Source organism: Centropristis striata, chromosome 17, assembly GCF_030273125.1.
Source record: "Centropristis striata isolate RG_2023a ecotype Rhode Island chromosome 17, C.striata_1.0, whole genome shotgun sequence".
NCBI lineage: Eukaryota > Metazoa > Chordata > Actinopteri > Perciformes > Serranidae > Centropristis > Centropristis striata.
The window spans coordinates 21,808,175-21,952,353 of record NC_081533.1 but is presented as its reverse complement, the minus strand read 5'-3'; the positions used below and the strand labels follow the sequence as shown (position 1 = coordinate 21,952,353).

Below are 144,179 nucleotides of genomic sequence, written 5' to 3'. Positions count from 1 at the left end.
TGTGTCATTTCCTTCCCCCCAAAGGCCGCGAATATTAGTCCAGGTGAGGTTTTACTTTCTCTTTATATTATCATTCGAAATATACTTTAACACGTGAATTACTGTTTTTATAGTCCACTATATGAACATTATAATATGTTTCCTTTCAGCTCTCTGCACACGACACCTTGATCCTCTCCCAGCCTGTGTGCACACCCTTACCCCTCAGGTACAGCTGGCTTTGCAATGCTTAATGGAATGTTTCATAATGAATAATGTGTTCAGCTACTTTGTTAAAACCCTATTTTAATCATCGTGGCAGTTTCTCTTTATACTTTGACTATTTGATCCTGTGTAAAGCTCAATCTAGCTGTCCTTGAGTTTATATTCTGTCCTGTGTTTTGTTCCAGGAAAGAAAAAATTAAATTAATTGACACTTGACACCACTTCTACCTTGCATAATTTTGCCTTATTATTAATTACTATAAAGCAATTCAAGCAGTGAGTCTGTGGCTTATTTGTGCCTCTGCATGCTGCCTCCTGTTTCCTTGAAAACTCACTTAATGTGACTCACTGCTGTTTCTGCCTTGATTTACGAGGCTTGGACAAAATCTCACAAACACTACATGAAAACAAATGTATTTGCGTTTCAGTTCCAAAGCTTTCTTAAAGGACATATATTAGGCTCTGAAAGAGTCTGAAACACCATGACAGCATATGTAAACACAGGAAAATTGCATTAGCAATTTGAAATATTGGATGAAGTATGTCCTTGGCGACACTGACCAAATGAAGTTGAATGGCCATATTGTCTTAACAACATTAGAATCTACTGGACATCTTGAGAAATGACTGTCAAATTGAATCAGTGCCACAGAGTGTCAACTGAGGTTTTCTATTATAAGCCTGACGAAGCGAGTATGACTTGCAGCATTTCAGAGATCTCTATGTTGATATTCAAAAATACTCTTTATTACTCTCCTTTTGGGATCTCCATTATCTACCATTGTTTAGAGAAGTTTTAAATTACCTTTTTCTCTTACATAGCTCACCTCTGTCTCTAGTTATAAACCCTTTTTTTCTACACTCCCTCCATCCCTGAAGTCTCCTCTCTTTTGCTTTCCGTTTTGTTTTCTGCCCGAACTCATTAACCCACTCATCTCGTGTGTGCTCTCCCTCCCTGTCAGCGGGGCGGACTACGGCACTCTGCTGATGAATCTGGGCGCCGAGAACTGCGCCACACTGCTGCACTTTATCCTGCTGGAGAGCAAGATCCTCCTGCACTCACTCCGGCCCGCTGTTCTCACCGGAGTGGCCGAGGCTGTTGTGGCTGTGAGTATACCACCATGGAAGCCATGCGTATTCAAATAAAATATTCAGTATTGCAACATCATCTTTTTAATGTTAAATTTCCCCTCCAGAGAAATGAGATTGAAATAAAAGGACATTGAAATAAAAGGTTGCTCATAAAGTTGGAATAAAATATATTTTTTTACCTCTTTCCATTACGACAATATGATTTATTCTTGAGAGATAAAGTGTATATCTTCTCAGAACTTTATTAATCAATCTCTTCCAAACATATCACAATGAAATTGAAACCACAATTAACAGAGGATTGTGTCTGAAAACAAAATTATTCCAGCTGCAACCGTGTTTTATAAAAGCCATTCGATTAAATACTATACATTAAAGCAATTATTATTGCCCATTCTTTGCCTTTTAACAGCTAGATCTTTTCTGCACTGGCCGCTTTAGAAATGTATGTGCAGATGTGTTGCCCTGAGAATTAAATAATTACATTTTCTATATGTCTTGAAAATAGTGGCCAACTGCTAGCTTTAAGAGCTTCTCTACTTATGGAGTACTCAAGAAAACACAACTTTAATGTCCCTGAATAATCATCATTTCATCTTTGTTGTTGGGATTAAGGAGCCCTGTAGGGAGGAAAATCTACAAACATGAAGGCATTAAGCATGACCAGAAACGCAACCAGTTTCATAATAAGACTGGAGGTCATATACGGCTATACCTAACTTCATTACTCACATTAAAATAATAAAATACAGCACACCACATAGTCTGATAGGCATATTTAATGAGAAAAAGATATATATGTACACTTTTCATGCAGAGCTGTGCAAGACTTTCATTACAAACTAGGGAAACAAAGATTCTGGTAGAATGCCGTGAAGGACAAACACAGTAGAGCAACTGGCAAGAAGAGGAACAGGTTTTTAACAAGCGTGCTTTAGATTTTCAACAATCTTGATTAGTTCTACATGCATAATGTAATCTGCATTTCTTACATTTCTTCATACATTTCGTCAGAAAGACATTTCATCATGATTCCCTCTCAGTTAACAACATGGATGCATAATAGATGATACGGGGGTTAATGGTTATTTATTGCCCTCAAATCTTTTACCCAAATGAAATTCTTTGAGCATTTCAGGAACACATTGAAAGGTTTTAATAAACTGACAAATGTGTCTACCTGTAGAGGGTGTGATTAGAAAATGATTGTCAGTGTGTTTGCACTTTGCATTTCTTGTTCCCCGCTGGTGGAACACACTACCAGTTCCAACCCGAGCAGGGGCGTCCCTCTCTACCTTTAAAAAACCTCCTGAAGACCCAGCTCTTCAGAGAGCATCTTCTCTCCTAGCACCACACGATAATTCTTCTCCTCAAAGAATTGTCACTAGCACTTATTGATGCACTAATAGCTCTTATTGCACTATACCTTCATTGTTTGCTTTTATTCTTCCTGTAAGTCACTTTGGATAAAAGCGTCTGCTAAATGACTAAATGTAAATGTAATCACGCCTCTGTCTCTCCTCAGATGATCTTCCCCTTCCAGTGGCAGTGTCCCTACATCCCGCTGTGTCCTCTCTCTCTAGCAGGCGTCCTCAACGCTCCTTGTCCATTCATCGTGGGCGTGGACTCCCGCTACTTCGACCTTTACGACCCCCCACCAGATGTTGTCTGTGTAGATCTGGACACCAACACTATCTACCTGTATGCTGTGCTTTGATAAACCTATGCCTGCTTTGTACTTTATAATCATGGCTTTTATAATATTGATTTGCTCAACATGATGTTAAACCAGCAGCAGATTATTTGGTGCAGCTCTCCTGTTCCTGCTAACGGCCTTTGTGGTGTTGTGTGCTGCAGGTCTGATGAGAAGAGACACAGCAACTGGAAGAACCTCCCAAAGAAGCCTTGCAAGAGTCTCATGAACTCACTGAGCAACTTGCACCACCAGCTGGCCACAGGTATAAACTGCATCTCACCTCCTCATGGAGCAGAAATCACTTCACAAACTATCACTAACATAACCAAAGAATATTTTTGCTATTGCATTAGATTTCACCATCTTTGACACGTCTTTGATGTATCCACCCCTTGTAGTTTTATATGGAGCCTCAAAACTAACAAAATGTACTTAAAGTCAAAAATATAACAAAATATTATATTTATAGTCAGATAATTAATATTATCTGACTATAGTGTTAGATAGTCATCTGTAGTTTACAAAGTGCTTTACAAAGGCAATTTAACATACATATTAACATACATACAACATATTAAGCATAAAACATATTAAAATGCAAAAAATTGCAGCATTAAAAGAAAAAAAATAAGAGCATCAGGTAAACGAACGATCATTTCTGCTAGTTTGAAAGAGAAAAGCACATTTGTAGGAGCCTATTTTTATTATTTAAGAGGTTATATATAGATTTGCATTTGTCCTGTTACTGTCAGTTGCTAAAATTATTAATTTTATTAATGTAAAATGAGTGTAACATCAGTGAAAGATTCAAGAGGACTGTGCACCTAGCTATCTGAACTGAAAACACTGTTAGCTTAACATACTGAGCAGCAGCCTTTTCAGCTAGCTATCCAGCTAAGCTAACGTTCTGCATAAAACTACATTACCCAGTGAATGTAATGTTATATTAATGTTATGGATAACTTCTTTTGTACTGCAATTCTAAGTGCCTCCCCAAAACCCCCTTTTTTTATTTTTTTTTTGTTTTTGTTTAAACTGTTCACCTTGTTGCTAATTGGTTGTGTGTTTTAGTTTCAGTACGTCAAACAGCACAGGAGAACTCAGCAGTGGACATGACCCCCATCGAGGCAGACTTCACCTGGCACAAAAAGAAGACAGCCCTGGAGATGGAAATCCAGGAGGCCTTCCTTCGCTTCATGGCCTCCATCCTGAAGGGCTACCGCTCCTACCTCAAACCCATCACCCAGGCACCTTCCGAAAAGGCCACGGCTGCAGACTCCCTCTACGACCTGCAAGGTAAACAAATGACTGACAGCTCACTCTTGAAATGTGTGAACAGGGGAAGATTAAGTTGCGTCATGGCAATAAAAGCCATGTGGATGATGCGTAAAACCACAGATATGGACATGAAAGTTATGGTTTGATTTATGTGTGGCCATATACTGTGATACCTGGCCATGCTAATAGCTTCCTGACTTTGTACCTATGCATAATTTACACCCTTAAATTAGAAAGCTTCACTTAATGTTGAATGTTATTGGCATTTCTATTTCAAGGAGCATCTCAACTATCACTCAACCTAAGAGTTTTTACAAATCAATCAGTCTTCTCATTGGCTATAATAAGACTTCACTAATGCCTGTTGCTCGGAAATCAGGTTTCACTTGCATTTAGCTTTACTGATAGAGATCAATTATAGATACAGATAGAGTGAATGGAATGGCTTGAAACACGGCATATCTTCACACTTTTGTCTTAACAGCTAGAAATTAATTGAAATCTGATATTTTCTGATCTATTTCTCCCTAAAGTGAATATAAAAAGGACAGAAAATGTGAATTTTATAATGTGGATTTCAGTTAAACTAACCACTCACTGCCTTCCTGCAGGGTTTCTCAAAAGCAGAGATCGAGCCCACCAGAAGTTCTACTCCCAGCTCACCAAGACCCAGATATTCATCCGCTTCATTGAGGAGTGCACCTTTGTCAGTGACAAGGACACTGGCCTGGCCTTTTTTGACGACTGTGTCGAGAAGGTGATTACCAATCCAGCCTCAGGCCGGTCTCAGATATGTACACGTCACACACTGGTTTTATGGTGTTTTGTTGTTTCCTCTTCCACTGGAGGTTTCCTTCCATGAGCGGGCCTTTGTTTTATGTGTTATTGGCAAAATAACATTCGTCCACTCGGAGAGAAAGGAAGCCAAAATTTCCTCTGATTCATCCTGGTCCCTTTGCTTTCTTTCCTCTACTTGCAGCTTTTTCCCTCTGATAAAATCACCGACAAGGGCACTAAGGTAATACTGGGCTTCCACTTTAATCAGATTTCTTTGCGTCTTGTTTTTTTAATGTTTGTGACTAACATTAACAGGTAAATATATTCATGTTTTTCTCCTTTTGATTAACATTGTCACCACTGGGCGTGAACATTTCCTGCTTTTCTTCTCTCCTTGATTCCTAAGCACAATCAAATCACCTTATTTTACTGCCTAATTAGGAAAACATAATAGCATCTAGTGTGCTTGTAGTTGCACCAGACAGGAAATGACCTGCAGAGTGTGCTTATTTTAGAACTGAACTCATAGTTTCAGTATTGCTAAGCCTTGGGATGCAATTCTCACTGTAGGTTGAAGGAGAATCATCTGAGGACACCAGATTGTTGGAGCTGGACGAGTCACAGAAGAGCGAACACACTGTTTTTGTCATGCCCCCTGAACCTCCGGTTGATGCTGGAACTGAACCTGTGCACAGATACACGTAAGTCTTCTAACTATATTAAAACTTTTATTAGTAAAACATTGATAACAAAACAGGGTTAGTGTGAGAAAATTAACATTTCAATTATCCTCTTTGTCATCCTCCAGCTATAAAAGTTTCCCCAGGCTGCATATGGAGCTGTTTGACCGTCCTCTGGAGTTACGTCCAGCACTCAGCAGCAGAGCATTAGGGGCCAGTCTGTCTAGCAGCCCTGCACTACTGGCTAAGAGGACAAAACAGGTATGTACAGACTTACACAGACACACTTTGCAGATCGGTCCGGAACTAATATTCTTAATGTGCTTAATATTCTGTGTTCATCTACACATCCAAAAGACGCACACATACAGTCCACTTTCACACAGTGAGCATATGTGAGGGCATCAGCTGTGGTCATCGTGAGAGAGCCAGAAATCTATGTTTATTAAGCTTATTCATTTCTCATGTATTTTCAAAAAAATACATGTAGGGGAGCTGAGAAGAGTTTAAGTCGACCTTATTTGTCCTTATAAATATACTTTATTTACCAACAACTCTCTAAAGATGCTTATAATTTCACTCTAACTGGGTGTGGCTATTAGCAGTGGTGTTTGTAAATTGGAATTTCTTTTGCACTAAGGCTCATTTGCGTAAAAAGGGCCCGGTTTTGCACCAGATGTATGCATTTTACCTTATTTGAATATGTGCAAATATAACCGGAGAACAGAGACCGGGGTGCAATTTTTAGTGCAAATTTATTAGTGCCTAACCTGTGTCAAAAATCAATTTACTCTTATTATATCCTCTGTACTCAACAACTCACAAAGTCTCCTCACCCAACAGGAGATTAAGCTAGCATACAAGATGGCAAAGCGTTTCTACTCCAACCCTCCGCTGTGGGCTCGTTGTCTGTTCAGTCACTGCTATAGCCTGTGGTTCATCTGCCTGCCAGCAGCCGTGAGACTTTCCAAATCTAAAAGCCGTGCCATGCAACAGGCGTACAACGTCCTCCTGAAGATGAGGACCAATGAGGTGGAGGTGCTGGATGAGGTACACTGACATTTTACCGATGTATTTAAATGCTTTTACGACAGTTTTTCATGTTTCTACAGCTCAAGACTTATTTTTCTTATGCTGTGATAATTTTCTTGTTATTTGAACCTTTTTAATGATTTTATCTCTTTGGCCTTCAGGTGTGTTACAGAGTGGTGATGCAGCTCTGTGGTGTGTGGGGTCTTCCTGTCATGGCTGTGCGAGTCCTGGTTGAGATGAAGAAAGCTGGAGTGCATCCCAACGCCATCACATATGGATACTACAACAAGGTCACACTTTGCCTTTCACATTGTCTTTGCATTTCACATGTCTCTATTGTAGCTCAAAGGACTGAAGGCACTAAGAGATTCAGCAAAGTCCTCATCCTTCTGTCTGTCCCCTCTGCAGGCCGTCTTAGAGAGCCCGTGGCCGAGCAGGAACCGTAGTGGCCTCTTCATGTGGACCAAGCTTCGAAATGTGCTTCGTGGAGTTTCTCAGTTCAAGCAAGCCTTAGACCGAACATCTTCCAAGAAGGCACCCACGCTTAATACCACAGGTGGGAATGGAATATACAGTACAATTTGACTGTAGACACTTTCAGTTTCAGTGTTTCTTTTTTTTTTACCCACTTTTTTCTGTCTTTAGCTGCATCAGTAAGTGGGTCAACGGTCACTGACACTGACCGCTTGAGTCATGGAAGCGCTGACAGCTCAAGTGAGGTTAACGGTGAGGAGCACAACCTATTTGTCCACAGCCACGGCATGGAAGACACAGCAGACAACCACTGTAACACAGGTAAATTTGAGAGCTTTGCATGTGTGAAGCTTTTAAACTCTGAGTTTAGAAATGACATTTTCTGGTATGTTTTTAAGACTCTTTGCATTGCTCAGATTTGGAGATGCTTTGACACACGTGGCCACAACTTTACAGCAGTTACAACAAAGTGTGTGTGATTTTGTGATCCACAGGTAGGCAGTCTGATCAAGGCTACGGCTCCAAGGATGAGTTACATCAGGAGCTGGCAGAGTCTTCGCATGCAGCTGTCCTCGCCACTGAAGAGCGAAACAATTCCAAAGCACAGCATAATGGTAAGAAAAGCTACTTCCACTCCACATCCACCGTTAGTTGTGCATTTAAAGGTTATGTGTGCAGCTGAAACCCCATTTCCTCCTTGTACATTAACGTTGAGCTGTGGACTCTGTACTCTTATCATCAGGAGGTGACATTGCCGGCTCAGTGGATAGTGCTGTAGCAGTAGTGGAGCCCTCCAGTCCTGGTGAGATGCACTCTGTTCCCAGTATTGTGAGGCTGTCCACGGGGAGCTTTGATGGTGGCAGGGAAACAGGTGAGGAGCAAGATAAGGCCTTTTAAGGCTTAGTTTGGATGTTTTGAAGTGAGGTTGTATGAGGTACTTACCCACAGTCACTGTATTCTGTATAGTAGATGATGGTCTGCAGGTTCCCAGTTTGTTTACTGTCTGGAGCGTGTCTCTGGTTTTCCAGACTGCAGATGGGGACTGTCACAAAACATATTTTAAACACCTAGATAAAGGCCCACCCTATACACATTTATGTGTATGCTATATTAAAGATATGTCCACAGCTTTTTGTTGCTATCCACAGCCGTTTCAATCGGCACTCTCCATGTTTCTCCATGTTCCTCCGCATAAGCACAGCAGATCAGCTGCTTTGGTCCAAATCAAACGGAACCAAGTCCCACTCATGGCAGCATAGCTCTCTGGGTCTGTGGTCATGGGTTTACAGTTTACATAGAGACACCACCAGGACTCTTTCTTGGGCTTCATCTTGGGGTCTAGTTTCCTCAGAAGTATCCCCTCTCTCTCTTTCAGTCCGTTCAGTTTACATCTGCAAAGTTCTTCTTCAGTATATTCCGGTTCATAAAGATATCCTCCTGTATCCATATTGATCAACGCTGTCATAATCACAATTTTTTTTCTTTTCTTGTATTTGTTGTCTCTTACAATTAGTGCGCTTATGCGTAAAAACATGGAAGTTCTACGGTTGAGTAAAAATAGTGCCAAATGAAACAGCTGTGGATAGCAATAAAAATTGATGGACAAACTGTTTATATAGCGTACACTATATGGGTACAATGTTCTAGGATGGGCCTTTGTTCAGGCGGTTAAAATACATTTTATGACAGGCCCCGTCTGCAGTCTGTTTCCTGCCTGAAGAGTGCATCTGGTTCTCCAAACTGGGAACATGCAGACCATCGATTGTGGTTAAGTTAACCCCAATTCAAACGATCACTTTAGGTTTGCTAAAGAAATTATATTGGAGTTCAGTCATAAATGGATGGCTCATCTGTACACATTCTCCAGGTACAGGGAAGCTGTTCAGGAGACACAGCAAGAACGATAACGTCTCCCTCCCTGATGATGACGCCTCGCTGCCATCAGGGGATGTAGCCAGCCAGTCTCAACAGCAGCGGCAGAAATCCTTTGCGGAACGCAGCTGTAGCTTCAGCGCTGAAACCCGTGCTGGGATGCTCCTAGAGAAAGGAGTGGACCACATGGCCAGTCAGATGGGTGCTGATGCCCGTATCCTGGCCGCAGCGCTCTGTGCAGGCCAAAGTCCACCCCCTTATAGTGTGTCCAAAGCACTATTTAAAGACCTGGAGGAGGAGCCTGAGGATGATCAGGGCTTGACGCTGGTGAAGCTGCCAGAGGAAGAGGGGCCAGAAGACCCAGAAGAAGGGAAGGAAGATGAAGAAGAGGAAGAGCCCACTGAGTTAAAAATGGAGAAACGTGAGAGGAAGCACACTGAAACCAACGAGATGGACTCTGGGTTGCGAGTGCCGACCCTGGAGAGGGCGGACGTGGAGGCGGGTGCAGACCCACTCTCCCTCCTTGTGACCGAGAGCGAAGAGTCAGCGTCTGTCACCAGCCAGGAGCCGCCACGCTCCTTGCCAGTTGTGGTGTCCCGCAACCTGGCGGAGGAGATCGAAATGTACATGAGTCTGAGAAGCCCCCTGGGTGTGAAGTCCTCCAGCATGGAGCTACAGCAGGCCCAGGCAGACTCCACTGACTCTCCACAGCCCAAACAGTCTATGGAGCGCAGGTCCAGCCTCCCAGTGCCTCCTGTCAAAACTCCAACTGGCTCCCCAGGAGATACACCCAAACGCAGCCCCAACACCGTTACTCGCTCCAAGACTTTCGCTGCAAAGACAAAGACCCCAGGCAGCACAACGGGCAGCCCAGGTCCTAGATCATCTTCACTGACAGCGCTGGTCAAGTCCTCCCAGGGAGGGTCGTTGGGCTCCGTCATCAACTCCATTTCAGGCATTAAGATGGACACCCTCTTGTCTGGACCTAAAATTGATGTGCTGAAGTCGAGCATGAAACAGGCGGCAAATGTGGCTAGCAAAGTGTGGGGGGCAGTAGCTTCAGCGTATTCCTACTCAGATGATGAGGTGAGTGTCATTAAAGGATAATTCCTGATATTTTAAACATGTTTTCCGTAGAGTTATTGAGCAATCTTCTAAATCTAATGTAACTTCACTCTGTAGGATGAACTCGCTCAGGGTGGTGGCGGCTTCCCATCCCATCTGGATGAAAACATGCTGGCTGCACATGAAGGAGATGAGAGTCCAGAGAGAGGAGCCATCCCTGGGTTGGTGGCCAACGGTCTCAACCAGAGCTGCACCAGCCTGGGCAGTAGCAGTGGCAGCAGTGACACGGGCCGAGGGACCCAGCAGACACGTAGGCACTCGTTCTGTCGTGCAAGTATACTAAGTGGAATCAGAAGGGTAGTGGGAGTTAGGTGTGACTCTATTTCTGTCTCTGTCTGTAGATCCAACTCCAGGACGAGCAGGCAGGGGTCCTGACTCCGAGCAAGGTTCCTCACATCACGCTTCCTCCTCGAGCATTTACCAGAACTGTGCACTGGAGGTCAGATATACTGAACGTACACCTGTGCTGCTGCTGTGCTTTCACTGCCAACATGTACACAGGCATAACTCCTGGTGATTTTTCCCCTGCTGACAGGTGCTGATGTCAAGCTGCTCACAGTGCCGTTCGTGTGAAGCCCTGGTATATGATGAGGAGATAATGGCGGGCTGGACAGCTGATGACTCCAACCTGAATACCAACTGTCCTTTCTGTCGCACAGCCTTTCTTCCCTTACTGCACGTCGAGTTTCATGATTTGCGCACAGTGACCGGGTAAGAATCTGCTTGGCTGTAATGTCAAATCAGGCATTCCAATCTAATAAACACTAGATACAAAAATGAAGGCTTTCATAGAACACAAAGCCCATGGCTGCTTATTCTGCAGGTAAATTAAATGCACTGACACAATATGTCGAATCAGACATGTCAGCGTATATAACATAAAGGAAACTGAATATTCAGTGATTTTCCCTCTCAGCTTCTACATGAATCCCAGTGCCTCGGGAGACAGTATCCACAGCAGCAGTACGCAGCCCACAGCCAGCAGCTCTGCTGACATTAAGGCACCAGACCTGATCTCTTTCCCTGAAGAGGAATCTAGAGAGACTCCAGATAATCTGCCTGGAACACATAAAAGGTATACACCAAACAGCTTCCTGTCAAACACTAAAAGCGTGTTGAATTAGAGGTGTAAAATCAGTTTTACAGTGTCTTGTTGACCAACTTTTCCTGAGTCCTCGTTGCCTGTTGTGTTTCTAGTCTGATTCCAGAGCCGGTGCAGTCAGACCCCTTAGGTCTCCTGGAGCACCAGGCAGCAGGGAAGCAGCAAAGATGCAGTGGGACGTCACTGACCCGCAGCAACAGTGTTGGAGGCCCTCTGCAGAGCCTGGACTACTCCCAGAGACCCGGACACGGTGTCTCCACTACCAGCCTGCCCTGCAGCCTGCAAGAGATGTCGGTCAGTGCTCCAGACTAACCTGACTGTGTCTAAATACTGAAGTAACCACTATAGCTGCAGTGCAGTGAAAAGGATTGTTGTGTTTGTGTTTGTCAGGATGGCATGGGGGCTAAACGGCCGAACCCCAAGCCTGTGTCCGTACCGTACCTTAGTCCATTGGTGCTGCGCAAGGAGCTGGAGACCCTGTTGGAGAATGAGGGAGATCAGGTACTCACACATGATGTCATTGTCTGAAACTAAAACAAATCTCTACCACATAGGTACTCAGATTTTCTGTCATGTCCAACCAGGTGATCTACACCCACAAGTTCCTCAGCCAGCACCCAATCATCTTCTGGAACCTGGTCTGGTATTTCCGTCGCCTGGACCTGCCCACTCACCTACCTGGTCTCATCCTTACATCTGAACACTGCAACAAAGGAGTGCAGGTTATTCATTTTATCCTATTTGTCATTCATTCTTAGTCAGGAAGCTGCTTCTATCCCAAGATCTTCTGAATGTCCCATGTTTCCTTTGTGGTCATATAACTAGAATTTTTATCTTTGCAGCTGCCACTGACGTCACTGTCCCAGGACAGTAAGCAGGTCTATGTCCAGCTACTGTGGGACAACATCAACCTGCACCAGGATCATGGAGAGCCCCTCTACCTGCTCTGGAGGACCTTGTGTGAGTATGCACACAGACACAGACCCAGCCAAAGTGTCCACTATCCTATATTAGCCATTACTGTAGTAAATAACCACAAAAAATAAATGAAACACTTAAAATGCCACTATGAAGGCTTAATGTTTTTTTTGTAGAAACTGTTTCTACCACTAGGGGGAGACAAAACAACTATTTGCAATAGAGAAAGTGCAGAAAGTGTGTTGATGTATTAGGTTCCAGTTGAGCTAAATATGAATGTTTCACATATGACATGCTGCTGTTATGGATTTAGTCTTTGCTGAAATCATGGCAAAGAATTTACATAATGTAGTAACCTGTATGGATACAGTGGCACTGTTGGCCTGAAGAGCTGACTTAAAAGGATAAAATAACAGGTTTTCTGATGGCGCATGTGTTATTTTCCAGTGGAGAAGAAGGGGACGCTGGCTCCGACAGACCACCAGGAGATTCGTACTCTCCTCAACACAATTGTTCGCAACATCCAGACCAACGACGTCTACGGGCCAATCAACCTGCTGATCCGAGAGATCAAACGGCGCCCAGAGGGGGTCAAACGGCAGAGGTCAGCCTTTGTCCTCCCTCACAGATGTGTCCAATCTAGCGCTGTTTATTTCTTTTTATTAGTTTGAGATTTTTCTGTAAAACATCTAAACATTTCTATTCTTGTAATGTTATTGAAAACACCTCTCATGTCTCATTTCTGTGTTCTGTTTTTCTCTCAGGAGTATCTACAGAGAAATATTGTTCCTCTCACTTGTGGCCCTGGGGAAGGAGAACATCGACGTAGGTGAGTGAATTAACCAGGATCACACGACCAACAGAAGAAGTAAAAGGACTTGAATGTTTCTGTTCAGTTGTATCATGTCATTTTGAAGCCTTTTAAGCATTGTCAGTAAAGTTGCAATAGCATTTTTATTTGTATACCTGAAGAAATGGCTTGCACACTTTGATTTATTAAATGTGAAGCTGGTTAAAATGTTCTAGCTGTCCTTCAAAATTCAGACACAGCCTTACTTCGCTCTCTTTTCTGACTTTGTGAACCTGTCTTTACTGAATACCTGCAGAGGCCTTTGACAGGGAGTACCGCCAGGCTTACGACCAACTGAGCACCGAGCAACTCAAGTCTTTGCACCGCATTGATCGACCGCCCATCCCCAGCGTCCAGTGGTGCCTAAAATGCTTTGGGGCCCCCATCATCTGACCACAAAGAGATAAAATCTGACTGAAGTGAAACAGCAGGAGGGAAGGATAGGTGGCGGTGCGCAGTGTGAGCACAAATATTTTTTATTCAAACACCTCCAAATTGCCCAAACATGGTACTACTTCTTCTTCTTCTTCTTCTTCTTCTCCTTCTCCTTCTCCTTCTCCTTCTTCTTCTCCTTCTTCTTCTTCTTCTTCTTCTTCTTCTTCTTCTCCTTCTTCTTCTTCTTGTCTTGGAAGATGTCCTTCGTCTTCTTTTTTTTTTACAACCGTATAATGCTTTTCATCAGCTTTCCAAGCAGTTACTTACAGATGGGACTGTTTGTGTAAATGGCTTGGAAAGCTGCAGTGAATGTTATGGGAGTAGTTGAGGTGTATTTCTTTTCAGATGGTGTATAGAATGATTAATCACTGTACAGAATGTATTGACTGCCCTTATGGTGTAGACATCTGTTTGTGTCACTTCCCTGTTCCATAGCCTTTTGCCCATTTTGCTTAAATCTTTCCTAATTGTCCCCACATTACATCAGTCTGAGTTGTTTGAGACTGTGTACATACCCTGACTTTTCCTCTGTGCACTTTCTAAAAAAACAAAAAGAAAAAAGCAGTAACTCAAGCCCACCTGTCTTTTTGTAAATATTGTTTACCTGGTGTAAATCTGAAACCAGGGTTGCCTTTTTTTGGAGGCAACGAGTCTCGATACCTTGACTGTTTGTGTGATCCAAGTCTTAATGAATGTTAAAGTTTGTTTCATTGTAAATGTACAGGTTCAGAGCGCTGCTCTCTGTCTGTGTAAATATGCATTGGAAGCACACGTTTAAATGGGAGAGGACAATCACTAACTATCAATCACTAAATCTGCAACATTCCAGATGCCCTGCAATTAAAACCAGGTCTTAAAGGAGTATTATTTATCTCTGCAACAGCCACAGCCAATTGGAGGAAGAGATTATAAAAGAAATATATCAATGGGAAGTGAAAAGGCATGCCGCACTACTGATTCCCACACTTTGAAGCAAAGACGTGTTCTGTTGCAGGGAGACAGGTGAGTGCCTCGGTGACAGAGCAGTCAGTTCAACTTGTGTTTTTAATATCTGCATTTTTTAACAGTAACAAACCATACTTGTTCAGCTAATATGCCTTATATCCTAATGTTAAATTAGAACTGTAACTCACATGTACTGGGGCTATTTCTTACTTTAGCCACCAGTCGTTTTTAAAAATTGGGTAAACTGTTTGCAGACAAGATTGCTTTTATAGTTTACACACAGTAGCTTCAGAAGATATTGGTAGCAATTAGAGCTTTATACTGCAAAGGGCTTCTTCAGTACTGCTGACAACATGACATTCCACTAAAAGCTAAAACAGACAGAAGAAAGCAAAGTGCTGTGATGACTGTTGGGGGAAATGGGTGTAGACTTGGGAGAGTGACTTGTACAGAAGCGATAATATATTTGCACTGCACAGATGAAAAGCTGATGTTAACCCAGGGTGAGGATGAGACCACCTAGAAAATATCGATTACATAGTTTATCCTCTAAAACATAAAGAAATTCTCAATTATTTATTTTTCTATCATTGACATTTGGATTGCAGACAGTGTAACTCAGCTTTTTTATGACTAACAATCCCCCTTCTCCTTGAAATCTGTCTTAAGGGATCCCATAATGTACTGACTTTGTAAATTTGACCTCCTTATGACAGAGGATGTACAGAAGAGACTGTTGTTTAACAATAGATTCATTGATCTCTTACCGTCCTGTGGAAAGGAATTGAATGTCAACACTTAAGTGCGCTGCAATAAATGAGTTTGTGAACTGATTGAAAACAAAATGTGTCACTTTTTTGTCTTTGTGCTGATGAGAATTTGTATAGGTCAGTACCTCATGTGAGAAGCTGCAGGTATTCATGTTCTTTGCCTTTGACATCTTCCTTACTCCATTTGAGAATTAAAAAAGGCTGTAACTGCCAGAATTGGCAAAAGTTAGGGTGGATGTACTATGACATTTATTATGGCTTAGTAATCTAATTTAAAAAAATTAATGTTCTGTTTTATAAAAGAGAAATTGTGTAGCCTGTTACATAATGTAATTTAACGGCTTCAGGTCTGGAACATGCAACACAGCATTTTACTGGAGGAAAAATTTATTCCATGAATTGTGGAAAAAACATTTTTTTCCCAAAACAATGAACAGCCCATCTACAGCTACATAAGTCAATATTCTAATTGTACAATGAGTTTGAAGCAGACATTTACCGACATTACATTATGGTTCTTGTATAATTAATTGTATACAAATATTTTTTTAATTGTTTTTTAAGTTATCTGTTACACACACAGCATGGTTGACATGTAAAACATCACACTACAAACAAACAAACCGAGAAAACAAAAAAACCTCTGAGAATACATAACATTGAAAAATATAAATAAATTAAATTAATATAGAATAATAATTGTGTATCTATTTTTGTATTATTTTTTAATGGACCTTAGACTTGTAAACTTGCACGTATGTACATGGAATTCGGCTAGAACAATCAATGAATTAATTAAAGAAAATGTTTATAAAATAATGCAAAGTACTCTGTGATCGATGTGGACAGGCACCCGCCTCATTAGCACATATGTTTTGGACTTGTCCAAGCATCGCCACCTATTGGATTAAGATATTTCAAAGTTTATCTGAGATTTTCCAGAAACATATTAAACCAGACCCAGTTCTTGCGATGTTTGGGGTTGGCTCAGCTGCCATGGAGCTCTCTTTGTCAAACAACCAGAAGAATGTGATTTGTTTTGTGACACTGTTAGCGAGAAGAATAATTCTGCTGAACTGGAAACAAAAAAATCCTCCAGTCTATCAAACTTTAATTAATGATATAATGAAACATTTGCAGTTAGAAAAAATACAATTCACCCTGAGAGGTAAGATAGATATCTTTTACACAATATGGCAGCCATTTATGGGTTATTATTATACTAAATATAACCCCATGAAAAATTAACAAATGTAAATTTTGGAAAATTTGACATCCTCCGAGTTGTATTATTAATATTTAAATCTATTTTATTTGTAACCCTTATTTTTGTTTTGATATTTGATTTGACTCCACCTAGGTTTTTTTGTGTTGTTTCGTTTTGTTTTTTGTTTTTTTTTGTTTTTTGTGGGGGTTTTTTATTGCTTTTATTTTTCTACGATCATTCTATTCTTTCGTGTTGATTTTAAGCATAAATGAACATGTACATTCTTTATTTTTGTATGTGAACGAAAGAAAAAAAAACAATAAAGAGAAGTTTGAAAAAAAATAAAATAATGCAAAGTATTTGTATACGATGTCAGTCTTCATTTGAAGACTTGAAGTTTATTATATCTGGCTGATATGTTGAAATATAAAAACCTGACTGTATCCTTCCGCCAAGCAACGTCGCTGAGAGAACCGCATGACCGAGTTTCAAGTGTGAGCGCATGGATATCTTAATTAAACGTAGCACGGCCACAGGTGTGTTTTAGCGGAGAGGAGCCGGAGGTGTTTTACACACGGGCTGAACTTTGAGAAGACAGGACAACAAGATGGTGTTAAGGCGGAGGAGAAACGCAGGAAATGCCCAAATTAAAGAACAGCAGAGCTCAGAGATGCAATACAACAGACGGACTCTCTTCATTCAACAGTTTGAGAAAGAAGGTTTGAGAAATAAGGGTTTACATCCTTCTGTCGTCTCCACCTTGGTCCTAAAAATGGCGAACATCTTTTCCTTGCAGCACAGGAGCGCATGAACGAGTTAGAAGCCAGAATGGAAAACACGTTGGCAACAGTGGACAAAGTCTTCAAAGTGGAGCTGATGAAGACGCTTCCTTCTCTTCAAAACACGCTCATAGGAGATTTAATAAGCCGTGAGAACTTCAATTAATTAACATAACTCATCCAAAGGATGTCTGACTTTAATATCGAGGGCTTGGAACCAGAGGGGCGTAAGTGCCATTTGACAAACTTTACAGGAGAGCCAAAACAAAATTTTGCGTACACTTCAATCAACTGTATTTATTAACCATCAACCACAACATTGCAACCACATACATACGTATGAGTAAGTACTTAAGTGAACATATTATGGCATATTAACACAATGAACATATTCTAAAATCTTGAAAATATGGCAAAAACATCAAATACTCCTTTTTGGCACCAAATATTTCCAATTCTTCTAAAGAAATATAGGGCGTATCTGCTGATCAATGCAGAAATTATTGGTCAAGACACTGGTTAAAAACACTCTTAACTTCATGAGTAATTCATTTTTTCCATTTCATTTAAAATACTGTATACATAGTCATTTCATTTCATAATTTTAAACTGTTTAACATTTCATTTCAGTTTAGCGGCGTAAGTGGACTTGCGCCCCTCTGGCTCCAAACAAACCTCAAAGTTTTGCGTTAGGTCTTTGTTGTTTTGTTGCTTTATTCAATACAGGCAGATTTCTGATGTGTCTTTTTGGCACAACTAGATAGAGCTCATCAAGACCTTTTAATTTCTTATATAGAACTCATTTTCGCCCAAATTGCCACTTACGCCCCTCTGGTTCCAAGCCCTCGATATGTTAATTTGTATCACTGTCTGCTCTTTTAGAGGAGGAAATCTCAGCAAGTGAGGTGTCAATTGCAATGAAGGTGAGTTGAGTCTGTTGTTTAAGTCGCACCTGCTGTCATCTAGTGGTGATCTTTTAACATAACAGGCATAATTCTCACTTCTTGCAGAATGAGTCCCTTGAGATGCAGCCGCCCCTTAGGAGGGTACACAGTAAAAGAGGTGAAATTACTTTAAGTGCAAGATAGTAGTAATTTAGCTTGACCATAAAATGCGCAATTTAAAATCGCACTTTTATTTTGTAAAGCAGTAATTTTCTCTGCTTTTATTGTTAAAGGAAAATCAACTGATTCTTCACCAGCTCAGTCCACCCCAGTGCAGCGGTCCTCATCCAAGACCTCTAAGGCAAGTAAATGGAGCAGATTATTTTTGCACACATGAGAGACAAGTCTATGTATGAAAAAATGCTTCTTTTTCTGTATTTTAGGGTGGAAAGGGGCCCAAAAAGAGCAGAAAATTAGTTGGGAGTAACAGCACTGGAAATCTCCGGTAAGATTGGAAGTTAAGGTGTTTGCAAATTGACATAAATGGGTATGGTGGCTTTAACATTGCTCATATTTTTCTTCAGAGGCACCTCAGTCATTGTCAAAAGAACTCAAAGCCGCTTGACTAAGACGAATGACCAGACCCCACCAGCCAAACCTAAACTCAGGTCTGTGACTGCCTCAAGTTGAGCAAAACATGCTTTAATATTGTTGTGTAGCCTTTAAATTTATATGGGGATGATTTATGCATGGAGATGTTTATTTTAGAGAATTGTACCAGAGAATTGATTCATCGACTAAGATTTCTTCAGTCAAACTTTTTTTTTTTCTAATGCTTTATCAGATTTATGCTCATAATTCTTTGGAAATCAGTCATGCATGCATGATTTAAAGTGGTGCTTTTGCATGATTTTTTGTGGAAAAGCTCAGGTTTTACAGATGTATTGATTAAATCAATGTATCCCTGAGTTAGTAAATGGTCAGCTAAGACTTTCTGCCCCTTAATCTTGTGCTGCCCCAGGTCTGTTGTCTCTGCTGGTGACCTGAGCTGTTCAAAGGCCGGCTGTGCTGCACACATCACTGTTACCACAGCTCAAGGACAGGTACCTGATGTTGTTTTTTTTTTTGTTTTTTTTATACTCATTATTTTGTATCATCTCTTAAAAGTACTAAACCTTTCAAGACCAAAGGAGTTTCCCTTATGACTTATTCAAGTTTTGTAGAATACATGTCATCCTTTTATACTGCTATTATTATTTAAGTGTTAAAATAGACCTGGATTATTATCTGATTCCACAAACGTATGTGTGTTCTGCTTGTTGTTTTCTTTCTTCCCAGACTGTCTGTTTCTCTGAAGAGACAAAGGATGAAATTAGCCTGGACCTGCTTGATGATGTGGCATGGTGCCAGATTCAGAAGCTTACGGTAATGATTAATTTTTAAATGTGACTTATGTGTTCATGTAATGTTCAGAACAAGGGTTTTGACAAAAGCCTTTTCCCCCTTTTTTTAATATACCACTTATTTTGGGTTTTAGAGTCTGATGGACTATTTGTCGAGGCAAAGTCGCATCCAGCGATGAGTAAAGACCAGGATTTTTCTCCATTTGGATTGAATTACATTTTAAAGTTTTTATATTAGTACAATTTTAATAAATATCAGATGTTAGACAGATGTGTCTAATAAGAGGAGCAGTGGTGTGTTGTCTTGGAGTTTTAATAATATAATAAAGCTTATTTGTATTTTGCATGATTGTCAGTATGATTTGTTCTGTCTGTAAAATTTTAAAATGCCCATCACAAGTTTGAAAATGTATTGAATTAGCTTAATTTGACCTGATTATTAAAAACAAATCAATATCAGTTTAACACTTGAGCATTGCTAAAGTGTAACTGGAGCCCTATTTATGTGGTAAATGGAACACTGGATCTCACAATACTACTGAAGTTTAAGGGTTTTACCCTGCCAGACATGATGATATAATTGTTTTAAAATTGTATTTATTGTATTCTCTGTAATAATAAAAACCTAATTTGAGTTGAGATCTTGCCACACTTGTTTTATGTCCCATAACATTTCTTTCGAAATTTTCGTCATTACTTTGAACATTTAAAACCAAAAGGAAATTCAGTTTTTATGTGGAGGGGGAAAAAGAAAGTAAATGCAAACACTGATTCCACTAAAGTTTATGTAGAAAGCACAGGATTAAGTTTTGCCTGATTGGCTAGTACATACAAATGTGATTTCAACAAGAATTACAAATTTTAAAAAAAGTATAAAATAGCGTTGTGTTTTACATAGAACTACAGTTAAGTTAACTCAATAGAAGAGTCTAATCTTGGCCTCCAAAGCAGAATATATTCCTTAACACTCGTAAAGGATCACTACTGCTGCTGGGAATGTAGTGACTCCATCTCAACCTCCATGGGCTGCTCTCTGTGTAACTGGCTGGAGGCGGAGCTTGAGGAAGGAGCTTGTGTGCTGCTGGCAGCAGAAGCCGGTGCGCGGGTCTGCTGCGGGTCCAAGCGGGGGTAGAAAGGACCGACCAGCCAGTTGAGCGGTGTGTTGTTGACCAGGTAATCCATGACGTTGTCTAGCGAATCTTTCATTTTGCTCAGCTGGGCTTTGCTGCTGGTCAGCAAAGTGTCGGGCAGCTCTCCGAGTGCGTTAGCCTTGCTGAAACTGGTGTACATCTGTGTGGCAGAGCGGCTGACTGAGAGCGCCTCCTGCTGGATGTGGTTGGGGAGGCCCTGCAGGCCTGAGACCAGGACCAGACAGGTGGTCTGGAGCTGCTGGGTGAGGGAGCGTGCCAGGGTCAAGGTGCGGGACTCAATTACCTGGAAGAGGGAATAAACAGATATAAATAACTTGAGACACTTTCATATTTTTTTTACACATTGAGTGTGTTCTCTTACTGAATATTTGTGTTGTGCACCTTCTTACCTCTGCCTCGTGACCATTCTCCTGGATTGGACTATTGGACTTCCACACCACCAGGGAGTTGAGCTTGTCATTTATCATCTGGTTAGCACCGTCAATATTCTTTCTGCCATATTCAATCTAGAAAAACAAAACTTTTTAAATATATTTTCTGTCCATAAGCGGAAAAATAAATTATTTTTATAAGCCATTTTAGGGGCCGAATGTTAATGAAAATGTAGCTTGTGTTTTTACTGCAGTTTAAGTTTGTCCTAATGACGTGTTAAGGACAAGTGTCTATGGAGATTGTAATGCTTGTCTAAAGTCATGGATATGGAGACCCACCAGGTCAACAGTGGAATTCAGCTCAGAAATAAATTCCACGCTTCGCTGCTTGCCATCTCTGATCTTGGCCACAGCCCTGGTGTACGCCCGCTGACGGAGCTTGGTGGAGAGGGACCCCAGGCGGACATAGTAGCTCGGCTTGTTCTTGTCAAATCCTTTCACAGCGTTTGCCTCTGGCTCTGTCACAAGAGGAAAACAAGAGGACATGCAACATCTGATTACTTTGAGGTTTGTTATAATGATGCTTCTATATTGAGGTCTGAGCTGTATTGTTGTTAAAATAGCTGGATGGTTTAAATCTGTGACAAATGTTATTCACTTGTCAGTAACTTAAAACAGATCCATTTCAAATAACACCATGGTTATTTACTATAAACTGCACATACTAAACAACTCCTTTTAATGATGCAGAAAAACAGACCACTAATTCTCAGAAGACCATAATCAGATCAGTCCTGTTTCCCTGTAAAACTGGACAAAATCCATCATTAACATTCTCCAGCTGCATGTTAATAACTGACCTTTGATACAACTTGTTACAGAAAAACAAGCCTAATCTCGCTGGCCTTTCCCGTTTCTATTTTAGTTGTTTAGACATAATTTAAAGCCAAAACAACAATCTCATTTAATCCTTTCAAAATTAGCTCATCAAACAACCAAAACAAGATAAATGATTGTTTTGAACTTTTCACAACAACTTTATTTAGTGTTAAAGTGGGATTTCTGTGTTACACCAGATGGTCTAACTGGTAGATTTTGGCCCCACTCACCCAGTTCGTCCTCTGTCAGAGGCAGGTACTGCTCCACCAGACTCTCAGAGGTACTGAGTGCCGTGTCCACTCCACTGCTGACCAGCCGGGCCACTCTGCTTTCCAGCACAGTGCTCACACTCCCACTGACAACTGCCTTGGTCTTGTCCATCCCATCCTGCACCGCGCCCCGAGTCTTTTCCACGACATTGGTCAGAGTGTCTGAAACTCTGTCCTTGGCATCGGACACTGTGCCTGTCACAACATCTTTAGCGGTGGTTACTACATCCTTGGCACTGGAGACAATCTGGGGGACAAAATCAGGGTTTTTTTTCTTTTATTACTAAATATGGGAGGAAACAGGAGTTGAGAAAGATGGGGCGTAGGTTATGACTGAACCCTCAGGAGATTAAGTCACGTCAACTGTCAGCTCAGACATTGTGAAATCTGGCTGGGTCATAAGTACTCTGACCTTTGGCTGAATAGTTGTGCCAGCTATTGGTTAATCCAGTGCATACCTGCTCAGATGGCTGGTGAAGTATTGGCAAGGTTTTCTCAATCTTGTCCAAACCTTTACAGGCCAGGTCATTGGCAATGGCAACTGTCGGCAACAAAAAAAAGTAAATTAGCTGTTTAAACGCAAGCTTAAATAAAGCTTAATCTGAAAATACTAGAAAGAGAAATGATTTAATGTTCCTTTTAGGGAAGAATTGTTAATCAAGCTTTTATGGGTGAGTAAACAGAAAAACTGGGTGAAAGATCACAATGAGTCAACAGCCTGATCTGAACTTCCTGTTTCAAGCTCTGTGTGACTCAGCTGGTCAGCACATAATTACCCTCACAGTTTCAGTTCATTAGGTATTGTTTTGACAAGTCATGTCTATTGTACAGACGGATTTAGCCATTTAAAATCTAAAATTCACACTAAAGGGTTCGTACTTTGAGGCTCCAGCTTGCCGATGATGGGTGAAGCGGTGGTGAGGGCCACAGAGGTGATGGTCCGGACTCCTTGCTCCGCAGCCTCACACACAGTCTTGATGTAAGGGTGGTTGTCTTTGGTGTTGGTGTACACGCTGGACACCAGGTCATAGGTGGAGCTCACCAGAGGAAGGCTGGTCACCCTCTCCACCACGTTCTGTAAGGAAATATGAAGAGAATAGTAGGATTATAATACACAAAATCAACTGTGCTGTTCCTGTTAACCACTTCCTGTTTCTATTCTAATGATTTTTTTAAAAACTAATAACAGAAAAACCTGAACAATTATCCATATTTTAAAACAATACGAGTATTGCATGTAAAAAAAATTAAAGGGTGAGATCTTTTGAAAGACTATCATCACTTTCTAGTGTCGTTTCTTGGCACTTAAAGGGTCAAAAGCAGCTTTTTCTCCAACAAATTCCAAGAAATACAAGCTAAAAAAAAGCCAAATTACCATCATTAGTTCAGTGCCAAGTCTTGCTAGAAAACTCACCTGATTTGAGATAACTGAAGCTGCTGCCATGTTTGCTGAAAGAAAACCTGTAGAGAGATAAGACACAATATGTCAGGTCTCTGTTTAAAATAACGAAATAAACTTGACTTGTTTTAATCAATGAACCAACACGAGAAGAGGTCTATTACTTCCGTATTACGGTAGTGTGTCCTTATAGCATTACAATAGGTAGCGTCAATTCATTAGAGAAACAACTGAACTATAGTTATTACAAAGTCACTTGAAAGAGATAGAAGTAGAAACTCACCGAAAGCTACAACTGATCCAAAGTGTCTGAGCTGACTGATTCGTTTGGCGACAGCTGCTGTATTTATATCTATAATTATCGCGAGATGTAGCGCCACACGTTGACGTCAGCGACAGTAGTGTTTCTAGGGCAAAGGTAAAACGGGTAAAAGTTTAAGTCGGGAAATTCCTCTCAGACCAGCCATCACGTGGTCAAGCTATGACACACTATGATTTCTTAACATTTCATAAGCCAGAGTCGAAAGAGGAGTATTATGGTTTTTACATGTCTGGTGAAGTAGGCTTGGACCCCTGAATTAAAAAAACACAACTCCTACATTAACTGCAGGGCTGAAATGATTGATACACCCACAGGATCCCAGGCCAAATATTATCTATGACCCGCTTTCTCATACACTCAAGTATACATATGGTACAATATTTTAATTTTATGTTTCCATAAGACCAAGTAGTGAAACATTTAAACACTATTAACTGAGATATTAAGATAAGTTATCTCACAAATGGCAAGTTTACAGCTACACTGACTGTTTTTGTGTGTTATACTTAACTTAATATTCATATGTGGTAGGATTAAAATGTGTGATGTCAAATTGCACCAACTTACAGGCTGATATGCTGTCATGACTTACTGAATCATTCAAATAGATATAGTCATGGAAAAAATATTAGACCACCTTTTTTATTCAATTTATTGTTCATTTTAATGCCTGGTACAACTAAAGGTACTTTTGTTTGGACAAATATAATGATAACAACAAAAATAGCTCCTAAGAGTTTAATTTAAGAGCTGATATCCAGCCATTTTCCATGGTTTTCTTGATAATAACCAAATCATTATTAAGAAAACCATGGAAAATGTCTAGATATCAGCTCTTAAATTACTCTCATGAGCTATTTTTTGTTATCATTATATTTGTTCAAACAAATACTTTACTTGTACCAGGCATTGAAATGAACAGTAAATTGAAGAAAACAATGCTCTAATATTTTTTTCCATGACTGTACATAGATATAGAAAACAGAATAATGTAAAATATTCTTTATTCTCTTTTCTATACCTATGTGTCTGTATTTTTGAACTGCTGTGGCAGCTTAATTTCCCCACTGTGGGATGAATAAAGTCATATCTTATCTTAAATAGATAATGAGTGTTATATTACACAAGTTATAATACATAAGTGTTATTGGTATCACCTGTGCTTTTATGCTGGGATAAGTCAAACTGCTGTGAAATGGGCCAATAAACACTGGGAAAGTTTGTCAAAACATAATTTAGAATATTCAGTTAATTGTGTGATATATGTACATTTTTTTCTAAGAATAACTTGCTTATAGTATTGCAATATATTGAATCTTAACCCTGTATCACTATACGTATTGAATCTTTCCCTAAGGAGAAGTTTGCTGAGGCAGTAGTGCTACACACAGTTGAAATCAACTTAAAACATTATAAAGCCAACAGGACAGTACACCAAAGACAAAATAATATATTCAACACAACTAAAATGTCTTGTGAAATAAAACAATACAAAAAAGGGAATAATGATATATATAAATAAAACAAAACCATGCTTCATTGCAAGCCTTAAAAATAGATTTTTTAAATTTATTTTTTTACAACTATTGGCCCCACTAGAAAAAGGGCTCCTAGAGACAATGCAGAAGGTCCTTATTATTTCAGATGATATTATGCTTTAGTGACTTGCATTCCTGAAAAAATATGCTATTAATCAAATTATGACAGCCATCTAAAACGTAGAGAAGCTGAGGATTCTGGGGGTCTGTGTGGCTGTGGAGACAGTTGTCTGCTTTGCTAGATTAAACTCAGCTTTGAGTTTGCAGGACTTGGTGTGGCTCAGGCTCATCATTCTAGACCCATGTGGGCTAATTTTAATTTACATTTTATGTCTCAAAGCCACATGATTTACTTTAAGCACCATTGGATGACATAATCAAGAGAGTCGTATATTGGTTATGCAATGGTTATATGAAGTTATGCTTCGGTGACAACATGGCTTTTTTATTCATGGCAGTTTATATAGGCTCTTTGTACATACATACATGGCATTATCCATATAGTTACGAGAACAGTTGGAATTGGATTAATTAAAAGTAAAAAAGAAGAAATTGTCTCAGACTTTGTGATTTTTTTTTTTCTGCAGGAAAAATAAAGGACCACCAAGTTCTGTTTTGTGCTAAAAGACACTGCGAAAAAACACTTATGATGGCATCATTATCTATTTGAGTGTTCCAGTAAGTCATGACAGCATAACAGCCTGTAAGTCGTTTAAAATGTTTTTGATTATCCACAACATTTTTATCTGACTACATATGAATACTAAGTTGAGTATAAGACAAAATCAGCCAGTGTAGCTGTATACTTGCTGCCATGCTATTTGTGAGAAACATTAAGGGATATCCTAAATTGAATGCAAGAAATTTGACAAACATAACACCTTGCTTAATAAATGAAACCTAATGGGCTGAATAGTAGCATACGTCAGTGTTTTACCCACGGATCAACAGGTCCGTCTGTGTTTGCCAGTAGCTCATCAGAGCCACATGTGTGACTCTGTTTTGAATTTGAGAGCATTTCAATATTCTTTCTATGTGTCAGTGCTCATTTCAGTGAAGAATTGTTGTTATTAAAAATGTAAATTAAGTGTTAAGGCAGTTTCTTTTATACTACACATTTGGAGGCCAGATGAGGAAACATGGGCTTAGCTCAGATTCTCCAGTTGGCTAACACATTGGATTCTGGATTCTGTAGATGATCCCGTTGGGGCCCATTTATCAGCCCTTGTATAACTCAAATAGACCCCATATGAAAATGTTGGCTGCAGTAAACCACAGACTCTAATTTTTAATAAGATTTTGAAGTCCACAGAAGATTTTAAGATAGTTGTGGTTGATAAATCCGCCGAATATAAGCCTGCCTCTAAACACTGGCACATAGGTACCACGTTGTACTGGACATTGATCTGCTCATATTTTATTCTCCACGTCATATTCTTTTATTTGCCTTGATCAGCCTCTATGTGATGAGATGGCAAGTACATGGTGCTGGTTGTGCAAAGTTCAACCGGGTGATCAAGAGTTATGACTCACCGGGATTACATGTTGAAATCTATAGTACTGGGTTTTCAGGGATATAATATTTGGCTTACAGTTTTATAACATGTTCTAAAATGCATTTATAGGCTTAAAGGATTACAGTAGGGTCCAAAACTGAAGAGGGAAATATATCGTGTTTTAAGGTCCAGTTTTGAGTGTTTGGAATCAGCAGTTTCACTGAAGACCATGGGTGGATTACTGCACAGGGCTACCAGACACAACGACAAAGAGACACAAAATGACAAAGAGACAAAACAACCATGAAGACACAAAACCACAGAGACATTAAATGAGCACAAAAAGAGACCAAAACTACCCCCAAAGAGACCGCTACTAACTATAAATAACCACTATAGCAGATAGGAGTAGTGTGTCCACACATGGATGAGCAGTAATCTGATTCACAACCTTGTGCAAATACAGTTCAAAGTGACATAGTCAGGCTCATTTTGGTTTAATGTCCTAACTTGACTTGTTTTACATCACCTTAGATTCTTGCACTCTATCAGATAAAGCAAAAAGGTCAAAACCACTAAACACACAATTATCTACACTTTGAGTCTACTCTTATGTAAGACAGAAATATTTCATAATAGAAACTGCAAATGTTGAGTTTGTTTTTTTGTTACACAATTACAGACCATATTTTATGAGCTGGATACCAAGCAACTGTAAATAAAGTGATACTGAAAATGAATATGCTGCTACTCCTTTAAAATTACAATAGTTTTTCTCATTCTCTGTGGATTAGAAGATATCGATCATTAGCGGTCATTTAAATTAAGTTATAATAAATGTAACTGACCTTAAGATCCTATAAAATAACTCAACAATAACAATATAATAATATATACAAAATATAATATAATATAATATAAAATAATATAATATAACACAAGCCTGTAGCTTAATCTGATGGCCAAACCAGTCATTGGTTGTGCCTTTTGCTGATATTTTATTAGCATACTTCCTAGTATTTACAGATTTATGCCACTAGATGGCACCAAAGTAGATAAAGTTCACTCATCACAGCCTGTGTCTTTCCCAAATGATACCTTCTTCTCCAACTTGTATTAAATTGTTGGTTGCCAGGTCATAAAATATGGCCAGTCTAGTCATATATATATACATATATATATATGAGATATTTAAGAAATAATAAATATATTTATAAAAAAATATTCTGCACAATTGGGAATGCATTGGTTTACGTGCAGCAATATAGTGTCATGCACTGAAAGGAGAACATTCATATATAATATAAGAGGCGCATGCATAAATTGTCATAAATATGATTTAGGAGACCGTTAACAGAATTAGAGCACAATTATGTCCATATTTTAGACATATTCAGCAGAGATATGCACATTTCCAAAGAGGACTGAGGCAGTGGTGTTCTGAGCCAAGTCTTGACTGCCTCTCTCATTCTACAGACAGTCAAGATGAAAAGAAAGAGGCTCTGCCCTCCTGTTTCACGAGGGGCCCCGCTGTTGTGCAGGGGTCAGAAGGGGTTACAGAGTCTGGCAGGACCAGAGAGGAGATCCTCACACGGCATCCCTCTATTGTGCCCTCCGAGACAGGTAGGGCTGTGGGCAGCGTGCCAAGGCCTCCGGCTGGGTAACGGATACCTGTGGGCTACTGGGAAAGTGTCACACCTCCGGATCACACACAGTCAGAGGCGCTGCGTGAAGAAAGAGCGCAGACAGAAAGAGACAGACAGTGGGAGAGTGGCTCTTTAGATCATGTGGAAAAGAGGCAGAGATGTGGTTTAGAGCAGAGGAGAAAGAAAGTGACATGTCTTTGGTGCAGCGGTATGCTTTGGTCAACTCGACCCTCGTTGCTCCTGCCTTAAATACATCTGCTGTCACACAGTGAAGCCTGAGTGACGTCCATGAGTCTGCTAGACTGTCCGTCAAACCTTTAACAGGGCATTGTGGATTCAATTCATACAGTGGGATTATGAGTCAAGCTGCAGATACAGTAGATAACACAGAGGCTGTGGCCATTCTGACTGTGGGTCATGCTAACTTTGCATGACCCACAGTCAGAAACTTCTGTTTTTTGTGTAACTTCTTTTCCTCACATTACCCTCGTAACTACTTCACTGCTGGCATTTAAATACTTAATTTACAAAATACAGGAGGTTTTTTTGCCCTATACCTAAGTCAGTGGTTTTGTAGCCGAAATTTACAGAAACGGCTGCCTTTATTAAAACTGCAAACCGTATGTGTATGTATAATAACACGTGTGCTATTTCGCTCATACGTGACGTTATGGGCGAAACTGATACACTGTGTATTCTGTCGTTTAGGTTGGAGATCTTGTTGGATTAGCCACCTTGATAGGCAACTGAAGCTGCGTGTATCTAATTTCGGGACAACTTTTAACTAACTAAGCTATAGTTTCTCAAGGAAAAGGTGTTTCTCTGCAATGTTTACCAGCTAGCCGCTGACTATGTGTTTCTATCATTTAAAGCTTGGCAGGTGGCATATAGTATTTATTATGATAGTTATTTTTTTGCTGTGGCCAAAAATGACCAATAATATAAACCAAACAATACAAGTAGTCGTGATCTAAATAATTATAGAATACAATATCATTTATTATTCAAATTATATTAATCATAGCAGTCTAAATGTTCAGTGTCTTTGTTAGCACAGACATGCAAAAGACACACAGACACTTTAAAAAGTTTTCATTTGTCCTTGGTTGTCTTGTCCTTTTTTATTGTAATGTTTGCCTCTTTGTAATCATGTGTCTCTTTAGTTGTATCTTCATAGATTCTTTGTGTTGCTTTGCAGCTGTTTGTATCTCTTGGGAGATACTTTTGTCTGTTTGTAGCCATTTTATGTTTCCTTGTGGTCCTTTTGAGTCTCTTACAGGTTTGAATGTGTCTCTTTGAGAGATACTTTGTAGATGAAGGCCCCCCCTGACCCTGTGGGCCCCTGGGTGTGTGCCTGGTGGGCTCATTCAGCAACCCACCCATGATGAGGGGACCAAACCAATATAAAAGTGAAAGTATAAATATCCTTATGTTAACAGTGCTTTTGCAAAATAGCAAAACTTAATGTCACTGATGTTTTTGCAGACACAGTCATGACTGCAGCTGTTTGCTGAAAGGCACCCATTATCATTTATCTCAGCGTGTGCTCAATCAGCCTACTCTGCTCTGTTTGGAACTAAACCTTTTTTATTACATATTACATGTGCACAATAGCAAACACAGCACTGGAAAAACATGATACAGTATAATTATTATAGATATTACCAGACGAACGTGGAAAAAAGGACATGAAATGAATAGCACCACCATCCCTGAGAAATGTCTGGCTGTCATTTTGATCAAGTAGGAGTGGACTTGATATTGGCTTTATTCTTGTTGTCAGAGTGAATTTATACCAGAATTTCAACATCTGGGACCAAAATAGCCACAAAAAGTTTTGTAGCTCTGTAGCTAAGTTTGGCACTATTATTCTTCCCAGCTCCAACCCAACCCTGAAGCTGGAGAGGCTGTGCATGCAGAAATTAATTACATCTTAACAAGATGATGCCTGTCCTCTTGAAATAACCATTACTTCAGCCTTTAATAAACATTGGATCTACGCAGACAATGTGTGTTTAGCAGGGCAGTAAGTGCAGATTTATAGCTACAATATAGATAAATAGACAAGGCCAGGGTCTTGTTAAGCAGGGCTCTGTGCACCTGTCCGGTGTAATCCTCAGATAATGACTCCAGCTCATTAGCTAAGACATCCAAGTTAACCGTCCACATTTCCCACTGAGAGGATCAAGAGAGTCAACAACTATACAAGGTTAGAAGTGTGAGAAAAGGTCAGTATGTGCTTGAAAATTAGATTCTCCGTATTCCTTTGGGGCCACACCCTGACCCCACTTCCACCTAGATGATTTTCAGTAATGATTTTCTCAGGAAAGATAAACAAAGTCTTTTGGAAAAGAATTGCACTGGTTGCTGACCTGTGAGGCACAGATATAACTGCCAAGCCGGTCAATGAGCGCACACTTTGAATGGGTCAGATGGGAGGTGAGACAATGACCACAGAAGGCTATCCGTCGTGTGGGTCGGACACCGTCCCACATGACCCCGACATGTTTCGACAATATCCCGTCACAGGCCATTTTCACAGAGCCGTGCTGGGATTAGCAGGCCGGCTGTTTGTGCTGGCAGAGCGGCAGCAATTCACAGCTATATTTTCTGGGTGCTGTTGCTGACAACCAGACCGAGTCCTGGTAATTATGATATAATTGAGAATGATCTAAAACCAAATGTCCGAGCACTCTGGTCAGAGCCAGTGTTTACAGAAAACAGCTGCTTAAATAGGCACTTAGAAGGAATTAGAATAACATTTTTCATGTCCCAGCGTGAGTGTGTCTCTGTCTGTGTGCAAGTGTGCATATATGCGTGGGCTGGCTATTTGGGCACCTACACAGACAATCTCTTTGTTTTGGAAGTGTTCGCTTAAGTCTTCGGGGGCAGACAGGAGCCAAGAACAACGTGGGAAATGGGCCCTTGCTTCATTTCTGCTTTCTCTCCGGGCTTCTTTGCAATCTCTCTGTCAGACGGACATTCAGCTGGCCTCCAAAACAGTACCTGAGGCGTGCAGGAGTCTGCAGAAACCAAGGGAGCGGGGCTTGGACATGAGAGAAGTCGTAATGGGAACCGAGTGGCAGCTGACAGCCGGGCCAAGCTGTCTGTCATTCCCCTCTCTGTCTTTTTTCTTTCACACACACATTTGTTGTGAACGGAAGACATGCACCCAACCAGACTTCTGCCCAGGTGGTCTCTATGGGTAGCCAGTGGTCTGCAGCGCAGTACAAGGTGCTGAAATTTGAAGCAACCACCCTGGCAGGAGCAGAATTCACTGTTAGGTCCGGGCTTGTAATACTCAAGTGTTGCATGACCCTCGATGCTTGTCATCTCCATTCAGCAATTAGGTTTTTGTTTCATATTCCAGGAAATAAAGGAGATGAGTCATGAATTGTGATGTACTTACATAACATCAAGCACACATGTTTTCAGCGTCCCACAAAAGCCTCACTGAACACCTGACTAATTACAATGAAAAAGAGATTCATACAACAGGGAAAAAGTTAACGACTATCTAATGATGGGACAATGCGGTCTTTGTAGGGTAGAATAAAAGCTAGGATGGTTTGAAAAGACATGAGGTGAAGGAAAACATGGTTGGGCACTTACTTGCACGACCTTCGTGGATGAAACGGATCCCATGGGATGTTTAGTCCTCTTTACCCCAAACGACGCCGCTAAACTCTTCTGCCAGCCTGCAGCAGATTTACTGTAACAATAGACGTCCTAATCCAAAAACATAACGGTGTCCCTTTCTGCTGCTCTGTCTCTTTTTTAACAGCCGCTTGATTATTTTCTTCAGATTTTTGCTGAGCTGTAAAATACATGGAAAATCTGATGAGGATACATCAGGTTCTGTATCTCAGGTTAACCTTTTCATTAGATGACAGGAAATCCTGGATTTGTGTAGTATGATGCTTTAATCTTCTTATGTGGAATTCATTACCAGCTAAATAGTTTAGTCAAATTTATGAATATTCATTCATCAGCATATTTGGTTTTAGGTATAAGCTAGGATTTGTATGTAATTAGATATTTCCCTTAAGAAAGAAAGTAAAAAATTATACCCTTAGGTTCTCAGACAAGCTGACTGATCATTGGCAACAGTGTGAAGAGTGTTGTGCCCACTGTCTACATTTCTGGCTGGTGGTTTGTGGCATGATGCCCTCAGACAGCGCACAGTGGATATGACATGTCTGATGGAACGCGATGCCTGCAGCTGAAATCGATCTGCGCTGACAGACACACAGGTTACTGTACCCTTAGCAAGCCTGGCATTCCCGGGACATTGCGGCCCAGCAATTGCGAGAGCTTTCGTTTCCTCTGGAGTCTCAAGCATGAGCAGACACACGTACAAACACACACACATACAGATAGCGTGCCAAATTCCACAAAGCCATAAAGGCAATCAGGGACAGATGAGAACAGCAACCAAGTGGTGAGGGACTGGAAGCCATAACAAGGTGCCACAACAACGCTGTTTGTGTACTCTTCATTAAAAAATAAAAATGCTTATTATCCTTTCTTCGCAAGAGTTGAATGACAAGATTGATACAATTCTCATGTCTGAAAATTGTAGCTACAGTCAACAGCTAGTTAGCATAGCTTTGCATAAAGACTGGAAACAGGGAGAAACAGCTTGCCTGGCTCAGTATGAAGGTAACAAATCCATGTATAATGTACCCTTATGAACAGATTCATATGATATCTTACAAAATATGACCGTTCTATTTAACAGAGTGAAACGGACATTTTTTTTTAGATGTGACAGGTGCTGTTTTAAACACATGAACTAAACAACATGGTTAAGGTAAGCAAAAAAGAATAGCATAACCCGCCAACTACTGGTCATGTGTCTGCAATGGATTGGAAACATTTCTTGTTATAGCACATATGGTAAGATATCATATGATTGGCACTGCAAAACTTTTTGAAAAAAATTACAGAAAACCCCTTAATGAGAATGTGTCGATATGGGTTTAAATGAAAGTTAAAAAAATATATATATTTTATTCACTATTTGCACCTACATCCTATTGGACTCAAACTTAACTCCATGGCACTTAGTGGTCTTGACATGTGTTGACTGGTTCTTTGCTTGTGTTGTGTGAATTCTCAGATGTACATCACTTCAGATAAAATAATCTGCAAAATAAAATTGTAACATTATAATAAGCTGCACGCTCTGGCTCACAACTATCTATAAATTAGAGTGCATTACTTCTCGTAGGTATGATAACAGTGAGAACAGCCTATAAACTACCAGTCCCTCTCAAGCTCAATGGTCAACACGATATACCCTGTTTGCCTAATTTATATAAAATGACAAGAGTGCTTTTAAATATGTTGGACTATTTCTTCTCCGGGTGTAGTGGCTTCCAAGTTGTGTTGTCACTGGGAGGTTGCCCAGGAATCCAGCCGAGGTGTTTGCCTGGCAGAAGTGTGAATTAGTGAGCTTTGGAGGTGTTGGGATGTTGTTTTGTTACCTTTGGACAGAACCAGGCTTATTGTTCCTCCTGTTTCCAGTCTTTAGGGGAAGCGAAGCTAACTGGCTGCTAGCTGTAGCTCCATATTTATCACACGCATGAGTGAAATCAATATTCTCATCTAAATCATGGCTAGAAACTGAATAAGTATCTCCACAATTATTTTTCTTTAATCATACATTTACCATTGCTTTGGCAGAAACAAACTGTGTCTCAAAATCTGTTAGCTGCCTCTTTAATGCAAAAACAAGCTAGCTGGTGTCCTGTGAAGGGCATATTCTCTAGCTGGTATCTGGCAAATTCCTGCCCTCTCTTTGAACATGTGTGACAAGCAACGCTTTGACTCTCAGTCCAAATATCACTGATCAAACAGCTATGTTTGTTGTCAGCCAAAGAGCGACAACTAGGTTACTTGTATGGGGGGCACTGGCCTGCTGCAAGTATGTTTAGCTAGGAAACCAACACATGCACACAGCAGCCCTATTTCACACTTGTAAAGTCATGCTTACATGCTTCTGGGTTCATGCATATAAACTGCAGAGTTTCAAGGTGCCTCTAATAAGGCCTGTAAACGCAAAACAGTGTCATTGAGCGTCTTGAATCCAGCCCATCATTGCATTCAAACAAAAGATCTCAGCTAAAAGACTGTCATTAGCTGCTGCCTAAACCCCTTATTTGTCTTACCTCACAGAAAAGTCCCTGTAAGATCTGTTGAGCAAACAACTGACAGATGCTATTTAAGCTTGTAGAGTCCCTAAAAATACATTTGTGCTCAGGGCAGTGATTTTGCAACTTCCCTGATGGGAGCTTTGAGCGAGTGATCCCGCTGAATATGTCATCAATAAAAGCAACAGCATTTGTAACATGAGGACGTGGCTTAGCTATGCACCGCCAGTCACAGTGAATGTAAACTATTCATGTCTCCAAGCATTATCTACTGCTTGCTACAGCTTTGTGGGGTGTCTGTGGTGCTCTGAGGGTGCCGGGGGTGGTCAAATCCCAACAAGAGACTCCCTGAGTCTTCCAAAGACACTGGATGATGAATGGCATCAGCATGTAAGCTTTGAATTTCAAGGAGCTATTAAGAACGATAATTTTAACCCGAGGCGGAAAGGAAATGATTTCAACCCCCATCTCGGGTCTTCAGGTAAAGATTTCTTTTCCTCTCCTGGGGAAATAAACATTTACATTCCTGTGCTCAGTGTGTTAATAGAGATTAAGCTGAATTCTAGCCTGCGTGTCAGGCAGCAATTCAGGTAGCTCATACCATACATACCTGTACTATTGTGTGGCTCTCAAAGGGCATCTCCCTCAGCTCTTTGAGCTGGGCTGAGGGCAGATGACATTTTCTAGGAACGTTGTTATTATGGTGGCCCTGGACAGCTTCAAAAGCGTCAAGCAAGTCGTAATGTACTACCACTATGGGCTAAGCTTCAAAGAACTTAATGTCTCTTGCTTTAATGAAGGTATGGGATCAAAAGGAAGAGGAGTTGCTGACCCCAGCCATCAATTATACTGTAATGCAAAATTCCTTTTTCTCACTGAAGTGGAAAATGTTGTAGCCCTGATTGAATCACTGAGAAATATAGTTTATTGCTAAATATGATAGAATCACCACAAAAACAGGTTTTCTGTTACAGTTTGTTAGTACAATTCATTTACTGTACACACAAAAGTAAAACCCATCAGGTCAGGCCTGCATTCGACCTTTTTTTGGACACACATCCTGGAGGTGTGGGAGGCATTCATGTCCAAAGATACAATGCAGACCTTCATTAAATTGCACAAAAAATATGATCCTCACATAAACAGAGGGAACCTCTATTTTTATTGGAGTCGGAAAGGAATGACATGGGTCTCATCAAGGTAAATCAGAAACAACAGCAGATTTCAATCATACGCCAGCAAAGGCCAAGAGTATGAACGTTTAATTCCATCCAGTTGATCTCAGTTCATAAGCAGTCAGAGCTTGATTCAGATAAAACTCCTCTTGACCTTAAATGGCACATGGTTGGCAGCACCGGGTGCCTAACTTGAAAGACTAATGCATTTCATACTTGTGACTAAATCTAAAGCTGTGAAAAAGAAGGCGAAATCCTCAACTGGTGCACAGCCGACAACACATGGTCCACGTTCCAACTGAAGCCCATGTACCTGGAGTCCACATGATGCAGCCTAGTGGCATGAAGAAGAGAATTTGGCCTTTTTTTTTTTAGGATGATTCAGCTATGTGAGTTATTAACAAGGCAGCGTTGGAATACAATGTTTAGCTTTTTTTTACATTTACAGATAAAAGAAAAAACACTGCCAGCTTGAAATAAGAGAATAAAATCTACATTGACAGCTATTGGATATTTGGATTGCATAAGGAAACAATTCATACTTATTGCCAACTGTTCAAATCAGGCTTCTGAAATTAAGGGAACTATTCAACTTATTTTTATCGAGTTAAAAGTTGTATGACGCTAAATGGTTAGCTTAGCATAAGGACTGGAAGGAATTGAAGACAGCAAGCCTGGTTCTGTCTGAAGGTAACATATTAATTTGTTAACATTAAAAGTACTAGTCAAGCATTAACCGCCAGGGCTTAAAAATGAAGCCAAAAAATGCAGTTCTCCAAATGGCCACTTGAGGCTGGCTCCAACGGTGAGTCAATCCCCATAGACTCCCATGTCAAAATGCCCAACTTTAAAGCAGAAATAAACATCTTTACAGCTTGGTTCAAAAAACTGTCTTGGTCCCTATAGCTTATTTACTCATTCATGACAACTGACAACAAGGGGTGAATTTTTACACAAGTCATACGTTTGAATTATATTAAGGCTTAATGTTGTGCATAATTAAAGGCGAGGTCGCTTTAAGTGACAGGCGGGTGCTGTCACAGGTGGCTTGCTTGACTTTCAGCCTTCCATAGCTCCACCCATGCGTCACCTCTTTGCTCATTTTTGGATTAACTGGAAGTCAAGTAGTCAGAACAACTTACTATGCTTCAGTTTTGCTTTTCGAAAACCTTTGAGTGATGTCATATAAAGATGATATCCATATTTTATTAAATCTATGTTTGAGATGTATTGGCCTTTCATTAGCCAGTAGCTTATTTAGCGAAGCTTAAACTGTAAAACAACAGCCCTAAATTTTTGTACTTTAATTTTTGAACAGATTGGAAAAATAAGGTATAACATGCTAATCAGTGGCCATTAGATTGAGGATTTTGAATGGGTTTTGGTTAAATGCCTGAAATAAGGTCTGTGGTCAACACAAGCTGAAGAGATGTTCGTGTCTTGTTGTATGACATAAAACACGTTAGTAAATACTCCCACTTGTGAGTTTGGCGTTTTTACAATAGACCGTATAAAATAAAATAAAAAAAAAAGGTTGCTAAGAAGTGGCTAAATGAGACTACAGTAGGACATCTGACACGGACAGGAACTCTCTCATTACTACACCCTACAGCATCTAGTAGTATTTTTCAGTGCTCTTTCAAACTCTTGTAGATTTTAAATTATGTTAATAAACAATTTATTAGGCTACAGATACGGATAGCTTGTCAAAACCACTGGTTAGGTTGTCGGAGACCATCTAGAGGATAACTGCTGTGACGTTCAAGTCATGCGACCATGGTGTAGTTCACGATAGCATAATGTTAGCTTTTCAAACATAATAATTATCCTGCTAAATTAAACACGTAGGCATCAGAAATGTGTGTTTGACATAGAGCTTATTTCCTGCAATGATCCAAAAATCCCATTGACGAATTCTCAATAGACCCCAATGGAGATGTTACTTCCGGGTTGGCCTACAAAAATACGTAATTTTGTATACGTAAGTTTGCTCTCTATAGGAGCCGTACAGCTTATACTGACAACTGGACCATAATTTCCAACCACACAAGATTTTTAGAAATGTTTTGATGTGGCCTCTTGGCAAATCTGTGGACAAAGCATGTTGGCACTTATGAAGCATATTAGTTATTTATACAATATGATAATGCTTCTTAAAGTCTTTAGGGTTCAAGTGGCTTGAGGAGACCCAAAAACCACGATTGGACACATACTCTGAGCTCACATGGGCCTTATAAATTGGACTAAATTTCAAAAGATGCTGATTTTCTGGACTTTAGTGGAGAACTGTTAGCATCACTTAAACTCCGCATGTCTCTGCACTGAGCAGCCAATCAGCGCGTAACGGCCCGGGAGTGTGTTTCTTTAAGAATGTAAGGTGGGTGAGCCCCTTTTCCTGACGCACGCCTGGTATGCAAACATAAATTTAGCAGCAACGTGTTTGCTGGGGGAACAAAATATCTGGAAGCGACCGTGAAGTGTCATGTCGTCTCCGGCAGTTCTTGGCTGACTTTTACCTTTTCCCCTCTCTCTGTGTGTGAAGTGGAGCCGGGGCGCAGCGCGGAGAGGAGAGCAGACCTCTTTATTCCTGAGTGACTGACTGGACAGACTGGGACAGACGGACAGAGAGCGCCCAGTCACAACTGCCTCTCTTCTGTTTGAAATCACTTTGAGGTAACAGCGGCAGAGATGACACGGGGCTGCTTGTGGACGACTGGACTGGTTCTTCTCGCTGTTTGTGTGAAGGTAAGATTCAAATGAATCCAACGTTTGATTCAGTCATCTAACATGTGAAAGGAAGGCGCGTCACAGATGCGTTTGTAAAGTTACTCACCACGGAACCCCTGTTATTTGAACTATTTATCTTAAGAAAATATTTTATCATATCAACACAACCCTTTCAATTTGATTTATCGTTTGTTTCTCAAGACAAACTCTCTTTTGTCTTTATGAGTGACTTTAAAAAAAATATATCCATAATGTATATTATTTATTACAGAGCTGCTCTAATCATACAAACCTATACAGTAGTCGTTATCGACAAAGATTGTTTTTGCAAATTTGTATTTATTATTATTATTTTTTATTTTGTGATGTAATGAGGCACTTCCTCCTGTGATGCTGAAGCAGATCTGCTGCAGTGGATGAAATGAGGAACACATCTTGAATGAAAAAATATCTTATAAGAAAGTGTCAACAGCCAGCAACAATGAATAAGACATAGGAAAATAACAAATAATTTAATTATACTCAAACATGGTTGTAAAAAGTTGGTTAATTTGCTGTGTGTTTCAAGTCTTATGTAATTACAACACTGCAACCTTCAAGAGCTGAGTCCTTCCTTTCATTCCCAATTTAATAGACAACCTCTGAAAGGTCAAAGCTTATCAGGCCCATATTGAACAAACTTTTAAAATCCCTACACTCAGCTTCTACTAATCACTACTGGAATACTTTTACATTTTATCTCCTCAAGGCCTGAGTTGTGTAAAAGCTGACACATGCTGCTGCAAGACTTTTCAGTGGAACACAAATCAGTTGTTTGGTCCCAAACAGAGGGTTGAGAGGGATGGCATGTGTAAATGACCGCGACAGGTGCTAATAGCACTTCAAGGTGATTTGGGCTTTAGACATCCTGGCTGCCACATAGCCCTGCTGAGCATGTCTACGCTGTAATCAGTGAATGTCAGTAACAGAGAAGGGCTTGAACCCTTTCCAGACCACTGTCCAGTGCTGGCCTCATTGTTAAATAGGCTGATTGGGAAGAAGGAAATCATGAACAGGCACATAATTGGATTTGTATGAGCATCACTGTGAGACTGCTGACCTTTGATTATGTTTAAATGATTATCTGAAGAGTATAAATGGTATGATTGCACTCAACTCCATGAGCTGTTCAGTTCAGTGTCAGAGTGACAGAAGTGTCAGCCCTCACACTTCTGTGTTCCAACAAGTGGCGGCCATTTGATTGTTTTATGTCTCACATCGAGACTGAATAATGACTCGGTAAGTTTTTTGCTCAAGTGCTCGTGACAAGCTTTCCCATCTGTGCAAGGAGTGACTGCGCAGTGTGAGTCAGCACTGGACATTTGTCTGTTCACACACATCAGAGCGACCCAGTGCTGTGCTTCAGAGACCAGGGATCAACAAGTGCCGCCTCCCGGGGTCTCTGCTATGCGGTGGCCGTTTCTTTTCATCCTTGCTCTTAGGTCAGAGCCTCTGCATTACTATTTAACGAAAGAATGAGACTCTATATTTGTGTGTATGGCTGCTGGAAGTTGTGTGACTTGTGTGTGGGCCAAATGGCCTGTGGCTCAAACCCTAAATGGAATAGACCTTCCTTTGTGGGTGACATAATGACATACCTCGAGTGATTCTTGGAGGGTCTTGTTGCTCTCACTCTATTCCCTTGATTTGTGCAGCAAAGTGGAACCTTCTAGAAACAGTTTTTTCCCTTTTCTGCTGGTTAGGGATTTAAAAGTGGTTGTGTGCGCCGGAGCCTGTGGCCTTAAAAGACACTCAAGCATCTCTATGAGCACCAATGTTGGTGCCCGTAAATCATGATTTGGCACCTGCCAAGGCGACAGAGCAATGCAAATCCTTTTTGTATGCTTTTATTTTTGTTCGTTTTGGCACTTGCCTCTCTGTGCTGTCTCTCTTTGCTTTTGCCTATTTTGCTTTTTCTGTTGGTAAAAGTTGAATATTTCTGTGTTAAACTTTCATTTTGTCAGTTTGTCAAATGTGACGTATAGATTTTACCTCCAAATGTTTTTGGTTTGTTTGTTTGTTTTTTGTGTGTTAGCAGGGTTATGGAAAAACTATTGGCCTGGTTTTCCAGAAAACTAAGTGAAATGGTTCAGCATGGGCCAAGGAAGAACCCATTTTATCCATTTTAACACAAGGCAGATACACAAATGAGATATCTGATCATCTATCCAATGTGATATTTTCCAATAAACACCTCTTTGTGTGTGACATATCAAGATGTTCCTATGAATAAACTACGTAGCTCCCCTGTAGTAGAGGTCGACTGATACGGGTTTTTAAGGCCTATATGTGCCGATTTTTTTGGGCCGATGCTTGAAGCCGATATTGCCTTTTCTCCCTCCATTTACATGACAAAAATCACACAATGATAACAAATGTTACACAAGTCTCAATTTAAACAAAAAAGAAACATTTATTAACAAAACATATTTCCAGTTGGATAGCAAACAATGTGTATGTAATTATAGGCATCGAGGTGGTGGCGCCTCAGATGAGTCCACATATTTGATGCGTTTTTCTTTTTTCCGGTACCAGCAGCAGCTCACCAGCGAATGGCAGATGTTGCACCGAGCCTTGCCTGGTGTTGGCTCAGTGAAATGGGCTGATTGACCTGCGAACACATGCACGTATCGGCTGATACCGATACAAGTAAAAAACGCAAATATTGGCCGATATCTGTCTATCTCTACTCTGTTGTGTTTATTTTAAAATAAAGTTGTTAAAGATTGTTAATAATTAGACAACTTTTATATTTTTCATGCAAATTTTGACAACGATCTGACAAAAAGTGCAGAAATTATATTTATTCACATTTTTTTCTCGTTATAACGTCGGCTAACGTTAACTTGTTTCAAAGTAAGGGCTTATCACTCCCTCACATTAAGATGCATTTCTTGAGAATCATAAGCATGGGGTAGAGAAATATCAGCTGTAACTTACCAGATAAATTGGAAACTGTATTTAATGTACACCAGTACATTTTGGCCAGTCTGCTTCATAAGATCAGTATTTGAATTGAGGGACATTGAAAGACAGAGATAAAACTTGCTCCAATGAATTGTTTTTCCAACACAAATTTAGGTGATTTATTGGGTTAACCCTCTGCAAAACATTGCTGCAAATAAAACAGAAAAAAAACACTCTGACAATGATATCTCTATTGAAGTGGATGAAATTACTCCCCTTTTGGGAGCTATTACAAACCAACATGGTTTATTGTTTTCGACACATGATGGATGTAAGTCAGCTGCCAGACCTAATCACATTGCGTGGCTGCCACACTCAGCTGGAATTCAAAAGGAAATTAACCACAAAAGAAACAGATTTTGATGTTTATTCAAGGAAATGGTCCCTCTCAGAGTTGTAATGTATTGAAGTCCTCAGGATGGGGAGGCTTTGGGGTCTAATGGCAGGATTAAGTGGGGTCACGGCGTGCAAATAGTCCCAAGTGATCATCCGTCAACAACAACATCTCTTGTTCTCCGAAACACGCTCCTCGCCTTGATTGCTTGATCGTAAAGACCACAAGCTATCTAATTAGCTTTCATGAGGGCCTTTGTTGTGGACGCAAGTGGAATGGGAAGTGAATTAATTTTGAGAGGAATTGGTCCCACTTGAAGAGAAAAGGAAAGGGCTTCAGAGAACATCTGGCCACTGATGGATGGATGGAGCAAGTTTTTGGAGTGCATTAACAAAAGCAAGTGTTTTCAGTTATGCTGCAAAAGCCTTCATACTCATCTCATTGTTCCCATCTGGGCTTAATCTGCGGAGTGAGACCGAGGGCTGCTTAGTGTGGAAGTGTATGTGTGCAGTGTTACTCTCAATCCAAGGCCAAAATTCACTGGTACTCATGTTTGCGTGAATTGCCAAGATACCCGTTGCCTGCTCTTAGTGTTCCTGGCACAGTAGCAATGTTTCCTGTGTGTCCTACTCAGGTGTGCTGGGATGCTGCTCTTCCAACACTAGAAATCCAGAGAGCAGGCATCCATCCCTATAGAGCTGCTCCAAAAGGAAGTAGCTTCACTCCATTCTCCGTGGGCCAATGAAGAAAAGTACTGCAGAACAGAATTAGACATGGCAGCTTCGATTGTATGTTGAGTCCCAAAGAAAGTTCATTTTCAGCAGTATTTACAATAAAGCAATCGCTTGGCTAAGGCCGAGCAAACATCTTACCATTTTTCTTTATTGAAAATCCTGACAGTCCTTTTACAATAGCTTCTTTGAACTCAAAGAAGCTATTGTAAAAGACATTTTTACAAATGGGACATGACCAGAGAAGAATATTTAAAATCATATCTGGCTTCCTGTCCCAGATGATGAGCTTTGTCTCTGGTGTAATTTATTAAAGACTATTTTTTGACAATCCAAGTGGTGACAGACATGCAACAGATAAACAAAACCTGACACAGGGCTTCTATCAATGATATCCATGGAAATCAACTGGATGAGAAGATTGATACCATTGTCATGTCTCGATGCTAAATATGAAGCTTGGGCTAGAGGACATTTAGCATAGCTTGGCATGAAGAATGAAAACCAGGGGAAACAGCTTGTCTGGGAATGTCCGATTGCTAGTTACATTTTTGCGAGGATAATCATCAATTGTGCAAGCGCTCACTGAAGTAGTTAATTAGTTATGGGCTTGTGTGTCTGCAAAATGGATTGTCAGTTGAAAGCATCACGTTTTGCTGCTTTATTGTGTCCCTATCTGCACCGTGATGCACAGAAAGCTAGCATAGCATCAGCTAACTTCATGTCACCGCTTCAATTGAAAATTATTTGTAGTTGGTTGCTTTGTCACTTGTAATGTGAATGCAGCATTAGAGGTGCTTGTATGCAGAATTGTTTGGCCTTTAGACAGAGCCGTGCTAGCTGTTTTTATGCTAAGCTAAGCTAACGGGGTCCCATGGCCCTAGCTAAATTTTTATCGTATGCACATGAGAGAGAGGTATCAATCTTCTTACTGAATTCTCAGCAAGAAAGTTAAATAAAGCATTTGTTACTAAATTTCAAACTGTTTTTTTTAACATCAGGACTTTATTAACAAATCAGGCCATGTAAATATTAAAAAGATTTGGACAGAGAATATGCCTTTTTCTCTTTCCCCTCAAAAATCTTGTGGAACTTGATAGTGTTGTTAGCCTTTCAATCAATTGATGCCAAGTTCTAATAACATGCTGTGACTGACTGCCCAAAGCTGCCTGTGCCAGTAAATGGCATAACTTGCTGGAGTCGTGTTTCAGTGTTGTGCCAACCAGTGTGTACGAGGGCATGTTGTTCAGACTACAATATCAAACAGCATAGTGAGTTTTTATGCTTTCATGTGGCTCTCAGGAAATCAAATATACCCTGTTGTGTCACACATGCTGCAAAACTCCCTGATTTGATATCAGGCTGCTGTCACGCATTGATAAAGAGCTGCCAGCAGATGGCAACATTACAGCAGAGGGGCTTTTTGTGTCAAGTTCAGCAGTGATGGCCTCTGTAGCTCCCACATCCATCACAGATAGTCAGCTCTATTGTGATTTTGCAGGTGGCTGCCCTCCATCCCCTCTCTGTTTCCTCTGGAGCCCCTTGTGAATGTGTTTGTTCCTTCTTCATAAGGTTTATTTGTCATTGCCAGGCTTGAAAGCTGAGCCTCTGGCATCCTGTTCCTCTGATGAAACATGTTGGGCTCCATCTGTAGCGAGCCCACGTCCCTTCCGTCAGCGTGATTGAGCGTTGTTGTTTTATCCTGTTGTGTGTTCCTGGACGCCAGCTCAAACTTCATTTGCAGCAGCCTGGGCCCTCCGTTCATCATCTGGCTTGCACATTTTTCACACACACACAGCAGATTTCAAAAGCAGCGGAACCTCGCAGTTGAGCTGCTCTGCTCTGCCTTGGCTTGAGCACATGCGTCTAGTTCTGTCTGTTCTGTTCTGCCCCGGCCTTGACCTCAGATCCGTCCCGGGGTGGGATTGCAGCGGGAGTGTCACGGGGAGTGGTGCTAACGAGAGGGGAGAGCGAGCACTCGGGCCCCTCTTGTGACGCCTAATTAGAAGGGAGGGCAGGTAGGAGGTGTGTGTGTTTGTGTGTGTGTTGTAACAGTACTGGGGAGGATCACTAAGAGAGAGGAAGAAGCCTGATCACAGTCTGCAGAGGGAAGGAAGGAGGAAGAAAGAGGATATAACAGGCAACAAGGTCAAGAATGGGAGAGAAAGCAAGGTTATGGTTTAGTCCTTTCGTAATTAAGTCAAGGTAGTGGACAGAAAAAAAGTGCAGTTTTCTGGGGAAACAAGATCATAAAAATTCAAGGTGGTGATGTGTTAATTTGAAAAATAATGTGACATACTAGACACAAAAAATAAAAATAGAATAGAATAACATCTTTGTCAATGACCTGGGTGAAATAAAACACAGTAAAATATAACAAAACCATCATAGATTTGGAGAAGCAAAGACAGATGGTTAGAAGATACAAAGGAAGATCAGATTGTAAATGCAGTGATGCTGATGTAGATTTAGGAGAGAGCAAGAGGAGACACACTCAGACACAAGGATGTCTGTAGAAATGGGGGAAAAAAAGAGCGATGTTGATGGAGTGAGTGTGGAAGAGTTGCATGAAATGTGCACGCAGAGCAAAAGGCCAAGCAGGAGTAATGCAGAACAAAGCCACCAAGTTGGAAAGCGAAACATAAATATTCGACTATTGCTTCTTGGAGAAAATGGAGATGCAGTAATTCCAGATCTACTGACTGGATGACAGGCATGAAAAACAAATATAAGACCGGTTATCTCTTTCACTGACCTCACTCTTTTGGAAAAGGGAGAAACGGGAGTGTGAGAAAGGTTATGTGTAAGGATGGACGGCTAAATCCAGTGGAAACATGATTGACTGAGGGTCTGTGGTGCTGGTGTCTGACGGGGTCTCCACGGCTGGCTGCAATGGATGTTTGCGAGGCTAATGATGCTTTCTGCTGTTCTCACATCTGCTTCCCCCCGTGGCCACATGTGCTTTGAGTAAACGCTGAGCCGCCACGACTAAACACTGGAGACCCCGTTACAAATGATGTGCTATTAGGATTACTATGCATACGCCCACAGAAGCAGATTGATGAGCATGTAATCATGCATGCTCGCAAAGTAGGTGTGTGTCTGCTGTGTGGATCTGTGTGTAAATGTGCGTGCTTCAGTGTTCTTCTAGACCATTTTTCATACTATTTATGGCTGACATGTATTAAGAAATAGCCATTTGATATGCTCACATCCTGTAGTTGCTTCTCTATATAGCAGTTTTCATTGTTGCTAGTGGAATCCGCCTTATCCATGTGGAGTTCAAATAGTGTAAATGCACAAGGGATTCCCAAAAGCAATGCATGCACATACTTAATGTTCAAGACAAATGCTAGTGCATGTTACACAAAAGACAACATTTGATTATTACTGTGTTGGATGACATTGTTGATGACAGGTCTCACCAAGTTCAGCCAGGAATTAAAGCATAAAACAACAGGCCTACGTTTCTGGAAATAGGCTTATTCATCTTCTTATTGAGAGGTGCTTTGGTCAGTATCAAGGCATTACATATACCAGGGTATTTACAAATCCTGAGGGTATGGTTTTCAGTACCTTTAAAAATACAGATGCTCCTCTTTGATGGTGAGATGCTGTATTGAAATGATTGTAGTGCACATGACGTGCTACCAGAGGTCAGACTCTACTGGCAGAGCTGGCACTGTTACTCTTTAGATGAAACGGCGGCCACTTCTGAATGATGAATTTACTGTTATTTGGCAAGTCAGCTAGTTTTTCCTTCTCTGGGTCTGCTGCCCTCTCGTCTCTCCGCCCATCTAGCTCAGTGGCCAGCCATTTGCTAGTGAGCTAGCCTTCCTGTTACACATGAACAGAAAATGAACTGAACAAAGACTTGGAACAGATTAGCTTTCTTCCTGCAACATGTGTTTGTTGGCTGACCACCGAGGTCAGCCCTGGACACAGGTGTGTATGTGACTGAGTGAGTGACCACACTTTGTATGGGGGGCAGGGCTGCTCGAAGCTGCTCACCTGCTGTCCTCTTCTATGTTCGCAGCCTGCACCTGTTTTCAAACATGTTGTTGTTGTGGCCTCATAAGGACAGTGATTTTTCTGCACTCAGTTTATTTCAAAGATAACTATTGTGGCCCAAGCACCCAGTAGTGCAAAAGTGCTATAGTTCCTCAAAGTTTTATGATTTAATTAAGCGTATTATTACCTATTTGTATTACTGGGACAAAAGCATACTAACTACTAATATCCAAAATATTCACGTCAAAGACACTACCATTAACTACTCCTGTAACACGTTGCTTACAAAATCACAATTGCATTGACCAAAGGTACACAAATAACTTCATATACAGTTTATACCCGATTAAAATATCAGGAAGGTATGATGGTATGAAAAAATAGATTCTACCCAAGCCTAACTGAGAGTCAAGTCTCATATTTGTCTGGTAAATATATTACTACAACCAGCAGTGGATTCACTTAGCTTAGCATAAAGACTGGAAACAGGGGGATCAAGTGGACAGGTACCCCAACATTCCAGTACAGTACTTGAGTAAATATACTTTCCACCAAAATCTGTGTTTGTGTGTCTGAAGTCTTGTGACTGCTATGTGTGTGGTGTGACCATGGGACCATTCTCAGGCTGTCACAGGGATTACCTAGGCCACTGTGCCCTCTATGAAATCCTCTAGCAAACACACACACACACGCACACATGCACACACACACTGTGGTGAGCAGTGACACAGCACAGATGTAGCGGCCACAGCACAGACTTTGTGGCCCCTGTGAAGAGGCCAGGGTCTCCCCCTCTAAGGAAGGCCCTGCCTGGGAAATCTGTGTGGTCTTGGAGCATGTTTGTGTAAAGTTTTAAAGTGTATCCTAAGTGTGTTTATGTGTTTTTTGTAAGAGTGTGAGGTGGAAAATGGGAGGTCATGGAAAATAAAAGCAGTTTGAAAGCAGTGCAGACGGAGACATTCAGAAGATTTGTTATAAATGTGCGTTTCTGTGTTCAAGTTTGTATTTTGAAGATGACATTTCTGATTTAAGGGACTCTAGAGGCAGGTCTGAACTAAGAGTGAACTTGACTATGAACTTTAAATAACCTTTATTCAAAAGTTTTGGGCCTTCAGTAAAAGGCCTGCACAGTCTTGTTATTTGTATGTTGTGCACTGATTGATGTTTGACCTCTGAAAATAATTACCCCTATGACAAAAATGCACCCGCAGGTCGCTGTTGTTTTTGGTCTCCGGCTCGCTGGCGGCCCTTGTCTCACTGTGGCGTTGCATTTGAAGTGCCACTGTGGAATTCTGTCCCAGCATACCTCTGTGTGGTGACATCATCCACGCTGGTGTCTCCCACTGATCTCACCACGCGCAGAAATGCAAAAGTCTCACATGCACCCAGCTTGTTTGAATCTGTCGTGAAGCAGTGCAGTCCAAATCCTCTCAGCACCCCCGCCTCCCTCCAATCCTCCCCTTCTGTCTCCCTGATGACAGGTATGCAGCTTGAAAAGTATTTGGCAACCATGACCTGGAAAAGTGCACATTTGACATTGAGCATGTCACTCACCCATCATTCTCCCCGCTGCTCCTTCACGACAGCAGGACGTACAGTAATGCTCTTTTACATAAGGCCTTTCTGTGTTATCAGTACAGTTGCTTATCTCATCTCGGCATGATTTGCTTCATAGCTGGAATAGTTGGGATTGTGGTGACCAGGTGGCCTGTGAAGCCACCTAGATGATATGGCAGATACTGGATACTCAGCTCGGTATGAAAGATCCTGAGCTGTGTATTCAGATTATTTAAACTCAATGTTGAGAGACAGACGGATTGACAGACAGAGAGACAGACAGTGAGAGTAAGGTGCAGGGCAGGTGAAAGTTATGTATGTCTTTCTTCATGTTGACTGTTCTTATTACAGTTATTGACAAGCTCTCTCATCACACTCAGCATCTAAATGTGGGAGCAGTCGTACATTGACATTTATCAAAATATGATGCACTGAAGGGTTTGTTGAAAGCTTGCTGGAAAGGCGTGTGATCCCTCGTCACAGGATAAAATATGATCTGCAAAATAATTAAAATAATCCACTATTTCATAAGAAAAATGTTAGACTAAATATGAGTTCTTCCTGCCAGATGTCCAACTCTCATGTCCCCTTAGGTTTATCTTGTTATCACTCGCATGCACTCTGATTCCCACTGATAAACTTTATTCATATACAGTAGGTGTAAAAAATGTGAAAGAATTGATGCTGGTTTGAAGGCAAAGGGTGGTCACACCAAATATTGATTTGATTTATTTTTTTCTTCTGTTCACCCACTTTGCATTTTGTGCAGTACTGTAAGTCTGCGACTAATGATTCCTTTTATTCTTGATTATTCTTTATTTTTATATATATATATATATATATATATATATATATATATATATAGTTCAACATTTTATATATATAAATATATAAAATTTTGAACTGGGGAAAGCAACATTTTTTGATTAATTTTCTATTATTGACCAATTATTAATTAGGTAAACATTTCAGCAGTGATTATTTTTGTATAACATGTTGCCTCAATAACATTTATTTTGATAAACCTGCTGACATGTTAAGTTCCTGCAGGGAAACATCTGTCTGTTCATCTGTCACACTCAATATTTCATACAGTATTTACTCCAGATGCATGCTACATCAATTTAGCATCACACTACCAGACAGATTTTGATAAAACTTTAGGAAATCATGTCATTAAAGTGAAAAAAAGGGTGGCATAATCCCTAAACATCATCGTACATTAAAGACAGTTTAACTATTTGACTTTTCAAAACTTAGATTTGTTAACACAGGAGGAAGACAGAATGAAGGAAAGACTTGCTGGATTTTGATGGACGCAGAGAGAAAACAGGGATGTTTTCACTGACAAACAATGGCAGGCTGTGTGGGTTTTAGTACAAAGAGTGAGCAAGAGCCATTTGTATGTTTTAGTTGCTGAAAGATGTGTGTGTGTCAGTGCATGACAAGTGCGTTCGCTGACGTTGATTGGCAGGAGGGCGCAGCAGGAATGTGCCTGGCTGCAGCTCTCAGCGGGACAGGTACAAACCGCTCTATCATCGCATGAGAGAGTAATCGTTACGGGCAAATCATTACATGATCAGAGGGAACCAAGTCTGTGCCAAATATGCATAGCACTCAAGATTTTTTTTTTGTTGGGGGTGGTGGTGGGGAAGGGGGTCAACAACCGTAAGGGAATGATGGAGAGAAAGAATGTAGGATACTAACAGGATGAAGATTTTAAGATGGGATTAGTTTGACAGGAGGTTGGAGGGCGGATCAGTTTGGTCTCTGCGATCAGTGGACAGAGTGGTCCTGTGCATGGCAGCTTGGCACAGAAGCAGGAGGTGTGGGAAAGTAGTTAGCCTCTACCAAAAGAGAAGAAATGTGCTTTCTGGTAACCCCAAATATGTCTAACTTACAGGATCACAGCTGGCTTTCTAACATTAGCTGTAAGTATAGAAGATACAACATGTGGTTGTGGAGGATTTGTACAGCTGTTGTTTAAAGTCACCTTTGATGGAACTGGTCTGAACAAAAGTCACCTAGGCCCTTTTCAGACCTGGAATTAAGATGCATCCTGGCTAATCTAATCACATCTATAAGTGCAGGTGTGAATGCACCCAGGACACATTGATGACACATTGAGATCCAATCACTCAGGCTACATTTGGAGGTTGTCCAGGCCACATGTTGCCACTTTCTTTTTGCACTGTGTACCAGAATGTGTCCTTGGCCACACTGAAGGCAGACCTACTCGACTGGTGTCCTGTGTTCGCAGAGTAGTTATTCACTAGCATTGTCCACAATAACTGAAAATGTCAAAAATTGCTTAGTGATATATTATGAATAAGTCAAACATATTAGGTGATATGTTTTGCCTGCAACTCTCCAAGGAAAAAACAAGTTTGTGTTGTTTTGACTGCTTCACTGGCATGGGATGACTGTTCCACTAGGTGGGGCTACAACCCGATTGGTAACTGTCTAATTTGGCCAGGTTTTTTTTTTAAACAAAAGTATTTTGAAATTACGTCATTGCACAGAAACCACTGAAAGGGGATATTGCGTTCTAGATGTGTTATATTCACAGTTATTATTATACTGTTGGTGATGTGTTGGTGTTTTTGTTCCGGTGCTCTGCACAGTTCTGATGCCCGCTCACTTGCTCTCATCCCAGGCTCTCTGAAGGGGTGTGTTGGTGGTACTGAGCTCCCTGGGGACCGCCAATAACTCTATATACCTGAATATGTAGGATATTAGTATTGCTGCCTCCAGGGGTCAAAAACAACACATGTGGTCATTGTAAACAAATGATACATGTTAATTATTTGCATATAGAGCGGGGAAGTGAGATCCGATCATAAGTGGTCACTCAAAACATGTGGAGACGCATAAACTGACCGATCAGTGAATGGATCACGCAAGACGCATGTCAATGACAGTTCTGAACATGGCCTGATTGCAGTAATTTGTTAAGTAAGGAATTTACTTTTTATAACAGTACTTTTTATGTTTATTAATTATTGGCAAATATTTTTTATAACAGTACTAAGATGTCTACACCCTTATTAATCGGTTAAAGCAGATTAAAGACATCAGATTACAGAGAGTTCATCATAACCATTACAGTACCAGTTATTGTCCTGAAAGCTAACTCCATCATTGAATTGTGAAAATGAATTCTTAAGAAATGTAATGTATAGAGAAAGTTGAGTAAACATCTTACTCTGTGATTAAACATTAACCCACAGAATGTGATGACTAATTGTATTTGATCTCCCACATTGTGTACTCAGCTCATTAATCTGTCCCTCAAACATGCATTTCCTGCTTGTCTGTTAACCTTGATCATGGTCAAATGGAAGCAATTTCTGTAATTTATTAACTGCCATTCAGCCTACTTAAATGTGATGAATGATTCAGAAAATAATTCTGTAGAAACGCTTTGCATATTGGGCTGACATTTCTCATACTGAAAAAGCATTGGACCTAGATTACTTTAATGTTTGAGTCCCTAAGTGTTTTACTTGCACTGGCTCTGCAAAGTGCAGAGAGAAGACAAATGGGCCCATGTATCCAAGCAGAGGTGACATAAAACCTTCATAACAAACTGGATAATGTAACTGGAATAAATCTGTAAAATATTGGCGCGTGAATTTTCCCATAGCGCACAACATGTTAACGAGAAGCCAAATTCACGACAGTTGGTCGATCAATCACTTCAGCATTTTGTCTGAGCGCATTATAGTTCCACCTAAATGTAACTGGCAACAAGCCTTTTTGCATAACAGGTTTGGAATTTATTGCACATGCCCAAAGCTAACAAAATGCCAGTCTCTCACCTCATATTGAGTGATGCTCACCCAGTCGGCGTTAATATTACAATATGTGGTTGTAATTGCAGCGGCTTAATCTATGCTGACAACAAATATTTTTTCAGGGGAATATTTTAAAACCAGACTGAGCTTGCAGACCTCTAATTTAATAAACAGATGTGGAATTGGGCAACGCTAACAAAACATTTAAGTTTACACCCCAATGTGATGCTGAAAGACGGCTGTATTACAGTAGGGTGGAGCTATGCTTTATGGTGTTTTTGTGACTTGAAAAAGTAAAAGTGTCATGAATCAAAGCATGCACAGCAGATGTGAAAAGTTATTATTTGCATGTAGCACCAGCTGTTAAGTAACTGGATCTGTTGCTGTGTGCAGGTGTGTGAGGCAGACACACTGCCTTGAGGTGCAGCAGAGGATGTAGCTTCATGTTCAACAATGTGTGCCAAAACTGTCTCGCTTGTCTTTAACTTTTTTTTTTTAAACTTTTATCTGTGCATCCATGTGTGTCTGTAATGCAACCTCAGGGGATTCTTGCTCCAACATGCCACTTTCCTTTTGAGTTTCTCTGAAATAAATATGCAAGTGTAAGCTTACATGTCTTTTCATTTTATTGTCTATCTTTTTATTGACTTGACATATTAGAATTGTCTCATATGTTTATGCTTATTAAGAAAGCAGGGTAAAGATATGTTATATCATAAATCCCCATTTCATTTCCTCTTACTCGCCTTTTGTGCTCATAGTTTCGGCTTAGCTCAGCAGTGTGGCCCTGCATGCCCACCGGCTGACTCACTTAGCCCCCGCTGAGCCCTGCTGGGTTCTGGGGGTTCATCCACAGCCTCTCCCTTTTCCTGGCTCCAGCTTACTTCAGCTCCCAGGCTTCCTGCTTCTCACAGGTCAACTGCAGCATGAAAGATGAGCGATGCATGCACGTGCATAGGCCATAGGTGTGCGTGCACGCCCTGCAGGGACCTCACTCTATTAGGTTGCCTCTTCCTCTGCAGCGTGGTGCAGAGTGAAGGTGCCACTGAGGGCAAGATGATTTCCTCCAAAAAAATAGAAATATGGTAGCAGTTTGCCCAGAGGTAAGCACATTCTCATGTCAGGTTTGTTTCCTAATAGGGTGAGGAGCTTATTTTACACCTGGCTTTCAGTCTATTGAGTGTGTGTTTGTGCACTTTAGCAACCTAATTTTATAATGGTATCTGATTGGCGTCGTACCCCCTACATGCATAAAGCTTGTTATTGACTAAGACTTCCAACAGTTGATGCATTTGGAAGGCCATTTCCCTGCTTTTATGTGATGATCCATGGCGGAGGATGGATTGCTTTTCTTTCCGCTGCTCTAATCCAGGTTGTTGCAGAGGCTTGGCTAGTTAGTTCCCAGATTTAAGTGCAAATGAACCCACTAATCACATACACACACATGCACAGAGCAGCAGACTTCCCATGTAGGAAGGACTATGTGGCTGCCAATCAGTGTCTGACATGTCAAAGGTCACATTGGTCAGCTGTTTAATCCAGCTGTGCAAGACAAGGATTTTTTACTGTAGGTGAAAAGCCAGCAGGGCTCCTGGATGCTCACCTAAATTGCATGCCCTAGTTATCTGGATGACGTAAGTGAATCAGGGCAGATCCACCACTTGTGTCTCATTAATATCAGGCACACCCAGCTGTTGTCATAATCCGGCTGTGTGCGCTGCCCTTTATGCTTCCATCCTCTCCTACTTCATCAGGTCAACTGCTCAGTTGTAATTGTCTTTCCGTCCCCCTCTTGTGCTTTGTTAAGCAAATGCATCAAGATTAAATATGATTTATTAAAACTCTTCAGTACTTTTTAAAAGAAGAACAAAGTAACATTTACTGTAGTACCAAGAACCAGGCGACGAAAAATGCAAACCAGTAATATAACTGTGTTTAAAGCATATAACAGCAAACACAGTTTAATGCACTCCTGAAATAATAACAGGTTTCCCAGAGTAATAATAGTTTAGAAATTCAGAAACCAGAACCAGAAAATATCACAGATTGTGGTGCCAAACTCACTCCACAGTTTATGAAAGTATTTTTTTTTCAGTTGGAAAAGATTTCATTACTCTTAAATTTATTGAGCTCTTGATCCAAGAGAATGTGACCACTGAATATGAGTCTAAAATGAATTTTCACACCATAAATGGTCTGTTAACATTTCAGTTGTTGATAGAAATGGACAAGAGTAGAGGGATTGAAACACCCTGCAAAGTCGTTTTCAAATGTACAAAAAAACGCAAGTAATGCTTTGGGAAATTTTAATGCAGTGGTTGTGTTTTTGCAGAGGCAAAAGATAGGTGCAGTTAAAACCGATTTGAAATCAGGCTGAACCTTTTGTTCAATATAACATTTAAACTAGTTTAACTCAACAAAAAATGACAATCTGAGGCTTTGACAGAAAGCCAATTAGCTGTTCCTACTGATCAGCTGACAGTAGCTTTAGCATTACATCCACAGCCCTCGATTATGTTAAACCTGTTATTCATTGATGAAAATTTGACTTCCCCTTTGGTTACTAAGTATAAAATTACAACCTTTGTTCCAAAAAAGTTGGGGTGTTATGTAAAATGTTAATCAAAACAGAATGCAACAAGTTATATGATTATTATCCAGCAGATTGAGGTCGCAAAGGATTTCCAAATTCTGTTTTTATATCCTAATGCTAATGCTGGTTCTCGTTGTGACAAAAAAGATGTCAATGAGTACTTATTGTCATTTTCATTCAGTTTTTTATTGATGAAATTCACACAAATGGCAGATCAGTTTTAGTATGCAGCTCAGTGGTGCAGTCTTGTTGTAGTGACCGCCCATTCATCACTGTATCTGGGCATCTGGAAATGCAGAGGAGGATCAATGACGACATTGTTGACAAAGTTTATAAACCTTTGGAGACAACACTAAGGTCCAGACTTTGGTGACCTCAGTGGTAGGTATGGCCATGGTTGTGTCCTTGTGGCACATACAAGTGTGTATAGGGAAATTCTTGAGCTTTTTTAATGGGTATATATATACTTGCGTATGATGATGTGTTTCCAGTAGTAGTTGTGATCTGTTATGGTCTTAGAAATTAATAAAACAAAAGGGTCAAAATAGGCCAGATAACGAAACACAATCCCCCTCCGTCAACACTATACTAACAGTGCTGCCGTCACTCTAAACACACCCCGCACATGTCTTTACTTCTCTGTCCTTTCTGTGACCTGTAATTCCCTTCTTCCTGCCCACCTAACTCTTAAAGATTAACAGAGTGCTCACTACCTGTCCACCTGCTAGAGGCATCACATTTACGGGCACCAGGGTAATCTCTGGGGTCCAGTTGGTTTTCTAATCCTTGGAAACAGAAATGGAGAGCCCGTCCAAGGGCAGGCTGTTCACTCTCCAAGGGGATCTGTTATTGGAACTCCCATTGTTCAGCCTGGGAGGCCACCTGTATCAATATCAGAATTTACTGTGCCAAATGCAACTTATTTGGATATCGTGTTTTCTTGGCATCACTGAGATGTTACGTTGTCTTGACTTTGATTATTGCTTGGAGTTTTGTCCAAATGAAAGACAAAGAAACCAACTGGGGCTGGCTTGTTCACTGATTTGTGGCAATGAAGGGTTTTGTAGAGGTCATGCCCTTCTTCCAAAGCACATGGGGGTGTTTGGTAGCGGCTCCAGATCACTATAAAGCCCTACATGAAGCTTTCATTGGTTTCATCCCCCTCCTCCTGACTTGAGATATACCCTCAGGATCTCTTAGTGTCACCTGGATATCTGTAGTCAATGTGAAACCCGCAGAATGCGAAGCCATCTCTGTTACACACGCCGACAACAATGGAAGGGCTGCTTGGACCACATTTTGAAGGTTTTGGTTGCAGAGGCAATTTTGGAGCTATCAGATTGAAACTCAAGATGCCAGGGCAAGTCAATTCTGTCAGGAATTTCAAGGAGGGGTATGCGTCCTTTTTGAAAGCCACTTTCTTAATGTAAGAGAGAAAAAAATCGTTTCATGGCCAGATAATCTCTATCACAATGGAGTTGAGGATGCCACTGTTGGGTTTTAGCGTCTCAGATGTCTCCAGTATTTAAAGCACTATGTCTTTAACTCTGAGGTTATCTGTAACAAAGCTACTCAGGTATTAAGGTGGCCTGAATGTCTTTGATAAGAAGCATGGGATTATATTTCCATAAGTAGATGAGTTGTTATGTTGGGGTGTAATACTATTCCATTCATTTTAGACGTATTGTTATCTGTTTTGTCATTGAGCACTATTAGAAACTCAATGGACCCTCTGATTTTCAGTTTTTAGGGTCTGGTAGCTCCATCTCCCCACAGCAAATTTATACTATATTAAATTAACTTGAGATTTTCCACTTGTGACTGCGTGTAAGTAACACAGGCTAAACTAAATGATTTATATGATATCCTCCTGTCTCTTTGTGTGTTAGCACTGTAAATCGAGCATGATCCATCTCTCCAAAACTGCATATTCCTGCAGGATGAAGGGAGGGCAGAATGTGCAGACGTCCCGCACACTCATGTCATACCTGTTCCTCCTGACGATGAACCTTGATTCAGTGCCCCAGCTTGTGTGGATTTTAGCACTGCTGAGAGACAGCTTCCAACCACTTGGATGCTCTTAGGTTTCATGCCACCAGGGGTTTGCTCTTCACTCTGAAAGAATAACATTACTTACACAAACTGTAGCCACAGCCAGCCAGTTTTAAGAGACAGATCCCTCATATTGTAGGGTTGAAATCTGCCTACTTCAGCCAGCTAGTCTGTCAAGTTTGTCCTGTCGAGAATAGAGAACTGTAGTCGGTTTTCGGGGAAGGCTTCAATACTGTAATACCATCAGGACTGTCTGCACCTACAGTTCAAAAGAAAGGCATCTGTAATGTTTTTTTGTAATGCATTTGATAGAGTGTGGTGATTACATTAAATGATAAATGATATGCAGTATCCATTTCAGTCAGCTTGCTGGCATTCTCAAGCTGTCTCCTAGCAAACATAGATAATTGGTGCCCAGGCTTAAAGAGCTTAGTAACAAGGTATGATATAATACATTTCTTATTTTCATAGTATTATGGTGCCAGAATGGCAAAGGAACCAGGTCAGTCTGCCCCAGAGTTGGAATGGAAAAAGATAAAAATGTTTTCCCATTGCTGAAATGGTATTTTGTTCGTCGACTCTTCTGTGAGCCTTGTTTCTGAAACGGGAAGGACAGGGAAAGGGAGCCGTCCAGTGATTCTTCAGCAGGCTTGTTCTGTAGCTGTGCCCGGCAGTGCCAAACCCTGCTCCCTGCTGAGATGACCCTGGGCACACGCTCCAGCTGTGCAAACACAGCCGCATTGCTGAGCACACACTCACGTTCAGGCTGAGCCAAATCCAATTATTTGCCTTGCCTTGATTTTTTTCTTCTTGTTTCATTTTAGTAGCGCATATTCAGCCACCTTCTTCAGTGCATATGAGCTGCGCTGCCAGGCTGGACAAGGCTGACAAACGCACCACTGTGGCTTTTCTCTCTTCTGTATTTCTTTCATGTGAACGTTCCCCTGCTTGTCAGCTTAATTTCTCAGCATTTTGCTCACTTTTCTTCCGCAAACTCTTGCATGACAGTGGGTATCCATTTTGTTTGAAGGAGAACCACCAAAGTCAACACAGAGGCATGCGAGCCACTCAATCGTTGGCCAGTCGACACAGACGGCGGGCAAATAAATGTTTTTGTCAGGAGGGTTCTGCCCACATGAACATAAGCAGCCAGCCAGTTATGTTACCTCCAATGACCTGTGGTGCTTCAGGTCATCCTGGGAAGGTTAAAACTGTGAAATGCTACTATGGGGACTAACATTATTACACTTGAATAAAATTAGACTCATTAAATCCACAAGAGTCTCAGCTTTCCAGACATGCCCAATTTATGCAAATTTTTCAAATAAAACGGGCAAAAATAACACGTGTACTGCATTAGTGAAACTACATGGTGTCTGCCCCAACTACAAAGTGGGCATGTCTGTAAAGGGACTTGTAGGTACCCATAGAACCCATTTTCATTCAGAAATATTGAGGTCAAAGGTCAATGGACCCTGTTGAAAATGGCCATGTCAGTTTTTTCCCTTGCTAAAATTTATCCGAGCTTTGGAGCGTTATTTCCTCCCCTTCCGTATCAATGGTACCAAGGGATTCCTTCAATCATCTAGTTTCATCTGATTCCATTATTGTCTCTGTAGCCTTAAGACTGAGTCTGCTACAGCCTCAGACAGAGAAGAGTCGTCAGGGTCCACTGGCGTGCTGTCAGAAGGCGAAGAGGTTACTATGTAAGGTGTTTGATGCTGGGCAGGTACAGTGGGTTTATTGTAGGTTTTTGCTGGAAGTAGTGACTTAAAATGAAGCATGTGAAAGTGAATGAAAACCGTAATGTTTTGAGTGTTTAGTCCAAAACACAAAGTTATCATAACCAAAGAAACAATGGCCAAAACTATGAAATTAAGGAGTGGTGCTACATATAAACAGACTTTTCCAGCAAGTATTCAACTTGTGCAACTTCCCGTTAATCTTAAATATGTTTCCAGGTAATAGAAACGGCCTGACACTGCACAGATTTCCATTCTAAATGACTCACAAGCTGAACTTATTAGCTTGGAGCCTGCAACCCCACTCAACTGATAAAGTCATTAAATTGAATATCAATTGTGTCCAGCTTTGTGTCACTATGTGTAGCTGATGTTCATTTGATCTGTTTACCAGTTCCTGCAGACAAAAGGCTGCTCCCCGCCTGGTTGTAGGAGAACAAAAGCAGTTGAAGAAGAAAAGTACGGACTATCACGTTGCCATCAGCTTGACGAGCAGAGAGGCTGCAGACATGAGCTGACATTTTAATGGCTGCAACCTTGATTCTCAGGCTAACTCGGTCTTAAATGTTGAGTAGAGAATATTACCACAAGTATCTGATTCCAGCTACAAAGACACACAACAGAAGGCAACACATTTTGCATGCCGTACTTATCCACCCATTTAAAAATCACACTTAATTCAAGAACGCGGAGTTTGACTTCAACACTGTTGGAACAAGTTAAATGTTATCTTAACTGACAATAGAGTGTGCAGGAAAGAATGTATTCAATATTTTTGGGTGAGACCAGGACAGTAACACCTGACATGTAAATCTTTCCAATTCCGCTGACCTGCTGTGCCCTCACAGTGTATAGAAACTGACTGTAGCAGACAGCAGGAGAAGCTACTTTTGGCTCTGCTGTTGCATTGGAGCTAAATGATTTTCCTGAGATAACCGAGGGCTTGTCGGCTGGGCCCACAGGGAGCCCTAATGCAAAAACAAACATGATATGCTGTTGCTCACTGTTGCTGGGCCTATATGGGAATGACCTGCCACGCTTCCAATGCAACGAACAAACAGGTTCATAGAATTTGCACATGAGTTGACGTGCAAGCACACTGTAAAAAAGAAAATGTTAACAAAACGGTAAAAAGTCTGGCAGCAAAAGTTGCCAAACACTTACCATCAAATGACAGGAAACTGTCACTTATTTTCCAGATCATTTCTTTAAAATGCACAGATATACAGATGTTATTTACTGTATACTATCTGTATTTTAAAGTAAATTATCTGTAAAATAACATGGATGTTGTTTTTTAGGATTTCTTTTTACAGAAAGTTGCCTTCATTTTACATTCAACAATATAATATGTATTGTTTGTATTGTATGTGTATATGTATATATATATATATATATATATATATATATATATATATATATATGTCACATAAAATTCCCATTAATTTAACATGCAAGACAATTTCTAATAATAATAATAATAATAATGATAATATAATTAATTTGTATAGCACCTTTCATACATGAAATGCCACAATTAAATCATAATGAAAAAAATGATATTAATTATAATAATTATAATATATTATTATATTAATTATATTATAAATTATATTAATACAGATTTAAAAATAAATTTCATGCTTAATATTTTTAATTAAAGTAATTAACTTTTTAATGGCATTCACACATAATGTAGAAAGAACAAGAAAAACCCTGTAAAACAATAAAGTCAATTTCTGTAAATGAACTTAATCCCTATATGAATATTTCTATAGACATAAATGCATACACAGACACATGCAGGACATAAAGTTAGACAAACAGTAGTGGATTGCCTCATGGTGTCGGATAAATCTCCCATGACGCGCATAAGAATTAAAATGGCGCCTCTGATCTGTCTCTTTAATACAGAGAGAATGTGGAGGACAAAATGTGCCAACTCACCCAACACATCCCCTCCCCGTCTCCCTTCAAACGCCACTTTGGCTCCTAGATGTCAGGGACGTCATTCATCAAACCGTTCCCTCTTGCCGGCAATTACACAAGTATGACAGGGATGTTTGAATAATTTTTCTTGACGTGCTATCATTGTCGCAAGTCTTAACAATCATCCTTCATTATTGGCGTTGACTATCGAGTCTCAAGACGCTCGTTTTCTGCCTGTCGATCATGCTGAGATGCATTTTTTAAGGGTTATGCAGTTAAGATATTCTTGATAGCAGATTGACCTTCGCTGAAAGATCTTTTTCTGCTTCCTTCGTTCGTAGGGCATCTAGTTGTCTGTCAATCTCCTGGGATAATTGCACCCTCTGGAATCTCATATTGACAAGACAATGGACGGACGACATTAAGCTGTCACATTATGTTGACTGTGTCATCGTAGACCGGTGGGGAAATACATTGTCGTCTCTGATCTTTTGTTCGTGCCTCAGCTATAGTTCCCTGGGGTGATTGTCATATTTAGAGGACCCTAGACAAATCACTGGGTTTCCCCAGCTCATCTGTCAGGGGGATGATGATGTTGTGGTTTGTTTGGCTGCAAGAGAATGTCGAGTCAAGTGGGGATGTCTGGGAGCGTCTGCCAGACAGAGACTTGGGCCCTTTTTAAAGTGAATCATGTTTTTGTCAGAATTTATTCTTGTACTGTAGGACAATCTGAGTGCTCACAAAAACATGATACTTTCCTTTCATTCCTCTAAAGTTTCCTGTATACGAAAGATTGTTACCCTTAATGAAATTGCTTTGTTATGGATATCAAAGAACCTTTACAAATTAATTATATAATTTGTTAAAATGGTCTTTTACAATGTAGGAAAATGCAGATTGATAATCAGTTTTCACAATTAGTAATTTAATCGTTAGTGTTCTCTTTGCATTCATAAGAACTGTAACTGCAGGGGTCTTATGCTGTAATTTGTTCTGTAAGTTTACCAAAGACACGTCCTCATTAAATAAAACCATATTTGAGATGAATAAAACAAAGCAAACACTTAATTTACAAAACTTAGTTTTCTGGTTTCCCGTCCTAAATACAGTGGTCATGTATCATTCTGAGAATACAGAGTATGTTGGCTTTCAAAAACTTGATCACCAAACAGATTCTCAAGAAAAATCCCTACGGGCCATAATGTGATGATTTGGGTTCTATAATTTATAAAAATGATGGCTTTAGTTCCCAAGTGTTGAAGGATGTGGCCACTATTACGAACACACTGAAGAGAAAGCAATCGAAATTAAGTTTAGGTCTAAGTAACAGGCAGAAAACTTACTGGTAAACATCCAAAATTCTTTCCACTTTGTGCCCAGTGTGCAGCTGGCTTCTAGTAATGCAAAACACAATTGTAGAATAGAGTGTGGATTATTGAGCAGAGGGCTGGATAGTTAAAGATGCCACGCTACAGGCAGGGCAGCATTTCATTATTTGCCTCGCTGCCAGCCAGATGAGATCAGGGCTCGAGAATGCCACAGAATATGGAAATTAAGATTGTTCAATGGTCAGGCAACTCCGCAAATGAGGGGCTTAATTTGGGAGCAGGAATGCAGCAGTGATTCGGGGGTAACCGCAGACGGCACTCTGGAGAGGACCAGGGCTTTCATGGCGCATGTTGATGTCGGCGAAAACAGTTTAAGAAACTCGGCGGAACAAATTTGTTGGCCCATGCTGTGCTATGAGAATGGGGTCTTCACAGATTGTAATCTTCCGCTCATGTACCAGTAACGAGTCCTTTGCAGTACCTTGCAGAACACCACCAAGGTTTAATCTGTTTGGCCCGCAGTGATGTGAGGCCAACAGCTTGCCAGGTTTGTTCTTTGTCTATTTCAAAGAAAACAGCGATTATTGGGCTGGTCTTCTGGGAGGTCTGGCAAGGACGGCTTTACATGCATTTCATGGTGGGATCCATGTTTGGGACATTGCCACTGTCAATTCTGCAGAGACTTACAACGGGATGTTATGTTGAGTGAATCGGTAAAAGTGGGGAAATGACCAGATCTAAGAACTGCTTCATGATTTTTTACCCCTTAGAAATTAACAAAAATGCACCAAAATCCAGATTGTACCACAGGAAATCTTTCTGACATATTGGAAATGGACTCAACATTTTGGAATGACTTTAATTGTATGTTTTCTTTTTATATTTTAGACAACATGCATAACAAATTTGGAATTTCCAAATGTGTTTCAGCAGAATCTTAAAAGATACAAAAAGTAAACTTTTCACTTTTCATTTAACATACAATTTCTGTTGATTTTTGAAGACTGATACAGTAAAGTGGTACGTTTGAACTCTAGAAACTTCAAATGAGCTCTCAGACTTACTTAAGTTCCTACTCATTCATGACAAGATGTTTTTTCTGAAACTAAAAAGGGCAGTTTGGTGCACAAAAATTACAATGATGCCTATTACTGTAACTAGAGCATTATATTGAATGTCATATTAAATTATATGACTCCAGCAAACGTAATAAATATCAAAATCATTTTTTGATTTAATGGAAAATAGTTAAAATATTTAATTTCACCTCTCTAATGAGGGAAAGGACTAAAACCTGAATGGAAAGTTAAAGTAGAATTCCTGCGGCGCCACTACAAAAACCCATATAAACTGTTATCATCAATCATCCAGTGACAGTCACCTTTATGTGTGAAATTACCCTGGTGTTTTGAATCAGTTGTGCAGCAGCACACATGTACTGAACAGTGAACTCGTTGGCCCGCTATGTGTGGAACATTGTGTTGTAATTGTGCCACCCAGCTGTCAATTTTAATCCTTCTACGAATTGATATGATAAAGGAAGACAGATGTTTGTATTTGTGTGTGTGTGTGTGTGTGTGTGCAGTGTGTGTGTGTGTATAGTATATGGTTATGACTGAATCTCTGAATGGAAATCCACTGCTTAGTTATGGGTCTCTTGAACGCACTACTACACCATCCATCTTTGCAGCCGCTTTTGTCGGGGCGGGCGGTCTTTGTGTTCACACACTCGCCATCACACACAGCTTCTTTACAGATAGTCAGCGGTCACAGTTACTTAACACCACTGAGGGAGCCGCAGATCGACCAACAGATCGATCAGACTAATGAAAAGCTGTGATGGAGAGCTGAAACACAGCTGCTGCAGACTCCTCTCTGTCCATGTCTGATGGTTGGACTGCTGCCATTGTTGTGTTAATGTGATAGTATGCAGCGTTCCCTCTCTCACTATGCAGCAGAGATAGTTCTCAGTGATGCTTTCTGTTTGTATTAGACTGAATACAGTTGGTTTATGCAATGTTTCCCAATTATTTACTACATCAAAAATACAGGTTGTTAGACAAATATGAACAAGAATGTATCATGTATTTTTTCAAAATGAGTGTTTTTTGGCTCACGGTACCACGGAGCCTTCTAAAAATAGCACGTCATTATACATACACAAATTTAGGCTATCCAAACCACTGACCTAGGTTTAGGGCAAAAAACGTTCTGGTAAGACGTTATAAAGGACAGTTTATAAAGTAAATAAATGTATGTAAATGCCAGAAGTGAAGAGGTTACAAGGGTGGGCCACGTAAGTTACATAAAAAATGTAAGTTTCGTAAAAAACATGTTACGTAAAATTGTCATTTACTTTTGGTTTCACACGGGACATGAACCCCATTCTCCTGAGTGAAAGCCTGCTGTTTGTTTGACTCGTACAACTTCACTCCCTCCCCTCCCGAATGTGACATCTGCCATTCAGCCTCTGCATCGCCGTCACTTCTATTACAGTCAGCAAGATGGTGGCGGATGACAGAGGAGAGACCAGTGTCCATTAAACACAAACTCATGTAAAACTCATTGGTTTTGCAGGTAATTGGAAGGGTTAAAGGGCATAAAGATTTTCAAACTGTTTAATATGAAGCCAAACACCGGACCGGCTTGCACACTGGATCATTAAAACTGGAAAATCGACCCAACTCTTGTATTTAGTCATAAACCAAAGAATTGGACAAATTTAAAAAAATGATGAAAAGTTAAGGGATCACTTAATTCAATTCATCCATCATTTCGCTCAAAACCCCCAATGTCAGTTGTATTCATCCTCTGGGAACCCAGAAAATATTGTCCCAATCACCCACATAGAAGAAATATTTCACTGGGTATGTTTAAAATGTTTTTTTTTACTTGCTGGTGGCGCCGGGAGGAAAAGTCAAGGCATTACCAAATTAATTTGGATTCGTCCTTTGGGGACCATGAATGTTTTTACAAAATTTCTTCGCAATCCACCATGATTGTGGTTGAGATATTTCACTCTGGAGCTACACAGCTAGCACCGCTAAAATGTTACTCAAAGGGGCTTTTAAAGGAATAATTCAACCCTCCTCTCCTCTCTTTGGTTATATTTCATGTGCACAATAGCTTTGGAAGGTACACCAATGCAGAGAATTTGCCGTAGACAGAAACACTTTGTTAAATATGATCCTGGTGTATTTATTTTGCTGAAATTTCCACAGATAAGGTTGCTGTAGTCCTCTTCATCTCTTAAACTTGTACCTGCCCAGATGGTTTCTTAAGAGCACCTTTCCATGCCCCCTCATTGTAATTGATAACATTTGGAAGCTTCTCTTTGTGGGAAATTAAATGATTGATTTCGCCAATCTGCGTTTGAGGATAAGGTCAGTAAGACATAGGAGGACAAGATGGATGATTTCAGGAAACCGACTCTGTCTCACCCTGGGAAAACGTGATTTGGTTCTGATTGTCCACCCTCGCTTGCTTGTGTTTCACACTCTTACATAACCTTCCCGCCTGCATTACAAGCTGGATCGGCTATAACAAAGGGCCAAGGCCATCCATCATGAGCAGAGGTAGGAGTCAGAGAAACAAGTGGCTTTTTTGTCTTTAAGTGGGTGTGATGGAAGATACAAACTGTGGATGTCTAATGCAGAGCTATTATGTCAATGCTGGGTCCAGCTGAGGCCTCTGAGCTGCTTCTTTTTCTTTCACTCAGAGCTTGGCCCAATGATGCTGGACCACAGGGAAATTACAAAAAGAATTTGATGATTCAGGATCCAAATCCATGTCAGTGCTTTTAGGTTCTTTTATGTAATCTCAGCAAGCTACTGTACTGAGTTGAAAAAAGTTTGCTCTCTACTAAATCAACATTATAAGCATGTGTATTTACAGCTACAGCATTTCACCAAATAGATTTTAGTCCTTCAATGACATTCTTTCTGTGTGCTACAGAAACACTCTGCAGGAAGAACTGGCATGTTTTAGGAAAAGACGCAATGTGTCCAGATCGAGTCATCTGTCTCCTGATTAGTGTTGCAAAATTCGGAGAATTTTCAAAGGTGAAAATTTCCATGTGAATTAACAATAATTTATGGGAATAAACATGAATAAACTGGGAATTCACAAAATTGAAGGCTGGACCTTAACAGGGAACTTAAATATAGTTGTGGGAAATATATTTTAGCATAATCTTGAAGCTTAGACATAGTCTCCGTGACATCAGCCAGATTTTTCCTACTTCCTAGTTCATCAAAAAAAAATTAAAAATGAGTCCCCTCCATACAGTTGTCATAAAATGGGAAATTAGCTATAGAAACGACCAATTTTTGTACCAGGCTTTAAACATGTTTACTTCTTCTGTAAAGTTTATGTACAGTTGACTCACTTCTGGAGCCGGCCCCTGGTGGCCATTTGTGGGACTGCAGTTTTGGCACTTCTTGGATTCATTTTTTAGCCCCAGAGGTTGCAACTTAATTTGGAGTATTGTTTCTGGTAACTGCAGAGTTGGGTGATTACTTCTGCCAAGGATGTTAATGTTTTCGCTTGGTATGTGTGTTTTTGGCAGCATTACGGATCAACTACTGGCCAAATTTTTATGATACTTGGTGGAAGGTATGTCATTGGCAGAGAAGAAGCCATTGAGTTTTAAAGTGGATCTAAATGATACAGCGATACAGGAATTATTTTTAACTTTTTTTTAAACGTTGTAATATAGGGCACGACCTAGACCAGTCATGGGCTCTCTGAGTGCCCTTTAAGTTCTCTCTGTGTACTTCACTATGAGTGGCACCTTTCACATTGCAAATGGTCATTTGACCCATTATTCTTACAGAAAAATATTGACTAGTGCCGCCTATTAATCATCGTTAGAGAAATGCCCATCTGAATTTTTACATTGTTGAAAAAAAGGGTAATTTAATATTATACATATCATCTAAAAGTGCCTACAGAATGTAATACACAGGAGCGATTTGTATTGGTTATTCACAGTCTAATTTGTTTTCTTATCTGGCTACCATTGCCTGTCTGTTCATTTACTAGTAAATCTAAAATTATTCTTCATATTGTCCATATTCTTTCAGGTTGCTTTAGTATTTTTTACATTAAGAGAAATGCTGATATCCACCTCCTATGAAGCCTGTAAACACTACAACACATCTGAATGACATTTTCAGCCCAGCTGCTTTGCTTGTGTGTTTCTTTCGCCCGCTCCAAAGGGACCAAACAGGATCTTTGTAGTCTGCTTATTTTCTTTATCAAATCAACACCTTCACTGTAGCGCTCCGACTTCACAAAGTGATCCCATTCCCATTCCAATAAAGCATTGTATTGATATAACTACCGCTGAGGGAGAATCATGTCAGCACAGAGGTTTTGATACACAGTATGTATTGCATTAAGAAAAAACACGGCCTTTTGCGGTCTAACAGTATTTTCCGGCACTGGCATTGTCACAGCGCTCCGTGCTGTTCTTTAAGCTGTCAAAACTCTTTTGAAGGCCTCATTAAAAACCTCCACATTAAGTATAATAGCAGTCGTTACCTGAACGGGGAAACCGCACCACGTCTGTTGCAGAGATTAATGTTAGCGGTGGAGCTATTTTTGCATTGAGATGTCTCCCTGCTGGCTAATGGGATACAAAAGGCTTCAGCGCTAGATTTCATAGCTCCATCTGTTTGTACTGTAAACCAGCAGAAGTCAGCACTAGGGTGTCCCACCACATAATTAGCTCCCCAACTCCATGATGAGCCCTTGTGGCCTCACACATGGTCAGCAGGTGGACTAACCTGTCTACTTAGCAGGAAATATGCTACTTGCTAATGCTGCACATTTGCACCGGTCAAGCGCTCAAGTTGCAGTCAGCTTGTGGTCAACTCGGGAGTGAAGAATCGTGATTTATTGTAAGGGCACAGCCGGTGTGAGCATTACAGTATTTGGTCTCTGTTTGTATTGCAGGCTGATATTCTGTGGTAAGAAAGGGATTCTCACAAAAGCCAGCGGATAGTTGAAGAAAAATGGCTGGTGACAACTATGGTATTAAATGATCGATGATGACTTCTTTAGATGAGTTATCCTGTTGCCTTATAGGGAAAAACCACAGGACACAGTTAGTGGACTCGGACCCTAAAAATCACTCACACATAATAACAGAGGGGCTGTTTCCATCTATTTTTACCATGTGTTTTATACAGTACATTGCATTGACATGAACATGGTGTCTTTAAATCGAATTCTTTACAAGAAAGTGAGATTAACTCTTTCTTTAACCATTGTGTTTTATTTTAAATAATTTACTCTAGTTCCAAAAATATATGTAAAATTCACCTAAAATATATATTATTATTTTACACTTTAACAGAGTTAAATCTTTTAAGCAAATACCAAATATTTATTAATTTTCAGAGTTTTTAAATCTTGAAATGCCAGTCTGTTCTTCATTCACAGACACTTTATGACAAGAAACATTTTTTTTTTCCTTTTCTGTGCTTTCACAGCCTGGGATTATGTCAGTGATTTGCACTTTACACTTTTTGATGCATTGCATCAAACAACCATAATATAGCAGCAAAACCCCTAGTAGAAACAAGAATAAAATGCTTGTATTTGTCCTTTAGGGAAAACATGAGAAAAGTGACACAATCTGGCAGAAAATAGTAAAATTAAAATTTTGAAAGTATTACAGAATGCATGATTTTGTGCTGTAATGTCCATGGGATTAAGATCTGAGGTTGAACAAAAATTGGTATATCTGCCAAAATGTATGCCACAAGCATTAACACAAAAATGTCCCGGGTGAGGCACAAGGGTCTATGTTTAAGAAATGTTTCTTATGCTGTTATCACCAGAAATGAATGTCAGTGAAAAAAAGACACATTAATAATCACACCATTTATGAAAACTTAAAACATATTTAATAAATATTGAGTATTCTACATATTTACAATTCTGCAATGTCATTTAGCAGATGCTTTTATCCAAACCGACATACAATTGAGAGATAGCACAACACAAGCAAAGATGTAGTCAAGAAACAAGTGTCATGGGTTTAGTCCAAGCGGTCAGTGCAAACTTGTTTTTTTCCCCCTATAGTTCTCATCTGTGAAGATTAAGTGTGAAAGTGTTCAGTAAAGAGCAGGGTCTTCTGTCTCATCTTAGAGATTGATAAGGACTCAGCAGATTGGGTAGAGTTAGGTAATTCGTTCCACCACCGGGGCACCACAGAGGAAAAGAGTCTAGTTTGAGAAGTAGAGCCCTTCAGTGGCAGAGGAGCCAGACGCCTTTCACCTGAAGAGCGTAGTGGGCAAGAGGGTTTGTGGACCTGAACAAAGGAGTTCATATATGTAGGAGCTGTGCCAGTTTCTATTTTGTAGGCAAGAGAAAGGGTTTTGAATTTGATGCGGACTGCGACTGGGAGCCAGTGCAGAGAGATGAGTAGCAGAGACATGTACTCTCTAAGACCAGACGCTCCGCCGCATTCTGAATCCTCTGCAGAGGCCTTTACAAAGCCTTTAACAGTCCACCTCATGTTGTAGATGTAAGGCTTTACGTTTCACATTGACATTTTCACTGATGTCATGTGACCAACAGCCACATTCACAGTGTTAGTGACAGACAGTTCAGTCTGGTGTCGATGTCTGCTTCCTGTCAGATGATGAGCAGAACACCTAAAAGAAGAAAACAAAGGAGAATATAAACGTTAGAACTAATGCCTCCAATCATTTCATGTGATTCTGCCAGTGTTTATTGATGTTACAGCGTGCAGGCTGAAGTCCAGCTATAAAGATGGCACTTGGTGTGTAAATCATGCGTAAAGGTTTACAGCATGCGTCACTCAGGCAGCCCTGCTTACGTCTGAGGCAAGACTGTTTGCGTCTTGAAAAGCCTTTTACTGAGCCGACAGTGATAATGTGTGCCATGTGAGACTTTTCTTGCTTTGACAAAATAGTAATAGACTCTTGCATTACACCCTGCACCAACAACAACATTTGCAGGAGTCTGAGTCTGCAAATGTTCTTTTCTTTTGTGTGTTATTTTTTGCAATGCACAACATTACCCGATATCACCGTGAAATATTTGGTACATTATGTATGCTTCACATCTATCTGAACATTAATACACCAGTAGGATACAATTAATAAGTCAACAAAATAAATAATTTCATCAAAGTTAGCAAGGTACCTGAAATTATCTACATTTTGAATACGGCTGTGACAAGAATCTGGAGACATACTTAAAATTCAATATTTTGTGATATATTGCAATACTGTAAGTGAGGTTATGTATATTAGTATTTATTTTATCTAATGTTATAGAAAGCCGTCATAACATAAAGAAGGCACCACAATATGCATAGATTCTAAGTAAATGTTTTTATGCATGTTTTTATTTTTATGCACTCAGTGCAATTTGCATTTATCACAGTCATGTAACATCCACCATCATAGCACCACTTTTTGTGGTGTATGGAGTACTTTTTGTATCTGTATCATATCTTTGCATGTAAACTGAAATCTAGATTTTGAGATAATTGCAACTTGTGATTCTCAGTGATTTTAAGAAATTCTTCAGTATCACAAAACTTACAGCCATACTCGAGTGTATTGATATATTATTACAGCCCTAATTTTACAGTAATGAAAAACAAGAGGAGTTGTGTTTCTCACCTCTTTTTCCTCATCTGCAAACTTGAAAGCAAATATGTTCTCAAAGTGCTCCAAGTAGCTTTCAGGTTCCTGGCAGGTGTCAAGAACATCTCTGTGACCTCTCCATTGAGGTTTTTTGTCCATGATCATCCTTCTGATGAGCAGCCTGCTCATCACAATGGCCAAATCAGGAGGGAACCAGTCTTTGGAGCTCCTCTTCTTCTTCATACTTTGATATTTTTGGGCTTCATCCCCATGACTGTACCTGCGCTGGACAGATGGGAAGCTGCAGTGTTCAGGTGAAATGATCGATCCCACTGCCATGACTTTTAACAAGCAGAACTAAACCCCTCACATGTGAATGTGTTCTCTGTTGTTTGAGTGGCACTGTACAGCTTGTCATGTAGTGTCTGGAGCAGAGTGAAGAAACAGTGTTGCTTTAAGTCAAGTGCTAAGCGGTCAAAGTCTTGTCTTTATTGAGGATATTGACGCAATCAGCACTCTTAATCCTCTGTGTCTCATGTTTGAAAGACACCGGCCCAGAGTTGTTTTCATCACGTTATCTTTCTGACGTCTGTATGATTTTTTTCTTTCGTCAGCTATAACCATATAAGGGTTGGATGCACCAAATACACTAACATATATGACCATGCAGCTATGTCCCTCCTAACAATGGAATGCAAATGTTTTTTCTTCCCCTTCTCATATTAACCATATAAAGCAGGTGAAGCTAAATGAGTGACCTTTTTTTGGAATCTTTGCATACGCAGCAGTTTGCAGATTTACTGGTAAATGGAGAGAAGAGAAATAAACCTCAGATAACTAAACCTTACTAATTTTAGCGGTTGGCCTCACTGTTTTACACTATGAATTACAATAATATCTTTCTCACTTTTGCCCTGATGGTTTGAAAAAGTGGCTTAATTTGTGGCCAGTTGCTTTTTAGAAATAAAGTTGCTAGGAGGGTTTGAAAAGTCGCTAAATATAGCAAAAGGGACGTCCAGTCTGTGTTAGCATTCAGCTGTTTCAAGTTGTTTTAGAGGTAAATGTGGCAAAGATCATCATGTACTACTTGATGATCAAGGTCATATATTACTGTAAATAAAAATCCCAGTCTGTGACTGCATAAGAGGATTTTTGACAGCGCTCCCCTCCTTCCATGAATTGAAATTGCCTTCGCTCCCATTCCGTTTTCACTTGTGTTTCACTGATCTGTCCCTGAGTATGTTCTGCAGCAGTATCCTGTTTCAACAGGAAATACATCAATGCCGTTTCATGAGAACTTTGAAAGGCTGTCTCATAGAGGTGCTCATGCATCATTAGGAAGGTGCCACGCATGGTTATGAGACATTAAAACATCGGAGTAACAGAGCGTAAACGCAAAGGGATGTGATGACAGCGCCAGGAAAAAAAAAATCTTCTGTCAAACGTAGGCTCCCCCCCAACCCCTTGAGGCTTCATATTTTGTGCTGTTCAAGAGAAGAGAAGTTGTTGGAGTTAGAGAGGACAGAAGAGAGACATGTTGAGCTCCCTTCCACTTGTACAGGACTGACTGCACTTGGGAGACGGATATCGGTAAGTCAAGTTGAGAGAAATCTGGCAGAGGACATGGGGAGAAGGTACATCTTCAAAGGCAAACGGAGGAAGAACATTAAGATAACTAGATAATCCATCAGGAATCAAAGAACGTGATGAAAGTGGTGTTTCACTTTTGTTTGGTTTCTCAGAGAGCTTAGTCATGAGCTGTTGCATCGCAGGTATCCTGTGTGTACGCCTCAGGTGAAAATTGTAACCATCAGTGTTTTCTTCCTCTTTTGCACAGAAGGGTGTCTTGTTGCCTCAGGCGAGCCAAGACTCTGTCATAGCCTTTCTGACTCTTATCTTTATCAGCCACGAAATCTTGAAGTGGCTTTGGGCTTTGGTCTCTAATGAGCAAATATTAAACTAAGTGCCCCATAATCCCATGGTTCCTTCATCGTGAGTGGAAAAATCCTCTTACGGATCGATGTGTGGGGGCCAGGGACAGAAATGGCAAAAGTCCGGGGATAAGAAAAAGGACACCCTTTTTCCTAGCTTATTAAAGAGGAGGGGAGAGGGGGAGGAAAAGAAGGCCACAAAGTTTCCTCCACCAAAATGTGTTAAGTGAAAGCTCACATAAATCCCCTTGAAAGTGGATTAGCAAAAATATCTTTTGCTCTTAGGTTTCATTCAGACAGGAGCCAGTCTTGAAAAAGTGGTGTCCTTATCTAAACATTGGACGGAATCTTATTAATCAAAGGCAGCAGTGCGCGAAACATAAGTCTAGGTTTTGGCCTAGTGTAGCATGGTAAAAGTCACTCGCTTTTCACAGTTTCCACCCAAACAGTGGAAGCTGGCACCACGTTATAGGAAAGCTCAATTATAATATCAGGTTGGTGTTATTACTGTTGATTATGTGCTTTTGAAGACCCGACCTGCCCCTGAGTTCACTTCCTCTCCTCTTCCCTGGTTGAGACTTGCTCTTTGAAACCTAAGTCGCCTCGGAGGTTAATGAATCACCGGGCTGGTTCCCTGTTTTACTTTCACCCTTGGCCTTTGTCACATTGACGCACTCATACACACAGCTTTGGAGATTGGGATGCCCGGGTGCTCGAGTTGGTTCTTTCAATCACAAGTGGCCATGCAAACCAACAGTGTGTGTTTTCTTAACCCCTGTCATGTTCATTTCTAATAAACTCAAACATTGCCTGAGTAAGTGCATGCTTGTACAGAATCTAACACACTCATTGAGAGAAAAAAGACTCCGTGTATTGGAGTTAAAGTGGGATCCCACCATCAACCTATACAGCAGTTCCCCAGACTTTAAATGAAAGCCATGTCTCATACAAAATATGTTTATACCATGCAACTTTCTGGCAAACATAATGCCATCAAGATTAATATTAACAAATTAACATTTTTGATCAACAGGCATTTTATTATTATTATTATTTTTTTTAATTTTATCATTATGTTTAGGCAACTTAAGCACTTGTTTAAACCACAATTCATTATTTTTTAGCCTCTTAGGGGGGAGTGCACCGAGCTGTAAATCATAGACTGTATAAAAGAAGTGGACATAGCTCTGTGACCCATTGGTTTATGGACAAGCCTCTGGTTTGATATTTTGGCCGTGACCATCTTGTTTTTTTGGAGCCAGAGGTGACCATATTTGATAATTCATGTTGACTGTGATATAAATTGGGATGCTCATTTTGGCAAATGAAAAACGGGCTTAAAATGAAATTTACATACTGGAAAAAATGAATAGCTGAGTCTTTTATGAGTTATTTTAGTACAATAAATACTGTACAAAACATTGTTTTGTCCAAAATGTCACAATTAATGTTCACTATTTCTGACTATTTTTGGCACCATAAATAACAAAATGAACATCAAGCTGTATTAAAAAACTTGAAATAGCGATAAGGACCCTAAACACAATAGGAAAATGTTTACTGAAGCAATAAGTGTGACAGTTTGACTTCTTTTTACAGACAGTAGAGTCGCCCCCTGATGGCCATTAAAAAGAATACAGCTTTATGGCACATCTGCATTGGCTTCACTTTTTAGGCCTTAAAGCCACATCCAATTCTTTTTACAATCTAAGCTGTAAACACAACATTGACATATGACCTCATAAAGTTTTGACTGATGTGTTTGCAAATGGTTTCTCAGTTAACGCATTCAGCAGGCCCGAAGAACTTTAGCATTCATTTGGAGTTGTGTTTCTGGCAAATATGGTCCAATATTCACTCTTCTTTTACCACCATCTCCTGAGAAAAATATGTGGCTCTCTAATTGTTGGACTGTTTTTTAGTAAGTCGTGAACTTTGTCTATTGTTTATGCTGGGCAGTTAGCAGTTATCTAATTAACATGAAACTCTGGACTACATGGTGGTGCTAGATGAAAAGTCAGTGCTGTAAAGAAATGTCACACTTATTGGGAAATAATGAAATCCAGGCAGCAAACATGTTCAAGACATTTAGTTGTTGTTATGTTTTTCATTAGGAGATCAGGTTTGCAAATCAGTGATTATGTCAGTTTCATGAACCCCCTTTCTTTATATGATGGCGTAACCCAGCACGCTTTGGAATTATCCCGTCCTCTGCCAGATCCTAATGGTTTAGTCCAGTGGGGGTGTGCAGGATGCTTGACATTGGCACTGGACAGCCAGCTTGTTTGCTTAGGGAAACGAGTTTGATAGATCCTGCTTTTAATACTCCAGCGAGTGAGAGTTTAGCTGTCATGCACCATTAGCCTGTAGCTCAGTCTGCTTCCAACATATCACTCGTCTTTTAAGTTAGATGGATGCAAACTTTGAAACGACAAGGAAAGGTTGTCAGATTTGTCCAGTGTTAAGACACTAAAAGTGTGAGAACATAATTTCTGTGGACGGAGGAAAAAAATCTCTTGAGAAACCAAACAATCGACATGTTCATCTCAGCCGGGCCTCCATTTAGCCTTGAGCAAGGACATCTGGTCACTTAAGCGGTTTTCACTACATCTCAGCCGACACACACACACACACACATCAGCAAAATATCTCTTTATGTTCTTATGCTCGACTTATGTTTGCTTTACCCCTGGCTTGTAGTTGTGCAACATTTTAATTTTCAGCATTGATGGCAGAGAGGCCACGCTTCACTGCAACGTTAGTCATGTCAGCAGAGATGTCATGGAACCCAATAGTAGGCTGTATTTTGATAAAGGTTTCTCATATCAGTTATTTGGTTTCCCATGCTAAAAGCACTCAAGTCTTTGGGGTATAAAGTTGAAAAGTCTTTAAACTGTTGAGTCAGGCTGGAAAAACTTTCTGTATTAAATTTTCAGCGATGTATCTTACCAGTTTCTCACAAGTATAAGATGGGTTTTCACACGCTGATTTAAATAACTCTACACAGTCACTTTGCAGGTGACTCATCATAAATAATCAAATTTATTTAAATAATGCTTTCATCCAAATCGTCTTAACAACATTAAACCACAGAGATACAACAACAAAAAAATCATTCAAGTGCATCAACTTCATCAATGCTGATCATCTTCAAGTACTTAATTTAGAGACAACAGGATCATTTATTTATTTTAATTCTATGGGCCAAGGTGCTGTCTACACAATGGAAGATAAATAAAAAATAGATATTTTATCCATCTTTCAAGACACTGATAAACCAAACTGTTATGTTGTGGCCGAACAGCTGCCACATGTGCACATCCCTACTTAACAAAAATGTGCTTGTACATGATGATCTCGGTCATCCGAGGAGGCCTTTGCCCACATTTTACTGCAGTGACTTATGTGTTGTTACAGATGCCTCCACAGTCTAAGTGACTGCAACTAAGCAGTGCTGAGTGTAGGGCTTTAGACCAGATTTGATTTGTCTTATTTAAGAGTCCGTCCTGTGGCTCTTTCCCACACAAAGCTGGTGTAAGTTTTGCTGCAGTTGCTTAGCAGCACTTTTTTTTTCGCCACACAACTTAAAATCTGCAACCCCCTACAATGCATGGAACCTCAAGTACCCCAAACCCACATCCCCTGCTCTGCTTTGCTCTGCCTTGGCACAGGCCCGGGAGGCAAGCAGTTGACCCGGGTCATTACAGGGTGTTTATGACCCACGGAGAGCAGCTGAGGGCCCCCGCTCTGTGAATTTGTGCATCCTCAAAAATGCGGGCCCTGCTGTGCTGCTAATGGGCCCTATCCAAGATGCCCCTCACCCCCCACCCGTCTTCCCGAAGAGGTGGGTTACTACGTCTTCTGATATCAGATCTCTTCTGCAGTGAATTCCTCCAGAGCCTGTAACGATTCCCCTCATCAAGAGGGACCTGCGGTTGAGAGGAAAAAACCCAAAAGAAAAAGCACACAATGCTCAGCAAATGATTGCAAATTTTACTACAATTTACTTACTTTTCCCACCATCACCATTGCTTCTGAGTGGTGAAATAGAATGGTTGGGTGGAAAAATGATGGTATGAATAACAAAGAGCTTGTTGCATTACTGGGCTCTGGTGGATCTGGCTTCTTTTTTTATTTAACCTCAGAAGAACCCATATTTTATTAAGTGATAAAATATGGTTTTGTTTTATATGTTCAGAACACTTCCCTCCCATGTAATCAACCAATATGGGAGAAGTAGAAATCTTCTGCCTAAATGTATAATCATCATAGGTGCTGGTCAAATGTAAGAATAATTTAGAATGTGAAAGTCAAAATGTTGTTTTCCCTGAGTATCTGCAAGATGCTTAGAAATATGCTAGTATATATGGATATTTGATGGTTCTTTGGACGAATGCCAATGAGCCACAATATGTTTATCTGGAGTGAAAGAAAGGTTCAAATCTCATTATTCAAACACAAAAAATATATTTTTATCTACTAATTAACAATTCTTATTGTTCTTTTTTCTTTCTTTACCATTTATTGAATCTGGAGGATTTCTACACATTGTTTATGCATTTCAACTGTAAGGTTGAATGTATTTTTCTACATCCATTTGTCCTCATTTCTATTTCCTGCTATTATATGATATATAAAATATGTTTTATTGTGTGAACATATTGCTTATGTATTATTTACCATTAGCCTTATATTATTATTGTTATCATGGAGGGAATGATTTTGGACATGAATTTAACTTTTATTAGCCCTATTTTATTCATTGTTTGTTTAAAAATTGATGTAGCTGTTGTCATTTATAGATGGTGGAATGTACATTTTAGTGGTGAGAAGTGCCTTCTTATAACTGCTAAATGCAGACAGGCTATGGGACTGATTGCCTCACCTGAAGAGGTGTTGACTATTGCTTTTTCCCAAAGTCAAGGATTCTTCCTTGATGGGACAGGTCCTTGTGAGTTAGGTCCGACAGAGGCAAGGTAAGACTCCTTCCAATCACTGGAAGAACACACAAATGGAACAGGCTTTCAAGTGTGCAGGTGTGCCTCATTACATAATAAGACAGGTTCTATGTTCAATTCAGCACTACAAGTTCAAAACCAGTGCATAACATGGATCTGGTTTTGGCATCAGGATCAAAATGTTGTATTTTCCAATAAGGTTTTTGACCGTGTGTGTGAATTCTCTATTTTCTTGCCTTCGGACATTTATTCCTTCACATCTTTCTACAAAATAATGAAGGTGTGCATAAAACCTTCTAGCTTTTATTATTATTATTATTATTTTATATTAAATCATGATTTGAAACATGGCTCCATACTGTTGTTGGCTTCCTTGAAATGAACAACTTAGCATAAGGTGCATCTAACACATTTGAAATTGCTCTGATGACTGGGTGGAAACCTTCAGAGGCTTCTCTGGCTGCATCACATTACCTCCATGATTTCTGTGGCTTTTGCACATGTTTATAGTCAAAAGGTGGTGTATTGACCTGCAGGACACAACTGATTGGATCTTTGTTTTCCAGGTTGCTGTTTGGGCCAACAATGGTGACGCAGTGTTCATCAGGGAATTCACTCTGATTCGACGAGACCACCTTGCAGAAGAGCCTCTCCAAGATAGCAGCCAGAAACCAGAAGACCCTGTAAGTGCCTGATCAGAAAACACTGCACATATTGGTGAACTCCTTTTATAACTTAAGAAATACATTGAGATTGAGATGTCAGATCGAACTAAATCAGCCAATACATTTATTGCATATGAGTTTACATAATGCAGCGCACCAGAGGGGTGAAAAATCAGCCGCACTACACCTCAGTAATGAATACAAGTGAATGATGATTGTGGGACATTGGGAGTGGAGGGCGGGCTGACCTCGCTTGATGTGAAACAGGGCAGCACATGCAAACACGCGCTCTTAACACATTCAAGGGTGGAGTGGCTTTTTTGCATCACATTACTCCCACTCTGTCATCACCTTTTGATGAGACACGAGTCCTGGCCACAGCAGTTTCTTAAGCCGATCTCTCACCCAGATGTTTTATCTAATTGGGTGGGAGGGAGGGTAGAGCTGCTGTTGTCACAAAAATCGATATCCAGCTCGCCTATGTCATCATTCCTTTGTGATGGGATTGGTCCTGGTGCAATTTGAGAGGAATCCGTTGATTGATCAAAGGTTTTTTGAGCGGTATTGCGTTACCACGAACAGAATTGCTATCTTGAGGTGATTTTTTCTATTTGCTGTGAGGACATTATGTAATTGAGCTGACTCTGATTTTTGGGTTTACATGCACTTTCCCACGTGCAAGATCTCCTTCATCGGGGAAAGGTGAAAAATGCTTCATTCACACCTGATACAAGTCTCCACGCTTGAGTAAATGACCGTTCTGCAGCCCTTTAGGCCCTTTGAACACTGATCAAATATAGTGACATTTCTTTTGAAACCAGTGATCTGCTTGAACTCACCATCAAACTTTAAAGCAGGATCATGAGGGCTTATTTGAACATTCACATGTGCAGGATAACCTTACAGATCACTGGCGGTCAGCAGAGGTCATTTTTCACTTTTAAGAGGGGATTAGAGATCATTCTCAAGAGAAACTTTTTTTTTTTTTTAATTCTTTTTTTTATTATGAAGCGTTATATTCACGTTAACTTTGCCCTTCCTGGTATCTTAAAGTGACATATTTGACACTGTTTTGTTCCATCTACATGCTCTTTTATATCCCAAAGGCAGACTTAATGGAAAAACCATTTAAAAACTATCAGAAGTCAAGAATGTAGATGCCTTGGTACAGGCTTACAGTACTGTAGTTAGAAACCACAAACAGCTATCTTTACAGCATTTGGATTTCATATTGCAACCAAGCAGCAGTGTGATTTATGATGCACTGACCTCAAGCAAATTTTTGAATTTCCATCAGCGAGTGGTTTTCAAACCAAACATCACACAAATGACATTTATATAGCCACTCTCACATACTGTATCCATGCCATCCAGGTCTCAGTTGCTCTTTATGGGTTTTATTATAGTGAATTTGAATGCATTGTTTTTGCCATCAACACACAGGTGCAAATAAGGTGCCTTGGTACAATCTGGTAAGCATCCTATTACCCTTTACTGTGAATTTATGGAAGAATACAACATTTGAAAGATTCACTTATTTGTTGTCTGACTTTTATCTTAGCTTAGCATAAGGATAAGCTCAGCTGGTTGTAACCTTGTTCTTCTAACTCTCCACCAGAAAGCGGGTAAGCACATTTTCCAAAATGTTAAACTCTTCCTTTTAATTATTGAGCTTCAGAAGTGTTGGAACATTGGAGAGGATGGCTGTTTGCTCCTGCTTCCAGTCTTTATGCTAAGCTAATGTAATGGACTTCTGGCTTTAGCCCCACACTTAAGTCACAAGCATGAGTGGAGTATAAATCATGTCTTCTAACTCTCAACAAGAAGATTAAAAAGCATATTTCTCAATATAGAACTATCAATTGAAACCACTATTATTTGGCTGAAATATATAGCTTTAAAGAAGAACCTACACACTTTATTTAAACCCTAAAATTGTTGTAATCACTTCTCCCTCGGTCACTGTTGTCTGTTTTATTCACTACTGTCTCTGTAGGACAAAAGAATGACAGAAATCTGCACTTTGACCTTCGAATTTGATGCCGTGATAATGAAGAAAAAATTAAAGATGAGTTGCAAATAAACGTCAACCTCCAGGTCTGAAAAGTGAAGTCAATGCAGATGTGCCTTGAACTAACTTAAACTACTTTCTAATAATAAAGTATATGAGAAAAAGACCCTACTCCTCACTTGATTTATTAGCTCAGTAAACATTTTCTTAATAATTCTTTAAAACATCATGATTTACATTTTGTATATTATTGTCCAGTTTAGAGTAAAACAGATGATAAAGCAGGGCATACTTTAGCGCCACAAGTCACTACCACTGCGCTCTGTAGGTTCTTTGTCTTTGAACTTTGGCCCTTTGTTTTTACTTCATGAAAGTTAATAAAGGCACTCTGGTTTCCTAAAATATCCTCATCACTGTTCAGTTCTACGAAAAGACACTCTAAGGACTCAGCTGTTCAGTTTTGCTCCTTGCTAACTAAGCTAGCTAGCTGGCACTGGTACTAGCTTCACCCTGTTGTCTATATGGTCACTTCTGGCTCGAAAAAAACAAGATGGTGACCAAACTCAAGGTTCAAAACAGTAGTCCACACACCAGTGGGTGATGTAACAGAGGCTTCATCCATTTATTATAGAGTCTGTGATTGTAATTCAACTGGATGTAACAGCCTGGAAGTTTTATCTCCCATTAATTTGAATGACAGGACAGGTTAAAAGTACTTTCTTAAATGTAATTGCCATCCTTTGCTGCATGTTTGATGCTAACATGTATTCAGATGGGGAGTCTGCAGACTCCCAGGAGCCACACTTGTGATTCCTTTCAGCACTCAGTCGATTTGGGTCTCTGTACGCCTGTAGCGCTGTTCTGTGTTGGATCTTGGTTCAATATTAAGTTTGATTCCAAGCCAAAACAAACGCAGCTTAATTAGCAAGCAACCCAGGAGGCGGATCTCAGACTCCAAAGTGTATTCGCTTTCTCTAGTTTAACTTTCATGAGTATGTGCCAGGGTCGGTTGGTGGGCAATAAGACTGACCTCCCCAGCACCCTTTACCCTATCCCTCAAGAGGGCCACAGATGAATTGTTCTCTCCGAAGGAAAGTGTTTTTCCTGGCAGCCCCGGCACAAGCTACTTCGATGGAATAGAGCTGTCTTAAACAGCTTAGGCCTTACATACCTTTGTAAATTAACCCATATTTATTATGTGGTGGCAAGCATGCACTGTAGAGCTTCAACAATGTCAGTATTCATAAACAAATATAAAGTAAGTTTATTAGGTTGAAAGGTTCTTGAATCAAAGTGTGCGGGGGGTCTGATGGCTAAAATGTTGGCTGGTGAGTCTGAGAAAGTCTTTTTTTTTTCTTTGCAACATGACTGAATGAGTAAGACTGTGAAGATAAACAGAAAAGCTGGTCATAAATCTCTCTGACTATTCCCACTCATTGTTTGGCCATGAATGAATTTTTCCAGCAGTTTTGAGAGCAGCAATGAACTAAAAACCTGCAAAATAGATTGTGAAATGGTGATAAACTCTTTGATAATTTTTGCCTCATTGTCAGATTTGCTAATAACTCATCTGTAGCTGTTTATCTTGAAACGTTAAAAGGTTAAAGCGGAGTTTGAAACCCAATAGCTTGAGATTTAAGTTTCTATTCCAAAGGGGATGCACAGGTGGCAGTTACGACTCAACCTCAGGGGTGAAAGAGGACAGAAAACAAGTATTTTAAAGTTCTAATCTTTGTCAGAAGGTGAAACTGAGAGTTGGGATAGAAAAGCGAGGAACAGCCTTTGGAAAAAAAGAAAGAAAAGAAAAGGCGATAGAGGGAGGGACACACGGTTTTCTCCTCAGCTGGCTGCTGTCTAGACGGCAAATGTGATCATCCTGTCAACAGACAACTTTAAAGTGGGTTACTGAAAGGTGATCCTTCATTTGCCGGATATGTGTGTGTGTGTGTGTGTGTGTGTGTGTGTGTGTGTCTGTGTGTGCAGTTTCTAGTTGTATTTGTGTGATAGTGAAGTTACCCACCAGCAGCACTAGCCTCCATAACTGTATGTAAACTATCACATGAACGCTTTGTGCATTGATCAGATGTTGATACAAAAAATATGGATTAGTGCAGCTTTATTGTAAAAACAAATTATTTGTCCATGTCTTTGTTAGAAATACAAAGAGTACTTCTAATGAGTTCCTTTGCTTTGTAAACCAACCTACGCTGCACTGAGGGTCAGGATGTACTGATTGCTGCTCTTGGTCGCCCGTCGTGTTATCCACACCAGGATATTATAGGTTGTGACAGTTAAGTGTTTGGTAATGACAGTCATTAGAGCCCCACTTTGCTGCAATGACTTGAGGCCTGGTGTGAGGACACTTCCACTTTGCATGTCTTCACAAGCTTCATGGAATGGCGGTTTTGTCCTCTTGCACTGTTTTATTTTCTCACCTTTTCTCCCGTTCGTCTTTCTGTGAGACGTTAGATGTTTTGTTAGACGTCTCTTCCTCTCGGCCCTCTGCTTCTCTCACTTCATCACATGCCAGGCAAGACGGGCCTTAATGTTTTTACATGCTCAATTGCACCTCAGGCAGAAACAGTCAGGGGCATTTTTCTTTTTTTTTCTTTTTTCAAAACCTTCAGGGTGAACAAGTGCCGAGACGGTTCCGCCTTTTGGCAGGGTGTCAGGGTTCGGAGTAATTGAGGTTGGGCGAGTGAGGCCAAGGGCCAGTTGGGGTGGCAAGCAGGGGGGAGCGCTCAGTGGCCGGGGCAGCAGCAGCTGGAAGAGAGAGAGAGGGAGTCCTATTGCTCAGCTGCACGCCGTCTTGGCAGCTGTGTTTTGCATGTAGCGCCAGGTGGAAAGGGCAACGGTCTTGCACAATTAAACACTTAATTTGTCTTCATTAAAAGGATGGGCATGTTAGTTTTGGCAGGTGGAGAGGATGTTTAGGTTCAGGTTTTTTTTTCTAGTACGTGCTGTGCCCACTGGTGTAAACACCACTTCACGTTAAAGCTTTAAGGGATTTTGGAGCTTTTAATGTCATGAAATTGGCCTACTATTAACAAGTGTATATAACCTTTATATCCTTAAAGGGGTAGTTCAGATATTCTACGGGGTTGGAAAAAAAACACTGTTTGACATGTTTGACACCCCTGCTCTCTGAAGTTACTGCTCCCTTGCCAAGAAATAATCTGGCACATAACCTTGTGTAAGAAGGCTTATTAAGCTAATAAGCTGCTGGCTGTGGCTATTTCCCATACAGATGTGTCCAGATCTCTTTTTTTCAAGCCATTACATACAACCATATAAAATCCTTCTTTTTTCTTTAAAATAAAACTAAAATTGGTGTTATCATTTCCCCTTAAACTCTGATGCACAAATAGTACAAAGTGAAAAAAACTTTTTTTTAAAAATTGATATCTAATCAATACATTACATTCAGGAACACTAAAAACATACATTAGTGAAGCTGAAGAGTATTCACTGACATGCTGTCATGTTTGTATTTCAATACAGCTCCCGCTCTCCTCTACACAGTGCTAATAAAAAGCACAATGTGTCCCATCACCATTTTGTGAAATCATAGCTATTCCTCATATTTATTCATTTTTCAGAGTTGTTTTCTTTAGAGAAATCAAATTCTCTGGATCTGTCCTTGTTGCATGCGACTGACTTGACTGTTTATTAGAAACATTGCCTCTATGTGAAGCCGCTCATGCTGTAGTTGGACTGGAATACCTTTGGGTCGAAACAGCGAGTTAATAACAGCTTTCGTGTAGCCAGTTAGCCATGAATGCCAGTGTTTGTTTCTGCATCGCCAGCTATCCGAAAGATACCCTGACTCCATTAAAATTGACTTGCGAGACGGGCCAGGACAACACTAGAAATGATGTCCATTGTGCATTTAAAACAAGTAGAAAAGAAGGGACTGAACAGGCGAACAGTAAATTAGGAGACATTTGCTTCTCTGACTTGTGCGTTTTGGCTGGCTGACTTGTGTTTGGCACATGCTTGGGCTGTTTGGAGGCTCTGTCCCAGCGCTCTTGAAGAAAGTGCTGAGTGCTGGTGAATGTGGTGTGAAGCCACGTGGCTTTGGATTGGAGATCTTTGTCTCACCCCTGTGTTTGTTCCATCAACATATGTGTTCAGTAAAGCCTTGGCCCTCACTGCACCACATCGAATATCTCCCCCCTGTTTGATGTGGTGTCACACCAGCGCGCTGTGGGTACTGGAGTGGTGCTGCTGAGGTAATACCACCGGGGACAAGAACTCACCACAGTACCCACATAACAAATGTGGGTGTGTGTGAATGCATGCAGCCAGTAGTGTGTCTGTTGCTGGCTACCGTTGCACGCACACTCCCATCTGCAGAGACTCCTGCACAGCGTACCCTCATGTAATCCCATAGTTGTTTGTATTTGCATGCTGACATGTGCTGCGCAATACGGGAATCCATATGTGCTTTCTGCGCTTTTAGAATTCAACACTATCGCATGTCACCTCGCACATGCACAGCATCCAAAACTATGTCTTTGATTAATGCGTGAAACCAACCCCCCTCCTTCTCCCCCATCATCCTCACACTCTTCTCTCCTCACCTCTTGCAGTATCTGCTCCTCCTTGGCGTGTGAAGGCACGCACACATTTTCTGGGCAGGTGATTGATTTCTAATTGTTTACATTTCACTCCCTGTTGCAGATGTTTGTATTCTACTCCACGTTCGGCATGCATTTACGCAGGCATGCACAGACACAAACAGAGACACTGTTGTACAATAGGGATGTATTGATGCCAAAAAGTTTCATCCAGGAATTTTTGGATGTCCCAGCTCTGGGTTTTGGCACTGCATGTACTAATTGCCTCCAAGTGGTGATTGTTACTATTAAGGCTGTTTTTTGAGGGGGCTCTGCGTGTGTTGGGGCACGTGGGCAACATCAGTCAACGCCTTTGCCATGAATGTGGTTTCATTCTGGTTGAATAAGAGGGTCATAAGTAAAATTAAATTTTGCTGCGGAATATTGCAGCCAAACAATAACATCTCAATATAACAAGTTCTTGTTCTGGGTGGGAGTCCCCCGCCCAAGCTCTTGGACTTTAGAGCCGTTTATAAAAAGAGTCAACAGAGATGTTGCTTTGAAATAAGAATGTGTCTCTGACGAGTTGTGGATCTTGACTTGAAATAAACTGACTGACTGCAGGATGGAAGTAACTAACTTCAGTGGCACTCCAATGTAAGCTTCTGTATGAGGTGTTCATAGTGGGCCCTTGGCTCAGGCAACGAGCAGTATGTAGCCAATATCCAGTGTAAGCAACAGTGTTATCCTGAGCTACAGCAGTAATAAGCTGCCGCTGAAGGATCCCTGCCACCCATGCGGAGCGGAGTTTAGGTTAAGCAGTGGGCAAGGTGCAACCCAAAACGGACCCCTGCCTTTAATGTGGGCTCTAATGGCTCTGTGTGGTCGTGGTTGGGCATGTACAGTAGCAGAACAAACATACACATCTCCCAGTTTTCCTATCTGGAAAGCCATGTGCTGGTTCGTGCTCTGTAGGACTGGCTCGCTGCAGTGTATTCAGTACAGCTGGGTGGTTTACTGGAAGGAGGGGGAGTGATTTAAAGATTTGATCCCGGAAAGAGGCAGCGTCAGTCAACTGTCACAGCACTGATTCAGTATCCGAGTGAAATTATTTAGTGCTGTCTTGTGCTAGTGCTGCTTTCTGTGAGTGACATTATGCCATTATACCAGTTTAAAAAATGCTTTATTTGTACATTATTGATAATGGGAACCTATTTCACGAAACTTGTTTGTGACACCTAAAGAAATGATATATTATATCTAAAGAAAGAACATGTCAAAGATAGAGATGACTCTGTAGGGTTGTTGTGTCTTTGGCAATATTAATTCCAGTACCTGAACTTATATCGCCTGATACAGAGTACTGATCCAGTACCATGAAAAAAAAATTATATATACTCTATTTATTTTTTTCACAGCTGTCTACTACTAACCCAGTAGACTAATTACCCTGTACGTATTTATGGCCCGACTCAGCTTAAATCCTTTGTAAATCATGAACAAATACAAAGAATGAATGCTATTGAAATGCATTTTATCAATTGAAAAAAACTTATATAAATATATATAAATTGATTAATATAGTATTAAGGAAAATGAGCCAGCACCTGATTGAAGAAGGTTTTAATTTCTGTTATTCTTGCATAAGAATTGTTGGTTTAACTTGTCAAATGTGATTTTGATGCTTTTCTTTTTCATACAAAAGAGGCCTGACTTTGGATTTTTGACATTTTTCCGAGACCAAAAGACTCTTCGAGAACATACCTTGGACATTAATCAGTAATGAAAATAATCATTAATATACTTTAGTTGCAAGGATATGGTGAAAATAAGTCAAATCATCTGAGAAAATAAAAATTTCCCTCACTTTGTCTTGATACTTCTCACACGCTATCCTAAACGTTATCCCATTGTAGCACAAATGAGGGGATTATCATAACAACATAATGGATTTTGGGCCAGAGAGAGGCTGTAATAGTCAAGCAGCAGACTCATAAAAAGGGTCGGCATTTTCAACATTTATCCAAAAACAAGGCTTTTTTGTTGTTGTTGTTGGGTTTTTTTGCATTATAATCACGACCAGTGTCCTTCATCTCACTCAGTAGAAGTTGTTTTGGATGACAGGAAAAGCTTTGCTTCCAAAACGTAATGTAAACCTTGTTCCTCTGCAGGACATAAAACAGAGGAGCTCATCTGTCTGTAAGTTGTGTATTCTTGAAGGATTTTAATACCCTTATAGTCCGGTGCTTAACTCCACATCTTTGGTTGCTTACAGCATATTGAAAGAAGGTTTTGATGTACTCAGTGAGACCGTGTGGTGGTCTCCCTCTGTGCATGCTGAGAACCCATCACTGCAAACTGGTGTAAGTACTCTGAGAGTAAACATGAGAAAATCAAGACCATGAAATGTGTGTGTGTGTGTGTGTGTGTGGTGTGTCGGCCCACAAACACATGCAAGCTCACACCCTTCTGTACTCACTCACGGACAGTTTTCGCTCTCAGGGAGCCCTGGGAGAGAAAGTAATCTGTTCACAAACCACAAAATTGAAAAATGACCCTGACACTCTTCCAAGCTGAAAAGTGCACAGTGCTTGCAACACAAGAAGGCATACTTACACCAAATCTTTATACAACACCGAGGTAAGCCTTTGACTTCAAATTAGGGTAATTTCAGGATCTCTTTAGGTTGCAGGTGAAGATTCATGTGAGTCTCTCTCTCTCTCTCTCTCTCTCTCTCTCTCTCTCTCCTCTCTCTCTCTCTCTCTCTCTCTCTCTCTCTCTCTCTCTCTCTCTCTCTCTTCTCTCTCTCTCTCTCTCTCTCTCTCTCTCTCTCTCTCTCTCTCTCTCTCTCTCTCTCTCTCTCTCTCACACACACTTTAACACTAATCTTCTGCAGGGCATAAAGCAGTGGAGCTTGCCCAGTCTTTAAATGGTATTCTTCAAGATTTTTATGGTCCTTGGCTGGTGCTTAACACTGCATCTCTGGGAGCTTATTGAGCGAACACACCCACACACACACACACACACACACACACACACACACACACACACACTACAAATAGAGAGTACACCATCCAAATAAAAATAAATCAGTTATAATGCATACATTTTTTTTTACCATTAACCAATACTTCTATTACTATTTTCTCAATCATTAAACATTAACTTAAATTCCCCCATAGTTTACGTTTTTAGCGTATTTTAAAGCCTTTCTTTCTAACGCTGTTCTGTTATTACCTTGGCGACTAACATCTGTACAATATTGTGAAATTTTTCAATATTGTGCACTTGTAATTGTGTATATATACAGATAAGAAGGAACCAACACAAGGAGAAAAACAGGGATGCTTATAAAGATTTTTTAATAGAAAACATGAAGTTGGTATACTTATTAAGACCAGCACATTTTAACATATGCAGTTAATGGACCAAAAAGCGTGCGTGTGGTTTAGTTTCTGTATTGTGCCCCTACACCTAATGCGCAGTATGGACTCATTCGTGTCTGGTCATGAGGTAATCGCCATATCTAATTCTAATAGCATATTTTTGCTCAGCAAGGCGATCCCCCTGGCGTCTTTTATTACAGTTTATATAGAAAAACTCCTCCACACATGTACAAAACAGACTCTGTTTATAAGTTCTGTCTGTGTTAACATCAGCAACATATTTGCCCAACAATACCAAACATTAGTTGGCTTTACCACTACAGCAAATGAAGGCCTTTTAAAAAGATTTAAAAGAGATACAATTACTGCTAATTAACCTGAGTTTGTGTTGTTTGATTACAAAACTACAGCTGGTCTTACAGATCCAAAGTACACAAAGACCTCTGCCAAAGTTGAAGCATCCAAGGGAAAATTGTAGGTAATAATGACTTGTACAGTGGCACAATTCCCAGCAGCGCAGATGACTAATGTACATGATGTGTTTGAAGGATATTTAGTGTCTCTTAATCATCAGCATGCCTTCATTATAAACTTCTCGAATCATCTCCTATGTAAGCAGAGGCAGCTTCTTTTAGATGACATGGCTTTGTGGTCTTCCACAGATGCATGTTTCTCTCTCCATTGTACAATAACTCTGCTGTGGTTGTGGTTTAATTGGTCTTGCCTCTGAGTGCTGATGCATGAGGTTTACAAGCACTCTCGGGCTGATTGTGAGCATGGCCCGTTGTCTGATTCAAACATGAGCGTAGAAACCACGGAGGCTTCCAGAAATGGGGCTTTTTCTATCCATTCGGCCGCATGGTATTTATTCCAAAGATGCTTCCCAGATGCATACACCGGACACTGAATTTGAAGAAGCTGATATTTTAAGCACGGCAAAAGTAGTCAAAGCCTGTGTGCGATGCCAAAGTGATTTTAAAGGATCAGAGTTTAAGCGTGTGTGTGTTTTTTTTCCAACCAGCTTCATGAACAGGTAAAACTTAAGGCTTAAGGCTAAGTTTTAGTATACATTGCCACATTACGTTCTGTTTTTATGCCTCCCTGGCGGGCATAATGTCCCATTCTCGTGAACATGATATCTCAGGAATGCCTGGAGAAAATCTCTTCAGATTTGGCACAAACATCTACTTGGACTCAAGGATGAACTGATTACATTTTGGAGGTCACAGGTCAAGATCACAATAACTTCACGCCCATCCCATTCCCGTGCATGCCATACATCTCACGAAGACCATGATGGAATTTCTTAAAACACTTGAACTCAAGGATGAACCGTTTCGATTTTGGAGGTCAAAGGTCAAGGTCATTATAACCTCGTGCCAGTCAAATTCTTATGAACACAATACCTCAACATCACCTTGAGGGAATTTGTTTTAATTTGGCAGAAATGTCCACTTGGACTCAAGATGAATGATTAGATTTTGGATGACAAAGGTCAGGGTTATTTAACCTCATGATTGTCTTTTTTCGCTTAGCTTCTTTGCAGAAACACCCATATTTGAAATTATATGAATTTCAACCTCAAGGTGGCAATTCTAGCTCTTTTTCTTGTATACTTCTAAGAGAAGGAATTTGAGATCCAGACATAATATCAAAGTAGAAATGGACGCTATTACAAAAAAAGAAGTCCTGTATTGACCAGCATTTGCTGCTTAAAAAGATCCTCTCACAACATCCAGCAAACTTTCTGGATTCCTTTTCCCCAGCTTTTTTTCTGAACCCCAACCCAAATCATAATGAAAGGTGACCCAGAGGAGCATTGAAGCTTCCAGATTTATGAGGCCGTAGCGTACGGTGAAGGTCCCGTGATGAAAACATTGCCTGGAGGCCTCGGGCCGGGATCCAGGGTGTTAGTTGACTAAAGACAACTATTCTTGTTGCATTGTCCCTCGATGAAATGTCTTTGTGTTGTTATATGGTATGTCTGTGAAGATATTCTGTCCATGATTTATGATATTAATCTTTGTGTCGCTGTAGAGCCAAATGTGAATGTCTGCGGTAACAAAATAAAGCCATTAATCATTTGATCACTGAAGAAAATAATTAATACGCAACAAGAGCTCATCTCTGTTCAGTTAGAAATAAAAACTGAATTTTTCAGCTCGTTCATATTGACCTCTCCGATATGAAGCACAGTTTATTTTCTCTGTGAAGAATGTTCTGTATACTGTTAGGTTATGATTTGTGGCGCCTTGGGTTTTACAGGTTGAACCACAAGCAACATGAGCAGCATTTCTCACAATCAGCTTTCCTGAATGACCTCACTGGGATAATGATAGGGGATGAGGTACAGTAGAGGAGCTGCTCCTCTAGTCCATCTTTCACTGGGTTGCCATGGATGATGGAGTGATGGGTGGGAGGTGGGGGTGGGGACGAGGAGGGAGATGTTTTAAGGCCTGGCGCTGTTTTGCCCTCAATTGCATGGCGGCACGCTGAAATAGACGCCAATTAGAGGGAGGCGAAGAGTGAAGCCCTTCTAGATGAGCTCAGCCTGTGGCTCCTGTCTGGCACACACACATAAGCACTCAAACAGGGGCCCCACTTGCTGCTTTTACTTTCAGATCTTCTTTGTACATGTTCTTATATCCCCTGTACGTTTTCAAAAATTTGATGACGATATTAAAACGAGAGTGCGTCTTTACGGTACCTGCTCATGATTTAAAATGTGTACATCTGTTTGTGATGTATGGATATGTCAGTTCGGCCTATGGGTGGGAGTGAGGATTTATTCAAACACCCTCTTATTTTCTGTCTGATGCCAGAAGCTATGGGTTTATGTAAACCTCTGCCACACCAGAGATGGTTTGGACCACCCCAAACACTCCAGACAGGTCTCGTCCTTCTTTCTTTGCACCTCCCATGGACTCTGTGTGTGTGCGTGTGTGCCTAAGACAGCTGGGAATTGAAACTGATATTTGGAGCTCACAGATATGTACTCTTTCCTTGAGAGTTTTTGTACAAACCCGACCCCTGCAATATATTATTACTGCATATTTTGTTAGTCTATATCTTGCTGAGAATGTTCTTTTCTCTTGCCCGTCTCTGACTCTGACCTATCTGTAAAGGTCAGAGGTCAAAGTGAGCAACAGATCTGGTTGGTCCCTCCCTTGTTGACACTTTGGATATTTGGCAGAGTTGACTTGTCAGCTGTAGGCTACCATTTTACAGCTGCTGAATAATAAATAATAAATGCACAGTAATCATATTCATTTAACCTGTTCCGATCCCCAGTTCATTCCAGTGGACATAACTTTTCTCGGATGTCTAAATTTATGATTGCTGTCAACTGACCCTAATGACAAGAGAGTGCAAATTAATTTAATTGGATGTCTATAAGCTAATCACAATGTTCCACATCATCTAAAGTGGACTGCAGTTGAGCCACACACTTTTTCAGCAAGCATTGCAGACGGTGAGATGGGAGGGGCCAAGGGCACATGTGATATGTGTGTGTACATAATTTCTGTTCAAACTGTGTTTAAAGTAAACATGAGATATATTACTTGTACATGTCAAAAGATCATTATGAAAGATTTAGATATAGCTTTTACTAGCTTTAAAAATATGTCAATTGAACGGATGGGGGATAAAATTGTCAGAATTTGCCAGAACAGATATAGGGAAATAAAAGAGGTGGGGGGAAAAATAGATACAGCATAGTATCGCGATATTTTCTGTGGCAATATTATATTGATTCCTAGCTGCCAAGTATCGATATTTAGTGTTCCGATGGCCCGCAGTATTTTTCGTCGCTTTTGCGGGCTCACTTTTAGGAATATACTGGAGATACTGGTATCATATACAAACTAGGAGGTCTAAGGAATCTGTAGGATATCGTGTCAGGAAGTTGCTGAAATAACAAGCAAAGTCAGGCTATTTTTTTTGATGATTCCTGGTTATTTTCAAAGTGCTGTTTGACAAAACAATTCCTGATTTAATTAATTTTGTGGACAATAAATGCAGTTAGACAGAATAATCTCAATATATTGTATCAAAATACTCACCATATCGCGAAATGCTTAAATTCGCAATAATATCGTATCGTGACTCAAGTATCGGGATAAATCGTATCGTGGGGCCTCTGGTGATTCACACCTCTAGGAAGTAAATAGGGAAATACTGTTTGGATTTTTTCCGATTTGATTTTCAAATGATACAATAAACTTTAACATTTTTATTTCGACAGAAAAAACACATAATAAAGGATAATTGTTTTTTTCTTATTTCTTATTTGGTTGAATTTAGAGTAGAAATCCACCATAACAATGTTTTTTTTGTAATTGAAACATAATTGGATTCTGTATAGGTTAATAAACAACCTGTCTTTACAACCTGTTGAATAACTTCAGATGAGCTTTAAAGGGACTTGTAGTTTTGTCTGTCAGACACAAGATGCTGCTCTTGAGCTTTAAAGGCTGCAACAGAATATATCTCAGGTGTTGAGAAGGGTTTGCTCTCTTTCTCTCTCTCTCTCATAACTGATTGGTATGTCTTTGTGAAAGCTTATTTACACACTTTTTGCAAATGTAAGCACCTGCCAAGAATTCTCTCTATATCTGAAATAAACAAAGTAGAAGAAAGAAAATCTAACACCTGGAAAATATTTCCTATAAGTGGTCAGGATAGGAAGAAGAAATGCTGTGGGTTATTATGGAAAGCATGGTCATGGATTTTCTTTCCCTCTCCATCTCCTCTTCTGCTGTTCAGTTTCAGTGTTTGAGCAGCCTCTGCCTGTATAACGGTGCAAACAACTCACTGGTAGGGAGTTCACTACAGTAGCATATTTAGACAGCTGTAAGCCCAAAAGCTCCTGTGAAAACAGGGTAGAGGGGTTTTTATGTGGGAGCGGGATGGGATGGGGGTGCACTGATCCGTTGCAGCTCTCTTCCTGTGCGGTTACTCTTCAACCATGCATCCAAATGTTTCCTCTCCCTCTCCATCACCTGGGCAAGCTTTGACTTGATACTAACCTTAACAGAAGACACAGGAGGTTTCTATTCAGGAGCGTGTGGCTGCCGATTTTGTTTTGTAAACTGTAAAAAAAGAAACTTCCACATTTCAACAGAACTATAAAGAACATAGCCCAAAGCATGAGTTTTGCAATATAAACTTTTCTCAAAGTGTATTTAATGGAATGATTTATTACTTGGCATGCATAATCTAGATATTACACACACACACACACACACACACACACACACACACACACACACACACACACACACAGAGTTTCTCATGTCTTCTTTCCGTCTCTTGAGCTCTCACTCTTACACACACAAACACATTACCCACAATACCCTCAGATACACATATACAGGCTCCCATGAAGAGCAGCAACCTATCATCATTGCACAAGTCCTGTAACTCCATATCATACGTAATTTGATGTTTCCTCGTGCAATCACTACCCACAGACATGAAGACGTGCACATTTTTTTAGTTTTGTGTGCTGAACATGATTGTCATGTAGGCCTTATCATAAAACTGCTCACTGAGCAGTAGTTCTAAACCTGCACTAACTGATTTTAATGTGCAATATGTAATTTTCTCTCAATCAAAACAATACCAAAGGGGGGAGCAATTATATCTTGTTGGTAAGTTTCTTCCAGTTGGAATTAGTGTTTAATTTTCAGGAGTTTTTTGTCAGAATTATTATCCGCAGAGGTTTCCTCCTCTCCAAAACAAATGGACCGGCAGATTGAAACCAGTAAAAACACTAAATGAAGCAGTTTTAAGTTCGAAATCAATGCTTCCCTGATGCTATTTTGGCATGTTGGCAGAGGTGCTGGTGCTGAGGTGCTGCTAAAGTTTGCTCAGCTTGTTTTTCTGAAAACTTGAGACATTCGAAGGGTTTTTATTTGGAGCGGAATGTAGAGAAATTACACATATTATGGTTAACTGACTTTTTGGCCTTTTGAAGCATTTAGAAGCAGGCTGCTCACACAAAATTGACATTTTTGATATGGTCAATGTGTTATGAACATATATCTATTTGCACATTCAGGAGATACATACAGTAGAAACATAATTTTGCAGTTTTGTTTCTGGTGGCATGAGTCCAAGTTTCACTGTCTTTTAGCTCTATTTTTGGTCCCTAACAATTCCTAAGAGATAGAACTGGCTCTTTAGCTGCTAAATGTTCCACTATATTCACCAGCTAATGGCTAATTTTGTCTGTCTACCATTAAGTGTTGGGCAGGTAGCATAAAGTATGTTTTTAGTGGTTCAATGGTATGAGAGTGAACCAAAACCTTAAAGTTGAGAGCTGGGAAACCACATAATTGAGCAAAAAGTTGCTGAGAATGAAGGTTTTCACTGAAAAACACAAATGTCAATGTCATGGTTGCATTAGAAAAAAAGGCAGGGGGTCATAAAAATCAGTAAGACCCCCCCTGCTTCAAACACCTCAGACATGTATGACATCACATCAACAATGTAAACAAGGTGAAAAAACCCAAAGTAATCTGATGTTTGTGTCATGCTACTGCTCAATAAGACAGATTTCCTCACGTAGCTCTCAATACAGCGTTCAGTTGGCACCAGCGGGCCTAATCTTCAGCTGGTGAGGATGTTGCTCCTGTTTCGCCTCTGGTTACACACAGAGCAGTGATGTCAGCTATTTTCGTTTGCCATTATCTTGTGGTCATACTTTTGGATCCTGAGTTCCTTAAAACTTGGCATTGCGTTGCTACAACAACCTCATGTCCTGTTTTTTTCCACGGCAAAGAGTAGCTTTAAAGCTCCTCTGCGCTGTCGGGCAGGAGTTTGAAGGGAAATTTGGATGGAAGGATGGGTATTTTTTTGAGTCGTGTTTATCTTGAGGCTTTGGTGAAAACCATAATATGTGTCCCGTGGGCCATATTTCCTTGTTGACCTACTAGTGAGCGCCTTGTATTTGATATGCCAGTGGTTTTGGAAAAGAAGGGCAGGAAGGCGGGCGTGTGAGTGCTCTTTTCCATATAGATCTGTGATCTGCTCAATGGGTTTCGACAGGCCGAGCTGAAATGCTATCCACTAAGTTTTACACAAGACGGATGGAAAGAGAAAAGAAGACTTGATGGAGTGACATACTGAAAAAGAGAGAAATGCAGATGAAACAGAAGTGTGTATGGTTCAAATGAGTCACTATATGTGCTCTTTTTCCACTCTTTCCTCACTGCTAATATGTCATTCAGTATCTGTGTCATTCACTTTCTTGTCTTTCCTGTTCATATAACAAGAGTGCTGAAGTCAGCCAAATTAAAAGATGATCAGTGTATGATTCATCTAACACACATTCTAAACGATAAATGTCATCATGCTCCCCGTGCCTTTTTGCACTTTGGTTGCATCTTCTACGTGTCTCTCAGCTGATTACAGAAGCATATGGGTGAGGAATGCTTGATTGCAGAGCTGCACTGTGGCAGGCTGATGGATTGTTTCCTCTCTGTAAATGTGGGTGCTGCAAGACAAAGCCCAGTCGATGTGTTGAAGTGTGGCTGCTTGAAAGAGCTGTCAGCACTCCCAGCACCGTGGCAAATTATGGAGAGCGAGGTGTGTTGCATAAGAACTTATGTCATGTCTCAATCATACAAGGGTCAGTAAGATTTAGGGCTTATCAAATGATTTTCAGAGATCATTTCAACGACTTTATGCTGTTTGTATTATTGTTCACATGCCAGGGGACCTGAGATTTCAATTAGCTTTTAGCTATATCTCTGTATAATGCATCAGATTTCAAGTATTACAATTTTTGTTTATTTTAGCTTATGTGGTTCACGTTTTAAATAAGTTAAAGGTTTCAAAGTTCAGTTCAAGATGTGGACACATCAGACCAAACTTTGTATTTTAACTGAAATATGTGTGTTCATGTGTAACTTCACTGTCACGTATAATGTAGGAACTTTGAGTGCTGTTTTTTTTTACATCCAATTTTTGGCTTTCAATGTTGCTCAGATGTTTACAAAAAACACTCTTTCAAGTAGTTTCCCTCATGCACAAATTTAAATTACACAGTCTCTCTTTATCTGCAAGTCTATATCTGTTCTAACCATTCACATCATGTTTTTGGGTTTGCCGTCCAATATCCCAAGAGTGCCTGGAGGGTTTTTCTTTAAATTTAGCTCAAATGTCCACTTGGACTGAAGGATTAACTGATTACATTTTGGAGGTCAAAGGACAAGGTTTAGGTGACCTCACACAAAGTATTTGCCGTAACTCGAGAATTTATATGCTAATTATGACAGAATTTCACAGAAATGTATAATAGGATAAAATTATGAAATTTTAGATCCAAAAGGTCAAAGGTCATTTTTTACTTTGACTTCATAGTGTTCTGCAAAAAACTCTTTCAAACTCATAACTCACAATTTCTTCAGATAATGAATAGGTGAATCTAATCTTGGGTGTCCACCTTGAAACTGCTGCTGGGTTTAAGATGTGTGTGAAGCATCCACATTTTAGAATTTGTAGTTCATTCGCAGGAAAATCATTATTTGAATCATTGTGTCCATTCATAACTAGATATGTGTCTGGACAGACATGGATGTAAACTGCAACTTGACAGAGGCAAGCCGGTAATTCTACTTATTTTATAATATACTTAAAACAGAAGGAACTTGAGATCTGTAAAGAATTCAGAAATAGAAAAGAATACCCAACACAATCCTCCTAATTACTGTATTATCCAGAATGTGCTGCTTTAAAAGATGAGCATTCTCCGACAAATTTTTTGCAAAACTTACATCCCAACTTCTTTGGAGTCAGCGTCGTACAGCCACATGTTTGAACTCACTTCATACAGCAGTGATCAGGACAAGCAGCAATGAGAAGAGGAAATGACTGAGGTTCAAAGCCATTTTTCTCTGATTTTAAACTGGCTTGTTCATTTGAACAATAATACTAAAATCCAACAAGTTTCAACCTGAGACAAGCCTTCATCAGGAAATGAGTAATTGCCTGAGAAGTGTTTTGCTGAAAACCTAATAGCATGCATATAAAAGATTCAGTAAATTTCTGTGTTCCTCAAAGGGAATTGGAACAATGTGCTCGAGGTGTCATCCATTTTTCTTTAATCGTTTCCATATTTGTAGGTCAGACACAGGTCATAACAAGGAACTGAAGTACACACGCTCCTTTGCTCTCCTCGTTATTGCATCATTATTTAACCAAGTGAAAAATGTCAGAATTCAGAGGACGCTCCAAGGGTTAAAGCCTCCTTTGACCACCTTTATCACATTACTATCACTTTCTGTGATGGCCCCAGAGCCAAAGACAACACACAATACATTTTCGACAATGAAAAACACATGTTTCTGATGTGACTCAATTTTGGGGTTAAAACTGAAACCTTAGCTGCGTGTAGCACATACAGGAGATCAGACACGTCTTCTTGTGGCTAGCAAAGCTTCAATTCTCTTCAAGTGTAAATACTCCACACTCGCACATCATGAATAATAAGCTGCTGAGACAAACCAGGTGCCTTTTTATTTGGAGCTGCTGCTCGGTGTCTCTGCTCGAAAAATTGCTCTTGAACTGTTGTGTCTCGTTTTTGCAATTATGAAAGAGGTTAACAAGAGAGCCTGTTTCATGTCTGGACTCTTAGAAGACCTGTTTTACAGCTTTGAACTCCATTTCTCTTAACTCTCCTGACATGAATGTCGTAATTAGTCAGGATGTTGGTTCTATGTCTCTTGGCATTGTGATATTTACTAAATTTGCTGTTTGCTTCAAGTAGATAATAATCGTATTTTCCTTGTTTTTGAGTGTTTATCTAGGGTTTCCATTTCATGCACATTTTTTTGCACTAATATCCTTTCCTTTTTCTCCTTTCTCCATCTATCTATGGATCCTGACATGACCGTGCATGTCATATTTACAGCTCTGCGATCCTGATGGAGACTATTTCAGCCAAAAATCTTTGGTTTCACAGCGCTGATTACCGCAAATGGCTGCAATATTTCTTCATCAAAACACACAATTTTCCAGACAACCTCCTGAAAAAGCTGTCCAGAGTTTGTACTCCTCAAAAGTCAGAGAAACTACTTCTAAATACCTCAGAGCAAAGCGGGCTTGGTCCTCCTTTTTAAGCAGGGGATTATGTTATCAAACTTCTTAACAAAGAAAAACATAAAGTCATGTTCAGGCGAGCCAGAGAGCTGTCTTAACCTGTTAAGAGCTGGATGGATTTGGTCATTATCCAATCTTTGATTACTGCCACAGTGGCTGAACTATTCAATCATTAACCCACCAATCAAAAGTGCTGCGTACAAGCTTAGTCCTTGTATAGATCAGCAGTATCCTGGCTCTCAGATGTATTGCACTGATCAAAATATCCAGTCTATAAAAGGTGGTTATTAAGTTCTCTTGTTGTTCTCCAGATGTTTTTGATCTGGAAAGACAAACTGAATGTCGGCATGTGATAAAAATAAGCACTTTAGACAAGAATGACAATGCTTTTTAGTGTTAGATAAACAGAGCAAGCTGTTAATTACCGACACTCGTGTTTACTGATTACAAGTCCTACATGCTGCAGCCACTGATTTGTAGCATCATGTCATCAGATGGAAGCACATTTCAAGGGCATACTCGTAACTATAGAGTAATTTAATTTTGAAATGCATGAGGAAACCAAAACAAATTAGTCACTCAGACAGGAAGGAGTTTAGGGGGAAAAGGGCTGACAAGGCCAGGATGCATGTAGAATGTGAACAGCCCCAGATGGAGCAGTGATGTCTTCTGTTCAGTCTCACAGGATCAGGAGAGAAAGGAGGTACAGGCGTGTTGTTCATTCATCAGTGTTAACTATGGAGAGGAAGTAATAATTTCACTTCATTGTTGTACTATGAACTTTTATTCTACACGTTGTTTTATTGTTATTTTAACAGATAATTTAAATCTGGTACTGACACATTTACAATCAAGCCAGAGGTTCTCAGTCTTTATCCAGCCAAGAACCCCTCACGAGATAAATAATATACTGAAGTGAGAAAAAAATATAATGATAACAACATATATATTTTTTTTACACTTTTGAATTAAATGCATTTGAGAACATGCCCCTGCCTCCCACTTTGAGAATCACTGAATCAAGCAAGTGAACGTCAAAGTCTGTAAATTATTTACTTATTATAACCTTTGCTCTTAGAAAAAATGATAACGTATGATTAATGTAAATGAGAAGATTTTCAAATTAAAAGTCACCAGTGTTCAAGCCTTATTTAGTGCAACAAATTGAAAATGCAATGTCTGACATGCTATCTCTTTATAGTTATGCCATTAAGTTGTTATGGCTGTTAGGAAACCATTGCTATTTAAACTCTAGGCAGACTTTACCTTTAATTTTCAGTTGGTTTTTTTTGCCGTCTCCAACTGCAAGTCCAATGTTGGCTCTCCTTTTTAGCTCAGTTTTGGTCTTCACCAACTCTTGAGGGAAACATTTGGTTGTTTAGCTGCTAATGCTTGACTTTATTTTACTAGCTAGTTGCTAAATGTCTGCTAACTTTGGTATTATAGCTGCTTTAAAGTCAGCTAGTTTTATTGATTTGTTTGAGTTTTCAAAAAATGAAGTACAGTTTCAGAAAAAAATGCTCTGAAAAGCTATAATATCCAGATGATATGGCAATATGGTCTCCATTGTGAAGCACAGGGGATCAGTGAAGCTTGATGCCGACTAGGAGTCCATAAATAAGCTGTGGTGCTTAGCGCCTGCCCAGATCTGGATGCGGGTCCCACGCTCCCCGTTTCCTTCCAGCCCACCTTGGCGGGCCAGTTTAGCCGACTCCAGCGGCTTCTCATTGCAAATTTATACCCATCTCCTCCTGTCATACCCTCTTTAAAACACTGCAGTGGCCGTGGTTGGGTTAAAGAGAGAGGCATTTGAGGGGGATATGTTGGTGTAGTGGGGCCTTGATGGAATTAGCCTGTGCAATCACTAGAAAGCTGCTAAAACATATGGGCTCTCCTGGATGTGCTAATGGGAAAAGCTCTGTGCTGAGAACTTCTGAACGCAGTTTCAGGAAGCAGTAAATGTCACTGCTGATTCTTAATTACGTGCCCCATTCCTCTCTGCACTGTGGGAGTTTTTGAGGCTTGCTCAGGTGGTCACAATACTTATTAATATATATATATATATATATATACATTTGGGCATGGGTTTGTAGTCGAGCTAATGGCATTCATTACGTGCTTAAAATATAACAATTCTATTTCTTCAGTAGATTATAGACTTTTTACCTTTTATGTAATCAGAAACTCTATAATATTTTGAATTTTATATACGCTATTTGGAATCAGTTAAAATTATAGAATTACCCATGAGATGGACCCCAACCCCCCAACATTGATATGATGTTTCACTGAGGACATAAACATGCGCCAATTCGGTAGACATCACCCAACAATTCAGGTCTCAACAACATTTGGATAGATTACCATGAAATTTGGTACAAATGTTCATGTTCCCATCAGGATTGATTTATAGTAACTTTTCATGTAGCACCATTATCAGGTCAAAATTACAACAAAAAAAATCCCATCAGCCTCAGCTGAACTTTATGTTTTTTGCTCTTGCTGCTTAGTAAATGGGCTTGATATTACACCAAAATAAGATGGAGAACATGGTAAATCCTAGCATTGAGCTCTGAGCGCCACTGATATACAATATACAACAGTATACTGACTCCATTGTTAACCTTGCTGTATATTCTACAGCCTGTTCAAATAGCAGATGTAAGATATATTCATAATTTTAAATGTTTAAACGACCATTGTGAAGCCAGCCAACACGACTTCACCTGATGTTCCGGGCTTATGCGAGCTGACAAGACCTTAATTCGCAGCTGCTTTTCTGAGAATCAAATCAAATTCTGTTTTCATTCATGCTGTAGAAAGTCCTGGGACCAATATCCAGGCAGAACAAATGTCTTCCTTTGTGGAGCTGTGGGGAGTTACAGTCAGAAGGTCTGCTGGATTGTATGCCAGCAGAGATAGGTTTGCTAAAGGCCAAGTTGGCGTTTGTCTTTCCCTTGAGCACATTATTTATCTCTAAAATGGCCGTGCTCGCAGCAATGTTCTTCCTCCCACCTCCACCATGACACAATATCCTCAGAAGATGTTTTTATGGCTGTGTAAATCTGTCATCTTCAGATTACCACCAATTCTGAAACCAAATATTACTTGTATCACTTGTTCAATAGACCACACTTCTATATCAAGTATTGAATAATTGTAAATTTCCCGATCAAGTACTTCATGAAAGGAAAAAGGAAGAAAAATACAAAGCTAATCATTTCAGACAAAAAATAATGGATCAAATATTTATTTGAAGGCCCATGCTCTAGCTGGTCTACTGCTTACTTTGAGTTGCTGTTTTGCAGCTCACCTCCCATCTGGCTTGAATTGGATTTAGCTGATTGTCAGGGAATTACATCTTTATTTTAATCCTCTGGCTTTTGGGGGGGGACAGGGAAGTGTGGTTGATTTTCAGCTGCAGGTCGTAAAATCACTGTCCTGGTAAAACAGTTTATACTGTGGCCCAGAAAGCTTTTTAAACAATGGCTTTGGTGTAAATCATGCCTGGAGCACACACGCCGTTTGTGGGGGTGGTGGGAGGCTACCATTTATCCCGCATGAACCATTTAAGTCTCCTCATGGGAGCTGAGGGTTTGGGCTCTAGAGTGTAACTTAATGTCGGTCCCTGGTAACTTTAGCTCCATTTGTCTTCCTTTCTGAGAACTCTGGGCCTGTTAACTCAGGTCATCACCCCATAATATGGCAATCTTCTAATTTGACCCTTTATTCCTCCACAGAGGAGGAGAGGAAAGGATCAGTTAAACTTCTGCTGCTTGGAAAACCTACTTGGTGACCTTTTATTAGACCTAAAAACACTGCTAGTTTACATTTATATGTTATTTTGTATGAGAAAGCTTTTATAGTGTCATTTTACCACAGTGAGCGATAATAGAAACAATATTGTTGTGTTTTGCATCAGTTTTCAGACTTGCCGGGATGTTAAATAGTTGGTTTTCCATCATTATGTCAAAACGTGAAAGCACAATTTCAACCTTTTTATAACTTTTTAGATAAAGATCAAAAAAACAATGGTGGAATAACTAAGTGCATTCAGTCAGTTACTGCAGATGAGTACAATTTTGAGGCTCTTGTACTTTACTATTTTGATTTTATGCCACTTTATACTTCTACTCCACTACATCTCTAAGAGTGAAATAATGCAGTTTTTACTGGACTTCCTTTGTCTGTCAGCTTTAGTTACTTGAAACATCCTGTTGAGTGACAACCATGTACTGTGTCTCTGTGGATTTTTTATGTTTATCAGTGTTCCTTGTTCAGAAAATTCTCCTACTTTTAAAGCTATATAAACTCAAATAAACTAAGACTTTTTAGAGATAAGTGGTTTTCACAGGACAACAGTGCTACAAACATATAATTGTTTTATAGAATATAAAGCATTGCTGTACTTTAAACTCCCCAAATGTATACACAGGAGTTAAAATGAGCAAAATCTTAAACATCTGCAGCAGTGAAATGCACTGTATATATTAATAAAGAAGTAATATTAATTCCAAAAACATCATATATAATAGTACAGTAGCACTCACAGGGAACATTTTACAGTACAATGAACATATTTTAAGTACATTTTTCTGACTAACATGCTTTTACTTCAGCTAGGTTTTAAATGCAGGACTTTACTTGTAGTGAAGTATTTTTTAATGAAGGATCTTAATACTTCTTCTAGTTGACCACTGTCAACAACGTATTTTGTTAAATTTGCAGTGATTTGTACTTAAACATATGGATGGGCACCCTAAGTATAATATTAAAATATTGGCACAGCTATATTGCCAGTTATCCATGATAATATATTATTTGGAGGAAATAAGAAATGTCTAAGATTTAACTGGCAGTGTGACTGTGGTAATTTAGAGCTGTGGTACAACTTCCTACATTGGAGTCTTTGGTTGAAGGCTTATATCTCCTATCATTTTCCATTCAGACAGTATTTAAGCAAGACCGGTAAATGTTTGGTCTAAATGTTTTGCACAGCACACTCACCTTATATTGTTTAATGTGTTGGTCTTTCACCAAGCAAAAATCATGATGAAGAGGACACAGATCATAATTTGGCTCCAGTTGAACTTTTGACAGTTAAAGCCTGTGGAACAACATTGTCAAACCTGGAGCCAGAAGTGGTCATTTGGTAATAAACATGCTAGCTGATTAGCTCACTAGCAGGAGCGCTACTTTGCTACCCAACAGTTATGTGACCCATGCCTTACAGATTGTAGCATCCACCTCAGAATCTTCTGTGCAAGGAGGGGTTACTATTTTGGGTGCTCCTCTTTCTCACCCTGTTGGACTTTGTTGAAGGCATTTTGCCATGTTCCCAGATCTCAGTAATTACTGTAGGGAGTACAGTGTTATCATAACCGTTTGAAATGATGGCCAGATCTACAAAAATAGAGTCTATGGGTGTCCGTCCGTGGCCAATCAGTCATTCTAATCTTCTAAACCACTTGCATGCTTCCCTCATGCAACCCAATACCCAAGCCTGCCCTTGTGTAAAATAACAATGCACTATATCATTTTTTCTCACCTCATCTTCTTCATGGATTATTATTCAAACTGTGAGGAGACACCTCCAGCAATGTTGTGGTAGAGAACTGGCTCCAAGTGACTGTCAGTCAAACACGTTAATTTCCTCCTCGGGTGTTTGGTTTTAAACTCTGGGCACATCATCGATGCCACAGTTTATTTTCTGTAGTCATACATTTGCAAATATGAGAAGGATTTCTTCTGAAAGCAAATATCAGAAGGTTATGGATTAAGGGTGCGAGGGGGGTATAATTTCTGCGTAGGACTGTGAAAGCGTGCACGTCCACGTCCTTCCCCGCTGGCACCACAAAATACACCGGTGTTAAGTGGAAAGTTGAGTGTGTATGTGGATGTACAGACATCCCCCACTACTAAGTCAAACAAGCAGAGTCCCAAAGTGTCAGCAGCAAGTTAAGACTTCAAGACTGGTTTGCTGTGTAAAACTCAAGTATAAAAAGTGTGTGTGTGTGTGTGTATGGTTAAGTGTCGAGACATCCGCTCCGATGTTGTGATTAGGGTTGCTGACTATTTGCTCTGGAGTGCAGCACATTCCTCGCAGCCTTAATTGATACCAATTATGTGGTTTTTGATTTGGTGTTTGATTGGGAGGTGGATTTGAAGTCTTGATTTGAAGGGCACAGAGTTTTTATTGTCTTTGGAACGTCTGGGTTAAATTCCTGAATGATAGCCTGCTACCTTCACAGTCACATCAAGGGGCACCAGTGGGTTGGCACCAGCTTCGACTGCTCTATATGTGTTTTTAACTTTCTCTGTCAGATTTTGTTTTGTGTCTTGCTGTTTCAAAAGCTAAAACTGGAAAGTTACTCAGTGTTTGGTATATTCCCTCTGCGCCAAGAGCTGTCCGTCTCACTGGTTGTTTTTCTCTATAACCAGAGGTATTGTCCCTCCAGTGGACACCTGGCTTGTTCCCCACCTCCACTGTGCAAATGTTCACTGGCTTAAACTGCCAGATGTTATGAAAGGCTCTATTGAAGTAGACCTCTAGCTCATAAAGAAACAGAAAAAAGTCACCATGGCTGTGAAGTCTATCCTGATAGCTTCAGTGACCAGACTATGTCATCTGATTAGCACAGGGATCTCACATGTAACTCCTTGTAAAGAAAACACAGTCAGGAGCCGGACATGAAGTCATGTGCTCCTTAATAAGTCTCACTTTTCTCAAGATGTGTATTTAGAGTCAGCATATCTTTGCATGTGTGGGACCTTTTTTTTTCTCAAGATAATCATAAAACGACATTGTCAAACCCACATCCAAAACATGCTAACAGATTAGCTTTCTTTGTATGACTGAGATTATTTGACATTTCCAAAACACAGTGCTGGCAGTAGACGAAGCTATGCTGTCCAGAGCAAAGAAGAAATGAGAAACAGCAGCATGAGCGAAATAAAATGAGAGAAAGGGCAAGCAGGGAGGAAAAAAAGAAGAGTATAAGAAGCAGAAATTTGAGATATCAGTCGAAGAAATGGAAAGAATCAAAGGAAGAAAATTGGTTTACAATTGTTGTCTCTCTGCCATTATTCCTTCTCTATGACTGCCACACGCACGCACACACACACACACACACACACACACACACACACACACACACAAACGTGTGAAGTTGTGAAGTTGCAGCTGGCTCAGTTCCTTGTTTGAACTAGCATGCTTCACTGAGGCCCATTTATTGATTGGCTAGTGTGCCAGACCTGAAGGACTTGTGGGGCTCGGATCCCCCTCATATTACTCCCCCACATTCATGCATTGCTCACAAAAACATGCTCACACACACACACTAACACACACACACACACACACACACACACACACACACACACACACACACACACACACTAACACACACAAAAACCACACACACACTCCCAGTCCTTCCCTCCCCTTCCCCAAGTTACTCCTGAGGAAGAACGGGAGCAAAGTCAGAGAGGAGACGGCAGGCGGACGGACAGGACACACAGAGTGACCCAGAGAGGAGGGCATCACACTGCAGGCTCACACACAAATAAACACACACTCAGAACTGGAGTGACTGACTCACACACTTGGAAAGGCATGGAGCAAGACTGTTTATCTTGCAAGCTTCTGGTGACAGCTCTTCTTATCCTGGTAATGTTTACCCTTTTTTCAATTTTCATCCTATTTGTGGTATTTTGTCTTTTATTTTATCATTAACCCCTTTGAGGCACTTAGACAGCCCGTGCTCTAAAAGATTGTTAAAGTGTTTGAGTGTGCATAGTTTGTATTTTGTGATTATCTGCAGTGAAAATGCACTCTTCCTGGAGATCCTGGAGTCCTTTTGAGCAGTAGCTTAAAAAAAGGCTTTATTGTCAGCTGAATTGTCTTATTTACTCCTGCTTCCTCTGTGTTTTTGGTCTAAGTCACACAAGCAGACTTGTTATGCACGCACAGGTCAGCAAGCTGTTTTGCCGGGGGTTAGGACTCCCTGTTACATTACAGTGACTGCCTTACTGGCGGCATGACGGTAGGTACAGTGCAGTGCAGCATGGAGCAGACGACAAGGGATTCAGCAGATGTGCAAATATCGTATGTCTTGCCGACTGAAAAGGCCATCGTATGTATATTGACACAGTCTGTAAAAAAGGCACCAGAGTCTGGTTTCTTTCCCCTGTCGAGGAGTTTTCCATCTTCACGGAAAATGTCCTTAGTCTCAGCTGCTGACAGGTGACTTAAATAGAATCTGTCCATCAGAATAACATAAAGTGGAGATCACTGGGTTTTTATCATATGCTCATTTCCTCTTTTCCATTTGATGTGAAAACATTGGATGGTTGACAGCCACGGGGCCTTTGTGGTCGAATGTTTGCTCTGTTTTTCTCATAGTATTACAGCCAGACAACAGATGTGTCTAAATGTGCATGCTTTGTTGTGTAAATGGTGCAAATAAAGCCCTGGGGGGATCATAGCAGGAGAGTTGGGACGTGTAGTGATGGAGGGCGAGGAAGGCTGCAAGTGGATATCCAAGCCTTTTCATAATGGATCCAAATCCCAGCAGGACGGCCGTCCGACTAGCGGAGCCTTGTGTTCCTCCGCCTTCATTGAGAACAATAGCAGCACAGTCAGCCAAACAACTTCCTCATCTCCATCCCTTCATCCCTTCATCTACTTCCCCTCCTCTTTCTTCACCAGCCTTGTTATGCCTCCGGCTCTCTTGGCGGTGCAACAGACACCTTCCAGCAGAAAGTAGCGCCGTTGCCGATATGTTTGGCTGTATGCTTCGTTGGCTGCGTGTTTAGGTCTCGCCGTTCCCCTCTGCTGTTCCTCAGGCGTCATCAGCACTGACAGCCATTTATATCAGTCCCTACGCACTTTTAATAATGTGAACCCACCACCCTGCTCTGCAGCGTACATGGGTGTTTTTGCTACCGTGACCCAAAGAAAATAATCAAGGCAGTATTATAACCTTGTATCTGCTTTCCTCTGCGAGATCTATTCATCTTTGTAGACGCAGCACAATGCCATGCTGTAGGGAAAAGGGGCCAAAGAGGTCAAAATAACTTGCCATATCCTGAGTTTTCCCCTTAAAAATCACAAGGCTGTGTATCTCAAATGCAAGGCTGGACATTGACTGTAAAATATTTGTCAGCTCAGCAGGCATAAATCTTTTTAAGAGCAGGTGTTAGACATAAAGTTCTCATAGTCCCTGCCCCTATTCACTGTGTTCAGGGTAAGCTGGCTTGTTGTGCTTCACATTTCATCCCTAATCTGCAGGATTTGGGATTTTCAAGTCACTGTCAAAAACTCTGCGGGATGTGTGAGCACAAACTGCCATCGTAGTGTGAAGATAGCGCAGTAGGAGGCTGTCTAAAGCGCACAAAAGCTGCATTTCTGCTAAACTTAAAATACTTCTTCATGGTTCACAAGCACCAGAAAGATGAAAAGCCTCAGGTTACGGTGGAAAATGATGATTTTCTCTTATATCCATCTATTCATTTTCATGGCCTTAAATCCTCTGTTGAATGGCAGATTATTTTATTGAATGTGTTTGCACCTCCAGTCTCTGAAACCACATTCCTGCTGCCATAGGAGGTGGATGATTTGTCCCAGTGTTAGTTCCAAGTCTTTTTTAATTTTCCAGGTTTTCATCCATTCAGCAGGTAAAGAACCAGTTTTTTGGCAGCGTTTGAGTGGAATACCTCAACTGAGCTAAGCTGTACTTGTTCTAGATAGCAAAATCAATCTATTTTCCTTTTCACTTCACATCTGAGCCCGGTATTCAGACATCGTAGCTCTCTAACTTCATTCAGTCGGACCTGCAAAGAGCATTGAGAAGAGCTAGGCTGCTGCGCACAGCCAAGACAAAGAAACATAACTCGTATAGCACAGTAGACGATCCACATCAGATGACTGCCAGCCTTGCAAATAAACACCTTCTTTAGAGCAAGGTGAGTCAGTCCTGTCAAATCTAATCTGTAAATGCGAAAGGCCTTGAAAGACAAAGTGGAGTTAAAAGAGCCCAAGATGGAAGGGAGAGGGGTGGAGAGGATCTTTATTTTCTGTCTGTCACTCTACACCTTAGATGCACATTGTCCTTGCAGTTGCAGAATTCATCTTCCCATAATATTGACTTTGGATCCCGCAGTAATATCCCTACCTCTCTTGCCAAATACAGCACAATGCAATTAACAGAGAGAGAGAGACACAAGTGAGGCCCGATGTTTGAGAGGACAAACATTTCATAATTTAAAGGATGACTCAAACATCTGAAATATGCAATGGGGCAAAAGTTAAGAGCTTTTGATTACTTCCCCTTGCAGTCTCTCTCATCCTGTCAACATTCACTTGTGCTTCGTTTTCAGCAGCTCCTGGAATTTATTTTAGGCTCTCAACTAGCATTTCTGGGTTTTTTTGTGCTCTGCAAGATAATCTTCTTAAACCAAGAGGCCACATCTGATATGGCTGAGGAATGTGCAGACAGGTTGCTTCCAAAAGGGAGACTATAGCATAACTAATTCAGTTTTATCATGCTCATTATTGAATTGATTGGGCAATATACAAACTCACAATATTAAATAACAAATTAATGGACTGGCAAAACTGTCCATGACTGATCACTCATTATGTACTGACTCTTCACTTCCTCCTTCACCCGTGCTTGAGTCATGTCTCTTCTCCTTTTGTGCAGAGCTCACGGACGGCCCGATCAGAAGAGGACAGAGACACTCTGTGGGATGCTTGGGGCTCGTGGAGTGAATGCTCCAGAACCTGTGGAGGAGGCGCTTCATACTCCCTCAGACGATGCCTCAGTTCCAAGTAAGGTTGCCACTCTCACCATAAAGACTAATACATACTCTATTGTCACATTTCCACTGCATGGTACTGCATTGACTCAACTCAGCTCACTGTTTTGTGGTTCTTCATTAACAAAAGTTGTGGATAGTACCTGGGCCTTTTTTGGTGCTACCTTGGTTGAGGTTCCAACTAAGCTGAGACAATACTAGAGGGTTGTGTTAAAGTACTGCAGACCACTGATTGATCAGAGTGAAGCGTTATTTGCAGGTCACGAGACATCCTGCACAAACCAGCCATTTTAAAATAACCAAGCTGTTTACAATGATTTTTTATTTTATTTTTGCCCTCCAATTAGTGAAGTGCAGTCATACCTCTTTTTGATTTTCCGATGAACGGACTGAAAGATTTAAGCATTAAAGATGAAGTCATAGCAGCCCAGCTGACAGTCCCGCCTACAATAAGGGGGTACTATCCACTGCTATAATTACATTACTTTTGTTAGAAAACTAGCAAGTGACAACTTCGCTAACACAACCAAACTTCAATCAAGGGCAACAACACAAGACATAGCAAGCCAGCTGATATTATTTACTAGTCCCAACAGCCAGAAGGCCAGCTCTGTGTCTGTTCTGCAGCACAGCTCTCTCTGGCAGCCTCTTGCTCGGTCACTCTTTCATTTTCTCTTCTTGTCTTCCTCCATCAATGTTCTCTTCGGTCTCTTTCCCTCTGCCATGATGTCCATCAAGGCTGCTAAACTTTGCCTGCTCGCCTGGCTCTGGTTAAGACATGACACTAGCAATGCTCTCCGTACAAAGCTCCTGTGCTGCGGTGTAAACACAAACACTCCCTGGGTGCACTGAGCTCAAAGTCCTGGCAGCATGGTTTACTCAGCTTACTAGCTGGTGACAGCTACAGTTAGCAGCAGCCGCAGGTAAAATGGTTGCATAATGTTGGCTTAAAGGGGCATTTACTAAATGTATTTGAAGCCCAAGCCCAAGTTTAGTGAGTTCAGCCAATCATGAATAAGTTCAGTTGTATTATATTGATAGGAATTAGTCTGTAACTACATTGTGTGGGGAAACATAGCTTTCTGAAACTAACAAACAAAAAAAGAAACTACTAGACTACAACAAATTTAAAAAATGTGTGAAGAATTCATGAAAAATGCCCCCTTGAGCTGCTTTTTTTTTTTTCCCCCCTTGACCCTTTCCACATACAGTATACCGTACCTAAAATGTTCTCAGTGATTCTCCTTTACTGCTAACATTTCTAATTATTTAGAAAAATTGCTACAGTGACAAAGGGGGATATATACCATTGACATTTACAAGTGCAGTGCTCACAGAATGATGCTCTGTAAAGGGTTTTAAAAGATGCTTATGTTACAGAAGAGGAGGACATACACTAAATTGAATATGTCTATTTTCAAGTTGGAACCTTACTGACCTTTAGATAAATGGAAACATCACATGGACAATTTGTAAGCGTGTGTTCAAACACTATCCGAGGTAATCTCCTCTTTTAAAGAGCAAAGTCCTGACTGGGGTCGGACTGGTTTCCATTAAAGTGCCAAATCATGGTTTTAAGATTCTACAGAGGAAAGAAGGGGGTTGTGGGGCTCATGGCCGTTCTGCCAAATAAATCCAGACAGCGTCCCTAATAGTGTGAGTAAATCTCACCAATCGCTCTGTTCCCATGGGCTGTAATGGGAGTGCTCAAAATACATATGACTGTAATGTGACTGTTAAAAAGCCCTGAGGGGTCAACTGACATCACTTGTCCATCCACCTCCTAAAACTGTCTAGACTGCCAAGTGAGCCTAAATCTTGAATTCATCAGTGACAATGGAGATCTGATGTTTAGTAATGACACAAATCAAAGCATAACAATCAATGAGCATTGCCAAAGTACATGTCACTTTGAATAACTCTTTTGTGCAATAGAGTTGGGGCTCTGCAAGAAATGTAATTCACATTGGTTGCATTCCCACTGCTCATCATCCTGGCTTAAGCCTCAGGATAAACTGGAACTTTGCACTTTGGACCTCTCGGCCCTTTCATCCTAGTGCCAAAGTCACCCGGTTGGTGAGGCTTCAAGCTTACCCCATGGGCTTCAAGATTAAAGCTTGAGGCCAAGTGTCCTGGTGAAAGTGGTCAATTACAAATGGATTTGAGGAACAAGAGAAAAAAAAAGGAGAAAGAAGGAATGAGAGGGTATGTTTTCCATAGAATTGTTGTCACATTTATAGACTGGGAAATAGCTGCAGGGTGACTTCACTGCATTCCTCTATTTTACAGTTCCCCGAATGTATTGCTCTCCCACTAAAGGTAGCCAGTGAGCTTTGCTGCCAAAGTCACCTCTGTATCACTGTTTGGGGCTTCGAGGGGAGCTCCAGCAGTGACGAGAGCAGCCAGTGAGATCATAAAACATTACAACTGTCTAAAGACACACTGACAAAACAGGGCAGATCATACTGGAGGTCACAACCTAGATGTACTCTAAGGTGCTTCCAGCATGCCATAACCGTGAATCTGTCTGCACTGGTGCTGGGAAGCCAGCCTGAAAAGCATAAGGCTGTCAAAACCTCAAACTCAAAGTGCCAGACCCCCCGTGTACTGCACTGTAAACATTGAGGTCAATGGCTTTTTGAGGAGTTCATTTAATGATATCGGCAGCAGCCATTTCTCTTTGCTTGCCCAGATTTTTTTGGTCAGACACACCTCAGAATGCTACTGGCTGTAAAAGCAATTGACGTGTTAAGAGGTGTTTGGGGTTTGAGCTCCATGTGGGATGTAAGCAGTGTGTGTAGACGTACATGCTCATGTAAGTCTACAGGCGGGAATGTTTACCAACTGGTGTGTCCTTTGGCAGTAGCAGTAATGTATGGGGTTCTTGAGGAAATGGTCGGACCCTCCGTCCCACCTCATCCCACCTCACCCTGCTGTTGCGTGGGAATGAGGGAGCAGTAGCCTGGAAGCGGGTGGCAGATCAAACAGCATCATTAAAAAGCACAGCACAAGGCCCCTTGTGTGTGTGTGTGACTCTTTGGAAAGAGAGGCTGGAAGCGGGCCTGCAACACCCTCCAAACCAATACCACTCCAACTCTGTGACCTTTAAACACACACATGCATGCACATATGTAGGACCTACTCCTAAAGCAAAAAGAGTTAGACAACCTCCCAAAAGGGCACATGCAAAGAACAGACTAAACACAGATCGTCTGGCCCTCATTAGTCCCTCCCGTACAAAGCACTTGACTTGATCACAATCACCATTATTAACAACAGCATTTGAAGCAGGTGTGGACATATGGATTGGGTGTCATGGCAAGAGAAAGCGCTCAATTATTTTACGAGGCTCGTGGTTGGCAAAATTTTGTCCTTTTTTGTCATTTATGTTTTCTTTAAAGAGGCCGGCCTTGACTTTTTATATAATTGAAATAGTCACGCACCCCACAGATAATTGTCCATCATCAGGAAATGAAGATGAGCAGTCCTGGGCAGGGGTAAGGAAGAAGTATGTAAGTGTTGCAAATAACTTCTCACCGCTGATTAGGATGTTTTTACTCTTCACTGGGTTTACAGAAATTACAAGCAGTGGCATTAAACGACTGTGGCATTTTGGAATTTCACCAAAGCCATGCCACAGCTGTGTTTATAGTCTATCTTTAAATAGTGTGATAGTTGAAAGTGAATTTTCTCCAAGGGAATGACTAATTAAGTTGCTCTCATTAACTTGGGCCTGGCTGGCACCTTGATTATGTCCCCAGAATAGGGCACCACCCTCTGTGTGGCTTGTGTGCTAAAAACATCCGGCTTCTCTGCAATGCCACCAAGTCCATGTCGTGCTAGAATCAACAATCACAATCTGTGTACAGAATATGTAGAATCTAAACTCAATTTGGGTTTTAAAATCTAAAAACTAAGAATCAGAAGAGGCAAAACACAAAAGTAAAATTAAAATCTGATAACAGCGAAACACGAATAAAAGCTATTAGAATTCCACTTGTGGTCATCTGTACAACATGTCAGTCCATCTAATATTTGTTTAAATATTTCACTCATAACCACAGCCTCATATTTGCTTTAGAAAGACCGTTTTTCACTCCGATACGTCATTTGGGAACCATGAAAGTCTATCTGAAGTTTTGTTCCAATTCATCTTGTGGATGTGGAGATATTTCACTGGACAAGTGAAAGGTTTGATGTGCATGTGGCGCTAGTTGAGAAGTCAGGGGATCAATATAGCCCTTAGGATTCATCCTCTGGGCACCATCGACATATGTTCCAAATTTAACGACAATCTTGGTCAATAGTCGCTCAGTCATCTCGCTGTAGACAGAAATGTTGGACTGACTGATTGAATGCTCTTGATTCATCTTTCTCAATGTTCTTAGATGGCCTGGCTGCTCTCAATTTCCCTAACTGATCAATAGCAGAGCTCACAGCAAGAGCATATTTCAGCCATTATAAACTTTCATGTGCCCACTTGCCTCAAGTGTATCAATATTATGGCAAAGGTTATGAAGCCCTGGTTGCAATTACATTCAATTTAGCGAGAAGAGTTGATGACATATATATGGACATTATGAGCCAAGCAAATTTTACTGCATATCCAATAATTTAAGAGGTTATTACTATGAATTGTTCATGGTTACAATAGATGTCAGCCATTTCTTTTTGAGCATGAGGTTATTGGCATGCTTGATGGTCGTTTTACTCTTTGTGCAGTTAACTGATCAGCAAACTCTGTGTCTTTTGTGTATGTAAGAGCAGGTCATAGTCTGTGAGTTATGTGTTATGTGTTGTAGTCGTTTTTCCCTAACTTATAAAGACGCCACGATGAATCCCAAGTCCCGGCCCTACTTCTGCTTAGCCTCCACTGTGTAGCTTCCAAAGTCAAGAGGAAATGAAAAAGGAAATTCATTTTATTCCCTTTGCCTCTTTTTTCTTTAGTTTATATACTGCTCGTCCCACTGATCCAGATCTTTGCTACCTGTCTCTCAACTCTTTGAAAGTCTCGTATTTGGGTCCAAACCCCACGACCTGCTGTTTGGTTTGGCTGAGGGGACTGTCTGAATACGTCACAGGGTCTAATGTTCTTGCCATGCCACACACTTCTTATACACTCCCTTTGCTCTCTGGAATAATATTGTAAAAAATCTTCAAGCCCTCGTTCATCCGTGAGTTCGTACTTCTGCGATGTTGCCTCCAATCATGATTCCAGATTAGCTAAGGGCCGATGACACTGGAATTCCTCTTAAGTTCCCAAACTCAAAAGAATATCCTTTGATTAGTTTCCACTGGGGTCTCGGATAATTGGCCTATCATAGTCACCATCAATGGTTTATCATCACTCAGCATCAAAGCACAAAGGAATCCTAATTTTCAATAAGTGGTTAGCTCTATAATTTGGGCAAAGACACTGCAGACTGTCATGCAGAGAGTCGTGATCCAAACCACTCCAATCTGTTCAGCAGACACAGCTCGGAGGGCCCTGCTGTGTCTGCTTTACTACTGTATGTGCAGATTTGAAATCCCGAGCACGAAGAGAAATGATAATTTAGTATTATATTTTAGTCCAGTGCCTACTCTGTTTTCCCATTTTTCTTTTTCCTTTTTTTCTCTGCAGTTCTTCTTGATTTCTTGAAGGTTTTAATTTTTCTGTTTTATCCACTTCTGTTTTTTTCCCTTCCTCTATGTCTCCCACCAAAGCCAAACAAACACCCTTGTATTTATGCATCATCACATTGTGTGAATTAAACTGTTAAACCTTTGCAAACACGCCACAGACCCCATTTTTGTGGGTTCCCACATCATCACTGTAGGATTACAATCGCTGCTCAGCAATCCAGAAAACGATAAGAGTTAACAGTTGGAATTCCAGCTGCCTCGGGGAAGATGATCGGTGTGGATTGGGGTTTGTTTTATCATTCACCCCCAAGGCCAGTTCACCCACAAGTTCTTTTTTTTCTTCTGCAGGACCTGTGAAGGGCAGAATATCAAATATCGCACATGCAGTAATGTGGTAAGTTTGGCGAGCCCATCTTTATGTAATGGATGTCAGATGAACTTTCAAGTGGTTTTCCTCAAAATAAACTGAGCAAATTGTGATTAAGAAGTCAGTGATTTGGAACTGTGAAAATATTACCAAGGTTTATGGTTAAGGCGTGTAATTTAGCGGTCCAGGATCCTATTGTTTGAGAGAAAGTAAGAAGTTTTGGGGGTCATCAAACTTGATCACTGCAACAGTCAACAACCCTTCCAACAAAATTTATGGGAACACTCCTCTTCCCACACACAATAGTGATATGCTTTGCACTAATTACAAAAATTGCCTCAATATTGTTTTTACCCTTAGGAATGCCCTCCAGATGCCGGTGATTTCCGTGCCCAGCAGTGTTCAGCTCATGCAGACGTGCGATACCAGGGTCAGTACCATGAGTGGCTGCCAGTGTACAACGACCCAGACAACCCCTGCGCTCTCAAGTGCAAAGCCAAGGGCTCGGGCCTCGTGGTGGAGCTGGCGCCCAAGGTGCTGGATGGGACACGCTGTTACACAGAGTCCTTGGACATGTGTATCAGTGGAGTCTGCCAGGTAGGAGAAAGAGTTTTATTGTTTTTCAGGCATTTAGGAGTTAAGTTTTTATTTATCAGATACAGATTTGTCGGCTCACAATATTATGAAGACAAAATTGAGAAGTAACTTACTGATTTAGCTTTATGGTCCTCACAATTTTGTTGTGAATTAAGGCCCAAAAACAAACTTCTGAGGAACAAATATATGTGATTTTGATTAATTGTTCGAAAAAAATCTCCAAAATGTATGTTCCAGAGTTCTGTCTCAAACCAGTATGTTGTGAAGAGACACAGGCTTGGATTTAATTGAAGGCAGTCTTGGAGAACATTAAAACAAATATGCAACGCTTGTGAAGTATTTATGCAGCTATAATAGCATCTAATTTGAGCAAATGCTGTCCTTTGAGAATGTCATTTGCGACATCTTTCTTGAGATAATGACATATTTAGACTTTTATGAAAATTAATTCTAACAGATTGGGATGGAATAAAAAATGGCAGCTCATTAAAAAGCACACATACTTTACCTCACTTTAAGAAATCATATCAACTTATGACTAAATAAGTTTTAAATATTTTTTTTCTAAAAAATAATATATTTATGATGTCGTTATATATATTTATATTTATTATAGGTAAATAAGTCCAAGAAAACCTTAGGTTGACTTACAATGCTTACGTCATGCCATCTGCTTTACAAATGAATCCCCAATGAGAATAATATTTGAGATTGGGCTTTTGACTGGCAGTCCAGGAAATACTTTACAATGCATTTTTTTCGGTTGAGTGAAATTACGTCCCAAGGCGTTGTGTGTGCGGAGACACACAGGGTTTGAATACACTCTCTTACCATGCTTAGAATCACACTGTGGTTTTGGTTTAGTCTTACCGACAGAAATTGCGAAAAACCCCATCCATCAACTATGGGTGGTTGCCGAAAATGTTTGATTGAAAAGAATGGGGAACTGTTTTGGAAAAACACAACTGAAAAACGATGTTTCATACGAACTTAGAATACAAACAATAGCTCTGCTATGAATATGGAACAACCCTGAGGGTTGTTTATTTTAATTTTGATTATAACATTAAGGTGGTATGAAGGAAGACATTTTCTTTAATAAACTCAATTTTCAAGTTTTAAAGGAACCAACATAAATACTTCTACTAGGCCTTCTTCATTTTTCTTTTCATTTTAATGCAAAGCACCTTAATTGGAGTTCACTTTCAAGCAGAAGATTTGAAATCAGGTTGTTGCACAAGTCTTGGGTCCTGTTCTATCTTTGTCTGTGTGTTATAGATTGTAGGTTGTGATCATGACTTGGGGAGCACAGCAAAGGAGGACAACTGTGGTGTCTGCAATGGAGACGGCTCTTCCTGCAGACTGGTGCGAGGACACTACAAAACCCAGCATGCTTCAGGAAAAAGTAAAGAGTCTTTACTTTGGTTTTTGTTTTGTTAAAATTCAAATACAAGAACTTTGTCAAATATGACAAATACCCACTGACGATGTCATGGTGATGTCATCAGGGTTATTTTCATACAGCATCAGAGTGACTTCAGGTGGAGGGTCGAATGAATGATGCTGTTGAGATATATTATGGGAAGTGTAGGATTCAATGATTTTGGGTCTAACTACTAGGGGTGGGCGATATGGCCCTAAAATAATATCACAATATTTCAGGCTATTTTTGCGATAACGATATCCTTGACGATATTACGAAATACTTAAAAAGATATAGAAAATATGATTTTTTTTTTTTAGTCTGTATAAATGAATAAAAATCTAAAATGTAGTTTGAAGTGCAAATCTCAACAGTTGCCAAATACAAAAAAATGTACTCTTGACTCTTGAGTATGAGCAAATAATAAAAATAACCATTTAGGGGTTCCAGGGGCATATTTTCATGACATTTTGTAAAGGAGAATAAAGGTTCTTGTATGTTTTATTTAAGGCATCTTATTTTGACAGTCTTCTTGTAAGTTCTGTGGTGGGTTCTGTTAACACACTGTGCTCTTATTTTGAAAGCTGCATGTGTTTAGCGACAGAGAGTAAGTAGCTTTTTGTGATTAAAACAGCTTTAACCACTTCATCAAGAAGTATGCATTTTTTTTAACCATAAATAAAAAAATTCCGATATTATCGTGAACGATACGATATGGCACACCCCTACTAACTACCCATACTTGACTTTTGTCTGACTGCAGACAAATCAGTCTGTGTTGTGATTGTATTTGTGCTGCCAGTTGTCACTATATTGACTTTGTTGCAAGTATTGATCAGTTCTGTATGTTATTTTTCTTCTTCTGTCTGTTTGTCTGACTCAAGCCGAAGACACAGTCGTCGCCGTCCCCTATAAGAGTCGTCATGTGCGTCTAGTCCTGAAAGGCCCGGATCACTTGTGTAAGTCCTGGTAGGTCCAGGGTGCCCTTCCATCCAAAACAGTTGAACATGATATTTATATTTGGCAGTGTTTTTCATTGCCAAATACCTTCATATTAAACAAGTATTCAGCATGTGCTCTGGGAGTTTCACTGTAAGTCAGACTTGTGATTAAAAAATATCGCTTTTTTTATTATATATGACTTGCTTGACCTTTCTAATGAATATCTCACCCAGATAGCATTTTAAAATTAACCTTTTATTCTAAAACGTATTACATTTTGAGCTCTATCATAAAGACTGGTTTTAAAAGTAGCTCAGAGCACAAAAAACAGCAGAGGTATTTATTCCTCCCCTTTGCCCTGGCTCTGAGAGGGTGTAAAGCTTCCAGCAAATATCACTGATGTCTAAGTACTGGCATCAAACTCCCCACTGGATCAAATCGATAGCAAATGTTCCAACTCTGTACCTATCTGCTCCATGGTTAGTTTACAGATTGTTTCCTAAGCCAGGCCAAAAAAGCTTCTTTTTCTGAATGGACGTATTTTTCATTAAACATTTCCCTTGTTCTTTTTTTTGGCCAAGGGTGCTTAAATTGTAACCATCTGTCTGCATGTGATGACTGCTGCTGCTTGTTCCTGTTGTTTTTGTTTAAAATGTCCATGCTGGAATCACACAGGACCCTGTTAGGCCAGGGTTGAAGTAAGGTCTAACAGTGGAAAAGCTCACTGCAGCGCTGGCCTGCTAGCAGACCTACATGAGCTTCCTGGCAGTGCCAGAGTGAGTCTCTGTGCCTGCAAACGCAGCAGCCAGTCCACGTTCTTTATGTAACTAGATCTGAGTGAAGGCCTGTGATATATTAAAGTCGTCCTTTTGAGTATCTCGACATTTTAATCCCATCTGCTTTTATTTGTTTGACACAATAATAGAGAAAAATGTAGACAAGAAATTATCATTTTTTAAAAGAGAACATGATGTGTCCATTGTGCTCTACATATCTAATTTTTTGTTGTTGTTTTAGTCGTAGAGAGCAAGACTCTTCAAGGGGCAATAGATGAGCTCGTCTTCGATCAATCCGGGCAGTACCACCTGGAGAACACCACCCTGGACTACCAGAAACTTTCGGATAAGGAGGTCCTGAGAATCACTGGCCCGCTCGGAGCCGACTTCACAGTCAAAGTAAGAGCTTAAATCTATCCATTCAAGAGACCTTAAGGTGCACTGTTAATATTTTCACATTAAAAATGGCTCCGTTTGCGAATTGTAATGTGAAACTTGTTTTCAAAGTGACAAGCCCACAGAGAATTATCACCCACTTCAGTTTCAGCTGAAATTTATGAAATATGTATTTGATTAATGGAATGTCAGACCTTAAAGAGGAATCGTAATACACTTGGTTTACTTACAAAATGTGTTAAAACATAACACAACATAAATTCTGTTCATAAATTCAGTAGTTCAGTAGTAGTAAGATATCTTTTTTGTTTACAGTGCTTACATTGTGTATGCGTTACACACACACACACACACACACACATACACACACACACACACACACACACACACACACGCTTGCATTCTCAGACTAGGGCCAGTGAGTGGACATTAAAAGTTATACAGTCTGTGGACTGGGAAACGCCTGTGAAAACTTCCCCCCTCATAAACACACAAGTCAGGATCAGACAATAAATAGGAATTCAGGAGACAGAAATCTGAGAAGCTTAAAATGCATAATTTTCTAATCTGTTATGAGACAGACAGCCAATTCATATCGCAGTGCTGGAAAAAGTTTGGACAAATGGAAAATCATATGAAAAAAGTTGCCAGACAGTCTCTCCACTGTAAACACATGAATGTGAATGAGTGGCAGTGGAGTTTGATTTATGCGAGTTGTTCATCCAGTTAATGATTTATCACTTCTTATGATATTCTGAATAGAAGTTGTTTTTAGTCTTGAAACTATCATTTCAGGTTACTTGGGGTCAAATTCCTCCAATGTCCGTGTGTGGAAATGAACAGCTCTAAAAAGATTCCAGTCATTTGTTGGCAGTGTCAGTGAACAAGGCTGCCATCATGTCCTCTGTAACAGCCTTTCCTTCAAGTCATTTTTATTCAGAGAACTTTAAAATTATCTGAAAACAACAGTTTGAAAACCCAGTTTAACATGTAAATGGTATTTGTCGTCTTTATGTCTGTATGTGACATGGTCTTAATTGTAGTCTAGGTATGCTGTTTGCACTGAACACTGTTTGCGTAGGTGCAGTTTGCCAGCGGAGCAGACAGTGTGGTCCAGTACATCTACTACCAGCCCATCATCCACCGCTGGAGGGAGACAGACTTCTTCCCTTGCTCCGTCACGTGTGGTGGAGGTAAGCATGGAGTTGCCTTGCTAGCATTGTGGACTATATACTACAAAGCTGTGAAGCCAAAAGTTCTCTGCATTGGCAGATAAATTATGCTTAAAGCTGGGGTAGGACATTTTCAGGGGCAAAAATTCTATAAGAACTTTTTCCAAGTGCACTGAGAGAAACTAGACTTCTGCAACTCTCTTGGCTATGTCTTCAGGCTTTGGAAATGTAATGAAATGGCCAATCACAGGCCAGTTCAGAGAGAGGGCGTTCCTATTGGCTATTGGCATTGCCAACAAATGCTTACACTGCAAAGCAACAAAAAAAAAAAGACTGAAAATCAACACAATAAAACAAGTCTCAATATTGGTGAAGAGTTTCAAAGATGGAGAGAAAATGTTGCTCATAGTTTAGGGGCGGGAGGAGGGCTGTGTTTTCAAATTCTCACGTTTGTTTTGCCTTGTCCAGAAAACTGCATATCCCAGCTTTAAATTTCGTGTTAGTTTTTTGTGTAATTTCTTTTGGGTTGAGGTTTTTTTTGTCTGTAGGGTACCAGCTAACCTCAGCAGAGTGCTTTGACCTTCGGAGCGGCCGAGTGGTCGTGGATCAGTATTGCCATTATTACCCAGAGAACATCAAACCCAAACCAAAACTCCAGGAGTGCAACATGGAGCCCTGCCTGGCCAGGTTAGAGACTGAATACAAAACCTTTTTTTAAAAACAGCACATTGTGTAATTCTAAATCATCGTTTCCTTTATTGATTCTGCCTTTTAGTGACGGCTACAAGCAAATCATGCCATATGACCTCTACCACCCCCTGCCTCGGTATGTTCAACAACTCTGAGGGGAAATAGTGACACAGCAACACAAATTCTTATATTTACCATGAGCGACTTCATGACTAACTTTTTATGTCAGATGGGAGAGCAGTCCCTGGACCGCCTGCTCCACGTCCTGTGGTGGAGGCATCCAGAGTCGCTCAGTTTCCTGTGTGGAGGAAGACATGCAGGGTGTCATCACTTCCACTGAGGAATGGAAGTGTCTCTACTCCCCCAAGACGCCCATACTGCAGCCCTGTAACACATTCGACTGCCCCACCTGGCTGGCACAGGAGTGGTCACCCGTAGGTGCCCTCTTTTAAATTCTATTTTTGAACATTTATAGTAGAATATTTTGAAATATTATCACTTCTATTATTTTTACACAGTATTAAGTCAATTTAAGGCCAAGATAAAGAAGTTTAAAGGCCGCTCTGAGCCATAATTGATGACAGTTGTTCTTTTGGGAGAAGCTGTAAAGCATCACAAAACTCCAAATGTTGAGAAAGTTCAGCTAAAAATCCCTAGTAACCAAATGTAAATAGATGTCTCTCTGTGTTCTGTAGCCGTTAACACCTGGGAAGTCAAATTTTAGCAAACGGTTCATTTGTCTTTTGAGTCTGTGAATCCCCACAGTAAGTCTTAATTAACCCGTGGAGTTAGAGGAAGGGGGGAAAATAAGCATGATTAATTGTCTCAGAGAAAGGAATATAAACTCAGCGGACAGCCTGACTTGTGATTTTGTCATCTCTTTGCAACTGCTTAAGCTGAAACACAACCTTTCTCTGTTAGTCAGAGAAGCACTGCTGACCTCAGTTTTAGTGTCCTTCACCACCCGTGTCCTTGAACACACCATCCAAAACATACAAGGCTGTAAAAAAAACATTCAAAAGCACATATACTTTTTCTTTGCCAAACACATGCAGTTTATCCGGCGGTGCATCTTGATCATCTAACACTCCTGGTTAGCTTACTCATTTGGCTGAGTTGCTTTTACATTAACCATAAATATCCCATACGACTTCCTTGTGGGGATTTTTCAGCGTCTACAGTTATACAGGCACAAGCGGAGGCCCAGGGAGTCAAATTTGTGGCCCTCTAAAAACCTGGGATGCTGTTTACCTAGCACATTCTTCCCTGTGAACTTGCCTTTAAATGCTTGTTTTGGCAGCTGATACACAAAGTTAACTCCTGAGCAGAAAGCTGCAGGGATTTTTCGAGGGTCTCTTTCATTACTTACTTTGAGTCAAGGGCTTTCTCTCAAACACATGAGATGTAACCATAGGACTAAGACTTACCATGTTAAATTATCTTCAGTTAATCAGTAATTTTATAGATTAATAGATTTTATAGCCTAAACTGTCCTGTCACCACCAGTGCACTGTGACCTGTGGTCAGGGTCTGCGCTACAGAGTGGTGTTGTGTATCGATCACAGAGGACTTCATGCTGGAGGTTGTAACCCGACCACCAAGCCCCACATCAAGGAGGAGTGTCTGGTGACTGTGCCCTGTTATAAGTCCATAGGTGGGTTGCATTGTTTTTGTTATGGTCATTTTTTAGGGGAATGTTTCTGGGGTTTTTTTGTGAAAGGGGATTGTTTGAGGTACCTATCCATAGTCAGTGTATTGTATGATGTACCTATCCATAGCCAGTGTATTGTAGGATGTACCTATCCATAGTCAGTATATGGTCTACAGTAGATGGTAGGTGGCCCGCCCCAGGTTGGAGAAGCAGGCAGGAGTACCGGACAGTAGTAGTGGATGCAGCAGAACTTATTTTAGCCACCTGAAAAAGTCCTTCTCAACGGGGAGCTTAAGCTACTTTAATTTCTTCAACGGTACCAGAACCAATTGACAAACATTAATTTTACCTTGGCAGAACAGTTTGTTATTGTGCAACTTTGGTGTTTGACTCGGTTTGTTCAGATTAACCAATGTCACACAATAACATAAACTTACTAAATGATTGAGGCAGTGATAGTCAAGCAACTCCATGTTCTCCAAGGTAAAATGACTGTTTTTGTCAAAGGAGTCTGGTGATTGACGTCCCAAAGGGCGGTTTGACGACAAAGTAAATGTACTAAATATAGCATTCACTTAAAGTTATATAGATTTTTTTAGGTGGCCCTTTTTTAAGAAGCTAAAATACATTTTCCTCCTGACTCCAACCACAGCAGTTCATTGCTGAGCTTCAGTATCAGTACTCCTGTATGCTTCTCTGATCTGGGGGCGTGCCAACAGCTATCTACTGTAGCTATTACACTGACTATGGATAAGTTCCTCATACAACCCCACTTCAAAAGATCCAGAATATCCATTTAACCACCAAACTTGCACTTGTGTCTAAAAAAAATTGTCTTGTAATGCTGAATCTTTAATTGTGATTCTCTCCAGATACGCTTCCTGTTGAGGCAAAACCTGTGTGGCACAAGCAGGCTATAGAGCTGGAGGAGGAGATCAGCGTCACTGAGGAACCAACGTGAGTACCTGATTTAAAAGCAGCAAAACTGCAAATCAAACTTAAAGTATGTAATTCGACTTCTAATTAGTGGCACTCTGGGTTCCAACAGTAGACCTGCAATTTACTGCCAGAGGTGAAGGTTCTGTTGAAACAGGTGTTGGGGCCTTATACCGCAAATAGGTTCGTAGGATGTTACTGCTAAAGCTGTAAATTACTCTCAAGCTTCATAACCCGGTAAAATAATTAGTCGCTCTGCAGGGGGAAAGAAGTAAAAGTCAGATTGCAGATACACAGCTTCACCAACAGTTTTCACAACCCAGAGATAAGGACTTACCTGCTATAAAACTATTGTGGTTGTGTTTATGTTAACAGGCATTTACAAGCTCCCATTTTTTGGCACAAAATATGCACCAGGTTGAGTGCCTGTCTCTTCCTGGGTATGCCAACTCTTTGTCCCACACGGTGACAAGACAGTTTTGTCAAAGCAAGTTTTGCTTCAGTGAAGGTGTGTATCATCAGATCCAAGTAATGAACATGCTGTCTGAGGTTATGTAAGGTAAAAGGTGAAAGAGGAAAAAACATCTTTTTTGGAAGCCAGCCCACTGTTCAGTCACAGACTACCAGCATTACCTCAACAAGCCTCAGATGTTCCAGATGTTCTTGTCCCACACATCAATTGACTAATAAAGGCTGTCCTCTGAAGATGGACAATGTTTGGACTCTACCCAGTGTCTTGCATGACTTGTATTAGCGACCATGTTAGCCAGTTAAAAACATCTGTTACTTTGACTTATCTTTGGATTGAGCGGGTGGGAGGGAGAGAGAGAGAGAGAAACGCCAAAACATATGATTTTGCTCTATTGCAAAAAAAGCATGTCTTCCCTCCAAAAGCACATAAATATCTGTGTATAATATGCAGTCATTTCCAAGCCAACAACAATATCTGCCTACCATATGGGGCCAGGTTACGGATGTGAGAGGAAAGTGAAGGAAATTCCTGTGTTAGACTTATTGCACCTCCATCTCCAGGCCTTATGCCTGCCCTGAGCCACCGCTGTGCAACTGCTTGAAAAATTAAACCCATATATGTTCCACAGCTTGGCCAAAGGTGCTTTTTTCACCTAACCACCACCATGAGTAAATAAAATATTTCCATTGATGCAAATTTAATTGATATGATTAACGTTTGGCTTTGGCGGATATCACAAAAATGTGTTGTTTCCGTCCATGAATGAAATCACCATTGTTTTTGAACCCACAGATGTACTTTAACAACGCGTGAAGATAAACATTTCTGTGGGTTCGCTGGTTGACTTTGTTGCTCGTGTTCCAAGGTCTAACTGCCGGTGATTCATTTGTTTGTCCAAAACACAACGAGTCCTTGAGCACTCATAAAGAGCCAACTTTGCTGTAATTATGAGCTCTTTATTGAGGCATCTTATAAAACAGCAGGGTGCTCTTGTGTTGTGGTCAGACTGCTTAACCAAGGAGGAATGCTGCACATTAGTGCAGGCTGCCATCTTAGTGGGTACCTCTATGAAACACTTTTGCACTGATACTGTATGTTGTAGGAAACTGTTTTGATTTACGATTTACTGGAACAGTTGGGCTGAATGTAAGCTTCACAGACTGGGGTTAAGAAGCACTATTTCTCCCAATCATATTCCCATTTTGAAGTGAAATAAATAAAAATGCAAAAAAGACCACCGATTTTATTTTATTTTGTTTTTACAGTTAACATTCAGGCTGCACAATCAATAGCTAAAAGATTGCGATCATGATTCAGGCATGTGCAAAATCTCATTTCTTAAGGACAGTGATTCTGCCAGATTTGCATTGGAGAGCTGCTTGTTTAGAATGAGACAGACTCTTTGGAACTGCTGAACTTACACCCAAAAAGTTATCTATGAGCTCAGGCAGGGTCACCCTAAACCATGTCCAAGCTTTGGTTGCTTTTCTCACATGGACCCACACTACTGTAGATGGATGTTAGCTCTACCAGAGATAGCATTATACATGGTGGCCCATAAAGTTCACAATCCTCTGTTACTTGTGGTTTTATTTCCATTATGATATGTTTGGAAGAGATTGATGGTAACACTTTATAATAAGGTCCTTAATAGCCATTAATTAACAAGTAATAAGGCATTGTTCTCGCTTTAGATCCGGTAGTTGCAAAAAGCATAATTAACTTATAGTTAACTTATTATAGATGAGCAATAAAGTATATTTTAATATCAATAAGCAAACAAAATAAGATTAATAAAGGCATGGCAAAGACATAATGGGTGGGTCATGGTTTGTAATGCCATTATTAACACTTATATAAGCTTATAAACACACAATAATGTTTATAAGCATCTTGTAAGGACTTACAAGGGCCTTATTACTTGTTAATTAATGGTTATTACAAGGACCTTAATGTAAAGCGTTACCAGATTGATTTATAATGTTTTTTGAAGATATACACTTTGTATGTCAAGAATAAATCACATTGTCACAATCATTTAATGGAAAGAGATAAAAAATATTTTATTCCAACTTTATGGTGTATATAGAATGGCACAGAAACACAGTCTAGCTATGTTCAATCATTATCATAGTCTGATGATGCAGTAGTGGAAATTAAAAATCACTTTGCTGTTTCAAATAGTTCAATTCATTGTTGGGAACTCCTCAACTATTGATTCAGTCGGTGACAACGATGAGTCAGTGTAATCAGTTCAGCTTGAGGATTTGCGTGTAAGTTTGTATAAACTGAACACCTCTGATATGATGTTATAAAAATATATCTGCCAATAGAAACAATGGTGAGCTCAGCCCTAAACACCACAGCTGCTGAGTGAAAACATTTGGGCTGCGTTCATCCACTTTGTATTCATGATCAGGTGCATAACTGGGCATAATTACAACAATGGAGTAAAGACTATCAATATGCACATTTGTGCAAAGGAAGTGAACAGAACAGTTTGTCGTAATTAATTCCACGAGCACTAAATGAACACAAGTAATAGCATCTATGAACTCCCCAATCAGATCACTGAATTATTGTGGACATTCTGGAAAACACAGCATCACATAGATTTCCCCAACACTTTTAATTTAGGCCAACCTGAAGATCAAGAGGGATTCAAACATCTTTCTGTCTTACATTACTTTCCAGTTGTGTTATTTCTTTTACGCTCTCCCAAAGCTACGGTGGGGGTGACATGTCAGTCTCTGGGCTCTAAATCTCACCCAACCTTGACAGCCCTTCTGGCATTCTTGAATGCAAAAGATCTACAAGTATTTCCTTCTCTGATCCATTCTTTAAGATGAGGAAGGATGCGCATGAAAGCTGTTTATCCAAGAATGGCTGATCCCTAATGCTTCGCAGCTGTTCAATTAACCACAGCGGGACTGCATTTCATAAATACTCAGTGGGTTTATGAATTCAGCCATAAATGACTAAAATCTGTCTGCAGGGAACGCACAAAAACCTGTGACTTTATATTTAATTACCTTCAAGTCAGCACTGCCGGTTTGGCTTTATTAAATCAAAAATGTAACGGCCTTTCCAAGCCTGTTTGCGTAGGTATGTGGAGTGTACTAACTAAATGAGCAGCATATTGTTTATATATTTTTTCGTTGCTACTAGTCATCCAGTTTCTTTATTTCCAAACCTGCTGTCTCTTCTCTCCAGCTTCATCCCTGGCCCCTGGCAGCCCTGCAGCAGGACATGTGGCGCCGGGACCCAGCGACGGGCTGTCAAGTGCCAGGTCTTGCTGTCTTTCTCTCAGAGTGTTGCTGATCTGCCAGATGACGAGTGTGAGGGAGTGAAACCTGCTCCGAGTCAGCCTTGCTACCGTACTCCCTGCTCTGGTGTTTTGGGCCAAGGAAAAGAAAAAAGTGAAAAGAAAGGAGAGGAAGAGGAGGAGGAGGAGGAGGGGGAGACACCTGAAAGAGAGGAACTGCACGACTGGGAGTATGAGGGCTTTACAGAGTGCTCAGAGAGTTGTGGGGGAGGTATGGATCATTTTTTACCTCTTTAATATAAGAGAGTAAAGAAATAGAATAAGAAAGGACAGGAAAGTTGAAAAGTTAACAAGAATACAACTCTGATTCCAAAGAATTTGATAATCCTTTGCGACATATATTCAGTTGAAAACCATACAAAGACAATATATCTAATGTTTGAAGTGTAAATATACACTATCAATTGTGAGGTTGTTTTGTTTTAATTTTTTTTTTTTTTTTTTACATTTTTTCCAACTTTTTTGGAATTGGGGTTGTAAAACACTGCAGCCTTGCCAGCAGCATGTGAGGCTGAACCGAGGCACAGCAGTGCTTTGAGCTACAAACTAACAAGCTGATGATGACAGTAATGACAGGCTGCTCAATTGTCATTAGTTGAGAGTATTGGACAAATTTAAAAGTCGACCCAATTATGGCACCAGATGGATGTATGGATGCATGTGCAAAGTTGTTACAATTCATTTGGGTTGATATGAACATGGACTATGGCAATCCATCCAGTTTTTGTTGAGTTGAGTGAAACAAAAATATCAAACTTATGGTGTTGCTTGAGAAAGAGTTGCGACATAAACAACATCAGTAGGATTCATCCTCTGGGGACCATGAATGTCCATGCAAAATTCCTCAACAATCCATCCAATGATTTATATTTATTTTTGAGATATTTCAGACAGGACCAAAGTGGTGGACTAATAGAGCAATATTTTGTCGTCCTTAGAACCACACTGCTTTCATTGTGTCGATACAGCAGATACATTAAACTTCTTTCAGTAGTTTGAGGATTCTGTTAATCCTGCAGGCGAAGCCTAATCCATCAGTGTCACTGTATCTAAACAATGCGTCACAGCAGTAAATGGTGACCTTATGTCAATGGATAACCAAAGCCGTACCGGTATGAGCTTTGACGTTGAAGTAAGTTCTATGATATTAGATGATAATGGATAGAAGACCAAGTTTAACCCTAAAGGTCATACGTCACAGTGGCAGTGAACGCTCACCAGACAGCGGCAGCTTATTTAAACATCCTGCCAACATTTGTCGAGGCCCACTTTAATCTCCCCAACTCCACAGCCTGTATGCCTGAATTGTCTGTCTGTGTGTGCATGTGTAATTTCTGCTCATGGGCGTAGGCTTTTGTCAGTGTGTGTGTGTCTGTGTGTGTGTGTGTGTGTGTGTGTGTGTGTGTGCGCGCTCACCCAAACCCAACAAACTCCCATTCGGGGATGATTACAGAGTGGTATCGGGTGTCACATACACACCCTGAGGGCTGCGCTCCTGTGGACCATCACACCACTGTGTCGTTTGAAGTGCCTGCTTCACTGTTATTGTCCCCAATATTCGAAGCAGACTCACAGAGTTATGTTATGTTGCTTTTAACATGACCTGACATCACACCCTTAAAGTTTTTCCTCAGCTCAGGCCAGAACTTAAGCAGACAGCTGTACTGTTTTGATGTTCAGTTTGCCCCTTTATATAAAAACATTGCTTGCTTTCATTTAGGGGCCAAATATCTAGTATAGTCTATACTGCATATATATTTGAGGGAGCTAATGTTTAAGAGATGCTTAACAAAAACAATATGTGTTGCACTTTTGCTATTCATTCTAGAAAGATATGAAGCAGAGAGTATATTACTAATTGAGAAGTTGAAAACATCTGTGATTGAACGCTGCACAATAGCTCATGGATATTCGGACATCCCTTATAATTTCTCGGTGCTGTCTAATCCCAGGTGTGCAGGAGGCTGTGGTCATCTGCCTGAACAAGCAGACCAGGGAAGCAGCAGACCAGGGCCTGTGTGTGAGCTCTCGTCGGCCCCCGCAACTCCTGCAGGACTGCAAAACTCAGCCCTGCCCACCCAGGTACAGTAGAACACAGACGTACATCATTATCATTTAGACATCGTGTCTGAACATTAAAATAAGCATGATTGATGGATGAAGGGGAACTGAGGGGGAAATGTGTTTTTGGAATAAAAGGGTTTGGCCACATTCAAGAAGAAAATATTAATTAAAAACAGGACTGAAATCTGGCTCTGCTCTTTATTAGTTTGCCAAGACTGTAACCCAGCAAAATATGCAATAAAGAGAGCTGGGACATTCATGTACCATTTCCAGAGCCTTGATGCATCCCTGGTTCTGCACCTGGAACTGCTTAACTTTCAGGCTATCAAAAATACACATCACATGAGTTGAATCAATTAATCTCTACTAATCACTGGTTGTGTACAAAAGAGATTCAAATCCTTCTAATCCTCTACATTATCCCTCTTAGTTTAAACCACTTGGGCCAATTAAATCATGATTTAAGCCACTTGGGTCCAAGTGATACTGAGGCAGAATGACAGAGATGGATGGTTGTATCATTGAGAACAGGAAATGAAGCCAGCGGGACAGCTTGTGGAACCTGGTCAGAATCAGACATAAAATAGAGACCAGGTGTCAGTGCTGGTGATACCTGTTTGGCTGACATTTGAAATTGTCCCATGAAAAAATGTTTTTTCAGTGGTTGTTATTAGCAATGAAATATAGTAAACCTTTGCTGCTGCAGTTAGCATTCCCTTTTTAAAAGCTGCTGTAACAAAAAGCTGCCACTTGAATGTTTGATGAAGAAAAACCTTTAGGGATCACAAATCACAGTGACATTTGCTGCATTATCGGAGGAGTTTGTCATTAAAATCCTAATGGTTTACCCTCTTAGAGCATGAATATAGTAACCAAGCTTCATGGCAATCTGCCCTTTACATTATGAATTATTTTATATACAAATGTGTTGTTTGGCCTAAGATGATGAATGAGGAAACCTCCTGAAATGTCCAAAATGAAAGGGGTTTATCCTCTGGTGAGTATGAATGAATTTAATAATTGCCATAACATTCTGTCCATTACACTTTTTCCTGATTATGGTGCTAGAAGAAATGTCAGGTAATAAACAAAACATATAGAACATATAGAAATATATAGATCAATACATAGATTTATCTTCTGGATATCAGGAATGATTATAATGACTGAAATATTTAACCTTAGGATAATATCTATAAACATATTTCTGCATAGGTATGCAGAATTGTAAACAATACAACCATATTTTGCTTACATACTGCTGACCAAACACCTTTGAGTGGGCTATAGTTCCATGCAGGTAAACAGCCCAGAGAGCAAAAGAGGCGGAACCCATTGGTCCAAATGCAATCTTGAAACCCATCAGCTATAACCTGACTGCAGTTGAGCTTTTAATTAGTTTAGCTAATTTAAGTAAACTAGCTAACTCCATTCTTGCATCTCAATATGCTCATCAGACTAAGCAAAGCCTGGAGATCCACTGGCTACCCCAGAAATATTGGCCTTCAACCCAGAGGCTAAATTGTTGACCAATAGCCATTTTCATTTTAACTCTGAAGGAGAGCTTATTGGGTGTGGGAAATGAAAGGGATTCATCCTCTGGGAAGCATGAATATGCTCAACAAATGTCATGGTGATCTACCCAGTACACTAGAGGTTGCTATTTCTTGTTGGAAGGAAGAATGGAGCAATGAAATTTCATAAGACTCTTGGCCATAGCTTTAGGGGAAGAATGTTTTTGATTTTGAGTCAAAAGAGATCAATAAAGTCATTGTAATTAACCTCTGAAGCCCCAGAATATAATACATGGATAAACATGAAGTTGAAATGATTGATATGCCGCCAAGATATTAGTGCTTCTAAAACTTGGTTACAGCATTATAATTTATAAATGACTGTAGATGTCGGCTACACTTTTTAAGTTTTAGTCCAAGTTTATTTTAATGTTTTTTTATTCAACTAATATCCATTGGGACTCAATTTGCAATACCGTTGATGGACAATTCATCAAAATTCAAATCAGATTTCAAAATGGAATACCTGAATGGTTAAACAACATAATGCTCTGATGTTTAATATAACTGAGCCATGGCTAAACGGTGAGTGGATTTTGCGGTAGGCCACACGTTTCAAGTTAACACCGTGCGCAGTGTCGGCGTTCCACCGCTCACACTCTTGTCAGAAAACCCAGAGGCTTGCAGCCTGCCCTTGCCTGTTTTTCCAGGCCTTGAGTCTTGTTTTCAGGCACAACAAACGCTGTATTGGACTTGTTTCCTTTGGCCCTTTGCTCCCTCCCTGAGGCCTCCTCACCCTCCCATATTAAGCTACACTCTTTGGATACTGTTCCCTCTGAAGGGAAACAGCCATAGGATTTGGCTTTGAGTATAGTCCCGGTCCAGAAACGAGCTTCATTCCCAATTCTCCTCAGTCCCTGGACCCTTGAGTAAATATGAATAGTTTTGAAATATCACCTAATCTGTCAAGCTAGAAGGAAAAATCGCTGCCATCTTGTTCAAAGCCAAAGATTTTGGATGCCTTTTAAAAGCACAGTGACGAGTTAGACACATGCCACATAATTTTCAAGATTGGAATAAAAGGGCTCAGAAAGCTTTGATGCTGGATTTGTTACCTTGCATGAAACTGTGTTGGACAAAAAAATTAATATTGATACATGGAGGTCAGTGGAAGAATGCAAGTGAAGAAGTTATGCCATAGGGATTTCTTAAATATCACTAAATTCAGTGGGAGATTTAATGTTTCTTCGCCAGGATCTGGCCCCATCACTCTTTTGGTTTTCACTCGTATTCACTTTCATGAATTTTACTTTTATGAATTTGCACATTCATAAGACTGCAAGAGTGTCCTCTCATGGGATCAAATAAAAACATCAAGCGCTCTGAATGAACTCCTCCTGACTGCACTGTCAGGAGGATAGATTGGAAAATGGAGCTACATATTCATGTTAAGAAAAGATAAAGTATGGTGATTGAGCAGGAAGGGAGTTTTCCAGCAGAAAATAGAAATGATGATGCTTTACGTTTAAATTCAAAATTAACCCATGTGTAGTAAATAAGCAAGTACAGGTGAAATTCAAAATAGAATGAACCTGATTAAGTACATTTTTATAGACTGTGACATACAGTAGTTTGATCATAAATGTTGTGTTCACAGGTGGGAAACAGGGGAGTGGAGTTCATGCTCTGCTACCTGTGGGGTTGGTCTGATGACCCGCACTGTGGCATGCACTCACCGGCCCACTCGGGACAGCAACCGGACTGAGGTTGTGAGGAATGAAGAATGTCAGATCCCCAAACCCAGCCCTGTCCAAGCCTGCAACCGCTTTGACTGCCCTCCTATGTGGGACACGCGTGACTGGGGACAGGTAAAGGATTTTACTTAGAAAGTTCACCACCATAAATTTCTGACCCAGCACATATTGCGAACGTATCCCCGGCACCTCTGTATTTTTTTTAGTGCTCCCAAAGCTGTGGTGGTGGATTTCAAAGGAGGCAGGTCCTGTGCAAACAGCGGTTGGCAGATGGAAGCATCCTGGAGCTGCCTGACACATTTTGCCCTTCCAAGAGCCCCACAAACCAGCAGCCCTGTGCCAAGCAAGAGTGCCCACCTCAATGGGTCACAACTGAGTGGTCCCAGGTAGGCTTTCCTCAAGACACCAGCCAACTTTTTCACTCTGATCTCAAATATGCAATCATCCTGTTCTCCTTTCCAAAAATAACGAGTAGAATACCCTTATTTTAATAAATAACGTCTAGATTCACCTTTGCACATTTTGATGGTATTGTAAGGTGCTCACCCAGGGCATATTGGCCTGCGAAATGGGAAAAAAATACCTTGTGTGATGTGTATGATATGGAAACTACAGTCTATATGACCTCGGTGGATGTCAGAGGTATAAATGCTCAGAAATCATGTGTGTTTCATTCTAGTAACTTCTAGGCTTCAGAAAACATCCAAAAGCACACATTTAAGAAAACTCATGGGCTGAAAGGCTTGTAGTTTTTATTTAAACCCAGTTTAATGGTCTGTCAGCCCTTCCTGGTGGTTCTAGTGTGATCAAAGTAACTGTTATGCTGTATGTACAGTAACCAGGTTCTGCTCATTGTCATATTTACAATATCACTTAATTGTCCAGTGTTCAGTGACCTGTGGGAATGGAATTCAGAGACTACAGGCAGTCTGCAGAAAACAAGGGGATGATAGGGCCGTAGACCCTGAGAACTGTTCCCTGACGGCCCGGCCCACCAAAATCCGGCCATGCTCCCTTAGACTCTGTGACAGTAAGATACCCTCTAATTGATCTGTTTTATCACTATGTGCTGATTGGTTTGTTAGCAAGCAAGAAAATAACATTTATAGCTGCTGTGTCAATGGAAATTGCTTAAAAATGAAAAATGAACAGATCTACAGGTAGCAAACTCAAGACCTACTTATTTAGTCTAGCTTTTAACTGAGTTTAATCTATCTTTATATTTTTACTTTATATCAATTGTATTTCATTGTCTTTTATTGTTTTAGTCTGACTTTTAATCAAGCTTTATTAGCTATATATTTATTTATTTTTAGTATAGTCTTTAATTAGGTTTTATGATGGTAATGATAATAGTCATTATCATTAATATCGTTACTATTTTATAATTAGTAATATCTATATTTTATTTATTTTTTGGAATCCATTTATTTATTTATTTTTTATTTTAAAATGCATTTAATATAATTTATATAATTTTATCTGGAGTTTCCTCACTGAAAATTGATGAGATTTAAGATAGCGTTTCCTCAGTTCTTTTTTTTTTTTTTTTAACTGTGCTAGCTTTTTAATTACCATTGTTACTATCAGTATTAATGTTTTGTTAATCATCACAGACTCTGTCAAGCCTGATCCCACCATACTGGCCCAGAGGAAGGTGTATATCCAGTTGAGGAAAGGCAAAAAGTTACAGTTGGTAGTGGGTGGCTATGCCTACCTGCTCCCCTGGACGACTGTGGTCCTTCGCTGCCCAACCCGACACTTCCGCAAGGGCCACATCCGATGGTTGAAGGAAGGAAAGCCCTTGGTCGGCCTCCCACACCTCTCCATAACATCACTGGGATACGTGAAGATTCAGCAGGTTCGTGCATCTGACGCTGGGATATACACATGCGTCGCAGGTCAGGTACAAGAACACTTTGTCCTACAGATCATTGGCAGCAAGCAGAAGCTCTCTGTTCCCGAGTCATGGCTCCTCGCAGGTGGACAACAAAAGGTTGGGCAGCCAGATGTGACTTCAGCAGGAGAAAGATTTCAAGAGCTACCCACCTCCCTCAACCAGTATGACAACATTGTTGAGCATTTGCTTGAACTCAAAGGTTCTCTCCAAGATGTAAAAGACACTGCTGATAAAACACACTCCAGTGAAAAGAACAGGTCGACCCTGGAGGATGAGAGAGCAAGCTCGGAGCTTTCAAGCATGCTTGTACTCATCGCCGATACCCACAGGCTAAATGAGCTCATGCACAACCTCTCTGAAGGCGTCGGAGGACCATGGGGGGAACAACTTATTGCACAGTTGCTCAGTGAGCTCACTATAACACAAGGTGAAACTAATGAGTCCACTCTTCATCCCCCGGAAAGTGCAGAATCCTCCACGCAAGGACCCCTCCTTTATAAACCCAACATCAAAGCCCACGCGTCCAGGCCAAGAAGCCCGGTGATAATCCAGCGGTCTAGGAAGGTCGGAGTGGTGCCGTCATCTGAAATGATAGTTCATGTGGGAGTGCCAGTGTTGCTGCAGAAACCCATTGCTAGTTTGGAGCTGAGGTGTGAGGCACTGGGGAACCCTGAACCGTCCCTTTCATGGACAAAGAATGGGAAAGAGTTGCACTATAACAGCAGGTAAGAACTACCCTTTTGTGTGACTTTTTGTTTGAAAGTTTTAAAAAAACTGTAGATTTGTTTTTGTATTGGCAGAGTAGGCCTGTTGTCCACCGGCTCACTGAGGATTCAGTCTCCAAGCAGGGTGGATGAGGGTCTGTACACCTGCACCGCAAGGAACCGTCTTGGATCCACATATCTTTCGTCTTGGCTGCAGATTACGAGTAAGGTCCACAAAGACAGAATCTAGCTACTGCATCTTTGAATCATAGAAATTGAATGAATCGGACAGACAATTCCATTCAAATCAACATGCAGGATGGTCAGATCGGCGGCCATTTTTATGCATACCATTACGATTGCAAAGAACTGTGACTGTCGTGGCAGGCTAACTTCCATATTAAACGACTTGCAGCAGTTGAGTGAATGTGACAAACTGTACGACCCGACTGATATGTGCTGTCAAATGAACATGGCAAACAGTTTAATCCTTTGGAATGGTTCCATTAAGTAAGTCTGTGTAAATAAGGATTGTGCAAACATTAAGAACTTTATTTATAAGTTGTTGTCAAACTCCCAAGGTTTCCAAAAATATAATATATCAATTAAACAAAGCACAAGACATCTAAAATTTTACATTAGGGTTAAAAAGTAAAGTTATAGCAGCTTTGATCCAAATATTGTTCTGGATTTAACAAAAGATACATAACCCTCTCATATCTGTAACTTATAAAGTTAAAGTTTGTCCAGAGGTAAAACCAACAAAGCTTCCTGAAAGTGTCGTGTAGCTTCAGTGAACTTCTGTGATGAACACATACTGAATGCACTGAATACACTGATACTGAAAACTGCTTTTGGAACTTCACATATGACGATAGAGCTAATGTCAAGTTGAGTTTGTCCATATATGTTCTGGGAAAGTGTTCTTTTCAGCTGAGAAACACACACACACACACACACACACACACACACACACAGAGGCACAACCATCAACACAGATATACTGTACAGTAAGCTTTTACATCCCCTGGTGGCTCATCTGGCTGAGTCAGTGACGAGGAATGTCCGGAGCGTGCCACAGCTCAGGTCATCTCCGAGCGACGCTGTCATCCGTCTCCTCAGAGCATGATCAGCCGCGACCTCGCTGCATTGTCATCAAAGCACCGACTCTGCCCGGTTTCCTGATGCTCCGGCGCTTTTCCTCCCCATACGACAACAATTAGAGGTTCCAGGCAGTGTTTCAAAAAAGATTAAGTGGGTGCACCCTGTTCGTCTAATCTAAACAGAGGATAAAGGGGCTTAAAGGTGCTGAAAACTGTCCAAAGTGCTTTTTTTTAATATTCTCAAATCAAGCTCAGTTTAAGGTTGTGTTTAATGGATGCATTTCAGAAATCTTAAGAATGCAATCCCAAGTACGGTGAATGACTTAACAAGGAAATTGAACTTGAAAATATAATTGTTTCCCGGGTTCTCAGAAAGTGCAGTCTCATTTCTGAACAAGAGCAGAGTCCTGACCCTCTTGGTAATGTCAAAGACTAAAATTTATAGTAGCTGCAGTAATAGTAACAAGAGACTGCCTATAGGTATCTACAAGGTAATACAAAAGCATCACTATAAGCAATGTACAGTACAGTTTAAAAAGGCAATTCTCTATTTTTGACTTCTGCAGTCTCCAAGAGCACAAAAATATAGTTCTTTTTTGTTGTATTTTCAGGTGGCAAAGGAAGAAACTGTATCCATGGTAATGCTATGGGACCAAATGGCCCTGTTTGCTCTGAGAGGAATAACAGCAGCCAGTCAGCTGAGCTGTGCCATGGACAAGTCTGCCCCCTCAGGTATCTTCCTGCTACTGCATGTTTGCAATGTTTGATAAGACCAGTTCCCACCATTTCCTTTACTTGCTTTGCAAACTTATACACGCAATTCGCTCAGAAAGAGCTGGATCATTTCTGTGTGCATGCATTAGTTCATGTAACTTTTTAAAGGAGAGTGATCAGTTATTTCCACTTTTCTTCTGTGGTTTTGATTAGGTGGCGAGTGGATGCTTGGTCACTGTGTTCAGCCAATTGTGGAGGTGGCTCCCAGACCAGAAGTGTGCGCTGCATGAAGGGTCCTGAGGGCAGATCAAAAGAGGTGGAGAGCCAGCACTGTTTTGGCACAGGGAGGAGACCCTCTGACACCAGGCTATGCAACCTGCTGCCCTGTGCCAGATGGACCACTTCCCACTGGGGAGCAGTGAGTCCACTTACACTGACCACAAACACGTCTCAACACCTCTACATGTTCTGTGTCAGAACTGTTTGTTTGTGCAAAAACTACCTCAGGCTCTGTGTGCCAGTTCTGGGCTGGTTAATTTGAGGTGGTTTCTCAACTGCCAAAAAACTGGTGCTATTAGGTTTATTTGTATTATTTAATGGAGAAGTACCCTTCTAATCCTTCCTGTTTGTTGTAGTTAGGGAAGTAATCTTTTTCCTCTTAAGCCTTTCACACCCACAACTGTATAGTGAGAATTTCCCGGTTTGCATAATTAAGGGATGGAACTAGCAGTAAAGTACCTCACACTAAAAGCTGAACTTTGATGCTTTTCATTTTGATGATATCTCCTCTTTCAGTGTAATGGTCAATGCAAGGGACCCAGTTTGGCGACACAGCACCGGCATGTTTACTGCCAAGACACAAACGCTACCAAAGTCCCCTACAGGATGTGCAGTGGACTCCAGAGGTAAATATGGATATCATAATATGTTGACGCGCAATAAAAAGTATAGTGATTTGTCATGTTTCAGAGAAGAAGCCCTTCACCGGACAACTTTAAGACCCTTTTCTGTATGTGTCTTTGTATTTATAGGCCCAGCTCTGTGAAGAATTGTTCCACAGAAGCCTGTGCCCTTCACTGGCATGTTGGGCCGTGGACGCAATGCACTGCCACCTGTGGAAGGCACGGTTTCCAGTCACGCCAGGTGACCTGTGCGCACCGACGAACTGGAAAAGCGACTCGTGAACATCACTGCATGTGGAGGCCTCGACCTCCCAGCTGGCAGAGGTGCAATATTTTGTCCTGTGGCAGAGGTGAGGAAAATGGAGTGGTTTCTTAACTGTGACAACCTTCTGATTTTAAATGTATCCTGAATATATTATGTTGTGTAGCCTATTCAGTATGGTATAAGTACATGTTGATGATTTCATTTTCTTATTTAGAGGTGAAAATACTGAAGATAACCTCAGTGCAGTGGCAGTTTGTTGCTGTCAGGAACACAGTTGCATATTGTTGAGGTCTTGCCTGAAATAAACTTGTGGAAGAATAACTTAAGATTGTAACTTAAATAAAATGATAAAACTATGAAAATTTTTGACAGGATCATTTGTGCAATATCTCCATCCTTGCACTTTATATTCCCGAAACTGGCCCAATCATTTAGGTGTAATGTGCTGAGGGTTAGAAGCATTGGTTTCTAAAATGTCTGCATGCACCCTTATACAAAACAAATTTTCATGGGGGGGTTGCCTTTAATAATCTCTGCAGTATCCCGCACCCCCATAGCCATTGTCCCAGTTACTTTAAATGACCCACAAGCATTCCTTATAAAAACTGTTCAGATTAAAGATATCATTTCTGGGAGGACTTGTCTTGCGGTGGCATTTGAGGCTTAAAGTGAGAATGTGTATTAAAGTGTTAATTTTTCTTTATTCCAGCAGGAGAGTGTCGAGACAGCACAAGGTACTGCGAGAAGGTTCGACAGCTGGAGCTTTGTCCGCTGCCTCAGTTTAAGAGCCGCTGCTGTCATTCCTGCCGAAACACCTGAAGCAGAGACGAAAGACACAAGCCGTGGATGACCTGGGTAGGTCAGGGGAGATGCTCAGACAGCCAACAGAGACTTGAAACCTCTATGCCCCCATCCTCACACCCACAACTGTCTTCAGTGATCAACAGTCTCGGATGGGGATTCCTGAATGTGGAGGAATGTTTGGATGGTCATACCCAGAGTGGTTGTGATGGAATTTCCTCAAAGATATCATGTGTGGGTTTGAATTTAAAAGTTTAAGAGTGGTGACATGTCTGTTAATGAAGGCTTCAGTTTTAGTTCTTTAAAAAAATATAATGGTCAAGAAGCGTTCCTAATTATGCAAACATAACTACGACATATTTCCATTGTGAGTTAATAGAAACGTGTGGTGACTGCATGGTTCCTTAAAGGGAAACAAACAACCGGCCCGCATTAATGATGCAACACCATGTTCTGTTATAGCATCATCTCCAAAATAGGGTGCATATTATTATGCAATTAAGCTTACAATTCACACATATGTAATTATTTAAATTGATTGACCTGATACCCAGGGATTCTGGGTAGACCCCTGAGCTTGTAATAACCACTGGATAGTTGTGTGTTTGACTTTATTACAATGGTCTTCAAAACAGTGTTGAGAAATAGTTTTAATAATACATGAGCTTTTATTATAGAGGTATGGGTAAACTCTTGTTTAAACACAGCATAACACTGCATATCAATGGCTAACCTGGCTAAAAGCCTAATATTTGATATACAGTACATTTCAGCCACATGTGAAATAGATCATGATATGTGCTATCATTTTGGGTAATTTAACATGTGTGGAACAAAACGATTGGTCGAATCAACTGCCTTTTGGTAGAATAAAAAGTAGGACATGATAATGATTTATCTTGCATGGGTTGCACTATGGAGGTGTATGACTGAAGCAAGTCAATTTTGGGGGGGGAAACAACACTTATTTTGCACTAAACTCATCCAAGTCTGTTAAAAACATGGCTTGTAGAGTTTTTTGTTTTGTTTTTTTAGTTTGTAATGTTACATTGTTTATATATTTTGTTTTGTGGTTTTGGTATTTCTTGGAGAAATATCTGTAAAAATGTCCCTTTGTCCAGTTTTAATGTGAGGTGATCATAACAGTTCATTTCAACAAAATTATGTTTTTGCTTTCATGCTACATTCAAGGTTACATTTGACAGTCCCTAGAACTGTAACTCTTCTTCCTAGGGCAGATTTCAGTGTTAATTGAACTTTAAACGTGTAAATATGAGAACTGTTCATGGGTGGATTTATAATCACAGGCCCACATGTTACGCAGCGTCCAACCCTCTTTAAATCAGGGTTGTAGACTGATGACATGACATGGGCGGAAACAACCACAGAGAGACACAAAATGACTGCAAAGAGGCACCAAGCAACTATAAAGAGAATCAAAATATCTACATAAAGTAGGGCAAAACAAACACAGGCAAAACAATAACTATAAAAATGCCAGAACTATGACAAAGTGACACAAAACGACTACAGAGAATGATCACAAAGTGACTACAAAAAGGCACTAAACAATTACAAGAAGAGGTTAAACAACTATAAAGTGTGTGTGTCTTGCTCCTATGTAGGACAGATTGTGCTTGTTGCATGTGTGTGCCCAGGGGCCCATTGTCTCATAATCCACCCATGTCTGTGTTACATTTAGATATTGGCTAAAACAGTAGGGAAGTTGTTGTGCCAGATAGGCAGGGTTTGCACTTCTGACATTACGTCCAGAGTTCCACAGTGCTTCGTCATCAAGTGCAACACGTACCTTCGTGGATTACTTGGCCTTTCTAGGTGTGATTATTTGACTTTGTAAAAGGAAAACATGATTAACATATTACTTATGCTCTTAAGTTATGTAGATATTTGTTTTGTTCTTTTAACTATTTATTTCATGAGTGTTCTTGTGCATAGTTTTGTAAATAATTACAAGGGTGGGTTTTAAGTTTTTTTTGGTATTTGATGTGCATGCAACGGGGACCCTCTGCTGGTGAACTGATGTGTTGCTTCCTGCTCATGCCTGGGTTGTCATTAAATAAAACCAAATACATTCCTTTTATTAACTGTTTGTTGTGCTTTTCTCTCTTTAAATAAAAAAAATCTGGCAGCATTATCTACCTAGTCAAGGTATTTGTGAAAGTGTTAAAGTGAATACAACTGATGAAATGTTTTATTGCTGCATGACTCAAGGGGAAAATTACTTCCTCATTCCCTTTTTACAACACGCCTTTCACATTCTACCTCTCAGCTGTTGAAGGGAAACTATAAGGGGAAATGGCTTTAAAACTTGAAACTACTAGACACAACGATTCAAATCGGCACCATCACCAGATCACAACCGGAGTTTTCTGATTTGTGCTGAGGATTATTTCAGATGAGTTATGGTGGAAAAGGATGCTTGTCATTCTTGTTTGACAGCACTCAGGGTTCTGCGAGTTTCCCTTGTTGATGAACTGGAAGGACGGATTGACTCTCTGCTGGAAGTCTTAGTAAGTCGGGAAGTGTTCACTCGTGATGACCGTGAGGAGGTGTTGTGCCAGTTGGGGCCCCGGGCGAGAGTGAGAAAGGTGTTGGATGTCCTGGAGTGTAAAGGCGAGGAGGCAGCGAAGATTTTTCTCTCAATTAGCAGTCATCAGCAGGAGGCACAGACGCATTCCAAAGAAGGCATCACAAATCAGCCTCAATCCGTAGGTATGCAATTCAACCACACTGATGTTACTGGTACATTTAGGATGACTTTAATACAGTAGATAGTGTTTCATGAAGCATTATCAAATGATCATGTTCCTAGCTTCCTGAGTTATGAGACAAATAACAATAATTTTATCATCTTTTGTAGAGTATAACAAAGTCAAACAGAAGCATAAAGATGTCCTTATGCGTCGGAGTGAGAGCATGCTCTTCTACAACACTCGACACGGAGAGAAAATCCTTTTTTCTGAACACTATGTCAATCTCTTGTTGGCCGACGGACACCAGGGCCTGGAGGTCAAAAGACACGAGGTGCTGACGTTTGGACAGAAGCGTCTATCTTTGCAGCAGAAGTCAGCAGTGCATCGGAAAATCTCACCGGCCGAACTCTTTTCGAGCACAAAGGGAAACCGTCCAGTCAAGAAAGTTCTGGTGTCAGGGGTCGCCGGCATCGGAAAAACCATCCTGGTGCAGAAGATGCTGTTTGATTTTGGGGGGAACAGGGGTCATCTTGGCTTTGACTTCATCATCCACATGACCTTCAGAGACCTGAATCTGATCGACAAACCTACAAACTTCCGGGAGCTGGTCTTGCGTAAAAACAGGCACCTGGCTAAGCAACTGGATAACATTTTAGCGAATGACGACAAACTGCTGATCATCTTAGACGGCTTCGATGAGTTCAGACACTACAGGAGCTTTGATGTAGATGCATTTGTGACTGAACCGGAGGAAGATGCGGAGGTGGTGGAGGTCTTTGGGAGTCTAATGCAAAGTGAACTGCTGCCCAACGCTTCTGTCATGCTCACAAGTCGACCTGCAGCCATCAACCACATCCCTGTAGGCTGCATCGACCGATTTGTGCTCATTGCTGGATTCTCTTTAACTGAAGTTCAAGACTTCTTTTTTCGTTATTTCCAGGACCGTGCCGTTGCTGACCGCATGTTCACAGTGGTATCAGCAAATGAACTAATGCTGACCCTGTGCTACATACCTGCATTTTGCTACATTGTGTGCTGCATCCTTAAAGAAAGCAAAAATCTCAGTGGAGAGAGCCCAAAGACCATGACGGACATCTATGTGCAGTATCTGGTGGCTTTGCTTCACTCTCACACTCAAGCCAGGGTTGAAACATTTGGTCAAGAGCAAAGAGCCGGGGCCGTCCAGCAGCTGTCAGACATTGTGCTGAAGCTGGGTCGACTCGCCTTCCAGAAGCTGATGGAGCATCAAACACTATTCTACAGCAGCGACCAAGATGTTGCAGCGTTAGAGGGATGCAGCCTTGTCAGCACCTTCCTTGACAAGACAGTGGCACAAGAGCCCGGCTGCACTGAAGACGTTTACTCCTTTGCGCACCTTACTGTTCAAGAGTTCTTCGCCGCAGTTTATTGTGCAGTGACAGATCACCCTTTACCGGATGCACTTCAGCACACTGCAAGTCATGAGGAGGGCTCCAACAACGGACATTTAGACCTCTTCAACCGCTTCCTGTCTGGAATCCTCTCTGAACGCAACGCCAGTCTTCTATCAAGGCAGGTGGGGCTGAGTTGCCAGAAAGACAAAGTGGAAAGCTATCGTCAGAGGATCATCACAGAGCTTACAATGCTCTGTGAGAATGGGGCCAATATCCTAAACCACTTGCACTGCCTGTTTGAGCAACAGGACCCCTCTTTGGCCCTTGCTGTGCAACCAACCACACTACGAGTTAATGTTAGTGATGGAACACTCTCCCAAATGGATTACAATGCAATCAAGTACTTCTTAAACCTTACAAAAGGCCAAATATCAGAGCTGGATCTGACAGGGACAGGAGTAAGCTGTGAGGCACTTCGAGATATTCAGCCCCTGCTGCTAAGATGTAATAGACTTTGGTAAGTTCCAGGTAAAATTGCATCCTCTCACTCTCTGGAGTCACTTATCTATCACAGGATTCATTTTATATTTCAACCGTTGAGGTCACATATGGGGTAACACATATTGCTCTGCATCCATTAAAAAGTGTCAACACCACCAGAAAGAGGTATCTAATGTTGCTTATGCATTACCTATTTCATTTTCAAGGCTTGGAGAAAACAACCTCGATATGGACACAGTTGAAGTCATTGCTGATGTGCTGCAAGTTTCAGAAAATATAACCCATATTGGGTAAGATGTCAATTGATTTTACAAGCAATAACTTTATAAAAAAAATAGTTATTTGAGGGAATAAAGAATCACCCACACTATTTTTCCCACTTCCCATTTTAGGCTTGGATGGTCAGACATTGGTGACGATGCACTACTGGCCCTTTCTAGAGCAATACGGGTGAAAAAAAAGCTTCAAGAGTTGTGGTAAGAAACTGTGGTACTTCTCAATATGAAATACAATATGTTTTGGGGAAATGAAAGTCTGTAAACTTGTCATTGTCTGGGTGATGGATTATTTAAGATGACACAGGCAAATATATTGTTCTATCATTTTTTTCTAACTGGTGCAAAAATGACTTTTATTACCAATCTAGTGAAGTTTTGTTTGGTCAACTTCACTCCGGGTCAGTAAAAAAAAACTTTGTTA

At 40.4% G+C, this 144,179-nt stretch overlaps 4 protein-coding genes across 10 annotated transcripts in view; 3 read left to right on the top strand and 1 right to left on the bottom strand.

Moving 5' to 3' along the window:
- Positions 1–15,325, top strand: part of dennd4c (DENN/MADD domain containing 4C) — a 41,043-nt gene extending 25,718 nt beyond the window's left edge. The window contains exons 7-34 of one of the 3 annotated variants that reach the window (XM_059354649.1): positions 1–43; positions 150–208; positions 1,167–1,311; positions 2,822–2,842; positions 3,182–3,254; positions 4,064–4,288; positions 4,882–5,027; positions 5,250–5,288; positions 5,618–5,748; positions 5,856–5,988; positions 6,571–6,777; positions 6,921–7,049; positions 7,168–7,315; positions 7,405–7,554; positions 7,728–7,847; positions 7,976–8,104; positions 9,101–10,191; positions 10,288–10,480; positions 10,572–10,669; positions 10,766–10,941; positions 11,147–11,305; positions 11,428–11,626; positions 11,723–11,833; positions 11,917–12,054; positions 12,175–12,292; positions 12,698–12,854; positions 13,015–13,079; positions 13,357–15,325. The exon at positions 1–43 is cut by the window's left edge and continues 24 nt beyond it. In XM_059354649.1, coding sequence (XP_059210632.1) covers positions 1–43; positions 150–208; positions 1,167–1,311; positions 2,822–2,842; positions 3,182–3,254; positions 4,064–4,288; positions 4,882–5,027; positions 5,250–5,288; positions 5,618–5,748; positions 5,856–5,988; positions 6,571–6,777; positions 6,921–7,049; positions 7,168–7,315; positions 7,405–7,554; positions 7,728–7,847; positions 7,976–8,104; positions 9,101–10,191; positions 10,288–10,480; positions 10,572–10,669; positions 10,766–10,941; positions 11,147–11,305; positions 11,428–11,626; positions 11,723–11,833; positions 11,917–12,054; positions 12,175–12,292; positions 12,698–12,854; positions 13,015–13,079; positions 13,357–13,493 — 4,540 coding nt within the window. In that variant the 3' untranslated portion in view covers positions 13,494–15,325. Of the gene's footprint in view, positions 44–149; positions 209–1,166; positions 1,312–2,821; positions 2,998–3,153; positions 3,255–4,063; positions 4,289–4,881; positions 5,028–5,249; positions 5,289–5,617; positions 5,749–5,855; positions 5,989–6,570; positions 6,778–6,920; positions 7,050–7,167; positions 7,316–7,404; positions 7,555–7,727; positions 7,848–7,975; positions 8,105–9,100; positions 10,192–10,287; positions 10,481–10,571; positions 10,670–10,765; positions 10,942–11,146; positions 11,306–11,427; positions 11,627–11,722; positions 11,834–11,916; positions 12,055–12,174; positions 12,293–12,697; positions 12,855–13,014; positions 13,080–13,356 lie in introns of all 3 variants that reach the window. The other 2 variants (XM_059354647.1, XM_059354648.1) reach the window with 2 other exon arrangements.
- A 1,685-nt stretch (positions 15,326–17,010) lies between these two features.
- cdca9 (cell division cycle associated 9) lies at positions 17,011–20,162 on the top strand. 2 transcript variants are annotated; one of them, XM_059355415.1, is made up of 10 exons: positions 17,011–17,176; positions 17,254–17,385; positions 18,119–18,159; positions 18,247–18,298; positions 18,414–18,481; positions 18,564–18,625; positions 18,705–18,788; positions 19,142–19,223; positions 19,459–19,545; positions 19,658–20,162. In XM_059355415.1, exons 1-10 carry the CDS (start codon positions 17,065–17,067, stop codon positions 19,700–19,702), a joined length of 765 nt encoding a protein of 254 aa, XP_059211398.1. In that variant the 5' UTR covers positions 17,011–17,064; the 3' UTR covers positions 19,703–20,162. The 2 variants fall into 2 exon arrangements, with proteins under 2 accessions (XP_059211398.1, XP_059211399.1); XM_059355416.1 differs by having other exon boundaries at positions 17,012–17,176; positions 17,259–17,385.
- Positions 20,163–20,291: 129 nt separating this feature from the next.
- On the bottom strand, positions 20,292–23,982 carry plin2 (perilipin 2). Its single transcript, XM_059355414.1, has 8 exons — positions 23,876–23,982; positions 23,608–23,654; positions 23,073–23,268; positions 22,652–22,734; positions 22,155–22,440; positions 21,385–21,563; positions 21,064–21,180; positions 20,292–20,957 (listed from the first exon to the last, which is right to left on the bottom strand). The coding sequence occupies exons 2-8, from the start codon at positions 23,635–23,637 to the stop codon at positions 20,505–20,507; spliced, it is 1,344 nt and encodes a 447-aa protein (XP_059211397.1). The 5' UTR covers positions 23,638–23,654; positions 23,876–23,982; the 3' UTR covers positions 20,292–20,504.
- A 14,337-nt stretch (positions 23,983–38,319) lies between these two features.
- On the top strand, positions 38,320–139,871 carry LOC131989766 (ADAMTS-like protein 1). Of its 4 annotated transcripts, XM_059355091.1 has the most exons (27): positions 38,320–38,333; positions 38,467–38,669; positions 77,817–77,933; positions 108,685–108,812; positions 114,773–114,818; positions 115,152–115,388; positions 116,667–116,793; positions 117,696–117,770; positions 118,771–118,928; positions 120,007–120,118; positions 120,646–120,784; positions 120,873–120,923; positions 121,017–121,221; positions 122,294–122,441; positions 123,311–123,395; positions 127,060–127,382; positions 129,124–129,253; positions 132,407–132,617; positions 132,710–132,889; positions 133,389–133,533; positions 134,120–135,128; positions 135,204–135,331; positions 136,822–136,942; positions 137,138–137,342; positions 137,720–137,829; positions 137,956–138,176; positions 138,801–139,871. In XM_059355091.1, exons 2-27 carry the CDS (start codon positions 38,613–38,615, stop codon positions 138,908–138,910), a joined length of 4,578 nt encoding a protein of 1,525 aa, XP_059211074.1. In that variant the 5' UTR covers positions 38,320–38,333; positions 38,467–38,612; the 3' UTR covers positions 138,911–139,871. The 4 variants fall into 4 exon arrangements, with proteins under 4 accessions (XP_059211074.1, XP_059211076.1, XP_059211073.1 ...); XM_059355093.1 differs by lacking the exon at positions 38,320–38,333 and having other exon boundaries at positions 38,391–38,669; positions 138,804–139,871; XM_059355090.1 differs by lacking the exon at positions 38,320–38,333 and having other exon boundaries at positions 38,391–38,669.
- Positions 139,872–144,179: the final 4,308 nt, after the last annotated feature.

What these genes read in the sequence shown, in the direction of transcription:
- plin2 (XM_059355414.1), bottom strand. Translation starts at nt 23,637, where the DNA reads ATGGCAGCAGCTTCAGTTATCTCAAATCAG. An exon ending in CGGCAAGCTGGAGCCTCAAA is followed by an intron (nt 22,735 to 23,072) that starts GTACGAACCCTT and finishes TGTTGCCGACAG; the next exon opens with TTGCCATTGCCAATGACCTG. An exon ending in TCTGACAGAGGACGAACTGG is followed by an intron (nt 21,564 to 22,154) that starts GTGAGTGGGGCC and finishes CTCTTGTGACAG; the next exon opens with AGCCAGAGGCAAACGCTGTG.
- LOC131989766 (XM_059355091.1), top strand. Translation starts at nt 38,613, where the DNA reads ATGACACGGGGCTGCTTGTGGACGACTGGACTGGTTCTTCTCGCTGTT. An exon ending in AGCGTCACTGAGGAACCAAC is followed by an intron (nt 123,396 to 127,059) that starts GTGAGTACCTGA and finishes TCTTCTCTCCAG; the next exon opens with CTTCATCCCTGGCCCCTGGC. An exon ending in CTCAGAGAGTTGTGGGGGAG is followed by an intron (nt 127,383 to 129,123) that starts GTATGGATCATT and finishes GTCTAATCCCAG; the next exon opens with GTGTGCAGGAGGCTGTGGTC.
- cdca9 (XM_059355415.1), top strand. Translation starts at nt 17,065, where the DNA reads ATGGTGTTAAGGCGGAGGAGAAACGCAGGAAATGCCCAAATTAAAGAA. An exon ending in GAGGGTACACAGTAAAAGAG is followed by an intron (nt 18,299 to 18,413) that starts GTGAAATTACTT and finishes TTATTGTTAAAG; the next exon opens with GAAAATCAACTGATTCTTCA. An exon ending in AACAGCACTGGAAATCTCCG is followed by an intron (nt 18,626 to 18,704) that starts GTAAGATTGGAA and finishes ATTTTTCTTCAG; the next exon opens with AGGCACCTCAGTCATTGTCA.